Raw genomic sequence first — 144,179 nt, 5'->3', positions numbered from 1 at the left:
ATTTCAAATCCGGCGCTACCGGCGGATGCTGGGAGTTCACGGATCCAGCTGTTGTTTTGTTTCTGAGCGTCACCCGACGCGCATGCGCCGAATTTCCCCATCTCGCATCAGAGAGCATCAGAGCAGCACCTTGCGGAGCGATATTTTGACGCAGACGCGTGTTTTGTTGAACTTTTGCGAGTGTTAACGTATTCGTGCTCCAACAGAACGTTTGCAGAGATGTCACAAAGGCGTCAGGACCGTGAAAGCGCGATACTGCCTGTCAGAACTGAGCGTGTGAGGCGAGTTTTAGACTGGGATGCTGGAGAAGGACCCAGCATCCAAAGTGAATTTTAACATTCGGTCAACTTTGACTCGACCGAAATGATCGAAAAAACGCATCCGTAAGCCATAATTATTACATTCGAGTAACAATCAATCATTTACCTTCATTTTGCAACAAACGGAAAGTCTCTAGCACAATATTTAGAATTTTGGTGAATTTTTGAAAAAAATTTTCCTCTGCTCCGCACACGCGAACTCCGCTGAAAATCCTGTCATTTCTTACGTCAGCTTGCCATAATTTTTTCGTCGTTTCATATTATTCGTTACATAAAGTGTTATACATCAAAATGTGTGCAATTTCATGTAGAATACAACAAAAAATATATAATTCCTTTAGCTCTTCACAGTTTTTTAATATTTACATCGAAATCACAATAACTGACAAAATTTTAACATTCGGTCAACTTTGATTCGAACGAAATGATCAAAAACGATCTGTAAGCCATAATTATTACATTCGAGTAACAATCAATCATTTACCTTCATTTTGCAACAAACAGAAAGTCTCTAGCACATTATTTAGATTTTTGGTGAATTTTTGAAAAAAAAAAAATTTTCCTTCGCTCCATGTGCAGCACTCGCTGAAAATCCTAGCATTTCTTGCGTCAGCTTGCTGTAATTTTTTCGCCGTTTCATATTATTCGTTACATAAAGTGTTCTACATCAAAATGTGCGCAATTTCATGTAGAATACAACAAAAATATGTCATTCCTTTAGCTCTTCACAGTTTTTAATATTTTTGCCGAAATCACGATAACTGACAAAATTTTAACATTCGGTCAACTTTGATTCGACCGAAATGATCGAAAAACATCCGTAAGCCATAATTATTACATTCGAGTAACAATCAATCATTTACCTTCATTTTGCAACAAACAGAAAGTCTCTAGCACATTATTTAGATTTTTGGTGAATTTTTGAAAAAAATTTCCTTCGCTCTCTTGCTGCCACACTCGCTGAAAATCCTAGCATTTCTTGCGTCAGCTTGCCGTAATTTTTTCACTGTTTCATATTATTCGTTACATAAAGTGTTATACATCAAAATATGCGAAATTTCATATAGAATACAACAAAAAATATATCATTCCTTTAGCTCTTCACAGTTTTTTAATATTTTCGCCGAAATCACGATAACTGACAAAATTTTAACATTTGGTCAACTTTGACTCGACCGAAATGATAAAAAAACGCATCCAAAAGCCATAATTATTACATTCGAGTAACAATCAATCATTTACCTTCATTTTGCAACAAACGGAAAGTCTCTAGCACAATATGTAGATTTTTGGTGAATTTTTGAAAAAAAAATTTCCTTCGCTCCGCGCGCGCAGACTCCGCTGAAAATCCTGTCATTTCTTGCGTCAGCTTGCCGTAATTTTTTCGCCGTTTCATATTATTCGTTACATAAAGTGTTATACATCAAAATGTGCGCAATTTCATGTAGAATACAACAAAAATATATCATTCCTTTAGCTCTTCACAGTTTTTTTATATTTACATCGAAATAACGATAAATAGAAAAAATCAACCTTCGGTCAACTTTAACTCGATCGAAATGGTTCAAAAATGCAATTGTAAGCTAAAGAACTTACAGCTTAGTAATATTCAATCAATTGCCTTCATTTTGGCACAATTAGAAAGTCTCTAGCACAATATTTTGATTTTTGGTGAATTTTTGAAAAACTTTTTTTACGTCCGCATGCGTTATTTAATTCATGCATCATTTTGTGATAATATTTTTCTGTGTTGCTTTAATCGTTTTACAATCTGTTATATACCAAAATCATCACAATTTAGTGTACAATACAACTAAAAAAATTAACTCATTAGCTTCAACCGTTTTCCTTACAGCGATTTGTATACAATTATATACGAGTTTTTTTTCGCTGTCATATATTCCAATATTTATATATGATAATATTTTTTTATTTCTGATGGTTGCATACTAAACTTCAGGCAATGAGAAAAAAAGGAGCCAAAAATGAACTCTTAATCTTGAAAACTAAGCGCTGTGATTTTTTTAAAAACTTTTTTCCGCTTTCGGCGCTACCTCTCGGAGGGCCGCATACGGGAGACATTTTTTAAAATAGGGCTTCGGCGTTAAAGGGTTAATCGATACACAAGAGGACCCCAAACAGATCAGAGCACTATCTTCCAGGAACAGTGGCAGTCTTTGAAATCTTCAGACAGAGACCCCACTGCGGTCGAGAAATCTCAACACTGACACTGACAAGAGTTTTTAAGAAGGTGAGACCTCCGTCGAACCGGGACATGATCTTCACTGGAGCAAAGGCAGATCTACGAGAGGAATTGTCAGAAGTCCCCTGGGAGGCAGAAACTCCCAGAGAAGGATCTTCCCCTGTAGCATAAGAGAGCTGTCTCCTCTTACACAAACTATAAGGAGGGAAGCTGAAAATGGCTCTACCTTGTTCCCTCTTCTCCGCTAGCCATCCCTCAATAACATCAAAGGCTTTTCTGGCAGAAGAAGAAAGCACTAACCTGGGTAGTCTCAAAGACTCGGAAGACTGTGACTCCCCAAGAAAAGTCAATGCAGACAAAGGAGCTGCAGGCGAAAAGCAATTTGGGAAGGTAGCAAGAAGATACTTAGCAGCAATGCGTAAGCTGAAGGACAAGTGTCTCGAGCAATAACTTCTTCTTCCTCATCCGAGGATACAAGAGACAAAGCCAAGTCCGTAGGCTGGGGGACTGACGGAGCCTTCTTCAACAGGCTCAAAATACTGTTGAGCTTGCTCTGAATCTGGTCTACCATGGAGGGTGCTTGCTTGCCAAAGAGGGTAAAGCCTGAGGTGCGAAAGTTTGAGACACAGAAGAATGCCCAACTGCTCGAGGAACAATAACAGACGAAGGAGCCAAAGTGTCGGCGGCAGAAACACCATGAGCGGAAGAGAGCGGGCACTATGGTGCCAACGGAAGATCGGGTGCCAAAGGAAGCTCAGGCATCACTGGGTGCTTCATCTTAGTTGGCAAACCATGAATCATACAGTGGACGGGCGAAGACGTGCTTGGGCGCTCTGTGACGCTCTAGAGAAGACAGGTGCTCTGACACAGCAGCACAAGAAGGAGCCAACGAGCGCTGAGATGATTTCAGGTGCTCGGAAGAAACCGGGTGCTCGGCAGTCACGGGAGCTTCCAACACTGCAGGGTGCTCGGGAGCCAGAGGAGTCTTGGGTGGAAGAGGATGCTCAGAAGAAGACGCCTTAGACGAAGAGCGCTTACAAGAAGCAGGATACTTGGAAACCATTCTTTGACTCTCTACTAAGGGAGGAACACAAGGAAAATGTTCCAGACTGTCCCAGTGACTGCAAGATGGGAGAGGACTGCAAACATCTTCCTTGAATTTCTTACACGGTACTGGAGGAGAATGAGACACATCACCCACATGCCTTTTTAAAGGGCATGATTCATCCACAAAACGCCACTGGCATCTGGGAGAAGAATCATCTGAGCTAGATGAAAGATGATGCGCGTCCAGGGATACGCCTTTCCAGCGGCGTTTGGCTGCAACCTGGGATTCAACAACTAGTTCAACCAAGGGGGCGGCAACCTGTTGGCAGACCCGACCGACCTCCCTTAGGCTACCAGTGTGACTCCTCCCAGATTTAGGGGAGTATGACATTGATATGACATTGACCTTTGCCTAGGAGAATCGGCGATACGGGTAGCCACCTCCTCCCACCAACACATCATTAACAATAGGCGCAATCGGGCGCTCCACCAACACTGCACTGGCACTAGGATCACCAGGGCGCTCCGAATCACTCTTATTGCCTATAAGGACCTTAACTGAGGAGGCTAATTGCGCAACGGATTCAAAAATCAATTTGAGCCTTTTATCAATTTTACACTCAAGGCTGGCAATGATGTTGGGTTCGGAAGCAAGAGAGCCAGGTAAAGGAGCGGGTTGCATAGCAGGAGAACTGGGTATGGGATCAACAGAAATAACAGGAATGTCAATCTTGACGTTAGCATTACCAATATCATGATCAACAGGACATCCATGACTAGCTAAAGGCTTACTAATCCATCTGTCTGTCACTTTTCTCTTTTTATCTCAAGCAAGTTTATTTAAATGAGATCTTAAAGTCTTCCACTTTTTACTGTCCCAGTCTACACATTCATTACATCGTAAGTCTTCTGAACAAATTTGTCCCCTACAATCCACGCAGATAGAATGTGAATCGAAAGATTCCTTAGTCAAACGTGGCTGCAATACCTAAAGCTAGTTGAACTTGAATCTGACATTTGGAAAAACAAGTCAACTAAAGTCGCAATCAGTAAATAAGGAAAGTTGTTATAATGAGAATCGCAATTACGGTAAAAAATCAGAGTCTAACTCTATCTAATAATGCCAAAAGGCTATCAAAGCAAGAATACTTCACCAAATACGATGAGAAATCAATACGAAAGACGAATTCCAAATTCAAAATTTTTAGCTGCCGATTAGTAGAAACTATAGCAATGTAATTACTTGTTAAGTTACTTATATAAAAATACAAATTACTATATATACTCACATATCATGTGACCTTTGAAAACCTAATTTTGAAGTTAATTTTAAGAGGGTCACATCATACACGAGATATAAAACTAGCATACGTAATATTCACATATTAGTATCGCATTACAAAATGCAAACATAACAAATAAAGTATGCATCTCTTCCATGCATCTTTTAAAAAGTTATGTTTTACTTCACTGTATCCAATAATACTGTGTGTACAGTACAGTATTCTCATGTTACTACTGTATTATAAAAAACAAACATAGCGATCATGTGCCATTTGCATTGTTTAGGTTTATAAGAAACAATGATACCATTCAGGAATTTTTATTTAGGCATCAATTTCCGTTTAAAGATGACCACAGGGGAAAGTTTCATTCCATCTGCCATACACGTTCAAACAACAGTAAAATGTGTTCTTTCATGACCAGCCGTTTTGATTAAAATACTTTTCTCTCCAATTTTATTTACAGCCGAGTTTGATGGCACATATCGAAGTTTAGGTGAAGCCTCTATTTACAAAAGTGTCTGTCGTATGCCGGAGGCGTTCGGGAGTTAGGGCCGAAGCGGAAAAAAAGTTTTTTTTCAAAAAAGCACAGCACGCTTAGTTTTTAAGATTAAGAGTTCATTTTTTACTCCTTTTTTGTCATTGCCTAAGTTTGGTATGTAAACCATCAGAAATGAAAAAATATCATTTATCATATATAAATATTGGAATATATGACAAGCGCAAAAAAAATTTCATATATAATTGTTTACAAACGTGACTATGAGCAAAGCGGTTAAAGCTAAATGATTTATGATTTTCGTTGTATTGTACACTAATTGTGATGATTTTGGTATATAACAAATTGTAAACAATCACAGCAACACAGAAAATATTATCACACAATGATGCGTGGTTGTAATCGCGGATGTAAAAAAAGTTTTTTCTAAATTCACCATGAATCGAAATATTGTGCTAGAGACTCCTGTTTGTTGCAAATGAAGGTAATTGATTGAATATTACTAGACTGTAAGTGTTTTAGCTTACACTGCAGTTTCGACCATTTCCGGTCGCAGCTAAAGTTGACCGAAAGTCGAATTTTTTCTATTTATCATGATTTATGAAAATATTTCAAAACTGATAAAGCTACAACCATGAGTTATTTTTTGTTGTATTCTACATGATATTTCACATTTTTCACTGCATAACACTTTAAGTAAGGCCTATTATAAAACGGTGCGAAAATTACGACAAGGTGACTAAATTCTGAGATTTTCAGCGGTTGCAGCTCACGGACATAAGTGAAAATGTTTTTCAAAAATTCACCATAAATCAAAATATTGTGCTAGAGACTTCCCGTTTGTTGCAAAATGCTGTAAATGATTGAATGTTACTAGAATGTAAGAGTTTTGGCAGCTTACAATTGCGTTTTCGACCATGTAACGTTGACTAATACATTAATGAAAATATTTACGACAAAAGTTATTTTTTGACATGAAATTGCACACATTTTCATTCTGAGCTAATATAAAATGGTACAAACATTCGACAAAGTGACGAAAGAATTTCTGAGATTTTTGGCTGAGTTACATGGACGTAAGAGAAAAGTTTTTATAAATTCACCATAAATTGGAATATTAAACTAGAGATTTCCAATTTGTTGCAAAATTAAGGTAAATGATTGAATATTACTAGAATGTAAGAGTTTTTAGCTTACAATTGCATTTTTCGACCATTTCGGTCAAGTCAAAGTTGACCGAAGGTTGAAATTTTAGCACTTTATCGTGATTTATATGAAAATATTTCAAAACTGATAAAAGCTACAACCATGGGTTATTTTTTGTTGTATTTTACATGAAATTGCACACATTTTCATATATAAAACTTTATGTAACGGCTAACATAAAATGGTGCAAACATTACGACAAAGTGATAAAAGAATTTCTGAGATTTTCAGCAGAGTTACCGCTCGCGGACGTAAGGAAAAAGTTTTTTTAAAATTCACCATAAATCAAAATATTGTGCTAGAGACTTCAATTAGTTGCAAAATGATGGTAAATGATTGAATATTACTAGAATAAGAGTTTTAGCTTACAATTGGCGTTTTTGACCAATTCGGTTGAGTCAAAGTTGACCAGAAGGTTGAAATTTTGGCACTTATCGTGATTTATACTGAAAATATTTCAAAGCTTATAAAAGCTACAACCATGGGTTGTTTTATGTTGTATTCTACATGAAATTAAAAGTACATTTTCATATATAAAACTTTATGCAACAGCTAATATAAAATCGTAAAAATTACGACAAAGTGACGAGAATTTCTGAGATTTTTACTTGAGTTACCTTGTAGGACATATGGATAAAGTTTTTTCAAATTCACCATAAATCGAAATATTGTGCTAAAGACTTCCAATTTGTTGCAAAATGAAGGTAAATGATTGAATACTACTAGAATGTAAGAGTTTTAGCTTACAACTACGATAAGAGTTTTAGCTTACAACTACGTTTTTCAATCATTTCGGTCGAGTCAAAGTTGACCGAAGGTTGAAATTTTGGCACTTATCGTGATTTATATGAAAATATTTCAAAACTTATACAAACTACAACCATGGGTTGTTTTTTGTTGTATTCTACATGAAATACATTTTTCATATATAAAACTTTATGTAGCTAAGCTAATATAAAACGGTGCAAAGGTACGACAAAGTGACAAAAGAATTTCTGAGATCGTCGCTGATGCTCTGAAAAGCGGCGAGAAAGAAAGTCGGCGCGATGCGGCTGGGTAACGCTAAAACAAAACAACAGTGTGATCGTGAACTCCAGCATCCTCGAGGACGATTTAAATCTTTCGCAAACTAGGCCTATAACTAATTTTTCCGCGAATATTTAAAAAACTTTTTGTAGTCGATTTAATTACACGCCCACTTGGCACCCTTCTACAGACAATTTTAGTCGACGCATAACACGCTCCAGTCGCATTTGGCGGGTTAACCGCTTAAACATTGTTTTTCAGCTTCAGCTACAACTTGCAGCTTAAATTTAGCAGTATATTTCCTTGCTGATCTTTACACCAAAGTGAATAAAGGTATACAGTACAGTGGGCCCCCCATGTTCGCTGGGGTTAGGTAACACAACCACCCGCGAATACCGAAAATCGGCAACATATTGGAACCCCTCTAAAAACACTTGTAACTGTGTATTTTAATAGCTGGAACACCAAAGACCCCTCTACAAATGCTTATATAACTGCCTATTTTTAAGTTATTTTTGTGACTAAATATATTTTTTATAATCAAAAATGTATTTAGTCGCAAAAATAACATGAAAATACAATATATATAATCAATATAATCAGTGAATATTTTTCGACAAAAAAATCCACAAATTACTGAATTTTCCGCAATTTATTGAAAAATGTGCCACAGAAAAGTCTATGAATACCTGAATCCGCGATTGCTGAACCGAGAATAAGTGGGGGTCAACTGTACTGTAATGTAAAACTATATCATCCTATTCTACTTAACATCATTTGTAACAAATACGATAATTATTTACTATCGTACGATGGTTGAAATGCAAGCAAAACAGCTGTTGTTATCCAATTCAGTTGTTCATGGCAAAATAGTTGTAAAAACAACTTCAATTACAAATAATGCTCAGCTTGGAAACTAACCCATATTTTCATTAATTAATCACTGAGAGTTTTCTGGCATCACAATACAGTTATCACGGGAACTTTATGAAATAAACTTTAAAAATTCTGATATACAGTATAGAGTAGATTAACTGACATAAAAATAATAATCATACTTACATAGTTAAGAAATATCGAAGTGCCAGTTTCTGTTTACATCGTGACTTCCATAAGTGCTCCAAACATAGAGGCAGGAAGAGAATAGCAGCTGTTGGTCTAACTACACATGCAGCACCCACCAGCCAAAGATACCCAGTGCTATAACTTTCTAGAATAAAATACATTATCATTAATTATATATTCCTTTCATGATCCTGTACAGTATTTAATCATACAAAACAGCACTGACCAAAATTTCTACCCACACTTTTTCACATACATGAACTTTCTGTGCAGCACCTTACCTTGTTTCTTCTTCCATGGATAGTAACATAAAGCAACAGAAGTAAGCACAGTCTCAGCAGAGGATGTTAAGGTTCGAGGAGCGCAATACTCCAAAAACCAAGACGAAATTAAACAAATAATTGTCCAGGATGCTGAGTCTCTGCTATACAGCTCCTTCGACAGTTTCCATATGTGATAATCCCCTATACTAAATGCAACTGCATGGAACACCCTAGGAAGTTCTATCTGAAAATGAAATACAGTACTTTATCCTTGAGTAGATCTTGCAACATTTTGCATATTAAGGCACCTGCAATAAAATGATCTCATGAACACATGTTAAAAATCAAGACATATTTTCTAATCATTATTGTAAAATGGTTTACTTAGACCACCACTGAGGTAGTATTTTCAAAACCTGAACTGGGTGACCTTGCGGATTCTTTCTTAAGTGTGGAAGAAAAAGTGAAACAAGTTGGAAAAACAATGATGTTAGACCAAGTAAAAGAAACCTATTCCTTTGCATTTGTGACAGTTGGCGCTTCCTTTTTAAATATACTGTAAAAGGATAAAGCTTGACAAGTACCCAACTGTTGTGAAAAATATAACTCTTACAACAATATTGCAGCATATCTAAAGCATACAGTAGTGTGGTTAAAAATACTGGGAAAAATCCAGTAAAAGCAAAGGATATTGTAAAATACATACAGGCTATATGAATTATTTTCATGGTTAAATGCATTTTTTTTTTTTTTTGTTTCCACACTCCATCATTTATGCAATTTTTTTTTAAATTCAGGAAGAGATTTTTAAAATACTTATTTCATTAGTTGAATATCCCTATGTTAATGAATTCAAGAATTACAGGACTTATCTTAATATGGTTCGTTCCCTAAATAGATATAAAGAAGTACAATGAGATGAAGAAATCGCAAGAGACATTACTTGCATGCAAAAAACTATCTGAATTAGCTGTATACAATGCTTGATTTCTGCACTGCTGTGAAAAATTTTATTAAAAGTTTCATGTACTGGTATGTGATCCACAGCACAGTATTTAAGATACAGTATTTATCATTTGAAATTTATACACTATTGCTCTACTGTATCAGGAAACAGATGGGTCTTCCCTACATACAGGAAAAAACAGAGCTGAAGTTGACATAAAGCATTTCCAATTCGATCTAAATCTAAAGTTGGCTAGTCTATTTAGTCACAATGACTTACCAACAACAATGGATAGTCAAGCTTCACAAAGTGTAATACTCTGTACACAAACCCAAAAATAGCTGGATACACTGCGCTGCGAATTCCATGTTGCCATTCCCATGTCTGGTACCCATACCTAAGGGGAGAAATAAAATCTAACTGCAGTATAACAAACCTTATTACAAGATATATTCTAAAAGAGAAGCTACTATAAACAATGAAAACCAAATAACCAGCTTCATGAAAATATCTTCTACCTGTCATTATTCATGAAACAAGCCATCATGAAACATAGATGCTAATAAAGCTGACGAAATGTTAGAATATCAGATAGCAATAATTTTTGTATCAGATATTTATTCTAAAAATTAACACCTAAAGATCCTTTTATTTTGTTTAATATTGGAAATCTGTGAATATCAATCATATCAATTTAACATCATCCAACACTAGTGCTCGTTTTAACTTCCTGCCAATTACTTTTCACTATTTAACAGCTTTCTCAGTAAGTTCACCGGGAAATACCCCACCACCAAGCTAACTCCAGTGTTACATGGATGCATCATAAGTTAACCTAACCTGACTCAGTGTACAGCATCTTACTTGGCTGAGGACTATTACCTTAAATTTTCAAATTGGCATATATCCTAACCTAGCTTAGAGTGGCCGTTTTAACATTCTTCCCCAAAACTTTTAGTAATTAATCATCTTCCCATTAAGGCAGTCTACACAGGAGGATATTAAATTGTATCTATCTATCCTTCTCAATCTATTTTCCAACCTAAACCAAAGAAAATCTAAATAGTAAAGAAAATAACATTTTGAAATTTGCGGTAGCGCTACTTTTGTTTTGGCTAGGCAAGTGACCCCCCCCACTTTTGGGGTAAGAGAGGAACCAGCTCAGCAAACAAGCTCAATATGTTTAAGCCTTCCTAACAATGCAAGGGGAGGAGGGAGGGCTTTGATTATGTAATTACTTGGTAAGTATATATAATTCTTAGCTACTTACCAAGTAATCACATAGTTGAACCCCACATTGCAGGAGGTGGGATGCATGGATTATCTACTCCAATTCATTAAAAATTGTAATGTAAAAGAAACAGAAGTACTGCTAGCACTGGAAAAATGCTTGCTGGTTCCTTACCTGTTGAGAGAGCTGCTACAGGAAAGTACTGCCTCTAGATGGCGCTCATCTCAACATGTAGCGGCATGGCAGTACATCCAGGAATCGCCTACTACATTACATCAGTAGGATTCTTTGCTGTGAAGGAGTATCTGATTGCACACAAAGAATTAACAAAGTTGCCCCTTCCCTGGGCACAGTATCATAGAACAAAACCAGAGAATGAAAAACCCAGTTGCCTATTGCCCAAAAGTCAAAAAGCACCATTACCCAATCATTAAAAGATAAAACTGGTGAGCACTCCAAATACATAGTAACCCCAGGGTCCCCCAAAACTCGACACCATTAATCAAGGCAAACAAATAGGAAGGACTGAAGCAACACTTCTTACACTCCTTCTCCCAACACCATACCAGCAACCGAAACAGGACCCAAGGTACTACAATTTTCATAGTTTCAACTTCATGCACATAATGAGCTGCAAGCATCAATTTGCATTTCCAAAACGTTGTCTGGATAATAGAGGTAATAGACAAGTTATTCTGAAAGGCAGGGATGTGGCTACCGCCCTCATTTCATGCGCTTGTACCTTTCTCTAAAGGTAACGCATTTTCCTCAATCTGTGAGTGCGCCTCTGGAATAAGATCTCTCATAAAAAATGCCAAGGCATTTTTTGTGAAAGGGCAAGAGGGATTCTTTACCGAGAAAAGCTGGAAGCCCACGGATCTTCTCTGTTCTATGTAAATAGTATTTCAATGCCCTTAAAGGGCAAAGAGTCCTTTCTACGTCCTCAGGACCTAGAACTTCTACCAAACTTTTAATAATGAATGAGCGAGGCCAGGAGCTGGAAGGGGTCTCATTTTTAGCCATGAATCCTAGGGTAAATGAGCAAATCACATTACCCTGAGAGAATCCAATCTTCTTGTCAATAGTGTGTAGCTCACTTACCCGTTTAGCAGTAGTAACGCTACTAGGAACAGACTCTTCTAAGTGAGGTTCCTCAAAGAGATAGATTGCAGAGGTTAAAAACGTGGTTGCGACAGCCACTTAAGAACCACGTCTAGATTCCAGGCTACTAGTCTCTCCTCTTTCAGTTTGGTCGTGTCAAACAACTTGATGAGATCAGATAGAACTTTACTGGAAGAGAGATCTATGCTTCTATGTCTAAAAACAGAGCTCAACTTTGCTCTGTAGCCTCTAATGGTTGAGATAGCCAGATTCCTGAAAGACTTTAAGTAGAGCAGGAAATCATCTATCTCTGCTACAGATGTCTTAGAAGACGAGATGTTGTGTCTCCTGCACCAGTCACGGAAGACTGTCCACTTGGCCTGATATACTTTGCTCGAGGATTGTCGTCTGCAATGAGCAACAGCATCTGCAACTGCCTTTGAAAATCCTTTCCCTTGTACCAGTCTACAGACAGTTTGAACGTGGTCAGAGCCAGAATGGACAGTCTTTGATGGAACGGCCTGAAATGTGGTTGTCTGACTAGTTTGGGTTTTGAGGCAACAGCCTTGGAAAATCCGTGAGAAGTTTCAACAAGTCTGGGAACCATTCCTGTGCTGGCCAGAAAGGGGCTACTAGGGTCATCGTTACATTCCAATGATTGCAGAACTTGTTTAGTACTTCTCTCACCGTCTTGAATGGGGGAAAGGTGTAAAGGTCTTTGTTTGACCAATCTAAAAGCACTGCGTCCGTTGTCCATACTTGCGGATCTGGCGCTGGCGAACAATACAGAGGGAGACAATGGTTCTTTGCAGTTGCAAACATATCTAGAACCAGCCTTCCCCACAGTTTCCATAACTCTAGGCACACAAGGGGGTCCAGAGTCCATTCTGTGGGAGGAACTTGCTTTCGGCGGCTGAGTTCGTCCACTATTACGTTAAATTTCCCCTGAATAAACCTGGTTAAGATCTGGGTTTGATTCTGATCCACCCAAATAAACAGAGCTCTTGCAGTTTGGCAAAGGGTAAATAAATGAGTTACCCAGTTTTTTGACAAAGGACAGTGCCGTGGTGTTGTCCGAGTGGACAGTCACTGTCTTTCCAGACACCTCTGATGCAAACACTCGCAATCCCCAGTGAATTCCCGTCAATTCCTTTACATTGATATGATGTTTCTTTTGCTCTGAAGTCCAAAAGCATGAGACTTCCCTGTCTCCCAGGAGGGCTCCCCAACCTAGGTCTGATGCTTCTGAATAAAACACTGGGTCAGGGCTCAGAGGAAGGAGTGACTTCCTTCGAGAGAGCTTGTCTCTTGCTTTCCACCAGACAAAGTCCTCTTTTATTTCCTTAGTTATTGGAAAAACGAAAGAGCCCGGGTATTTCTTTCTGTTCCAACTGATTTTCAGAAAGAACTGCAAGTTTCTCATGTGTAGCCTTCCCTGGGATACAAACTGTTCCATGGAAGAGGGTCCCCAACAGGATCATCCAGCTATTCGCAGAACAGGACTGAAGAGAGAGAAATTTGTCTACCTTCTGAAGGCACGAGTCTATCATGTGGGGGTGGAACCAGAAAAATCCATGAATTTATCCTCATCCCCGAATAAACTATCTCCTGAGAAGGAATCAGCTGAGATTTCAGAAAGTTTATCAAGAGGCCCAAATCCTGAGCGAGAAGAAGGGTCTTGTGAAGGTTCTCCATACATTTGTCCTTCAATAGGGAGCGAATGAGCCAATCGTTGAGATACAGCGAAATGTTGACCCCCATCAAATGTAACCATTTTGCTACTGGGGCTCGGACTCGTGTGAACACCTGCGGAGCAGTGGACAGGCCGAAGCAAAGGGCTCTGAATTGGTACACCTTGTTCTGGAACAAACTTAAAAACCTCCTTGAGTCCTGATGAACTGGGACATGGAAGTAGGTGTCTTTCATGTCTATCGATATCATCCAATCTCCTAGGAGAATAGATGCAAGGAAGGACTGGGTCATTTCCATTCTGAATCTTGTTTCCTGTAAGTACAAATTCAGGGCACTCACATCCAGAACTGGCCTCCAGCTCCCCAAGGCCTTGGGGACTACAAACAGCTGATTGTAGAACCCTGGAGAGGAGGTGTCCTCGACTAACTCAATTGCTTCTTTTTCGAGGAGTGATGACACTTCTTGGGAGAGGGCTGAAAACCTCTTGGAGCCTACAAAGTAGGCTGTCAATAAGACAGGCTTGTTGGTTAAAGTAGGTTTCCGCAGAAACAGGATCGAATAACCTTCTCTCAAGACTTGCATAATTCAGCCCACCGCTCCTCTCGTTTCCCAGTGCTCCCAAAAGTGGAGGAGTCTTGCTCCCACAGTTGTGCGGAGGACTATATCCTCACTTCCGCGCAGGAAGTTTATTGGAGGACTTTTTGATTGCTCAAGGGGTGAAATGGGAGCTTGTACGAGGTCTAGGGAAGCCTCTTTGTCTGACTCTACCACGAAAGGGCTAAGGTTGAACAGGAGAAACTGTCCTTGAGCTGAAGGCTGGAGTCTCTCTAGGGTGCCTCGCTGACTGCACGAGAAGGTCCTGAGTGGACTTCTTTTGCAGATCAGGAGCAATCTGCTGAACAGTAGCCTGAAGGAACAGGTGTTTCTGGTCAAGAGGAGAGAAGAGTAGCGCAGACTTCTAAGAAAGGGTCACTCCCTTCATGGTGTAAGAACACCAAAGCTCCCTTTTCTTGAGAATACCCATCGCAAACAGTGAGAATAACTCAAGCGAACTGTCTCTAATACCTTTATCCAGACATGACATGACCCCTAAAAAGTCCGAAGAGAAGTCTTCTGGAATATGTGGGCAATCCTTTATTTTATGGGCAAGTGCTCCTACTGCCCAGTCTAAAAAGCTGAGCACTTCAAAGACCTTGAAAAGATGCTTGATAAGGTGGTCCAATTCCGAGGTCAAGAACAAAATCTTAGCTGAATTAAAAGCCAACCTTCTGGAGGAGTCTATCAAACCGGAGATGTCTCTCTGGGAGGAGGCAGAAGCTCTCAGTGTTGGGGCCTCTCCGGTTGCATAAGATAAGTATCTTCTCTGCGACAATCTAGACGGTGGACAACTAAAAGAGCCTCTTCCCTGCTCTCTTTTGCTCAAGAGCCAGCTTTCCACTTTAAGTACAGCTTTCTTAGCTGAAGAGGACAACACCATTTTAGGTAGCCTCAAAGATGGAGTCATCTGGCTGTCCATTAAGTAAGTCGAAGCCGGTGACAATGGAGCCACAGGCCAGAAGAAATCTGGAAATGTTGCCAGCAGGAACCTGAGCAAGGAAGCATAAGCTGAAGGACGGGTAACAGGATCCACATCTTTCTCCTCAGAAGAACTGGGCAACAGCTCCGCAATAGGCTGAGGAGTCGAGGGTGTCTTCTTAATTAAGCCCAGGATATTATCCAACTGGCGTTGGGTCAACTGGAATGAAGAATCCACTACTGAAGAAGCCTGTTGTGCTGCAAAGAACAAAGAATGAGACGTGGCTGGGAGCGAAACTGCAACTGCAGGAGCAGGAGTTGGTAGAGCTGAAGAAGAGATAAGCGCTACAGAGGGCTCGGAAGAAATTGGGCACTCAGAAGCAGAAACGGACTTGGGCGCCGACAGACTGCCTTGCAGCAAATGGCAGACGGGCGCCAATGGGTGCTCAGGAGCAGACAAGTGCTTGGGGACCAATGGGACTTCGTGAGGTAACAGGAACTCAGGAGATAATAGGCACTCGGTAAGAGCCACACAACCAGGAGCAGAATGTTCAACACACAATGGAAGCTCTGGCACCACTGGGCGCACTGGCACCAAAGACTTCTTCCCAGGAGCCAAAGAAGATCCAGCTAATGCTAATTGCTCAGGAGCTACAGGTAAAGGAGTTTGGCGCATGGGGGCTAGAGAGCGCTCCGAAGCCACTACATGGCCAGGTGAACTCTCTGATACTAAGGATGGGCACTTAGCAGAAGATGAGGTCCTAGAAGTGGAAGAGGATTTACTAACAGTAGTGTGCTTAGTAGAGGGAAACTGTCCTACTAACTCCGGGTGATCCTGGAAGAAACATTCCGAACTGTCCCAAAAGCTACAGGACGGATGTTGCTCTGGAGAAGTTTCTTTAACCTTAACAGGGACTGAAGGAGGCTGAGACAATTCCAGGCACGCCTTTTCAGAGGACGGGACTCTCCTTGAAAATGCCATTGGTGCCTAAGACTAGAATAACTGCTGGAAACACTAGATGAAAGACAATCCACTTTCATGGAGACGCCTTTCCAGCGGCGCTCCGTCATAACCTGGGACACAGCAACATGTCCGACTGAGGGGGCAACTGCCTGTGGGCAGACCCCAAAGACCTCCTTTGGGCTACCAGTTTGGCTCCTCCCAGGTTTAGGGGCGTTTGCCAGGGACTTTTGCCTCGGAGAATCGGCAGGACAGACAGCCACCTCCTCCACTAACACTTCACCAGGGAGCCAGGGTGTAGAGTGGTTGGTACAGACTGAGAAGAGGAATTGGGTGAAACAACAGACAGAGAATCAGAATTATCATCATTAAAAGACTTAGCAGGCACCTGACTAGCTAAGTCCTCTTACTACTAGCTCTTGCCACTGCCTTCCTCTCTTTGTCCCTGTCTAATCTGGTCAAATAACTATTCAAAGTCTTCCACATTTTACTATCCCATGTAACACATTCTTCACAAGTCAATTCTGGAGAACATAACTGACCCCTAAAAGTCGTGCAAAATGTATGTGGGTCATAGCAGGCTTTAGTAAGTCGAGTATTGCAGCCTTTACTGCAATACTGTACCTAAAACTCTGAGAACCTGAATCGGACATTGCCGACAAGTCATGAGTCAAAAAGCCTAAAGTTAGTCAATATTCAGAGAGAAAAGTCAATATCGGTAACACTGTCTGATGAAAAACACCTGACACTATCTAATTGTGCTGAAAAGGCTACCATAAAGAGAGTACTTCACCAATGATTCCAACAAGATCAAAAGAGAAGAGAAAATTCCAAAAAACCACTGCTGCCAATCACTGTATCCACAGCCATCAGAAACATATTTGGTCTCGTTTGCTGAGCTGGTTCCTCTCTTAGCCTGAAAGTGGGTGGGGTCATTCGCCTAGCCAAAACAAAAGCAGCACTACTGCGAACTTAAAAATTCTAGCTGCCAGTTAACATAAACTAATAGCTATGAAATTATTTGGTTAGTAGCTTATTAAAAACACATTACATATCTCCTCTTGTACAGGGAAAGGGATGTGTTACTGATTATGCTAGCATCACATCTCTCTGCAAGTTCCTCATTTGTAATTTGATTTCTACACTCCCATCAAAATCAAAAACCCCAAGGTAAAAAAAAAAGCCACTTACAAGTCCTCAATAACATTACCATCAAGCTAACTTTGACCAATTCTTCTTTGCTTATCCTGTAGTATCTAACAGTACATCAGTGATTCTGAAGATATTAAAAACTACCATAAAAAACTCATTAAGAGTTAAAACCAAGTTACACCAATGGCTTAACTATCAGCACCAAAACATTGTTAGAGCATATATCACTATACAGGCAGTCCCCAGTTTACAACGGGGGTTCTGTTCCTACGCTGCATTGTAAGCCAAAAATCGTTGTAAGCCAAAAAGCCGTCGAAATCGTCAAAAATCCTAAGAAAATCTTACTTTTAATGTTTTGGGCGCATTGAAAACAATGTAAACTGCATTTTTATTGAGTTTTTTGTAAAAAAAAACTCCAAATTTTAATTATTCTGCCATTTTGGAGTCATATTTCTCCTGTCGGATCAGCGTCATAAGCATTTCTGATGAATATATTTTAAAAGCATCGTAACCTCAGAACATCATAAGCCAGACCCATCGTAACCCAGGGACTGCCTGTACAATGTAACTGAATTTATTTTGAATGTAGCCTGCTGAAGCCCTCTTGCAGCATTGAGTTGGAATCAAAGTAATATAAGTAAATCAATATTTTGTCTTTGTATGGAAACATACCTAAATATCATATACAAGCAGTCCCCGGTTTACGACGGGTCCGGCTTTCGATGTTCCGAGGTTACGACGCTTTTAATATATATTCATCAGAAATTATTTCCCGGTTTACGATGCATGTTCCGGGTTACAACGCTTACAACGCCAATCCAATGGAAGAAATATGGCTCCAAAACGGCAGAATAATAAAAATTTTGAGGTTTTTTTGATGAAAAACTCAATAAAAATGCGGTTTACATTGTTTTCAATGCACCAAAAGCATTAAAAGTAAGGTTTTCTTCGGATTTTTTATGATTTTTTGGTTTATGACGATTTTCGGTTTACGACGCGGCATAGGAATGGAACCCCCATTGTAAACCGGGGACTGCCTGTACCTGAAATCAAATGTAAACATTAAAAATATATTGTACTGTGATAATAATTTAATCCCATTACAGCCTATTTTAAAACAATACCATACATTCTTGAACTTACCCAAATGCCATGTGATGTGCAATTTCTGTGGCTTGCCAATACTCATCTGCAACAAACCATGTCTGGATGAAAAGTACGCTCAATAACCGCACCAAAAGAAAAACCATCCATGGATTGTTTATAAAATCTGATGAAAGTACCTGGAAAACAATTTAACACCATCAAATAGTAATGCATTAAAAGAAACATACGATATTTATAAATATTAACAGAATATATTAACAGAATATGTAAGCAACATATAAAAGCAAACTGTAAAACTAATTTAGAACTATGGTTTACAAACTGGATTTGCCAATGGCAAAATCTCCCTCTAAAACCCTAACATTTAATCTTCCTGAATCACATTCTTAATTCAGCCCAACATTTTATTTCATAATTCCCTACACTATATTTTTTACACTTATCTAAACCTCACTAACCTACAGCCAAAATTCACCTTTAAATTTTTCTACAAGGCTTGGACACATCTCATCAGCTAAATGATTCCTGTTTCCAGTTATGACCCATTTTATCTGTCCTGTTTTCAAACAAACACAATATATGAGCTTCCACTCTCAACGGGCAGCTCACCTCTATGCTACCACACTCATACCAGCCTTCCAGTAAGCAGCAACCTTTATTTCCCCACAAACAGCTGGAGAGATAGTGAACCTACATAAGCTGTGTTAGTAAGTTCTCAATTCCCTTTACTAGTCATATCTAGTAGTTCTTGTATTATGTCTGTTTATTTCTTGCATGCCATTTCTCCCACAATTTCTTACTAATCTTACTAACTTAAAAACTGCACTTAACCCTTTGAGGTGATGTTAATTATGCAATCCAACCTCAGAGACTATGATGAAGCATTTATGGTACATGTTAAAACATTTAAAAAAAAAATAGGCTTTATATCATAGACACTTGAGCATGACAACACAAGATTCTTCTTGTAAGCACACAGGATACACAGCTGAGGATATAAATCACAACTGTGCCGCCCTCAGCAGTCAAACAAAGGCAGTTGCAAGTCACCTACTTATTTTGTAGTCTTCAAAAATAAGACACATCTTACCGAGTTTCATGCTATTCTATTTCTAATATCAATCTGTAATGCTTTAAATTTATCCTCTAAGCTTGCCTTTGAGACAGTTTAGTAATGACTGAAGTGGAAATGCAACTGTTGTTTCTCTGCAATCTATGGCTTCTTCAGTCATGTTAGGTAAGCACTCCGTAGCTCAGAAGCAATACCCTACACTAGGCTGGGTTATGATATATCAAAGCACATCATTTATGGTTTCTTACACCCTAAGCTGGGTTAGGCTGGGGGTCCAGGGGAGTAAATTGCGAAGCATCCCGAGTCGGGTAGGATGTAGGGTAATACTAGAAAATAATTACACGCATCATTCTATCATGCACAGTGTCATGTGGTGGGGGAGGCTGGCCCCATGCCAAGTTAGGGCAAGGTGCCTTAAGATAGGTAAGGTTAGGATGCATCCCTATTAAAATATGTCCTTGATCTGCTTTTGGTAAAATTGCTGACTATTTCTGTGGCCCTCTGGCTAAGCAATTACTAATTTGCATGCAAAATGGGTGCCATGTTCATACCAGCCCTTTGGGGATGAGCACAAAAAGCAAACAAAGGATGACAAATATCATAAACATAAAGAAAAGACAAAAAGACTAATCATTAGACAGTAAGTAAATCTGTCTGTGATTGGTGAGAATCAAGCAGTGGTAGTAGTCTGTAATATTACCCTGCTTTCAAGCAAACCACAACCAGGGGAAGCAGGTCTTATATGCAGAACTTTCCTACACTGTAACCATTGCAGTGCCTTCAGGTACTTAAATTAGTATGAATCCTCAGTTTCATAATTTTCATTCTCCTCCTCCCCAACTCTTCACGTTCAAAATCCCTTTTTCACCCAAGTGGTCCTCCATTCCTGTTAGCCAATCAGGTATTTCTAAGCAAGAACTCCACATGGACTATTACCTTGGGAATTAATTTTTCCTATACTTTTAGTGTTGCTGATGAAGGAGTTGGTGTTGTTTATTGTCGGTCAATTATTATTAACCTTGTACCTACCCAACATGATTGGGGACCCTTAGGGAAGGTAGGGTTTTGGAAACAATGGGAGGAAGACAGGACTGCCATGTTGTTGTTATGGAACAGTTCCTTACATTTCATTCGCCAGTCATTAGGGAGCCATATGTTTAAAAAGGGATTGGCTAAGGAAACCTATTATAAAAAGAACTATACTAACCATACCTAACCTAACCTAACCTAGCAGGCCAGGTTGCTTAGTCGGGAGGCGGAGCCCCAGTAAAGGAAACTTCACGTTTTACCAAAAGCTCCCCTCTAACACTGCGCATGTGCGATAGCATTCCAGGATGGCCAGTGTACAACTTCTGAGGTTAATTACAGTCAAACGACAAAAAATAACGGTAAATTCTTAATAGCCTAAGCAACCAAAATACTATAGGAAAAATCAACATCCAAAGTGATACATGATGCAGAGCTCTTGCTTAATTCCACCGCCAATCAAATAAGCAAGTGTTATTACCATAGGCCACCCGTGATTAAGATTAGTAATACATATAGGCTATGAGTTGAGGCCACTGAGGCCTAAAAGTTTTGGGTAAACCTTTACTTTAATTGTGCAGCCTGATTCCCACCAGTCGCTGACCGGGACAAGTTACCACCTTCTTTTTGAGGGTCCAGGGAGCGAAGCCCCCAGCCAGGTCAGGGCACGTCGCCCTAAGTTAGGTTAGGTAGGTAAGATCTGGTTAGGTCAGGACCTGGCATTATAGGAAAGGTTATGTCTATCTATGTATGACGAATCAGCCCCAGTCGACGACTGGCAGGAATCAGGCCGCGCAACTCAAGTAAAGTTTTACCCTTTCCTAGGATACCGTGTCCTGACCTAACCAGACCTTACTTCCCTAACCTAAATTCGGGCACCGTGCCCTGACCTGGCAGGAGGTGCTTTGGCCCCGTTGGACCCCTCCCCCCCAAGTAATACTGAATATACCTCTCTATTCTGCAAACTAAACCGGGAAACCGGGGTGGGGGCATTATAAGGATGTTTGGGTACAAACTGCCAAAACATGTTACCCTACCCTTCCCCTGGCTCCTGTTTCCCACTAACCTTGACGAAACAAACTCCTCTAGCCTACTAAGCTATTCTGCACTTACGACAAAATTGATGATAAATTAATGAATGATCAGTCGGCAGCAAACCGTAAAAGTAAATTTAAAATAAGTATATGCTCTCACTCACGCACCACATTCATGACGAGTTCGTAAAATCGTCAACTCAACGTATTTCAATGTTCTGTCACGAACAGCAATTTGCAACATCACAAAATGACATAATGACGTCACACAATGCCAATTCTTCTTCTACAACATTCCAAGTGACATGCGAGACCGTGACAGTAGCGTGACTTCAAACTCAAAGGGTCTTGGCACGCATGCATGTAAGTCACACACACACACACGCACATACACACATCAACAAATCCTTTCCTCAACAAGTGGAAGAAAACAAAGCCAATAGTTTGCTGCAGCATTCAACCTTTAACTACCGAAATGAGGGTGAACTCATTTCAGAAAACTTAAACTGCTTGGTTTATATAATCCTAAGGTTCATCATCTACATGTCAAATCCCCAACACCCGCACTATTTGTCTCTACCCTGCTTGCATTGTCTTTCTTCCTGGATATTTAGGCCTTTCCGTTCCAATAGCTATTTCACTCCACCTATCTAACTTTTTTTTAGGCGTTTCTCCCTCCCTCTTCCTTACACCTTCAAACCCGTCTGAAATCTACATTCTTTTCCTAAGCGTATCATTTTCTTTCGCTCCACATACCGCACTATCTCAAAATAAAATTCCGATTCACCGTTGTGCCTAAGTTAAACTTTTCACTTTGTATGTTGTATGTATATATATATATATATATATATATATATATATATATATATATATATATATATATATATATATATATATATGTGTGTGTGTGTGTGTGTGTGTGTGTGTGTGTGTGTGTGTAACGAGTATTTCTCACTTTTCAGTTAATTTGATTTTCCTTATTTTATGCAAACACTTTATTTAACATTTTGAATCTTTTACCCTTCATTTGTGCTTAATATCCACTCTTCACTTACATAAAGGAGAGTTGGCTAACAACCCCTTCAACCACTCCAACTTTGACTTTTAAGGGCGCTCATCTATACAGCACATACATCCTGTTACCTTTTTACCTAGTTTTCTACCCTCCATTCATGACATTTTCTCAAAAATACCTAAGCCACGAGATCATTTCAATTTTTTCGTACCGTATTCACATTCATTGCTCCAACTTCCTGATTTACATTAATCACTTAACTCTTCTTCAAAGAGAAAGGAGAAAGGGCACAGAAGATAGAGATGACAGAGCAAGGAAATAGAATGAGGTGACAAACATATCGCCCCAAGTAGCAGTTGGGGTTGTGAGATGACAGGCGGAGTGATACCTCAGAAAATGAAACACGGTGGTGAAAAAGAGAAGTAAAAGTAGCAACAGAAGGAAAGAAATTAGCATGATAAACTTCAGAAGAAAAACCGGGTGATGCAAGAGCATAGAGAGAGAGAGAGAGAGACAGAAACGCCAATAAAAAAAGTAAATATGTTCATATATCCTAATGAAGAAAGGTAGCTAGCAGACCAGTCTATGGGAAACTAAGGACCCCTGAAGGAGAACAAATAATTGATAGGCTATCCAAGGCCAGGGAGAGGGCAAAGAGTGATATGTAGGGATGCGATTACATAAAGGTAAAAAATGGCAACTTACTAATTGAGGATGAGATTGTATGAAAAGAATATTTTAGAGGACTACTGAATGTAGAGAAAGAATATGGAGTGTTGGAGGAGGCTCTCCCCATCTTAGGGGCATTAGGGGAACTTTTAGCAGGATAGAAATGAAGGGTGCCAGTCAGAATATGAAGAATATGAACAATGCAGAAGAACCAACAGGAATAGTAATATAGATGATAAGAGCTTTGGATAAGGAAAATACAGAATGGTTGTGGGAACTTGGTGTGCTGGGATGAAGAAGGAATGCCTTTTGACTCGGAGAATGAAATGGTGTACAGTATATCTATAAACAAAAGGGTGATGTTATGGAAGGTGGAAATCATAGAGGAATAAAGCTTATGGAATACATGCTTAAAATATTGGAAAGTGTCATTGAAAACAAACTTTGCAAAATTATTGACATCCACGAAATGCAGTTTGAATTTATGCCAGGGAAAAGCATCATAGATGACACTTTTATTGCAAGATAGATACAGGGAAAGTTTCTGGAAGGTAACTGGAAGCTATACTGGTGTTTTGTAGACCTAGAAAAGGCATTTGACAGATCACCTGGAGAAATGGTTTACTGGAGTCTGAAAAAGAAAGGAGTTCAGGAGAGGCTCATAAGCAGGATAAAGGTAGTACAAAGGGAACAAGAACAGTAGCAAGCACAAAATACAGAAGAGAAATGCCTGCTAAGTTACGGTTGGATTACATCTAGGATCCCTTTAAGCCCATTCCTTTTATGTAATCATAATGGATGTACTGATTAAGCACAAGAGGATATATGCTATGGGATCTGCTGTTAGCAGATTACATGGTTCTAATAGAAGAAACAGGTAAATTGCAAAAGAGGTACAGGGTTTGGCAAGAGGGAATGGAAAGAGAAGAACCCAAAGTCAGTGCTGCAAAAATAAAAGTAATGCTGAGTAGCAGAGATGGGAAAGTGGAACTACAGTATATATAAGGTCAAAAGCTGGCAAGAAATTAAAGCAAACAAACAGTCTCGAGTACATGAGTTCTGTCATAAGTGAAGAGGGTGTATTTAAGATGGAGGTGCAGCTGAGAATTAAAGCAGGTTGAGCTAAGCAGAGACAAGTTTTAGGGGTGATTCTTGACAAGATTCCTTTCAGACTTAGGATTAAGTTCTACAAAAAAGTGATCAGGCCAGTGCTGCTGTATGGTGCAAAAACTTAAGCAATGCAAAGAAAGATGGAACCCTGGAAAAAACAGATAAGAATATTAAGACAGATCCTGGGAGTGTAACTGCTGGTAAGAGTATAGAGTGAACAAATAAGAAAAAAGGGTAGGTGTTTGTAAAATAACAAATAAAGCCAGGGAAAGTAGGATGAGCGAGTATGGTCAAGTGGTTGCAGCGATAAGGATGCATGGTTAAAAAATCACGATATGGCAGTGTAGAGTACAGGTAGAAGTGGACAGAGAATTAGATAGAGTGACTTCATAAAGAGACATAAAATTGCTGGACTTAGAACACACATATGCCTAAGGTACAATTCTGCAAAGAAGGAAGACTCGAGTAGCCAACCCTATAGGAAGATGGTATTAAGGTCATACAAAGGAGAAGACTTAACTCTTGTTCACATTTACTTTCAACTTTCTTCTCATGCAAATGCTTTCATTAGCCTCTGCAGTTTTTCACTATCTGAAACCAACACTATCATATGGGAGCATTAGCTACTCCACACTCCCTTATCTATCCTAAAATTTTGTACCTACATCTGTTCTTTTCTGATGTTTCGTATTACTCCACCCACACCTAGTTTGGCTCCACACTAAAATAATCCTTTTTCCATCTACATATTCTAAAATCTACTTGCTTTCATTAAATTAAGGCTTTAATCACTCCCAAAAACTTATTTCCTTCCACTGTATACATCATCCGAAATTGCATCTGTCAAAAGTTTTCCAAGGTCAATATGCAACATATTCAGCTTTCCCCATTTTAATCTTAACCCTTTCCCACACAGTCATTATGATCAACAATTGAACCATTCCACTTCTTTGTCTAAACCCTCATTCTTTTATGTCTATAATTTTTTTTTTTTATTTGTTTTACCTGCCCAATCCAATGCCCTTTTAATTCTTATACAGTGCAGTACCTGTGATCACCTTCAGCACAGATAACTCTCGTTCCTTCTTGTAGCACCTATCCCTTCTCAAGACGCACTGTATCCTAATACACAATAATCATCTACTCAGTCTCACTTTCACCACTGGATCTAACTTCTAATTTCATCAGTACCTATAGCCTTTCTATTCTTCAAACTTGCAAGTGCCTCTGTTACATCCCCAACACTCTCTTCCATATGCATTCTAAAATTACACTAACCCCTTCCACTCTTGCATCATTCAGTTTGCTTCTCTTCCATCCTACACATTCAACAACTCTTCAGATATTCCGTTAAGGATGTCGGCAACTTTCTGGATTGATAATATTAAGTAAAAATTACTCTGAAGTTCTTTATTTTCTCAGTAACACTAGCTTTGACTGGTCTAAAACTAGTTCAAGCACTGTATAAGCATCCCCATTCTGTGTAGGTGCCATGTTGTCATGCTACCAGCACTAAACAAATTTAATTTCTTTTCCTGTTAAAACTGTGGAGTGATTTTTTTGGCAATACTAACAATGACAATGTTCAAGAGTTAAAACAAGGCTGCTATACTACTTAAGAGTGTTATACACTATTGCTTGTGTTTTTACCATCTTTTATTTGTTAGGAATAACTGAGCCTTCATAATATCCTAGTGTAGCATGAGGTTTGTTTTCATTTTTGTAATTTCCTAAGATACATAAGCATTTGGACTTGTAAAACACTGTCACCTGTCAAGTTCAGCAAGCTTTTACACACACATTCTTGGGCCTTACAGGTAATGAGAAGATTCAACACATTTGACAAAGGATGCCTCTATCTTATGTGGAGGAACTACCACAGTTCATCTAAGAAGTACCAAGATACTTTCTTTTGTCCATGACCTCTCTTTGGATCATTGATGGCTTTTCATCTTCTTTTCTCAGGGTAGATAATGCACCAACCTATTCTATTTTCACAAATCTTACGGTAGTTGCTGGTCTATCCCCATGATCTAAAAGAATGTCACATTTTTTTGACAGAGTGCTTTAGTCATTGCCATCTATACTGCCAAAGACAGAGATCCTGTGTTGGATTTTTAACTCCATTGAGTAGTTGTATTCTTGGTGGATGGGAAGCTCTCGAGTTTTTGAATCTCAATGATTTGGAGCAAATTATCAAACATTCTACACAAGTTCCATACTAACATGACTGAGCAGTTAATACTCTTTTACCTAAACTTTACAATCTTCTGACCATATCCTTGGTGTGGTTTCCTTTGCTTTCATTCCCTACCTCACATTCCATGGCACTTCAACAAAGCTAAACATAGCTCCCATACTTTTGTTCACTTTTTCCATGGGGATTATTGTTTTTTCTCTTAAGGCATCAGCCCTCTGACAAGACAGTTCACTGAGGTTTTGGTTGAGAGGATGGTATAGATTCCTCTATCAAAACTCCGAGTCTTGATTTGACTATGCTTGCTCTCTGGCTATCCAGGCTTGAGAGTAGACATACCAAATCTAATCTGAATTTCATTCAGCTCTAGCTTTAGAATTACATACAGCCAGATCAATTATAGCCTTACCAATTTACAGTTAAAGACTTTTACAAAATCAGACCTTTTTTTATTTTAGGAGTGACAGGGAGTGCTAAATAAAGCCTTTCATGAATATAAAAAGAATTGTATTTCCACGGTGATAGGATGCTTAATAATCCTTATTCTAAATACATACCATATTTAATCGAGAAAAATAAGAATGAGAGAGGAAGCTCTTCCCACTTTAAATTTGCACATTAAAATGTAACAGTTTGGTTAGTGTAACACAATAACACTATCAAAATAAGAAATTACTGAAATTATTCACAGAGTAAATTAATTAAATAGGTTTATAGTCCAATTTAGTCTCAAGCTTCTTGTTATCCGAAACCTTCCTTACAGCTTTCATGAAATCTTCTTCAATAACATAGTCTCTCTCATTGCGAATTGCAAAGAGACCTGCTTCAGTGCACACATTTCGTAAGTCAGCCCCATTGAAGCCATCAGAAAGCTTGACCACTGCTTCATAATCTGATGAAGAAAATAAAAAAATTTCTGAATAATTTGCTAATTATGAGCATTCTTGAGTGTCAGTCATAAAAGAAATATAAAAAATTAAACTGCCAATGTTTCCTATGATCATGAAATCAAGAAACTCTCAACTCATAAATACTGTTCTTGAAACTAAATGAAATTTGGAATTCAAGAAAGGGTGTGTAATCTACACCATATCCTCCCAAAGCATGACAAACAAACAAATGACAAAAAAAAATTATTTTTTTAAGGTAAATATATTTGTTAAATATGAGATCCTAACATAAAAACTAGCTGGAAGCAAGGGAAGCTTTAGTGCTGAAAATAGTGGGCCACATTAGGCACACTGGAAGTGGCATCCACTCTATGGGGATTGACACTGAGATTATATCAATCTTTAAATAACTGTAAAGAACAGAGGGAGCTTACCAATTTCCCCTCGCTTGGTAATGGGTCCCGAGTGAATCTTCAAGATTTCTAACCTTGCTTGTTCATTGGGAAGGGCAATCTCAATCTTCCTATCCAAGCGTCCTGGTCTCAACAAAGCTGGATCCAGAGTGTCAGGACGATTTGTAGCCATAATCATTTTGACCTAAAAAAGAGTAATACCTCTTTAAAGAACAAAGCCTGAATTCTAACAACTGACTTCAAACAAACAACTTACTTCCCAGTGAAACTGTGACAAATAGAATAGGGAATTTGATTTTATAAAAATGTATTTTACCAACTTCCAAAAAATTATTTTTCTGGCAATGTCAAAGATGATTTTGGAAGTCTTGCCAACAAAATCTCAATCTTCTTCTTCATAAAATTTCATTACACATACACATCAGTGTATAACTTAATCTAAAAGTTATCCAAGTTCCCTAAAGCAGAAGTCCCATGCAATGACATTTATAAGAATGTAGGAAATGATTTCTTAAAGAAATTTACAACTCTATCTTGACTGAGTCTTATTCATCTTACTTTCAGAAAATTGTATCAGATTCAGTACAAGATAACAAAATGCATCAAACACAAAAAAAATTTATATACAATAACTTGATCAATACCATGATTAATGCACCAAGCTTATGTATAAAAATACTGCAGAGACAATCAAATTACCTGACCCAGTGAATCAAAACCATCCATCTGGTTCAACAGCTCCATCAAAGTTCTTTGAATCTCCCGATCTGCAGAAGTACCTTCAGAAAAGCGCCGACCACCAATAGCATCAATTTCATCCATAAAAATAATGCATGGTTGATGATCACGAGCATAGTTGAACATTTCTCTAATCAGACGGGCTGACTCACCAATATATTTATCCACAATGGCACTAGACACAACCTGTGTAAAGAGAAAACATCAGTGCTTATGCAATAATACTTTACAGTGGCTGAAATAACCTGGATGTAAAAGACATAAACTGTAACTAATATCAAATAGCAAAAAACTCAGTTTTACAGCATACAGTATTTTTATAGGGAACTGGTAAATTGTGTAAAAAAAAAAAAAAAAAAGGATTCGAGGGGTAATTTTGGCCATTTATTAACTTAGCATGAATATGGAGCGGGGAAATTTTGACTGTTCAGTTACCATTAGTATTAATATGAGAGATGCAGAGGATATGACAGCTATGAACTAGAAGGCACAGCTTCACTTGCATACACAGTTATTTTGAACAGTATTGTTTTACCATTTGCAATGAGCATATAATACTCCATGACCAAAACAATATACCGAAATAGGAAGCCTCTTCAGAACTGAAACTCTTCAAGTGCAAAAAATTAATAAAAAAGTATACAAAAAGATTAGCATATTTGAGTGTCATTCCCCTTATACAGTACAGCAGATCTTGACCTTGTCAGATACTCCAGGAGTCTGGCTTTGTAACAAGTAACAAAACAACAGAGTATTCAACATATCCCACAATTAACAGTATTTCCATTTCATTTTTACATACTATATTCAGTTTCAGAGATTTATCTACAAACTGCATTATGTTTACAAGGTATCTTGGCAAAATCACCATGATGCAGTTGATAAGAAAATTTGGAAAAATTCATCATCATTATGTAGCTGGTAAGTCTGATCTTATTACTGTATTAATACACAGTATAACCAAAACAGTGAGTTGAAGAAGGAAGTCTGATGAGTTGAGGATTTACTGTATAGGGTCACTCCTTTATTTTAAACAGCAAATTACTGACTGGTCACACTCACATAAATGAAGGCATGGAACAATTCAAATTAACTACTGAACAGTGAGGCCTTCTAGACAAAGTAGGACCAAAAAAGATTGTAGAAGCGAGTAGGTCTCTCCTAAAGTAGACTTTGCACCAGTTTTCCAGAGATTATCACCATGTGGCTGGGACTAGTTATTCAAAACAAAAAGCAGTGGACAAAGAAATCTGAATAAAAGAATTAAAATTACAAATTTTTAATCAATTTGTATTTTTCATAACTAACAAACCTGTGGTCTTAACATACGGGAATTTCTCTAGTGCCTTCTGGAGTCCGGTTAAAATAGCACTTTTGAGGCATCTAAAAATTAAGTCAGTCAACAGTATAATTAGAATTCCCACTTCTTGTATAATTAGAATTCCCACTTATTAGTTATCTTGCACTCAATTCTTCATTGGGGCTTGCAAAACAATTCACTGCCTTTTAAACACAAAAAGTCTAAGTAACATAATAAACCAACCTTGAGGAAGTTGCAGTCTAACTGAGAGGCCACAGCTCGGGCAAGAAGCGTCTTTCCAGTACCAGGGGGACCATACAGCAAACATCCCTTGGGAGGTGAAATGCCAACACGATGAAAGAGCTCTGGATTCAACAAAGGCAATTCAATGACCTGAAAACCAAAAATCAAAAGTGCAAAAATTATATGGATGAATATCTTGTATATCTAATGTACAAAAAGCTGACCATCAAATTCATATTTAAGCAAATTCTAATTCATAAATACAGCCAAAGGCTATGTACTTTTAACCATATACAGTAATGCCTTTCCAAGTTTTATAACTTCATTCTACATAATAAAAAATGTGAATATCACAAATTTTTAAAGTAAATTGTATTTTTCCTAACTATACAAACCTGAGGTCCTTTACATTAGGAATTACTGTACTTACAGTGAAGCTGAAAACGGCCGTTAAACTCTTGAACAAGGTGGTTAGGCAGTAACTACCGTCTGGCAGGCGGGAATACCCACCTGCCCGGATGTAACAATTCCAGTTTGCCTTTTGGTCCAGGTTTCAGATTGAGGGGTAGAATGAGGTTGGCATAAAAATGTAATGTAAAGGACCTCAGGTTTGTATAGTTAGGAAAAATACAATTTTCTTTAAAAGACTGTGGTTTGTTCCTACACGATATACAAACCATCGGCCCTCTACATTAGGAAAGGAAGACTCACTGGTTGGAGGGAGGAATCTGAGCGAGTCTCTTTGAACTGACTGGAGTTCTGCACACCTGGGTTACTCCTGGTCGAAAGAGTGAAGCGGAGTGCTGTGCCTCTGACATACTGATCGGAATATAGGAATTGCTAGGTCAAATGTCAGACATCTGGACCTTTTCGAATGAGTGAGGAATTGTAACTCATATGAAAACAGGTTGGGAAGAATCTAAAGAGTCGGAAGAAATAAGGTAAAGACTCGAAAAAGGGTTTCCCTTATTGACAGGGTCTCCTTCCTCTCATTGCTAGAGGAAGGAGTGGGATCGCTTCTATGCTTCTAGAGAGAAAAATAAAACAGGTGCTCGATGTGTAGACTTACCGCATCACACACCAGTTCCAGCAAGTGTTGGTTCAAGACACATTCTTAGCCTGAAGGAAGAGAAGTAGGACAAGGAAGGAGGAGGAGGAGGAGGAGAGGCCAGTCACTCTTGGAATCCTTCTCACTTCCGGAGCCATACACCTTAGGCGAGATACTACCTGTGCTCTAAAAGGAGCCGGGTAAGAAAACACAACCTGTTCAGCAGCCACCACATAAACAAGGAAAAAAGGTTCCAAGGGCTGTGGGCAAAGACCCAAAGGTAGAAGACATAAATGAGGTCTAATGAGACCATATCTTGCTTCCAGACCGACAGAATCTCCCAGAATGCGAGGGATGGACCAGGCCACTGACTTCGTGAGCTCTTGGGCGGATTGTACAGGTGTCGTCATCTCCAGCTGTAGAGCACATCCTTATGATCGCCTCACGAAGCTAGAAGAAAGACGAGTCCTTAGACACTTCTTCCTTGGGAGAGTCAGTAATAGTGGAAAAGTCAACAACATCCAGGTTAGGGATGTCGAGCCTTTTTGGAAAGTACCGCAGCACCCTAACAGGACAAAGTAGCCATTGATCTGCGTCACTGATTACAAAGTCCAAGGAGGAGGAGATCAAGAAGGACTCGAACCTGGCAACAAATGACGATGGATTCGGAGTCCTCTACGACATCCGTGACTGAGTCAAGGCATTGATCTCCATCCCCTGTAGGTCCAAGAAGATCGTCCATCCTCTACGCCAAGGCTGGAGCAAGATAAGAGATGGTCTTGAGAGGCAGATATTTGTCTGACGACATTTGCAAGGGCGCGTGCGAAGCATGAGACAGGAACCCTAAACAAGAGCCACAAGTCACCCAGGGACCTGAGGCCCCTGGGATGGCAAGACTGACAGAAGCTTCTCATCAGTATCTAAATCTCGTCTGAGGAGAAAAAGGCTACTTTCAGATGGAAGACTAGGCCGGATAGGGCCAACATCCTTCACAATTGAATTGGAGAGAAGCAACCCTCGGCGGAGGAGACAAGGAAGTTCGCGACCTGCTGAAGAGTATCTCTGACCAGAGGAAAAGTCCCGTCAATGACACCAACAGCGAAGACGGCCCCAATCCCTGGGCACTGCTGTAGAGGATGATAGAGAAATCCAGCTATCTCTGTTGCTGCTTGGCGAGAAGCCTATGCTTGCAAGGGAACTCAGATAGTCTCTAGTTGTGAAGGCAAAGGGATTGTGCTGCCTGAGGAACAGCTTCACGTGTCGCTGATGCAGGAGGTCAGGTCAGGGAAGAACTCTTCTCGGTGCCTAGGAAGCAGAGCTAGCAGGTCAGGCAAAAGGCGAAGTCTTCCAGCATTCATTTAAATTTGAGTTAAACGACACTTGGTGAACACCTTACGAATTAGAGAAATACGAAGGGAAGATGAAGACATCAAGGTTGTCCCATAGTGTCAGCATGCATCACTGTAGCAGTCCATGAGTCCGGTACAATTAAGCAGAAGACCTGCAGACTTCTGCTGAGCTGGAAGGTGAACAGGAAAGACAATAGGGAGCCCTCAAGTTGACCAACCTCTCTGTGAAGAATTGAGTGAAGAGAGCTCTCTGTCCCTGTCACTCGATGCCAAAGGCTGAGCTTGTCTGCCAATACATCCTATTGCCTGGAAAGTACCTGGCTGACGGCTCTACAAAGTGCACTAAAGTTCACTCAAGCACCTGCAGTAAACTGAAGTAACAGGAGGGAAACGAGACCCTCTTGTTTGCTCATATGCCACTACTGTGGTGTTGTTGCCTAACAACACCCCAGAGCATCTCAGAAAAACAGATCCTGAAACTCTCGGAGGGCCAGGAAACTGCCTTGAGTTCCAGGATGTTGATGAGAAGGTACTTACTGTCTTGGTTGCACACCTTGAAGACAATGGTCTTACAGGTGTGCACGTATTCCCTGGTCGGTGCATCTGAGAATAGAAGCATGTCTCGAGGAGAATATGCAGACATATTGAGAGGTTCTTCTTGATCAAGAACCAGCCTAGATCCTCCCTCACCCTTCCAGAGAGGAAAGGATTAAGAATTGAAAGCAGAGCTTCATTCTCCATGAACAGAATCTCCATAAACAGAATCGAAGGTGAAGCTGCCCAAGGGGACAGCTTCTGCAGTGATGACAGGTCACCGAAGGCGACTAGCTCTAAGTTAAGTATACCTTAGTTTTACCAGACCACTGAGCTGATTAACAGCTCTCCTAGGGCTGGCCCAAAGGATTAGACTTATTTAACGTGGCGAAGAACCAATTGGTTGCTTAGCAACGGGACCTACAGCTTATTGTGGAACCCGAACTGCATTATAGCGAGAAATGAATTTCTATCACCAGAAATAAATTCCTCTAACTCTTCATTAGCCGGCCGGGAAGTCGAACTCGGGCCTAACGAGTGGAAGGCCGCAACTCTACCGACTCACCTAAGGAAGAGCTCAACGCGACTAGCTCTAGCCGGGCTGGCTGCTCCCGAAGTCGAGAACACAGGAGAGGAGACGGAACAGAGGTTTGATGAAAGGTGGCTGAGACCCAGAGGAAATAGATACTTCTGAAGGATATCCACTCCCAGGTCTCAGCTATGTTGCTGTCATATAGTCCAATGACTTGACAGTCATTCCTTCATCAAGGTACCAGCAGGAGGAGAATGTCATTCCGAGAGTTTTCTCTTCCTCTCATACCGACAGAAAGAGGGTTGAAAGAGACACACGTATGCATACTTTCTAAGAAGAGAATGAGGAAGGCTAGGTGTTCTGCGAGCGCCCTTGGAACCTGAGACTTCTTAGGGGCTCAGGAAGGGCTAGGTTGCCATTGTCCGGAGGACAAGGCAGTTGCCCTGGCACATTCCTTGACTACTGCGGTATCTATCTACTCTCTGAGAAAGAGGGGGGCAGAACTGAATAAAGGTCCGTTCCTGAGGGAATGTGATGACTCGGGACTTACTAGACTGAGATTGGAATCAGGACACTGTCCCTCTTCTTAGCACCAGAATTGCCCACAGGTTGCTGTCTGGTGCTGGGTAGGCAAACCAACCCCCAGACTGGAACAGTCTCTACAAGGCAGAGACCTCTTCAGGAATGACCGCATCCAAGAAGGCAAAGCCTTGAAAAAAATGAAGGATCACAGATTCATTAGGAGACTGGAGGGACATCATAGCGGCGTCTTCCATGTTCGCTGACTCTTGTTGTGAGAGGGAACACCCTTCACGTCAAAGAGAAACAGCGAGAGATCCGAGTCCAGACGAACCAGAGCCAGTCGGCTTAAGACCCCTCCGAGGCGAGGAGAATCGCTTTTGTCGAGGAAGAGGAAGGGGAAGGTGCTTGACTGGGCAGCTCGACCAAAATGAACTCCTTGTCAAGGGAGATGGTATTTATCTGATCGAGAAAGCCCTCATAGCAAGCAAGGACCATGGCAGCCCCAACAAAACCCCTGCAAGGAGCAGTGAGGCAATCCAAAGCAGAAGACCTTCAAGTCCTCCTGAGGTGCGACACTCCCGACCTCTACCTCTTGGAGGGATAACCTAGCCAGAACCCAGAAAACCACCCTCGACTACTTGGATGTACGGCAAGCTGATCAGAGAACTGAGCCCGAGACACAGATCCTTGTGGCGGAACTCCGATAATAAACATAATTCGTCGGAGTCCTCTCTATCCGACTTGCATCCCCTAGCAGCAACCGAAAGGTTTTGAGGGAAGAGGAGAGGAGAAAAAGCACTCTTACCTGTCCTGCTAGAGGAACCAGCAGGAGAGGCTGACAGCAGGCGATCATCAACCAGAGGTGATGATGGCAGCACAGAGGAAGGAGAGCACTAATGCTATGGTGAAGCACTAACCTGAAGAGAGCGAAACTTCACTTGAGCTGAGTCTCCTGAAAGAGGGAGAACCTCGTCAGCATTCGGTCTGCCGAACCTAACGAGCTGATCATATAAATGCGATCTCACTCTGGGTGAGACGAGCCAGTCTTGAAACGTGATCAAGGGCTGGGCAAGCGGGCCGAGCCAGTCTCAAAACGTGTTCAGGGGCTCGGCAAGCAGGCCGAGCCGATCCGAACCAATCACGTAAACATGATCGGTAGCTGGCCGAGCAAGCAGGGCTGAGCCGAACCGAACCAGGAAAACTCGGCCGTGAGCTAGTGCTGTCCTCAAGATATGCTTTAATCTCCTCTGACACCAAAGCCCCTCGAGAAGGTTTAAAAGGGATTCTTGTCTGTTAACCCGAGTGCTCGAACCGAAGGATCCAAGACACGAGTTTCAGAACTGATCAAGTACTCAAAATGAAGCAGGCAGGCAGTGTTGAAACATCTGAATGTTTCAACACCACCTCTTGTCCTGTGCCTAAACCAGACCGGAAAGCGAACTCCCTAGTTCTGGTTTGGGGAGTGCCCGAGATTCCGCAAAATCCCAGACACTCGACGACTCCCTAGTTGAAAGAGGTAGTCCCACAGGACCTCTGAAGGGAACCTCCTCCTTGCCTCTCCAGGTGTTCGAACCCTCGGGACTGAGACAGCAGGCTGGGAACCTGACTGAGCACCGTTTCAAGCACTGTTTAGGAACTGACTGAGCACTCAAAACTCAGTACTGGCAGGAAGAACCGAAACACTTGCATATCTTGCTTCTTTCTCTCGCCTGTGCCTGAACTGAAACAGTGAGAGGTCTCTCCAACATCAGTTCAGGATGCACGAGACTCTGAAGATTCACGAGCACTCGGTGTGACTCGACAAAGTTGAGCACCCGACACAGCACCAGTCTAGAAGCAGAACTCCTAGAATGGTGATGGGAGCGTAACTGAAGTCTGCATGCCAGTGACTGCCAAAACACAAGACCCTGGGGTAAACGATTCGGTTCCCGAGCCCGAAGGCTGGAAAGAGTCGATGAGAGATCCCACTGCGCAGCCCCTTAGAAGCCCCATGGTGGGACCTCTTAGAGGAGGGAGAGGCAGCCTTCCTCTTCTTCGGCCGCTGTTTCAAACAGTTTCGGAACAAGCCTCAGAAGAAGGGAAGAAGGCAGCAGAAGACAAGAAGATCAAGTTGAAGACAACTACATCTCACAGGACTTCTTCCTCGATCTCTTCTCCGACATCATCTACAGGATGATGGTCAGGAAACACAGGAACTGCTGGGATAGCTAAATCAGGAAGCACAACAGGGGCGTCCCAGGCAACAGGAACACCAGGAGAAGCAACCAGGGCAGCTGAGGCAGGAGGCATGACAGAAGCTGCCCGGCTGGCAGGAGCTTCAGGAACTGCAGCAGCAGCGACAGGGGCAACCAGGCAGCTGGGGCAGGGTGCACAGCAGGAGCTGCCCAATGACTGGTCGCCAGGGGAACAGGAACAATCAAGACAGGAGACACAGCAGGAGTAGACGGGACCACAGATATACAGAAATCGTAGACACCGACGTGGACCTACGCCATCGCCACAAAGGCACTGTGGTCGTTCCTGAAGTAACCACTGTATGAGTGTCACAGGGAAACTCCTCAAGGCTAAGATATCCAACTGTGACATATCCAGCCATCTACTGCTGCGCCTACGATGTTCACTGTCAACCTGAAAAAAAAAAGCAAAGATGATTAGTAGAAGGAGACACCTCTCACTCCGAGGGGAACTACCCTACGAAACGAGAGGAGGCCCCTGAGAAGAGGGGCCGCCCCAACCCCCGCGATCTTCGCCAGACAAGCAAGCGAAGAGGGAGATGGAGAGAAAGCAAGAAGGGAAAACTTACCAGGAGAGAGAAATGAGGATGAAGGGGCGGCTACAAAGGGCGCCGTCGGAATTGAAAACTTCCGACGAAGTCTGGCAAACTCATCTACAGTGAGGCAGCAAAGAGCAACACTAAGCAAAAGTCAGAATAGGGATACAGTCATGCCCTTGTAAAAGCAGAGTGCGTGAGGTCCAATAAAAGGGGAGCGAACTTGTTACGCCCCTGGTTGCCAACCCCAAGACACACACGCTGGGGGATGATGGCCTACACAAGGCTATCAAAAACTGTGGGTTTTTACAATAACAAATGTCAAACACACACAATATATACACAAGAGGATAAAAAAAGATCCACCTGGAAAAAAGAGTTTAACGACAGTCAGGCAGAGAGCTCCAAAAACAAGTCTGCAACGTATGACAGCCAAAAGCAAACTGGAATATTTATATCCAGGCAGGTGGGTATTCCCACCTACTGGACGGTGGTTACTGCCTAACCACCTTGTTCAAGAGTTTAACGGCCATTTCCAGCTTTGCCCTAAGTAATTCCTATGGTAAAGGACCGATGGTTTGTATATTGTGTACAAACAAACAGTAGTGTTATCCAGAAAGTTCAACAATACTTTTGTATCATTAAGATTATGTGAGATCTTATATCTACAAACTACAAAAAATAAGTTTCTTAAAATTTGTAAACTGGCCTTATACAAAAGCTTAAAAAACATAAAGGTAATTATGCTAAAAAACAAACACACCCACTTTCCTTCCCTCACCTCTCTTAATTCACGAATCTGCTCTGCTAAACCACCAATCTGATTATAGGTAACATCACCAGGATCTTCATGGCTCATGTTGTAAACTAATGGATCAACTTCACGGGGTAAATACCTCATGATTGTAAGAGTTGTCATGTCCAGTGCCACACGAGTTCCTGGCTAAAATAAAAAAGGAAACAAGCACTGAAGACAGATACTAGCAAGTCTCTAATTAATGAAGATATTTTATACAGTATGGTGTACCTTGCCAAACTAAATTAAAAAACTATTTTACAAACAGTTTTTAAGATTTAAATATTAAATATAACTCCACATTAAGCATTCCCTTAAAATATTACAGAGCACTTTACTATTGAATGACTGATGTATATCATCAAGATTAAATGAAACAAGAAGAAACAAACTTGTGCAATATTTAACTTCAAGGCAAAACTTATCCCAGCCACAAAATAATGTAGTACTGACACCATGACTCCAATTAGCTAAGATTTGATCACCTCAATAATTAAACAGTGCAATATTAGCACAATCTCACCTTAAGCTTGGCCTTGTCGAGCTGCCGCCTGCAACCAACAACATATCTAGGGCCATTTGTTGCCTTCACAATGAATTTTTCTTCAGTCAGCTGCTTGAGAACTTCTCCTACAATTTGTCCTACACTTTGGAGGGCTTTTAAATCATTTTCACTTTTATCATACTGCTTGTCTAATTCCTTCTTCTCTTCACGAACTGGAAAAAAAAAAGATCAATAGAAATCAACAGGCTCTTGAATACTCTTTTTATAATGTAACTTGCTATAGTCACTCAAATTTCTAGTAATTTCAGCTCCATTTTCTACTCATAGAGTAGGAACTGAAACAGCAAATTTGCAACCTCAGCATAAACAACAAAATAAAATTCATGGTGCATAATGCGTGCATTTTAGTCATAATTTTTTAAGAGAATTTGAAACATCAAGCTTTATTTTCTATGCTGAATATCTTTTAGCACTTGATACCAAGAGATTAATGATAATCATAACACACTTAATGATGCATACAAATACATTAACATTTAGCAATCTTTGATTTGGTCCTCTACCTACCTAATTTCAAATACAGTAACAGACACCATGTCTCATAACTGAAAAGACAAATCTGTATATCATAGCACACATATTACAGGGAAAATATTTCTCTTGCCTTTAGCCTCACTTTTCTGGAGTCTTTATGATACTGTGGTGACTACTGAGATGTAGATAATTCATGAGTCGTTTTAAAAATCTATTCATGAGATTCAACAGCTGGATTGCAACTCAGTATTTAGCATAACTCTGTTTAGAATGAAAATACTCAATAGCAAAACTCTGTTTAGAATGAAAATACTCAAACACAGTATGTTTAAAAGAATAACAATAATATTAATAATAATAATACTGGCACTTTGCATGCCACTGAGCTTATTGCCATCTCAACTTGTCATATGAGTTTCTTAGTTTCAACACGTTATAAAGCAGCTGTCCATTGAAGGAGGTGAATGGCATTAGGGGTAAATGCAGGGAGTATTTATACCCACAAATGGTTTTCCAAGAGAAGGTGGGCAATTTTTCATTGGTTGGTCATATCCCGGGAGCTCTTCTGTTGGCTGTGAGTCTAACTGACTGACGCAGGTACTGGGGGCTCAACTAGTGGGCTCAAGGAGGAGGGCAGCTGTATTGTTGTCTCAGGGGCGCACCTTGTTGTTCTCCTAACGGTGGTTGCCATGGCAAGAGTTTCCTGAGTAATATTTAGGATAAGTTTCCACCACAGAATGGCGAAGGCCTCCATATAGCGGAGGAGGCAGCGGTCCATGTCACTGTCGAGGATTCTGGTATTCCCACTGATACCACCTGATACCATCTGTTGACACTGTTCTTCAACAATCTTACTATTTGACGGTAAGAATATCTGTTGTTAACTAGTGCCTGGGCAACATGTTCAATTTTGAGCCTTATAACTACTCTTAGACAATGAATGATCCTTAGCATTACTATCACTCACTCCACCAACATTACAAGAAATAATCAAATCAGCACTCCTATCAAGCTGTCCTAATGCAGTAAAGCTTAAACGAGGGGAAGACAATGGGCGACTACTCTACTTTACTCACCTGGAGCATTCCTTCAGAAAACGAAGTCTGGTGCCAGAGTTGATGCTACTGATGCCAGACTGAACAGGGGGAATACCCAAATCTGAACCCAAACAAAACTCCAGGGAGGGCATCGCAGACAAACAATCAGCATAACTTCAGCCAACTGATTAATCAAACCCTTCAAGCCTCTAAATCCTGACTCATTCCTATCAAATCTGACATCAAGAATCAACTGGGAAGCTCTAGTGGGAGTAACAGGTTGAAGAAAAGAAGCAGAGCTCCTATCTATACTGCTAGAAGGGAAAGGAGATACAAGCCTTACCAGACCTATCCTCTTGTTTCTTTTGCTATTTCTTCAAACAATCAGACTCTATTCACTTGTGATGTTTCTCCAATTTCCCCATGAATCACTTACACAATTCACATACCTTATATCAGTTATTTAAATTGCAATCTTTCCCTCAGCATTGCATAAATATCTCATGTGGGTCACTGTAGCTGCAATAAAGATTCTTATGGCAACCTCTTACCTTACAAGTCCATAACCTATCGTTACTATTCATTTCTGGATCAATGTCCAAAAGAAAATCAAAGCAAACCCAAAAAATAAACCAATTTTTATCAACGAAAAATCAAGCACAGTTAATAATGTGACAAGAACTATCAAAACTGGCGACCAAAACCAACAACAAAATTTGACTGGTTATGAGTGGTGTTTGTACCAATCAGTCCCCTGGTAGGGAGTGGGGGAAAAGGATGGAGAGAATATGTATAATCACAGAAAATATTGTTCTCATTTTCTTTAGCAAACTGTCAAACTCCTGTATGTATACAAGTAAAAGCTATGTACAGCTATGTAATGCAAAGGTAAGTTTCATTTAAAAAATATACTCAGTCTAATTCATTATTACTAATCACCTTACTCAATACCCATGCGCCAACACTCACTCTCATTATACGGCACTAAGCTTGCCTAGGTTGCAGTTTGAATTTAGCTACTACTATCTTAACAATAAAAACTAGCCAATGTAACATCAAATTTGAAGATAAGATTTAGCCTAATTTATCCTAAACTACATGACCTAGCCTAAGCTAACCTACACTGGATAGTTAGGCTACTGAAAAAAACTGCCCCTCAGTGAGATGTACTAAATGGACCAGTCTGAATGTGGCACCTGCCTAATCTAAACCCAACAGACCCTGGACTGAATACACCTCTTTTGGAAGAAAAATACCAGCCACCCGTTTTTGCTTGGGTAATGACTATTATAAATAAACTAACAGAAGTCAGTTACCTTTATTGGGACAATGGGAAATGTGTGCCTTCTAGCTGTACACATCTTAACTTTAAAGCAAGGAATATGTTGTGTGCTATGGTAAGTGAGGCGAAAAGGAGTGTTCCCTTATCAGTTAGGACCCAGTGTGCAAGGTCAATTCGAGATGAATTTCTGTATTTCACTTTCATGAATTGTTGCCTCTAGGTTAGGTTAGGATTGGGGATCCATTTACTCTACATCAGGTTAGATGGTGGGAGTCCAGCCCCCTCCCCTGACTCAGGCAAGGACCCAGTGCCCTAGTTAGGTTAGGGATGGTAAGGTTACAATACAACCCTATACAGTCGACCCTCGCCTATTCGTGGTTTGGGGTTCGTGGCTTCACCTATTTGCATTTTTTTCTGTGGAATTTACCCTCAAATTATTTGCAAAAAATTTGGTAAATCGTGGATTTTTTCGTCAAGAAATATTCACCAATTACTGTATTTTCATGACTAAATACATTTTTATGATAAAAAAATGATTTACTAATTTTCAAATATTAATATGAATGTAAACACAGCAAAATATTCATAAAATATATATATTTTTTAATGCATATTAAATATTTAGTTACTGTACAGTATTTAACGAAACCTGTGAATTCGCAGTGTTTCCTCTATGTACTGTAAAAAGAAAATAGGACTGCTTCAATACTGTATGAGAGAAAATGGATGTTCCTGGATATAGGGGTAACTTGAACGTTTTAACATTTAGCTGTAAGCCATATATTTCTAAAGGTAATGTTGTAAGATGACTTTGAAATGACAAAGTGTTTTAGATAATAGTTTAAGGAATATCTGGTGTAGGACGATAGTTTAAGGTATACATTTGGTGTTTGGAGTATCAAAACTGGAAGTTATAAGCACTTTTAAAGAGGGTTTCAGTATTCGCAGGTGGGTATGGTACACATTCCCTGCAAATACTGGGGGAAGACTGTATTCTCCTTGGTAGTTTGTAGAATGATGGGATCTGGCCTTTCCGAAGTTTAGTGTTACTTGGGAATGTCCAGGAGGGGGGGGGCAAGGTCACCCCCAACCCCAACCCCCACAGCCAGGTTAGACGGTGCCCTTTGTGAAATTAGGAAGGCAAGGTCTGTTTAGGTCAGGACATGGCATTATAGAAAAGGTTGGGTTTATTTTCGTCTGCGGAAAGTGTTCCCATTGTTCTACACTAACGCCATCTTCCCCTATGACTTAAAAAGCACCACAGGTCAAGTTAGGAGGGGGAGGGGGGTCGAGTTGTGGTAAGAACCTGTCACCCTAAATTAGGTTAGGCTGGATTCCTGTAACTGACCTTATGACATCTTTGTTCTGTATGGCTTAATAGGCTAAAGTTTGCCAGTATTATTACAGTTTCGGTCAAATTCGGATATATATTATTTTTTTGTTATCATTCATTTTTTAGATGATTCCTATGAAAAACTTACTTTCGAATCTTGCGCAAATTAATGGTTCTGGAGATATTTGCAGATGAATATTGTTCCTTACTGTTTATACCATCAAAGTCTGGTTACAAAGGTAAGACAATACCCTCCCCCCTCCATAGCTAACATGGCAAAATTGTAACCAGTCAACACCCTAGGTTCACGTGGTGTTACTTTTTGTAAAATTACAGTTTTGGTATTTGTCTGGTTACAATTTTGCCGTGTTAGCTATGGAGGGGTATTTTTTACCTTGTAATTCGTACTTTGATGGGATAACAATAAGAACAATATTCATCAGCAAATATCTCTGTAACTATTAATTTGCGCAAGATTCAAATAAGTTTTCCGTATGAATCATCTCAAAAATTAATGATAAGTAAAAAAATAATACATATCCGAATTTGACTGAAACTGTAATAATAACAGTTTGCCTTGCAGAACTGACAATCCTACTTCCACTGTGGGGTAAAATCATACCTGGTGAAAGTGGGAAGTTTAGGAATGGGGAGATATGACCAACAGAGGTTCGGGAGTAAGGAGTACTAATGAAATTCAGGCCAGACTTGATATAGGGAAGCCTATCCTCTGATGGGGTAGGGTAAACTGACGATGAGGATGCACAAAGGTTGAACAAGGCTTGAGAACAGAAAAGTAGTAAAGCCTAACTAAAATAACTGAATCACTCTTAATATTAAACCATAATCATAATTTAACGGCAGGACTGGAGTTATCTAACTGCCAATCCAACCTAGGGTATACCAATAGCAGGTGTACAACAAGGTACAATGTCCTGGACCTAGGCCTAGCCTATTTGACCCCAATTAGAATATAATTTTTTGATGCTCTGAATAAGCAAAATTGACCACAAATATATTTACTTACATTTCCTAAGTTTAGAATCCACTTCTCGATGCTCAATTAATCTTCTCCGATAATCAGACAGGCATTGATCACGTTCCGCAGTCATTTTGACAAGTTGTGCTAATGTAAACAACGAACAGGGTGACTGGCGAATTGTAACTCAACATAAACATTACTTGAAGTCATATATTGAATATTAGCTGTGGTCATAATTCATCCAGTAAATACGCTTGAAAGAAATAGGGGTAACATTATACCTTATTTGCTGAAGTAAATAGGCACACTATTTAGAGGGTCACTACATAGCAGTAGGACACATTTTTTTAAGCGAACGAGACATAGATTTAATTATGTCAACTATGCCGGTCTACGAAAAATTACCACAGCCCAAAGGATTCTAGTGGTTTTAGATTTCTAACAGCATCTATAATCTTTTGATGTCATGTAATTATTAAGGCCACGTTTATTGAGCCTCATGTTTTAAGTCGAGAGTAAATCCAGATGGGTTTCCGCAACAGAAAAATAAACGACTTGGAGGAATTATAACTTGAGGTTAGCTTATCTTTGTTTATTACCCTCACTCACAATCTTCTTCTTGAATTCAACATACAGAAACTGACCAAAAGATCCTTCCTCTGAATAACAAAAAATATCAACTACATTCGTTGAATCAGAGGTAAAGATCGAGCGCATCGCCTAAGGTACCATTTTATAGCATTTAATTCTTCCCAAATTTGGGATTATTTTTTATGGCAAGGCTTTTCTGTCCGAGAACTTTATGCTCACCACAACTGGCAAAAATCTAAATTATTTCAGGACATGCGAGTTTGGTTATAATTTTCAACAGAATAAGTGATGTTACATTTTTTCAGCTTGAATCGTCGGCTCTTGAGACATTTTGAAACAATATTAAAGTTCTTTATAACAATGAAGAATGTTATAAAGAACTTTAACTTTTGTATATAATTAGCAGTCATTCCTTACAAGGTCAAAGTTTTTTTCAGCTCCATTACTGTAAATCTGTGGTATTAATGCTCAACTGTATTGATGATTGCCATAACTCTAATGGGAGTCTAATCTATTTCACTGCAATTATTTGATTATACAACAGTTTTTCTGAATCTTTATCTCCCGAAACCTGCAAAAAACTTTATTACAATATATGAACATGTAAACAGGGAAGGAAAGTACAGAGGGGAAAGGCAAACCAAGGGTGAGGAAACATCTTCATGGTTTGCTCATCTGCCACTAAAGTAGCTAAAAAGACTTGCATTCTTTTATTTTAGTATGTCAACAGCTTGCAAACTTTCAGATCTTCCTTACGGTTTTATCATATGCCATGCCTTTAACTATAATCATCTGCAGCGCTTCATAAGTACATAATAACCTAGTACCAGACAACAGCATACATCTATACATATTGCAATCTAGTACCAGCCAATGGCATGCAACTACGTACGGTACCAGAATATGGCAAAAACTTTATCACCAATTATAGGCTAAATGAAACAACAAGAATTAAAGTAACAATATCTTTAAATGATCCAACTGTAATTCTCTGCAAAATAACATTTCAAAGTACAGTAAAATCTTTAACTTAATTACAATATTCCCGTAAGTATAAGTGTGATTTGGCACATTACAAAATTATATCCCACTTTGAAAATATCAAAATTCACTTTATTTTACATGAATTCAACACTAATAAAGATCCATTAAAAATCAAGAATACTTCTATTTGAAAGATCACTACATATGCACTGACGACATAAAGATACATCTTGATCTCATGAAAGAGATTTTGGAATATGCTGGTCACTTTAGACCATGAAAGATAGGGCTCATAATAGGTCTCTCAGAAAATACGATAGAACTGAGCAGGAAGGTATGAACAGATCAAATTTTCCCTGTTATATAAAAAAAAGGTTATTATTTGTTAAGGGACCTCATAATGACAATTAAAACCCTGGAAGAATCTAATGACAGAAAGAGACAAGGCGAATATCACATATATTCTATACCACTATTAGCTGGGTTGTAAAACAAATGACACAACTATATTTTGTTCATTAACCTACACAACAAACCACTGCCTAAAGTCCAGTATTTATCTGAAAGTACAGAATTAATATAAACATGGTATGTTTTCCCTGACTAACAAAACTTCTGCATAAAACTACATAACCACAGAGTGCAATAAGGGGCTTTATATTCCACATACATACTGTATACCATACTCTCCACTTTATATCCTGAATGTGTTTAGCACATGTCTGTCACTATATTTGGTTTGTAATCAGGTTCAACAGCTGCTTTTAAGGAGTCGGCATATAAGTCCAGTCGCTGAGTCATCTGTTAATGAAAAAATATTACTAAACATGCGTCATGATACCAATAAAATAGGTATTACTCTACATATCAATAAAAGTGTTAATCAATATTAACAATACATAAAATCTTTATTAAAAATATTCTGTATAGCATTTTGGTAAGCAATCCCAAGGTTATTGGTCACTTAAATATGCATCCTAAATATAGTACTGCAATAGGCAGCATCAAAAAGAAGATAAAATACAACTGCTAGCTAGGTAAATAATGACAGAAAACACATAAAGAAAGGGCATCACAGTAGGAGGGATATTCAATGTACCCATTTGAACACATTGTACTTGTAGCCATCCCTGTCCCGTTTTCAACATTTCTTTTACCTTTAGTCCCTCTAAATGTAAAAATATATGAGACAGGTGATGTGAATGTACAGCTGAAGAAAGGTACTGAATCACTACCATAATTCTCATATACAGTAGTCAACATTTTTGTTGACTTTGCCCATTTCTACTTACCTTTGTATTGCTTTAGAGTAAAATCTATTATATGTAAGAATAAATTGTATATTGTATTATTCTATTCTTCTCCCTTTTAGCTAGTTTTCTCCAGTCCTTATGCTCTAACTTTGCTCATTCATATTCTTAAAACTAACTTATGAATAAGCCCCATTTGTTTCACAACAAACCCATCAATCATACTGCATCTTTGAGAATGATGGGTTCATATGCAAACATTAATTTTATGCTATAAAACCTTATTTGCTTCATCACAAACCCATCAATCTTGAATGAGTGTGACTGATGGTTTTAAATGTACAAATGTTTTATACTATAAACAAAACATTTTCTTTTGCATTAGGGTTTTTTTTTCATTTGAGAAGTTTTACTTTTCCATCTCAGAAAAAAATTATTTACCCCTTGTGGTTTCCTTGATATGCCTGCCTTTAATCACTTTATAATCTATATTCTAAAAGCTTAATTGAAGGGACATAGCTGGCAAATCAGCAGACAGAAATTGTTTTAAAGGAACTGAACTTGACTATGTTATGGGATCCCAACTTTCCATGTCTGAGTTTAGAAATTAAGAACAAAAGGGCATGAAAACTTAACAACTTACCCGGAAGCCCCATTTATCCTTAGCCTGTCGGCAAAGGTTTAAATCTACTTCTGCAACCAAGAGGCCATCACGTGTCCGTGACAATCCCTGACAGGAAAAACTTTCAGCATTAAAATTTTAATTAAATATATTGTAGATACCTTTTATGGTAGATATCTTACACTACACCACATGCACTTCAATTCTGGCATTAATATGAAACTAACAAGGAATACAAAAATTTGCAGACAAAGAAGAGATTTCATAGATAACCTGTCAACCAAAAATTCTTTAATTTAACAAAATAATATAGTGTTAAACTGTATACTACAGTTCCTTTAAATAATTCAATGATATATCTAATTGTTGATATACTGTAATTAAAACTTATAACTCCTCCATCATCATTATAACTGATGCATTGTGAGCTATTACAAAAATTTTCCTTAAAAGTTAATGGGAACTATGAAAAGCACAGAAATTTTATAATAGTTCTGGAAACAATGAAATTGCAGTTAAATAAAAAAAAAATTATTTATAATGGCAATAGCAGCCCCAACATATACTAAGAATAACATTAAAAATTAGTCCACTTGAAAAGGTCTTTGCAATAACACTACAACAGCATGACAGTAAATACATCTACCCTACATTTAATCATCTTAATTCATAGTTTTTACAAATTACTACAATCATATTGTACTTATCTCAGATTAACTTTGGTTTGCTGTAGCATACATACATAATTTTGTATTTTGCTTTTACATAAACTCAAAACTGATTTAATTTGGAACCTCTTATTTAAAATGAAAAAATGAACTATGGTACATAGATGTAATTCATCAGACTTAATGGCTAATGGAAAGAGTATTTGAGAAATAAAGACAATACACATAAACTTAAGAGCTATTTCTAGGAAAATTTGTACTCAAAACCACTGCCTAAACCATGGTAAACCATCATTCTTGATTTTAAACCATAACTTCAACTAATTACATACGAACAAAGGGAGTTCCTGCAGAAGATATAAAACACATACTTATAAAGACATGGAACCATTAAGTTGAAATAGTCTGGCACTTTTAAAGAACTTATGCAAGCTTGTTTTCACGAACCAATGCTATTTATTTATGGGATGAAGTTAGATATTAAAGCAACATTATCATCCAGTATTCCACATTGCTAGTTCAGTTCATGAGCACCAATAATGTTACTTCCAATTGATGAAAGGTTTGCCAGCATTTCAAATGATAAAAATGCTAGTTTGCATAAATTCACCATTTTAGTATGAAACTATTTCTGTGACACTGGAAAGGAGGCAGTCACTCAAAATAGTACAAAAAATGTATCCTTTAGCATAAAAGTTCAGTACTGTACTTGGACAGCTAAGGGGGATGAACATAGAAAAACCAAAAGTTAGCAGGCAAAGTAGCTGAATCAAATGGTTTCTACAAAAAACCTTTATTACTGACTAAAGCGTGTCATGTAAGTCACACTGTACAGTATGTAGTTAGCCCTCTACCGGGACAGATAAGATGTTGATAATTTACTAATAAATAGCTTAACTAGACCAATGAGTTAACATTCCAATCAGAAGTAGGGTAAAAAATAAGTGGGAAGACCCACAAAATCCTAGAGGAAAACTACAGATGCAGAATTAGATCACATGGGAACTTATGTGATTTGTATACACGCAGTGGCGTAACTAGTGTTAGTGGTGCCCGAGGCAGACCCTGAAAGTGCCGCCCCATTCCTGTGTCAAAAAGTACTAAAGTGATGAAAATTAAATTCACATTTTAAGCTTTAACATCTTAATCATTCATTTTACTTCATAAAACTAAAACAAAAACAAAACAACATATTTACAACAGAAACCTACGAGCTTTGTTACAAGCAAATTTGCTAATAACAAGATCAACAAAGTCCAACTAATTAGTAATTTCATGCTCTACTGACAATATCGCAAACCGCACCTGCTCAAAAGATGCCAGTGTACCACCGCCCCAAGACAGTGCCGCCCAGGGCGGACTGCGCCCAGCCCCCCATTTAGTTATGCCACTGTATACAAGATCATGGAGAGAACATAGCAGATACCAGACCTCCTAAGCAAATGACTGACATAAAAATGTTAATGACAAAGATGATAATGGTGGTAACTACTAACATTAAATAAGATTGTTCACCACATGCAACGCAGTGCTAATAAACAACAATGACTTGACAATTAAGTTAGATCTTTAATAACTTACTGGTGTTCGTGAGCCATCTGGAGCTGCAACATATGAGGATCCATAAAAATGCCCAAAATCTTTACGGGCAGGTTTACCATCAGCTGAAGTAAATTCATTGGGGAAGATCTCAGTTCCTACGCGGTTGATGGCACACGTGAAATAGCTATTAGCTATAGCTGCATTTCTTGCTTCGATACCCCATAATGGTTCACTGGGAGTTTGATTGATTTTATAAAAGAAAAAATACATTTTATTTTACATGATACATAAGACAAAGCTGGTTGGAAGAATTGCATAAGCCCATGGTAGGAAAGTAATAATTGATAACACTCACCATAAAAATCTCATTCCTACCAGATTATAAACAGAATTTAAGAGGGTGTATCAAGATGAAGATGAGAAAAATTAAGAAAGACAAAACCCAAATAAGTCAAGTCGCATGTCCCTTTTGATAAATTTGCTGCACTAACAACTAATAACGACTAAACCACAGCAAACTTCTCCATCTTGAATGTTTGTGCAATCTATGAATTTACTTACTATAGCTTTTATAAACATAATTAAAACTGTTTGACTATCCTTTCATACTGCATTGCAGTTGAAAGTTTCCAAGTCTTTTTGAATTACGTCTTTGAAAGAGCACTGCCCCATGAAAAAACCCACTTAATGAATGACAAGTTTGTACACTGAAATATTCACCTCAGAGCCCCAACAGTAGCTGAAGGATTGAATACAATTTCTGCACCATTAACTCCATACATCATCCAATTTTGTGGGTGATGGCGACCGTAGCAGATATTTATGGCAATTCGACCAAACTTAGTCTGTAAAAAGTAGAGAAGCCAATATTCTATACAGAGTATAATGTAACTTACAAGGACTATCAAAATATGATGGTTTCTACCATAAAACATTTTACTACAAAACCGTTAATTATAATTAGCCACTCCAACTTGATGTTATCTTGAAAAATTAATGACCCCACTGAAAATGGCCAGATCACAATCCTATGTCCCATAAGTCATCCAGATCATTTCTATATGAGGACTTACTTTGAAAAAACATTTCTGTTTTTGCTTTTCCAGGACTGTTATATTTTTCCAGTTATTGGGATTAGTCCTTCAGTTCCATTCATCTAATCACTTCATTATTAGTTTTAATATGTTCTTAAGTGGTACTAGCTCTTTTTCTATCTGTCAGATTAAAGACTGTAAGTGTTGGAATACTTGAAGTTGATAAATGTGCATTTTATTTGATTGAGGAGTTTGTGGTGAAGCCATTCGAAAATAACAGTGCTATAAAAAAAACTGTAACCTTAGCAGACCAATGGATACACAGTACCAGACAGACAAATGAACGGACACGTCAAATACTAGATGGGACCAGATGGTAAACTGACAGCATGGTATTTCTGACAAGTTTACAGACGACTAAAATAAGCAAATATTATAAAATGGCATCTTAGTTTAGATAATGTATTTTATTATGAGAAACGCAAATCTAACTACAAGGAAGTTCCATATATTTGTAAATTCTGAAAAATGTATGATGATAAAGAAATCTGCTGCAACTGTAATCTGGCCCCTTAAGAAGACAAAATCCAAAAAATAGTGAGGTCCATGGCCAATACCGTCTTCTGAAACTCGACCAATCATTAATGGATTACTGGAATCATAAAAATAATATAAGCTGTTGCACTGATATTTAAAAGACGTTCTGAATACAACCTGCATTTTAGGTCTTCAAATTCCAATTTACCTTGAATATTATAACTGACTACTGTATAAACATTATGAACCAGTCTGACCATACTATACTACAATAGCAGAACCATGATTGCTGTATACCTGTAAATATACTGTACTGCTTGGTTAAATGGAAAATTTGATAAGCTGCATAAATCATCTTAATGTACATTACTACTGTATTTACCTGAAATACAACATGACCAGTATTTCCTTCCATGTAATAAGTAGATTCATTGAAGGCACCAACACGAGGGATGTGATTCTTACGTGACTTCCCTAAAAAGTAGCCAGTGTTGCTAATCACCACCGCTGTATTCCATAGCGTATCTCCATGAACTGAATCTCTTTCCAGAATTGGAGACACAATAACCATGTCATATTTTCGAGCAAGCTGCAAAGTAGCAAAAAATATTAAAATGAGATCTTGCCACTTTTAAAAATACAAAGATACAATCTCCTCTATCTGATATTAATTTCCACAATACATTCTCTTTATTGTCCTAAAGGCAAAAATTTAGCATGATAGAAATATTTAAATGCAAGTAAAAAATCTGGTGCAATGTGTCTACAAGGTCCACTGGAGTTCTAGCACAGTATGGATCAAACCTCGTCATCCATGAGGAAAAAGAAAGTTTCAACATCCTTAAGATATGTACTGTGGGAAATCAAGGTATACTTACTGTCTAACTACACAAACCTCAAAACCTTTTAAAAATCTCTTGTTACTCATTAACATTTGCTTCAAACTGCACAGCCTGCTTCAAAATAATTTCACCATTAAACCAGGGTGCACTAAATCTCCTTCACTGGAATCAGTAACTCTTACTCTATTGCAACTCCAGACTGTTAAGAAACAAAACCAAATCATAACAATTTTTAATTTACCTCCTGACACAGAAGTGTAGTCGGTCCAGTCTCTGCATCCTCTGCAAATTCACACCATGGAAGCTTTTCTCTTGTACAAAATGCGAAAGGCATGTCTGGTGAAGACATTCATATGTACAGTAAGTACCTAAAATATTACAACTTAGCAAATGAAAGTAACTATAAGCATAATTTACCATATTCTGTCTCAATGTTTCCCTCTACTTCCAAGGAAAATCATTTAATGGAAGTGAGTACTTTTACAAATTTTTTTTTCTCTCTCCAGTATTAGCATTTCTTAAATCAAAATTTACATACAGCAAAATACTGTACAGTATATCAACCTCCACATAAGCAAGTAGTTTAAGCACTCAAAATTTGTCATATGACTTCATCAAAATCAAGACACACAGGAATACCATGCTTCATTGGATGGATGAGACTCGGACCCACTTTGCAACCGGTCTTTGGTCTTTCACACCCAACCTTGTTAATAAAATATATCAAGTTAGCTTTGAATAATTCAGCCAAAACCAAGTGTAATAGTTATTAGCAAAGAGGCTTAATCACATCACATAAGGCTTAAATCACTAACTTGGCAAAATACCAGGCTTGTTACTGATTAGCTTGATCACATTACATCAGACTTAAATCAATGATTAACTTGACAAAATATCAGGCTTGTGTTACTAATTAGCTTAATCACACTACAACAGGCTTAAATCATTGGTTAACTTGACAAAATAACTGGCTTGTTACTGATTAGGTTAACCATAGTAATCTGCCTTATGGTACATAGTTTAAGGAAGATTAGTGTATGGAATGTTTGGCAAGCCTTGAAGCTACTGCTGAAAGGGGAAAAATTCCCACATTTTAAATAACAAGAAATGAATAAACTAGAAAGACATTCCCTTAATATGGTACTCCAATATCCAATCAGCATCATTATTACACTGTACTGAAAACATGCCACTCTCAGTAACTGGGTTGTACAAGAGGAACAAAGTTTCCTACACACCATAATCATCTCAAGAAAAAGATAAATTTTTTTTACTATAAACAACATTCCATTTATAAATCCTAACTAAGTTTCCTATATATCACAATCTCAAAAATACTATTTTGCTAAACTATAAACAACATCCTATTCATAAATTCTATCAACACCAAAACCACATGAGTCATGCCAAACAAAAATTATGCTACAAAACTAAGGTAGGGGATACGCAATACAGTATTACAGTATCATCAACATTATTATTAGGTAATTAAATCAGACCACAGAGTTAAAATCTCTCTTGTAGGGCTAGTAAGAAGGGTTTGTTTTCATAAAGAAAATTTATTTAATCTAATAAATTGCATACTTTAAACAGTTAACCATTTGTTAAACCCAATATTTTGATATCTCATTAACATACTTTTCCAAATTTGACAACCAGTGGGGATTTAAATTTGAACATTCACATAAAATACCTAATATTAACCTGAATACTGGATTGGATTGGATCTTTCAACGGTCCAACAAGCAACACCAGTTCAACAAGTTAAATTTACTCCAATGTGACAATCTTGTTGGTATGAAATATGCCACCACACATGTTCTTATTTATTATCAGATACTTTATATGTCTATAAGGTCTGCCATTTATTATAAAGGGCAGGTTTTGGAGTGTTTAACCAAGTAATGACAGCAGTCTGGTTAAACAAGTAATGACAGCAGTCAGATTTGACCTAGTCATAGTAGTTTTGGCCGCTTCTTCATTTGCCTTAACCCTTAATGGACGGGAATCCTCATATGAGTATCTATAACAGGGTTTTGGGTGATGGACGGGAATCCTCATATGAGTATCTATAACAGGGTTTTGGGTGATGGACGGGAATCCTCATATGAGTATTAATATTATGCACCATTCAGTTTGGATGAATTTAGCAGGAAAGTTGTTCATAGCACTCCAATGGGCCATAAATGACTTATGGCAACTATTTAGCTCTGCTGGGGAGAGGCATCGATCAGTATGCCTTGAGATATCAGAGGGGAATGTACTGCCTCTCTGTCGCTCCAAGATATCTTTTTATTTATTTGCTCAAAAATATCCCCAGGGATTGCAGTTGGTTTTAGTTCTTATCTTTTATGATAGTATGTCAGCTATAATTGTAATTTGCAAAGTAATGTGCAAAAAAATATTGGAAAAAACATTTACATATACCTCTCAAAAAAATTACAGTATTTCTGGATCTCAGTAAATCTCATAAATATTTTACAACAAATATACTCAGAATTTGTTACTGATTTTAGTTCTTATTTGTTATGACACACTGTGAGCTGTAATTATAATTTTACAAAATAAAATAAAATAAAAAAAACATGCATAACTTGGTGAAATTAACATATTTTTAAGTGTCTTGTAAAATAGGCCCCACAAAGGATTGTAAATAGTCACTCGACTTCCACGGAAGATAGGGAAAAATTTTTAGAATTTATTTTTTTACAACATGTGCATTTGCACATCTTCCTCTTTCCATTGATGTGTTTTTTCTTAAATTGGCCAACCTTAAAGTTTGCTCGGTCTGGGGGCATGCTTGATATGTATTTACCCCAACCCTTAAGGATTAAAGCATGCACAAAAAGGAATCCAACTTATAATGCTTCAAAATTGATATGCTTTATGTAATATGTGATTAAAATTCTGTTTATGAAAATTTTCCAAACTACACTTTTTGTGGTGGCATATTTTCAACAATCTTGATCCCTAACTTTCTTGTATATAGTTTTACTGTGGAGACAAAAGCATTGTTGGGTAGAATTGATCTGCTTTACTTTATATGGCAATAAATACACTTGATAGAAATTTGGAGCTATCTGTATAAGTTACATAGCATGTGTTTTGTAAGAGGGTACAATTTCAGATCTCATAGACAGCCCAGAGGAGGAAGTTCTAACACTGGAGGAATTTTGCTCCTCACCTGGTTCATTAAGCCAATTAGCTCTATGTGAGAAGGATGGTGGATGCTTATTTGTGAGGATATCTTTTTGGTCAAAGACTCTTTCAGGTGTAGAATGACTTTCTTGTAATATGACTACATTTCATTCACACACACATTTCAGTTCATGCTGTAGAGACAGTGGGGTGCACCAGATCCAACTTTTAATATACAGTATACGAGATGAGTTAAAAGCACCAGTGTAGATTCAATTCTCAGTCCTTCATTACAAGCAGGCTAGGTTTTCTATAATGTCAAGTCAGATGCTGACCAATAAATTTTGCTTCTCTTATCTACTGCTGATAACACAATTGTCTTAGGTTGCAACAATAGTGATATGATGACAACCCAGGTTACATACGTAAAATAGTTTAATGACTCTGCATTTACCATATCTGTATACATGTCCTATGAGTTTTCCAGCTCAGGTGTGTTTACGTATTATATAAGAATTCTGTTTGGGGGATGAGTCAGTCTCTCTCTCTCTTTCTCTCTCTCTACTAATTTTTTAGTTTTATACCAACATTTTTATACAACATTTCTTTTCCTTTTTTTTTTCACAGAACTGGAATCTTACTAAGGCAGCCCATGCTTCAACTTTATGGCTAACCTGAGACTTCTTTGGGGGTACTGCAGGTGTGATGTTGTTCAAGTACAGTATATCAGAACCACTCATACACACATTATTTTCAACTTTAAAAGTCCTTAATTACATGCACAACATTGTGCTACTACCACACTACACTAAGGGGGCACCATTTCCCCATTTGTATGAATTACAATAAACATCAATAGGACAGGACATAAAAGCTTGTCTAAATTCATACTAGTACAAATACTCCATAATTTTAGCTAATCAATACAGGCTACCAGGTATTTCCATGCAAATAACTGATGTACAATAATCATATGAGCGGACTACATTCAGTACTAACTTTCCATGATTCTACTTTAGTTAATGGCAATGTATGGTATCTGACGATAACTTATGAGGTAAAAAGATGACAAAGTTACCTTCCCTAAGGAATTCCCCTTAGTTTTCCAGAGATTACCTTGCAGCTTAACTAATGGATCAAGTATCATTTTCTGAAACAATACAGTCAACTCTCTGAAGGGTTAAACTCTCAAACTCTCCCAGAAAGAATTTGCTGTCCACTGTCTAACAATCCAGCAGTCAAAATCTTGTACAGTATTATCTCTTAAATCAATTAATGAAGTACCTCCATTTTCATAAGATTGTTAAATTTAATTCTCATTCTACAAACTACAGTAGAACCCCGGTCCTCGACCCTATCAGAACTCAATATAATTGGATTTCGATGTGAAATTTCTTGTATATTTTGCATCGGAGCTCAAGCAACAAACCGGAATCCGACCTGATGAATCATATGATGCTTGTAAACAAAAGTGTTTCGTCAGCTGCCACTAGTTGGCATTGTTGGCGTTGTTCCCACGCGTCACTTAAAGCCCGCTCACTCTGCTGCCGTTGTTGAGCAAGTAGTATATGCTTGTACAGGTATTTTGTGGCTTTCTGCACCGTATTTTTTTTATTCAATCAAGGGTCCCAAGACAGCCGCAGAAGAGGAAAACGGTAAGAACCACAACTGAACTTAAGGAGATTACTGAAAAGTGTGAGAGGCATTCGTGTGACTGATTTAGCATCTCAGTTTAAGCTACCTAGATTTATCATAGGTACATTTTTGAAGAATAAAAAGGCTATAAAAAGGGCTAGTGACGCTCAAGGGGTTATGAATTGACTAAACAGAGGCCTCCCATAATAGATGAAATAGAAAAATTATTGTTAGTACTGTATGGATCAATGAAAAACAGACAGCTGGTGATAGTGTTTCAGAGGTTGTGATTTGTGCAAAGGCTAAAAGTTTGCATGCTGACCTTATGAAAAACAGAGCTGCATCAAGTAGTAGTACCGAGCTCGAGTTCATGGCCAGTAGGGGATGGTTTGAAGATTTAAGAACAGAAGTGGCATTCACAGTGTTGTGAGGCACCAAGTGGTGATAAAAAAGCTGCAGAAAAGTATGTGAAAGATTTTCAACAATTTGTGGACAAAAATGGCTATTTATCAAATCAAATCTTCAGTTGTGACAAGACAGGCCTCTTTTGGAAGAAAATGCCAGAGAGGACCTATACTGTATTACTAAAGAGGAAAAGAAATTGCCTGGCCACAAACTAATGAAAGATAGACTAACAAAGTGATTAAGAGCAAATTAAATGTAATGTGGAAATCCAATGGCAAAGCTTGGGTAACAAGGCAAATTTTTAGAGAGTGGATTTATGAAGTGTGTGGCCCCACTATAAAAAAAAACCTTCAGGAAAAAGATTTGCCACTCAAGGCACTTCTCATTTTGGATAATGCCCCTGCCCACCACCAAGACATGGAATATGAGTTGGCAGACGAATTTTGCCAGCTAAAAATAAAGTTTTCGTCATCCAGAACAACCTCACTAATTCAAACCCATGGACCAGCAGATCATTGCTAATTTCAAACAGCTGTACACTAAGGTACTGTTCCGAAGGTGTTTTGCAGTGACCAGGGAAACTAGCCTAACTTTGGCCAAATTCTGGAAGGAACATTTCCACATTCTGATAAACAAAGCATGGGCAGATGTTTCTAAGAGGACTCTAAGAGCAGCTTGGAGAAACCTCTGGCCTGATGGGTTTCCTCTTGGGGACTTTGAAGATTTTGATGCCCCTAGTCAGCTTGCAAGTGACCCCGAAGCCGAGCCCTTTCCTCTGCCTGACCCAGATGTTGAGGAAATTGTTTCTGTGGCCAAGTCCATGGGGTTGCAGGTGAGTTCTGATGACACTGAGGAGCTGGTTGCAGAACACAACACTGAACTGGCAACAAAGGAACTCCAGGAACTTCACGAGGAGCAGCAGAAGATTTTGGCTGAGGAGGTGTCTGGAGAGGAGGAGAGCAAGGAATCAACTTCTAAAGAAATCAAAGAGACACTTCTGCACTGGGAGAAGTTCCAAGAGTTCTTTGAAAAGCAGCACCACAATAAGGAACTGGTTAACCATGCTATTGATTATGTTGATAATTTAGTTAACCTCTATAGAAAAGAGTTAAAGAAATGCCAACCGTAGACCACATTACACCAATTCTTTTGTAAAGAAGAAAGCCACCCAGGTCCCAGTGAAAAAAGGCACAGAAGGGAAAAAGCTCTTGAAAAGCAGCGACCAGTTTTTATGGAAAGAGATTCCTCTTCCAAACAATGATGCTCTCTCCATACCTCCTCTCCACATCCAGATCCTCATCAATGTCAGAGTATGGGCCATACTGTAGTTGTTAAAAACTTTTTAATGTTTATAAATGACCTAGTGATTTTATATACACTATTCCAGTAGATTCTGTATGAAATTTACCATAACTTAATACTGAACATGAACAACGTTTATGTATTACTAAGATACGCCCCCAGGGTGGCGCTTTGGTTTATTTACATATCCACTCACGCCACAAGCTGCTGACGTACCTTGGGCAATTTTTCTTAAGTTTGTGAAAACAGACATAATTCGGCTGATTTTTAATATTAATTTACTTTACTGTAATAATTAGGGTTGTTTTAAAATGTTTTATTATTAGCAACAGTTTTTGTGCCTACACGTTACAGTACATACTGGTACCTAGCCTAGCCTATGGCGCTCAGTCAGCCATCGGTAATATCGCATTGGACGTAGGGCAGTTTTTTTATACAGTATGCATTTAAAAATTTAAAAAGTGTGTCTAACAGGGTAAGTTATTTAACTATGAACTTATTTAATTGTAATTTATGTGTAATATTTTGTATAAAAAGGCAAGGTTAGGGTAATGACTGATGGTCAAGAACGGATTAATCCACTTTCAGTTTTTTTCTTTTAGGAAAAATTGATTCAGATCTGGACTGAATTGCATCTCAACACTTCTTTTGGAAAAGATTAGCGTCGAGGACTGGGGGATCTTACAAGTACATGCCTTGTGAATACACTGTCAGTCAGAAAAGAAGTAAAATGAAAGATACACTGCTATACAGCTCAAATTAATGGTAAAACTAAAGCCCCACAATCTATATCATGTTCTTCATGATAGTCAGAACAGAGACAAAACCATTAGATCAGATACAAAACAAACTTTTAAGGCAAAAATAACAAAAGCTTACGCGACATCACGACAGATAATTACAGAAATGAGACATCAACAACAGAGAACCACTCTGAAAAAAAAAAAAAAAATTGAATTTAGCTCTTTAATCTGAAGTTAAGCATTCATTTCTTCAACCAATTATAACCCACTGTTCCATGTTCACCTTGACTATTGTTTTACTATCATAACCTTACAGCCTTTGGTTATCTCTTTAATCTTCAATTGCATAACAGATATACAGAAAAAAAACATCAACACTACTTCATGCTCCTCGAGTAGCTAGAATTTGGTAAACATATGACCTGGTGCAAGCTAAGTCTTTGCATGTCATTCAATCAATGCATTCAAAATAGTATCCAGATGCTTCATAACCATATTGTACACTATATAAAATCCATACTGATGATGTACAGAAATGAATTTGTAAAGGACCTTTACTGCAAAACATTCTGACCATTAAACCAAGCTTAAAGACCAAAAGCAGGACCCTGAAAGCAGTGTGTTACTCTTATCCAGGCTTATAAAGCAACTGTAAGAGGCCCAAAATATTTATCAGTAATGAAAGCAGGCAATGCCTTCAAACAATAGCAAAATGCAAGGAAGAAGAGGACTTACTCCATGCTTCTTGGTAACATAGTACATTCACTCCACATAAAGATGCGGCTTCAGTCATGCACTTGATCTTCTTAAAGATGGCATCCCTTTGTGCTGCAATGGGTGCTGTAGTTGGTTCTACTATTGAATTTTGGATCACTCCAATTCGTACAATCCTTAAAGCAAAATGAGTATGACACAAAAACAAAAGACTGAGTAAAAAAATAGTGCAATTTTACAGTGATATAGTGCAACACCATAGTAGTGTTAAACAATGCAACAATGCTGGAACATTTATGCTCTACAAGAGAGACAGGTGGTAAGTTCTGACAAGATTCAGAAGGCATTACATTCATAATTCCAAGAAAATACTACAATGAAATTATCACATTTTAACATCTCACTAGCCACCATGCAGAATGCATTCTATTCTTGGCCGCACTATGAACATGACAGATTTGTTCTAATTTTTTACTTTTATTGCAACAAGGGCCTTTTCCATTTTTCTTAAACTAATTAAATTCTTTCCCTACACAAGACTTTCAACTCTATTGTCATTTTGTCCAAGTGGCACTAGGTTTCTTTCGTCAGGGTTGATTCTACACTGGTGAGCATGGATCTTCAAAATAACCTGTTGACTTTATGGATTTTCAATTATTCAGCTTATTTCACAGCAATGCAACAGAATGGTTCTATGGTCATTTGTCATTGGTTTTTATGACTTGTGGAATTTATGTCAGTGCCTACTCAACCTATGAATACAGGTTACGTAAACATTTCATGATGCTGCCAATATTCCACATGAATCTTACAACTTCAATTTTCTTACACTATTCATGTGTCTTTGAATGCCTTCATTACTTTTGACTATTTTATACCACAAATGAGATCTACTTTGCAATTTTACAAGTTTTCAACTATAATCCTTTCAAGATATATATATCTCTGGAGCCCACTGAAGAATAATTTTTAGCTGTCTCAGAGATTTTGAACTTAAATTTTGTAATGCATTCATGTTGAAACCATCATACATATTTTCCAAGCTGTTTCCAGGAATAAATTTCTGAAAATTAGAAATTTTAAATGTACAGTGCCTCAAAGGAAGCATGCACATAACCATCATTAACCATTCACTATGCCTTCCCGTGAGGAACCTTGCAATTTGGAAAAGATAGCAGTTAAAACTTGTGGAAAACCACGGATTTGTTGCTAGCACTACACCACCCAGCACCTGAAACAATAATGTTTTCTTCTCTTGGCTCCCAAGCCATCCTTGATATACAGAAACTTCTGTCAGTTCCTTTTACTACTGTTAAATAAACATTACCACTTATGCGTATGTGTTGCTGCATCCTATTCTAGTACATCATAATATTCATTAGAAGGAAGGCCATTTATACCTATGATATTTCCAGTCACTGTCATAAGCATTTTACACGATAACTAGTACTCCAAAGCACGGCATTTGCTATTTCCAAAATTACATATACATCACAGGTCAAATGCTACACTCACATCAAAGGATATTTACAGAAAATATTCAAACAGACAATTCTAGTTATGCATAACAAATTCTCATGACTTGAACCTCACAGTATGTTGGAAATTACCCTTATCATCTCATGTACAGTATAAACAGTTATTCAACTATGCAAAATTTACAGATAAGTTTGTACAGTATGCTAATTTGCTTACTTCCAATACCAAAACTGATATTAGCAAGTAAAAAATCTCTTCATATAAATCCTTTTCATTAAACTGAAGTTTAACTTATACAGTAATCAGTACTCTTAAGTACATTTTGTATATCAAACTTTTTCAATACCCAAAGCTAAAAGCTTCTATTTGCAGAAGTCTTCCATCCATCAATTAACTTTACCCAATAATAAAACCCACTCTAATCAATGGTGTTTTCTACTATAATTAACATCCACTTCATGAGAACAGCCAATTACATATTCTTTGGGTTATTAACATTAATCAGAATGTTTGCACACTCACAAATTAAGTAAAAGAAGGTATGAACCTGCAATGCAAGCTTTGCCAAACGGATCGTCTTAAAATTAATCAAGATGACACAGACCAAAGACACACACAGTACAATACAGTACTATACAGCAAATCGCACATGTGAATTAAACAAATCAATAAAGTACCATCTTTTCCAATACAATAGCAGTTGTACTACAAGTCTCGCATCTGACAAATCAGAGAAAATTCTAACATGTATAAAGCTTCTATTTTCTATTGTCAAACATTATTGCAATTACAATGGATCGGCAGTATCCATACACTTGCCCTTTTCAAATAGTATAACAGCAATCATAAAAAATATTATTCAAGCAAACTTTTAACAAATATGCTTAACTATGGGAGAAGTAGTATGATAAAAATACTGAGTATGTCTACGCAAAAATCACTAACATTACATACTATTGGCGGCTACATGTATCAGCAAAATATTTTCCTAACTGGCACTTTTTATCAAGAAAAATATTCAATAAAAATGTGATACATAAATACAAATTCCTGTCATTCTACACAGTATTCCAAATTAGACCTTTCACATGTTTACATCAAATACAGTACAGACTTAGCTCATACATACAGCATTTACTCTATACAGTCAATGCCAACGGTCCTGGTCATTTTGGCCGTAACATCCAAAACAATATAAGACGTTATGTTCGTTGCATTTACCGTTATGTTTATGGTATTTACCATTGTTATTTCATGTTTTACGTACATCCCCATAGGGCTGGTACTAAACACGACGCCCATTTTGCACGTAAATGTGCTTACAGCCGAAACGACCCGAATGCAATGTCAGCAAGCATTATAATCATGTCAGTCCTAACAAATAAGCTTTTTTATAGTCAATTACCAGTAACTGGAGTTCAAAGCAATAACCAACATTTCATTACTGACCTTTTAGGAGTCAACTGTTCTTCTGCTGCTTCAATGCAATATCCTTTCAATTCAAAGTCATGTTCCTGTGCAAGCTTTTCTGCTGCCGCAGGAATATCAAATGGACTGAAAAAGATTTGTTCAATATGAATCTATATTCCCATGTTAATTCTGCAAAATTTACACAGAGAAGTGAAAATAATATCAAATCAGCACAACAACAATACGTATGTTAAAAGTGAGATCTAAATGATAATGTAGTCCTTCTACAGAGAAGTATTGCAGTGCAACAACATAAAATTTGAATGAAATATAGCAATCCTTAAAAAAATACAAAAATTTCCCCGCAAAAGCTAAAGGTTGAAAATAAATGCATAGAAAGTAACACCCAACACTGTATACCAATGTTTCAAGAAAGTTAAGAGCTAATATGCTAATTTTAAATTCATACTCATCTATAGACAGCAAAAAATGGAAAAAAACTGCTGTATATGTCAATAAATACATAAAATACCTGAGAACACAGTTAGACAACAGAGCAGAACATGTGAAAATTGTCTGACTCACTAAACACATATGGAGATAGCAAACTATGACATATATTTAAAAACATTAACAAAAGAAAAATGCCTCAACATCTCCCAAGCCTCTCCCAAATGACTGGTTCACAATGCATGGCAAAACAGAATTAAACCAATTCGCCCTGGGGGTCGAGTAATGCAATGTTACCAGGAAAACAAAAAACTCTAACCTTGAGGACTTACTTCAGTTGACGGCCATACAGAATCCTTTTGACCTCCTTTAGTTCATTCTCGGGAATGTGCTTCTCCAAACAATGATCCAGGCTAACGAATTCTCCAGCCATACTGAATATCCTGTAGAAAAGAAATGAAAATGCATGATGAACATGTTAACTAAAATAGTGTACCTAAAAATAACTACAGGTATACTGCCTATGCAAAATATTCAGAAAAACGGCATGACAATAAAACAATCCTACATCAGCAAGTAACCATTAGAAAAATGCAAAGAAACATACTTTTCAAAATTCAAACCTATTTGACTCCTCTCAAGCTAAATGAGAGCAGCCAGGTGTGAAGTTTTACTTATAACATAAGGCTTGAAACACTTTCCTATGCCTACCTATAATCTGGGGCGTCATTTCAGATTTTTGTTGGGGAGGGCAAAGACGATTTGGTGAGCAAAGCGAGCTAATCTGGCTGGCTTTTTTATTTTGAGTTATTTAATGTGGCTTTTGGAAGCACATAAAATAGATAAATAGATATAGCAATGTGATGACATTTGAATTTCTCTGGGGAATAATGGAAAACCAGCTGCTGTTACTTCATTGGGCTTTAGGGTGAGGGGGGCAAGTTGAGGCAGGGGGCACTTGAGGTCTAGAGGGGGCAGTTGCTGCTCCCAGCCCCCCCTAAATGATGCCCCTGCCTCTAATACCAGCAATAAATTGAAAAATGAGAATCTTAGAATTTCAATTTGGCTAATACAGGGTATACCAAAATATAAAGTAATCTCTATCTACATCACAATAAGTGCTGTAGTAGCACGAAAAGGGTTGGTTAAATAACTAGGGCATAGCTGTATGTAATTAGGATGAGACTGTGATATCTCGAGGGGGTGGGGGATGAAAGCTCCCTAGGCCCCTTCAATAGGATAATCAAAATTTTCAGTTAGCTTGTATAGGCCTGGGCCATGCTAAGTACTCGGTTAACTGAATATTAAATATGATTTTCACTTACCAGCTTTGATAATTAAGGCCTACCCTCTTCAATGTGTCCTAATCTCAATAGACCTAACGAGAATTCTTCAAACTTGTATGTGCTAAAACTTGTCCTTTAAGTTAAGTATACCTTAGTTTTACCAGACCACTGAGCTGATTAACAGGTCTCCTAGGGCTGGCCCGAAGGATTAGACTTATTTACGGCTAAGAACCAATTGGTTACTTAGCAACGTGACCTACTGGGCTTATTGTGGAATCCGAATTTTTTATAGCGAGAAATTAATTTCTATCACCAGAAATAAATTCCTCTAACTCTTCATCAGCTGATTTAATACAAACTAGCCTGAAACCCCACAGGCTCAGCTCACTAATAGTCATTAACATCATCAACACTAGAAATATAATAACCACCGATCTTATTGACAAGGAAATTGGGGGACCAATTAATCAAAATAACCAATAAGCCTTTACATAGCCAAGGCAACAGGGTTTAGCCTATTCCTAAACACTGATACGCTTAAAATTAAGGTATAATTTTATGGGATGCCAATAAGCCTCTAGCCAGCCACTTTGCATGAAAAATCGTTTTGAGCTTTTCATGCAAAAATGACTAGGAAATGATGACTGGGCACTAAAACACCATAAAATACCAACCTAGCGTAATCTAGGGGTGTTTACTGGTTACAATTTTGCCGTATTAGGTGTGGAGGGTAGGCTGCCGAACACCGGTATGGTCTTACCTAATAAGTCGTAATTTGATTACATTTTTTATCTATTATTTGCGCATGGTGTTTACAGGGTTCAAAATAAAGAGAAAGAAGAGCTCTTTTCGAAAATGTAGGTTACAATTTCATATTGCTTATTGGCAACTTGTAATACAAAAATGAAGACTTTTTTTATTATTAATTATCCCAGAAAAAAAAGGATGACTTATGAAGTATGTGCTGTATATTTTCGAAAATATGTTTTGACTTTTATAGGTCAATTTAAAAAAATTACCTACACCATAAGGATTACATGGTACACCACTGCTGAAATGTAAATTAACTAACCAATATTATTCCGCTACATTAATTACTTAAAAAAGAGACAGACTGATATGCTACTCAATTGTTACTCTAAGTCTTACTTAGCAACAGGGTCGGCCAAAGCTTGATTTGTGCCTCAGTTAAGTCTATAGACATAAAACTCGTTTGGCGTTGGCCTATGATGCAATTACTAACTAAATATGCAAAAGTATCCCTAATACATTACCAATAAAGCAACTACACAGCAATTATACAAGGCACAGACGCGGAGGTGAATGTACGGTGTAGACCCGACACTGGACGGGCAAGTTCTGGGCTTCTGGCCACTTCTTGGCTGGCCTGGCAGGCCCCACCCACTGTCCCAGTGGCGTAGCTGGGCCTGGCATTCCTTGTGGGGGTTGCCTAGGTGGGGCCAAGATATTTTTTTTTGGGGGGGGCAAAGAAAATTACACAAAACTAATGTACCAATTCTGTCATTAGCAAAATAAACTAATCTCGAAGGTATATATCCATGTGAATGAAGGAAAATAATAGTATTAGTAATTTGTAAACCTGTATTTGAAATGATTGAGTTCAGTTTTCAAGTAATTTTTAACTCTCACTATATGCAAATATATCAAATACTAAGGGTTAAAGTTTAGCTACAAAGAGAATTTCAACTGGGAGGGCCGGTGGGGGGGCCAGGTATATGACTTGGGGGGGGGGTCCGGGCATCCCCGGCCCCCCCAAATAGAGACGCCACTGGTTCTGGCTCACATCTGATATGTTAATCTGATCCATAGCCACCCATGAACAATACTGGATTGCCATATGTGAGTTGTCTATTTTGTCCGTCTGCTTTTGTTGAGAGGGAAATGACAATTTGTATTGACGGCCTCGGTCAATTACGTTTGAGACAAAATCAAGAAGTCAAAGATAAAGAAAGTGCTGAAGTAACTTACTTTTAATGCCAGTAAATAATCTAATTCCATACACCTTGTGGAACTCGCCCAAGGACAACTTGTCAGGCTGTTTACTACATCTACTAAAAGAAAAAAAAATTATTTCTGGTCACGTATTCTTGTCCACAACCAAGACTGTTACTGACGTAACAACCTAGAATTACGACAACAAAAGAACCAATTGTGGTTTGAAAATCGTATATTGGGTATTTCTGTTTCTGCATGATTTTACATTCAGATATAGCCTATGTAGTCATACGGTGTGCGCTTAGTATTGGTGGGGATAATAATTGTACTGGAATTGTCCTGTCCCGTACATCATACTTTTTATAATAGTTCTGACAAGAATGATCATAAAACACGCGATTATAAAAAAAATTCACCCTTTTCCTTAGAAAAAACCACTGAGATTTTGGGAAGTCGACAAGAGAGGGTTGCCAGCATCTTTTCCTTTCAATTGCGCCTAGCATTAAGATTGGGAAATTGACTGAAAAAATATTGGCATTTTAACCTTCGCCACTTGCTCATAGCTTGAAATCTGTGACATGCGCGGAGATATGTCAGCAGGATTGAGTAATTTTTGTTTATATAATTCAGCGATATCACTATACCAAGACTCGGAGCTCTGGGATTGGGTAGCCAACATGTTATAAATAGACCATGAAAATACGCAAAATCACCATCGAATCGTGTTATCAAATAGGTAGGGTATAAAGAAATGATGAAAGTGAAAGATAAGTCCCTTATCATTTCAAGCTTAATCTGGTTTGATGTTGGCTTTCAATATAATAAAAAAAATAACTTGACTTTTGTTCGGAGATGTGATTCTGGCGTGTCTGTTGTCAGTTGAAAATCATCTTTTTAAGATCTCTGGTCTTATGTCAACTGCCATCTGCGCATTAATTTGTTTATTTTTTTGCGCTTTAAAGAGTTTTGTTTCCTTCTAAGACAAATGTAGTATGCTTTGCTTCTTTTAATTTACGTCATCAAATATGTGTCTGGAGTTTCATCCAGTGTAGCGGACCTTTGGCACCGGAATTTTAGTCTCATTAAATCATCCAGCCAAACCAGCGGAATGCTAAGCAATCACTAAGATCTTTACTTCGGTCTGCAATCATTATGCCAGTCACTTAGTTAAAAATTCCCAGCAGCTTATCTCGTTTATATTGTTGCCACTGAATTCCATAAAAAAAATTCAAACTTCACACTCAAAGTTCCAGAGTGCTTTGCAGATTAATTTTCCCGTACTGTGAAGAAATCGTGATTCTCTCGATTGAAGCGGCCAGTGCAGTATTCGGGTATTGTAAGTTCCAAGTTTTATCATGGTAATGAATCAGATAAAGACAAAATTTCTAGTTTATTATTCAAGCTAAACATAAATACTTAGCTGTAACATGCTGCCTGGTTCTTGCAAAAGGTATTTCCTTTATGTTACTGTTACTGTTTAATGATTTTTTTTCCTAGGGTCTCACCCCACCGAAGGTGCTCTGAAAATCGGCAGATTCAACATTCTGAGATTTTTTTTTTTTTTAGTTATGACAAGGCGTACTCTGTATTATTAGTCAAAGCCACACCGCCATAGCACTCAGAAAAAAAGTAGTCTTTAATTTATCGACCCGATATTTTCAGTTCTCTTGTCATCGAGCGGGAGTTTATTGGGTAATCTTGGAGAGGCAAATTTGAAGACTCTGAAGCCTGCATTCAAAATACATGTTCTCAAGCTGAGTCCATCTGTAGCTATTCTTGGGTTGAATCCATGCGTTGGCTGTATTTTACGCAGCAAGTCATTCAAATAATTTTGACATAGTTTTGATAGCTTAGTGAGTTATTGCACATTCTAATCATTATTCTAGCCTTAATTAATAGGGAGGCAATGCAACTCAAGCAAAGCAGGAGCAACTGCCACATGGTGCAACTTCCTAAGTTGCATTTTAGGCAGATTATCGTAGACAGAGTTGCAATGCAAACTGCAGTCTAGAAGTAGACCCAAGTCACGTACTTTGTCGGCAATCAGAACTACATTACTATTTATATTTAGCCGAAAATCGCCGTTTCTTAAATCACGTTTCCGTCCTACTAACATAAAATTCCGTTCTGTTATCAGTTATTTTCAACTGCTTAAATAGCATACATTCCAGAAAACTAGTAAGAACATCATTAATTTTTTTCATCTGTATCTTCAGTATTGTTTATGTAAAAATAAAATTGGGCGTCATGCAAATAGCTTGACCTTTACCCCATTTCTCTGTGGTATGTTTGACAATCCAATGGTGTAAATACAAAATAAAATTGGGCCTAGTACACTTCCCTGGGGTACTCTTCTTAATGTTTCATAAGGTGAATGTGAGTTCCCAATCTGTACATAATATTTTCTGTCACACAGGTAGACTTTCAATAACTCAAAAGCTTCTTCACTGATGCCAATTGACTGTAAATCTTTTAGAAGTAGTTCATGAATAACTGTATCAAAAGCAGCGCTGAGATCGAGCAACACCAAAGTCCCACATTTGCCTTTATTCATCATCTCTAATAAATCATTTACAAAAGTGCATAACATGGTTTCTGTAGAATATAATTGTCTGTAAGCCGACTGTCTATCCGGTAAAGCATTTACCCTTTCCATGGGGCTAATCAGTTGCTCAAGAATTTCAGTCTCACATTTTTTACATAAAACAAATTCGAAACAGGCTTGTATGAATTCAGACTTTGATGATGAAGTGCACCTTCCAAGATCGGTTTAACAATACCGACTTTCTCAGATACAGGGAACTTGCATTCAGAAATACTGACATTCATAACTCTCACTACTATTATATCAATAAAGCTCGACAAATTTTGCACCCCAACCAGTTCAGATATTGGCATCCCACGTTCAAAACTAGTTACCTGGGTTCTCTTTATTATTCAAATATGGGAACAATTCCTAATAAGAGAGTCCACCTCCTCTCGACCTACCTTCTCTCAGAAGTGAAAGAAAGGACTACATGAGCACGAGGCGTCGTTTCGTTTATCTTAGCGGTATCTGTATCATTTAACCACCACGTTTTAGCAACCGCTGATATATAAGAAGGCTCTTGATTTAACACTGCATATTCACAAATATGCATTTTAAGACATTAACATTTATACCCGTGATCAGTGTTTGCTACTACTCTCATTATATCCACATCAAAGACTTTACAGTTTCTAGAGTTCGCCCTACGTGCGGTGTCGCCTTGTCTGTCCCGAACAATTTATACACTTTACTTCACTAGAGTTGCCACAAACTCTATTCTCTCTCTTTTGCAGTCCTCCAAATGTCCATACCTCTGACAACAGAAGTACGTCAGCGCATGATACTCTTATGTTTGCTAATGTTCCCCATCGTAAGGCAAACTGATCTCCATTCTCATTTATAGCCTGGCGAATCTCAGGTTCACATTTTAGAATGAAGTGGGCAGTCCCACCTGCAGCGAGTTTTCTAAATAGAAACTTTATCTTTGCCCTTACATCAGGGATAGACCTCAGAAAGTGGTTTCTGTTAATTAAGAACTCAGCCACATCCTCTTCTTCATAGACGTCACAGATCATTATTTTTGGTTTCAATTTCCCAATCATCTTTGCATCTGCACCCTCTACACTGTTACGTACCCTGGTCGCTGCCTCATCTCTAATACTTGCATTATCAAAATTGATAACAACGCTGCCCTTTGAGATAGACTTCGTATTAATAACTGGAATATCCTTAAAGACATTTGCAACCTCAGCTTTCCCTCTCAATAATTTTCCTTGAAACTTCTGTACTTTATTAATAACAAATGCTTGCCCTTGCCTTTATCTGCGTTTGGTAGGAGCGGTCATCTTCTTCATTTCAGCTCTTACCATTTCCATCTTCTTCGTGATAGCCTCAATCTTTAAGTCAATGACCCGAGGAAAGTACATTATGTCATCATGTGCATGGTCTAAGTCGGAGAAGGTCTGTTCACAGGCAGGTAGGCGAAGCTACACCTACGTCACGCGGCGAGGTTGGTAGAGAAAGACTCAGAAGGGAATGTTTATAAACCAAAAGATTTTAATTTTAACCCTAGACAGGAATTCTGGGGCCCATGTGGTGCAGCAGTGCCGCTTACTTTTGTAAGATAATGCGTAATTTTCCAACATTTTGCCGCCAGGTCAGTAGACTCCGCCCACTACCACTTGGCGTTCTGACTTCATAGAGAAGGTAGGAGTTGCTGGCAAACATTGTTTTTTTTATTATTTTTATGGACGTATTTTATTGCTGGGGCGCCATATGGACCCTAGATTTCCTTTAATTTTATGAATTTTTTTACAAAGTTTTTTTTTTAAACTCAGGATTAGCTTTTTTGAGTTGAAAAAACTATGTAATACGAAATAAATTTCAGTTGTATATATTTTTTTATTATTTCCAATTTCCTACCGCTGCTCCAAGTGTACCCCATTTCAATGCCCGTAACTATGGCACCCAACCACAAGTCCCTGTACCGTCTGGTGCACCCTCCCTTGATCTTCATTCCAGCCTGGCGGCTGACAGCACACAGAGAGAGAGAGAGAGAGAGAGAGAGAGAGAGAGAGAGAGAGAGAGAGATTCATTATATATATATATATATATATATGTATATATATATATATATATATATATATATATATATATATATATATATATATATATATATATATATATATATATATGACAAAAATGAGAGATAGCCATTCAGTTTATAGTAAGCAGCAATAAAAAAGAATTTAATGGATATATAAATGTATATATATATATACACACACACACACACATATATATATATATATATATATATATATATATATATATATATATATATATATATATATATATATATATATATATATATATATATATATATATATATATATATATATATTAAAAAGATGTCAGACGTCTCTTCATTTTCGCATCAATCACGTCATGCATTGCATTTCTTAATATGTCAAGACTCTCATGTAAATAGTCACGTGTAGAATTTTCTGGCCTTTCCGTCGATATGTCTGTCATCGTTGTACATTTATTATTTCTCTCAAAACTGCCATTTGTTTGTCTGTCAACAAACACAAATTGCTCAGAGTGCGGGTCACGGCGATCGGAGGTCGGGCACCACGTTTCCGTCCGCACTATGCCATTTACACCTGCGCTCATCATCAACATATAGTTACGGGCTGCTCTAGAAGCAAGAGCCCGTGCTGGCACAAGGCCAGCTAAATCTAAAACAACAACAACATAATAAACAATTACGGGCTGCTCTAGGAGCAAGACCCCGTGCTGGCACAAGGCCAGCTAAATCTGAAACAACAACATAATAAACAAGCTACGGGCTGCTCTAGGAGCAAGAGCCCGTGCTGGCACAAGGCCAGCTAAATCTGAAACAACAACATAACAAATAATTTAATACCCAGTTGACCTTTCTTGTCCTCACAATACCACGTATTACAAATCACAACCTATCCAACGCTTCTCTTTTCCTCTATAAGATAGGCAACAGGGACAAGCCACTGATATGATTATGATGTACATGGAAAACCAAATTATTTTTCAGTGTACATCATAATCAATTTTAGCGAGAAAAATGACAGTATTCATTTGCTTCGTATGTGGGAGCATTAGCCAAGCATGTCCACAAAGTCCGTTAAAAAAATAATTGTCTGTTTTGTTGGTTTCATACTGCTGCAAGTTCAGTGTCGGCAGTTTTCTTTGTGCTGTATATCACACCTTCCACATCTTAATAGCCTGCAGTATGATATTAAATGTAGTGAATTCTTATTTTCTTAAAAACTGTCTTTTTAGTAAAAATCACAGATGACATTATTAATTTAGATTTAAGTGGTTTATATCTGAGTTATAGGAAAAGGATTGCTCAACATTTGCATGAACAGGAATTAGTAGTTCTTACATCATTAAATTAATAAACAAAAATTCTATTGATATTCGAATGACAGAACTTATGTGCAGGTAACTAGATTACGTTAAGTGAGTCGATAAACATCTGGCGTGTATAAAATGAATCGATACAAATTTTGACTCAAAATTTTAATTCAAAAATTTTATGTCATTCAGGAATTTAACTGACAAGGATTTTATTCTTTTGGCTTTAAAAATCCCGGTCAAGAAAAGTTTGTTATTGACATCTGTGGCGCCATCTATTGCGGAGGACGCGAAACTGAACAGTTTTCCGAGAAATAAAGTCTCGTAGTGTATATTGTCGATTTCGGCAAATATTTTTTTCAGGTAAAACTTGATTTTTTTCTTGAATTGTTTTAGGTTACGGCTGTTTATAAGCTGAGATAGGTGATATGAGCGTCTGTCTCAGTGTGTTTCTTGTGAAAAATGTATAAATGCAATCTATTAGGTTCATGCTGATTTAGGCATGTTGCTTTTCGACTTGCGTACTTACTGTATAAACTTCTAAGCATGTTAGATCCGGAGCATTTTTGTTTGTTCCTGTGGCATTCATTGCTCTGAAGATCTAGAAGTGCAACAGCAAGTTATTTATAGCCAAACGATCTTTGCTCAACGAGGCTGCCCCAGTCTGCGTGCCCTAAGCTAGCTAGGTCATTTAAACGTTTCCTGGGCTTAATAAACGTTGGTTTAAGATTATTTGGTAAAAGTTCGTTTCCGGTCCGAACTCCAATTCCACATGACAGACATATTTTTCGACGGCTATCTTGCCGTTTTCAAATCCCCCATTCAAGATTTCAACCTGAAATCATTCGTTGCAAAGTTTCCAAACCTGGGCAGACACGTTTATTTGCCAAATAGGTGTGGTGTTTTAGTACCAGCCCCTTGGGGATGTTAAAACATAAAATAATGATGGTAAATACCAAAACTTAGTGTAAAATAATAGTGTTTAGTACCAGGACCCTACTTCCTGGTTCGGTTCCTACGTCACTCCGTAAACACAGTTGCGGGCACAATAATGGTGGTTTTAAATACCACACTTAACTTACTTAGTCAATACAATTTTTCTCAGTTTTAACATTATATATATATTATAACAGTTTTCATTAATTTAACGAACCAGACCGGAGTTTAGGCTCCTCCCTTTTACGATGGTACTTTTAACTGGTGGGTTTTCTGGGTTGGTGAGAGTATTCTTGATGGTTTTCTGTTATTTCTATTAAGTTTTCTATTTTTGTAAGGTTTAGTTCTTAGCTGTCCCTCTCTATTCTGCAGTTATCACAGACTTTATGGAATGGTTTTTCCGGGAATATTCAGAAAGTCAGAGTGCTTGGTGAAACATCAGCTCCGCCGCGGGCTTTATGGAAGGGTAATTTTGGAGAAAACTCCAGCCAGCCATTTTTAAGGTTCCAGTTAAATCCATTTTATTATAAAAGGAACCACCAACCTAAAATACCAGCGTGGCTAACCTAAAGGTGTTTACCTAGTAGGGGGCTGTGTTACCTTAGCCTCTGTTATTAAGGGGCATGTATTGGAGAAAGTTTTCGTTTTGACCAAGAAAAATATAAGTTGTAATGGGAGTGGCTCTTCCCATGGATAATCTGAAAGTCATTAGGGAGACATCCGTTCATGAAGGGATTGGCTCGAAATATAAAAGCCACCTTCCTAACAGGATGGCCAGCCTGCAAAAAAGTTCCCCTATAATATAAGCTTGCTGGAGTAGCATTCTGAGGTTCAGTTCTGAGGTTAAGTATAGGTTAATTACAGTCGACCGACAAAAAATAACAATAAATTCTTGATAAGCAACAAAATTGCTGTAGGAATAGTCAGTTTAAAAGGAAATACCTGACACGGAGCTCATGCCTAGTTCTACCCTTGATGAAATGTTCGAACCGGAAACGAACATTATCTGATTATTCTACATTAAATCGTCATTACATTTTAGACTTGAAAGTATCATTTTCCTGTCTTTTATGTGTGCTTTGAACGTTTTCAAAAATTTATTTCATTAGGAAAAAAAATACTTTCAGAGAGTGGTTAGTGGACCTCACCCTTATGCTATAGGCTACCCTATAATTCGTAGGACCACAGTCGAAAGCGTGGTTTTTTTTAAGGGGGCAACTCAAAACAAGTGAAATACAGTGACCGTAATCCGACAGATAGTTCTCATTCAGATTAAGTTTATGGAACAGTTTCAAACTATTATTTTGCACTAGGGTAAGGATCTGGTACCCTAAGTTAGGTTAGGTCATTGTGGCTGGTTTATTTTCTAACAAAAGAAATATTAGAAATGTTCAAAGCATATATTAAAAAAGGAAAATTTTATTTTTCGAATCCAGAATTTCATAAAGGTTTACAGTAAAATTTTGCCTAAAATATTACTATAGGGCATCTGACTATTGCATTTCAGACTTGAAAGTATACTTTTCAAATCTTTGAATGTGTGCGATGATTGTTTCTGATGTTAATTTTGTTAGCAAATTAAGTAGTTACAAAGATAGTGTGCCCCACCCTGACATTCTACAATTTGGGGGACCACAGTGGGAAAGCATGGTATTAGCTTGAAAACATTCCATAAACTTGCCTTACTCTGAATGGGTCCTGGTCGTTTTGGCCGTGAGTCATTTAGTCTGTAACATCCAAACTGGCAAACGGCCAAAGTTGGTATATATAATACCCTACTTTGATCCCTCAGGGGCTAGTACAAAACATGGCATCCCAAGGAGCTTCTGCCATGTCTTAAGGCTTAAACTTCATATGGCCTAAAGTTGTGACGGCCTATCAGGTTCACGGCAGAAAATAATATGGCCTAATTGTCCTGAACTCCTCTGAATCAGAACTATCCCAAGATGTTGAAGGCCACTGGGTGTCAGACTGTGGAGGGTTAATCAGTGGTTCACAAACAAAATAAACTTTCATAGTGGAAGGTATGAACCTTCCAAGGGGGTGCCTTTGAAATACCTAACCAAGGAATTACATTAGTTCTTTCTTCATCCACTTTAGTTCGACTGTAGTACTACAATACCATAAGTGCTGTTCTTCCCAATAATTTAAGGAAGAATTGCACTTGGGACACAGCAAAGTATTGTATAAAAATTCCCAAAAGTAAACAAGAGCATCTGTGTGAGGAGGATGAAATTTGACTGGAATTTAGAGCTGCAGCCAAGATATTCCAAAGAGCATGAAGAATACAACTGAACCAAAGGTTCCATGACTCCAAACTGAAGCTGGCTTTTTCAAGCAATGCCTGATTTCCAAAATCCCACATAATTGTGAAATGTAACAAAACAGTCAATCATGTTTCTGCATTTTCTTATGCACTCACATTTCCGGGTGAAAATGACAGATGACGAATTCAGATATAAAATCCATCCTTATCCAAATGCACCCTGATGAACAAAATCCAAATTGGAGTTCATTTCTGTGACAGTAGTAATATAAACAAACAACTTGGAAAAATTATTAGTCAACAATAACATTTATCAGAAAACATATGAGCATGTCTCCTATACTATGCATGTTAAGGAAACTTAAAATTACACCATAAAAACTGCATATGTACACTTGAGCAAATTTTGGATGTGTACATTGCTAACCTTGGGCATTGGGTCCTAACCTAGAAACATGAGAAATGTACCTTTATGATGAATTTCTCCTTTAGTATTGATCCCAGTAATACTGTGCTGGCATTAGGCAAACATTTGTATGTATATACTTGTGCTTAAACTAACTTTACTTTGCTTTGTATTTCAGTCTAGACGAAACACCACATCCTTCATCATGGATCACATGTTACCATCTCCGGTATTTAGCATCCCTAGTATTGGAACCCCAACAATGACACATTCTGGGGAAGAGGAAATGATATTACCCTCAGCACAGCAACAGCAGCAGCAACAGTCAGCCCAGCAGCACAGCCAACAACAACAGGCCCAACAGCAAGCAGCACAACAAGGAGAGCAGATGAATCAACAGCAGTCATTTGGCAGTGGCTTTACACCTCACAGTTTGATGCAGCCTCATACACCGGTTAGTTAATGATGGTGATTTATATCTTTGTCAGTATTCTCCCGTTTTTACAGGTTTTGCCAGTTTCTTGCATTGTCTGACAAATTTGGGTTTTTTAAAAGATTTTCTCATTAGTATGACAACTTTATGGGGTAAGGATTTCTAGAAGACTTTGCTTTAGCATAAATGTTATTGGTAAAAGTGTGTAACCCATGCTGTGTCATTTGGTCAGCTTTTAATATTACAGTATGAAATATATGTAAATATAAATTGTTTATCAAAATTAATTTTAAAATAAATATTTTTCATTATGGATGACATGTTGCCAGGAATATGTCCCCTTTTACTATGACTGTGCATACTTGTCACTCCTCTATTAGATTAAAAATATGGATGGTGTGGAATAATAAATTTCGTGAATAATTTTAAAGTACAGTTTTTGGTAAACATCGGTATTTTATATAAGTAACTTACCCAGTAATTACTTAACTATTAGTTTCTTTTAACTGACAGCTTAAAATTTTGAAATTGCAGGTCTCGCTAGTTTGTTTTGGTTATGGCGACATGCCCCGCCCACTTTTGGGGGGAAGAAGAGGCACAACATATCAAAGAGCTTCAATTTGTTTCTGCCGGCTGTGGCTGAAGGACTATGGATGGCAGCAACTTGAATTTTGAAATTTATACTTTGCTGGTTGTTTGCTCTATCTTCGATTGGTGACGGCATAATTAAGATAGTGTTAGGCGAGTTTTGATCATTAGTTTACGACTTATTACCGTTTTTTGGATTTGTCTTAGAATTTTCCAGGATGTCTGACACTAATAGTTCTAGTATTAGGTATTGTAGCAAAGGCTGCAATTCTAGACTGACTAAAGAATCTTACGACTCTCACACTGTTTTTGTTCAGTGTAGGGGACAAACATGTTCAGTGGATTTACGTTGTGAGGAGTGTAGCGACTGGGATTTAAAGAAATGGAAGACTTTAGATTCATATCTTAAGAAACTAGCTAGAGATAGCAAGAGGAAACTATTGCTAGGGAATCTAGTAAAGCTTTAGCTAGTCAGGATTCATCCGCTAAGTTGGATGCATTTGCACCTGTAATTTCTTCGATCCCGTTCCATCTCCTCCACCTGTGCAACCCTCCCCTTTACCTGGCTCTCAAGTTTCCGATCCCAACACCATTGTCAGTCTGGAGTCGAAAATCGATACCCTCTTTGGGTTAATTGTGCAGTCGATCTCTAAAGTAGCGTCATCGGTGAAAGTGTTAATGGATAAGAGTGAGTCAGAGTGCCCATTGGCACCCAGTGCAAGTGCAGTGGTATTGGAGAAGGTGGCTGTTCAGCCTGCTGATTCTCCTAGGCCAAGGTCCCAGACATCCTCCCCAGCACCTGAGAGGAGTCAAACTGATATCCTAAGGGAGGTTGGTGGGGTCTGCCCCCGAGCAGGTGCCCCCTCGGTTCAGTCTGTTGATGAATCCCAGACTGCAACCAAAGGCCGTTGGAGAGGCCTTCAAGTGAGTGCTCACTGTATGTCCTTCAGCTCCGAAGAATTTAGTCCCAGGCGCGCATGGTGCTATGCGGACAAGTCACGCTCGCTAAAAAGGCGTGCAGTGGATTTTGAGATTTCTCCTGTTCCTTTTAAGAAGGGCAAGGATTCAGCATTCCCCTCGTGCAGTCACTGGGATAGCCCGGAACAATTCTCTTCTGCTTCTTCTGACGATGGTGATAAATTGGTGCCGCAGCGCCTTGTGGTGCATAGACGGATAAAGGACTACTTCATCAGGAGTTGCGCACCCAGCACCTTCATCTCTACAATCAGCGCCTGAGCGGCCAGCAACTAGCATCAAAGCGCCCAAGCTCCTGTTTGCAGATGAGCTCCCACTGGCGCCAGTTGGCCATCAGGTTTCATCACTGGCTCCCATCTCTACAGCGCCCACTGGTACCCGCTCCCCCACCGCTTCATGGTAGTTGTCTCAGATATTGTTCCTCATTCAGTTGGCCAGATTCAGAGCAAACTGGATAATGTTCTCAGTTTACTTCAGAAGGCTCCTCCTACAGCTCAGATGACACCGGACTTATTGCTTTCTCCTGTTTCTTCTGAGGAAGAGGTTGTCCCAGATCAAGATGCTCCTTCATCGGCATACTCTGCGTTATTGAGGTTCCTGCTAGCAACTTTTCCAAGCTTCTTTTTGCCAGCTACTCCCTCCTCTCCTGCTTCAACTTTCTTTATGGAATCCCCTCAGTTGGTTCTTCGAGGTTACTGAATTTGGTTCTCTCCTCTTCAGCAAAGAAGGCACCTAAGGAAGTAGAAGGGTGGTTTTCTGAGAAGAGGGAACAAGGCAGAGCAGGTTTTTGTTTCCTGCCTTCCAAGTTGTCCAGATTGAGCTACAGTACAGGTTTTATGCGACTGGAGAAGCTCCTTCCCTGGGAGTCTCTGCCTCCTCTCAGGGAGACTTCTCTGGCCGTATCGACTCTGCTAGGAGATCCGCTTTCTCCTCAGCCAAAATTATGTTTTCAGCTTCGGAACTAGCACTCCTTCTCAAGAATATTTTTAAGGTTTTTGAAGTGCTGAGCTTCTTAGACTGGGCGGTGGGCGCACTAGCGCGCAAGCGTAGAGATTGCTCCTTGTTACCTCAAGAAATCTCTTCGGATCTCTTAGGAGTTCTTTCCTCAATGGACGGGCGTTCGCGATACTACACAGGAGTTAGCTAGACTATACGCCATGGGTGTGCTTAAGAAAAGAGAGCTTTGGTGTTCTTTTACTGCTAAAGGCATCACTCCCTCTCAGAGATCAGCCCTCCTCTTCTCCCCCTTGGACAAGATGCACCATTTTCCCCATGCTATGGTACTGGACATCACCTCTGACCTGCAGAAAGAGAACACTCAGGACCTGCTCTCTCAATCTGCGAGACGTCCCAAAGATTCTTGGACTCTTCCTCCCAGATATTGGTCTCCACTGCAACCTACTCCCTTTCGGAGCTCCCGTTCCAGAACACATACTAGAACAAGAACATATACCCGTTTCCCACGCCGTTCCATCAAGAAGTCCTCCTCCAAGTCTTCCAAGAAATGAAGTCATACTCCTCCGTACTCAGGTAGGAGCGCAGCTCCTCCACTTTCTGGAACGGTGGGAACAAAAGGGAACGGAATCCTGGATAGTGTCTGTCCTGAAGGAGGGCTACACTATCCCCTTTTTGAACAAACCTCCTCTAATCTGCAAGCCTGTCGAATTGACAGCTTACTCTCCAGGCTCAGAGAGATTTGCTGCTCTCTTACTAGAGGTCGAGTCTCTTGTTTAGAAAGAGGCTATAGAGGTAGCAGAGGACATTCATTCTCCAGGATTTTACAACACCATCTCTTTGTAGTGTCCAGTTCATTGGGGGGCTGGAGACCCATTTTGGACGTAAGTGCTCTAAATGTCTGTCAAAAAGACAACATTCAAGATGGAAACAAACCAATCGGTCCTTGCATCCATTAGCCAGGGAGAATGGATAGCGTCCATCGACATGCAGGACACGTACTTTCACATTCCAGTGCATCCGACTTTGAGAAAGTAGCTCGGGTTTGTGTTTCAGGGCAAGGTGTTCAATTCCGGGTTCTGTTAACCCCGGTCTCTCGGCGAGCGCCACAAGTGTTCACCAGGGTATTGGCTCCTTAGCAGAAGGAAACTGACCCTCATTTGATAGGATAAAGATCTCCCTATGCTAGACGACTGGTTACTATATTTCCCCCTTTCGAAAGTTCAATGTACGGAGGACATTGCACAGCTCTTCTGTGGCCCAGGGTGGGTCTTCTCATCAATCAGGACAGTCTCTCTTGGCACATTCTCAGATTGCTATTTAGGAATGACGATCAACTCTCAGGAATTTTTGGGTTTTCCCAGTCCCGAAGAGAAGAATAGAAAAAGTACACTCCAGACAGTGGAAGAATTTCTGGAACTAAACTTCTTGCTCAGCCAACCAGCAGATGAGTCTTCTAGGCACCCTCTTGTCCATGGAACCATTCATCACCCTTTGGAGAACTTCACCTGAGACCACTCCTCAGATTCTTCCTCAGAGCCAGCTGGAACAGGAAAAAAGTTTCGACTGCGTTTGTGTTCCTGATAATGGCAGAAATCAAGCAGGAACCTTTTGGTGGAATTCCAGGAAGAGACTATCAGAAGGGAAATCTCTTCTACCTCTGGAAACCAGTCTAGAGTTCTTTTCAGACACATCGAACCAATAGGTTGGAGAGCTTTTTGGGGTTAAAGAAGTGTCCAGGTACCTGGTCTCAGGAACAGCAAAACTGGCACATCAACGTAAAGGAGTTACAAAATATTTCTGGGCCTACAGTGTTTCGTGACAGAATTCAGGAAAACAGTAGCAGTGCATTCAGACAGCACGACGGCACTGGTGTACATCAAGAAAGGGGGAACTCACTCTTTCTCCCTTTACGAAGCGGCAGTCTTCTTCTTTCTTTACACCAGAATGACACACAAGTGACAACGTCGCTTTATCCAGGGAGACTCAACGTTCTGGTGGACGCAGGTGAGCCGTCAGAAACAGATCCTTTCACAGAATGGACATTAGACCGTTGGTTTGTCTGGTCTGTGGAAGCTCTGTGGGAAACCCATGATAGATTTGTTTGTGTCCTCCAGGAATCACCGACTTGCTCTCTTCTGCTCACCAGTACTGGATCCCTTGGCATGGGTGACTGATGCAATGTTGCAGGACTGGTCGGACGAAGATCTGTATGCCTTTCCCCCATTCAGTTTAGTGAGACAAGTCATCAACAAAATCCAGTCTCATCAAACTTGTCCATGATCTTGATAGTCCCTCTGGCCAGGAAAAGAGTGGTTCCCTGGATCTACTAGAGAACTTCATGCAGACTTTCTAAGACTGTTGCCACAGTTAGCAACAACTTCTCAGGCAACCTCACTTCCAATTGGTTCCACCAAACCTGTCTTCTCTGGCCCCAACAGGATTCCAAACTGTTAGATTGACTGTACGCTGAGAGGGCTTTTCAAGAGCCGGCTGCAGACGCGATTGGGAAGTGTAGAAGACAGTCATCAGATAATGTCTACCAGGCTAAATGGTCCATCTTCAGGTCTTGGTGCAGACAAAATAAGTGTCCTCTTCTGTTACCTCTGTAACGGAAATAGCGGATTTTCTTCTGTTCCTACGCTCCACTAAAGGACTTTCCACCTCAACCATTAAAAGCTACAGAGCAATGCTTAGCTTGGTTTTCCACCATAAAGGAATGGACTTATTATTTAACCAGGATTTGTCTGACCTTATTAAGTCCTTTGATACCGACTGCAAAGCTTAAAGAAAAACCTTTGCTGTCCTGGAACTTAGACGTGGTACTTAAGTGGCTGTCAGTTCACGTTTGAGCCCATGCAATCTATCTCTTTAAGGGATCTAACCAGGAAAAACTTTTGGTCACCTTGGCCACTTGCCAAGAGTTCCAGTGAAATCCATGCTTTGGACAGAAGTATTGGATTTTCTCAGGAATGCAGTTTAAAGGTGCTCCTTTTCCCCTAAACTTTCTGGCTAAGAACCGGCCCCAAGAATCCATGGCCTCATTCTTACTTTATCAAGATCGAACCGGTAAGATAGGGGTGTCTGCTGAAGAAAGAACTCTCTGTCAAGTAGCGCGGGCCTTAATTTTATCTTACAGAATGAAGGACATTCGTGGTACTTCAAGGAACCTTTGGTGTTCTGTGAAATATCCTCTGAGACCCTTGTCTAAGAATGCCCTGGCATTTTTTCTCAGGAACCTGGTTTTGAAGCAATTCCATGGTGCAAGACTCAGGCTTGTTACTTAGGTAAACCCCATGAGATAAGAGCGGTTGCTATGCAGGGGCGTTTAAAAATTTATCCCTGATTTGAATTATGCTACACATTTTGGAACTGCTAAGTCTTTGTCTGACTCAAACATTTAAGGGATATCGAGAATACTTACTGAAAGAGATGCAGGATTAGGGTCCGTTTTGCACGGCTGGAGGTGTTGGGGAGGAAACGTCAAGAGTGTTCTTTCTTTAATCTCTTATGCCTTGCTTAGTTCCTGAGTTTTTGGGGAGCCTGGGAGTACTGTGCACTTGCTGGGGTATCCTCCAGTCTTTAGTTTTAATGGTTATGTCTTCCATGCAGAAATTTGGGGGTGGTTATGGTGACTATTTTACTCTGGTTATTTTGTGGTACTGTTGTGCGTCTTGTTGTATTTTTGCTAGCCCTTGGAAATTAGTTCATCATTCAAAGCACCCAGGTAGTAGGCCCTCAAGGCTTTACCGCCTTTCCTCTACTGGATAAGATGAGCGCCAACCAGATGTCAGTATCTACCTGGTAGCAGCTCCTTATCAGGTAGGTTCAACAACATTGATTCAATGTTAGCAAATTTCTGTTCTCAAACTCATTACTAGGTAACGGGAGAGTGTCAACATTCCATCCACAAAAGTTCCTGTATGCCTAGAGGTAATTGGGTAAGTTACTTATAAAAATTTTTATCAAAAATAAAGTTTAGTCCATTTAAGATTAAGTAATTCATTTTGGAGGATTTTTCCTCCTGTAGCTGGATTTAGGGCAGAAACAAAATGAAAAAATTTCTGGGTTGGACCTCTTCTTCCCCGGAAAGTTGAATATATCACAGCCATAACAAAAACTCTGGAGACCTGAATACAAGATTTTTAAGCTGTTCCAGTTAAAAAGCTAATGAGTTAATGAACTAGGTAAGTACACTAAAGCCGATTATTTTATTATAACAGTGTCATTTAAAAAAAAGCATTACAGCCAATACAAACAAGTTATGACAAAATTTGCGCTGGGCGCTTAACTACTGTTTGCCAAAAAAGCCAATAAAATCGAAATATTATGCTAAATAATTGTTATCAAATGGATGAAATTTTGAATATTACAGTAGACTGTAAGTTTTAGCTTCATTGCATTTTACCAGTGCAGTAGGTAACGAGGACAAGGTTGATTTTGGCGCCAGACTTCGTGCTGTAGATTGAAAAAGAGCTAAAAGATGATTTATTTTGGATCCTCAACATGAAATTGCCCATTTTGATTTATAACACTTAGTAAGAATAATATCACTGAAGCCTCTTTGGGAGGCCAGTTGACTCAAGACCTGACAGGATTTTCAGTCAGGAGACTTGATGAAACCTGGACCTGATGGAAAATATTTTTCAAAAAATTCGGCTAAATCAAAGTAAGGAGGAGAAGTGTTGCAACTCTCTTATAAGATGATGGAAGTTACTAGAATGTGAGAACTTCCCTGACGCTCCTCGCCGCATGGCCCATTCTCAGGTTGAGTCAAAGGGACAATGTTAAAATTTTTGTCAGTTATTCGTTTTACCAATATTATGTCAAAACTGTTAAGAAAGGCCTTAAGAATGATTTATGTTTTGCTGACAAGAAGAGGGAAATTGAAAGTACTTTTTTTTTTTATGTCTTCCCTTTTATTGCATTATGCTCTTGTGAACCAAGAGTTTGGTATATTTTCATTTTCAAGGGAAATGTTTTTAGTTAATGGCTGCCATACAGTACTCTGCTTGAGACTATTGCATTGATACAAAGGACTTAAAGGATTCATATCACGAATATTATCACTTTGTCTTCCATTTAAAGACCTAACTATGGTTTATGGATTGAGCCGAAACTAATTTGAGCTTCCTATATGCAACTGTAATAGCCAGAAGCTAAATAATTTCCTTCATTCCTTCACACATATATGGATGATTGTAGTGGGTAGTGGGTTGCATGGTACATAACTGGTATGTTTGTGAAAACTGGTTTTATAAAACAAAATAGTTCTCAAAAGACCAACTTGAATTCCTCTGAGCAAAAAATTATCCTTCAAGCCAGTAAACTAGCATTGTTTTTTTAAACAATACTCACTGTTTCTCTCAGATTTGATGTTGCTCTGTTGTTTTCTGCTTATCTGGTGAGCAATTTTTATATTACCCATTTTTTTTTGTTGTCGGGCACTGCAGGAAGAGGTAGACGAAGCCGACCTTTGTTCTCTATCATGATTATGGTGTTTTTTTATAACTCTACATTGAAATAGTAGTTATAATTACTGTCAGTTCTTTTAATATGGTTAGGAAATTTAAAGCCACTAAAGTGCGAAATGTTAAATGAAGAAATCTGGGTGTTCTCCATTTGCCATTTTTATCATCAAACCTCTGGCAAGAGTGCTATCTTTACTTTGTTTGCCATGTTCCTCATTTATAGTTGAAGTTCTGAATTGCTTTTTTTTTTCAGGGTTTCTTGTTAGTGGACGGACTTGTATTTTTATTTACTTTGGCAGTTACACATTGGGGCAGCGGCATTATTCCAGTGTTTGTATATTCAAGGCGGCGGCCAAAATGGTTTTTAGTAGGACGTCAGAACAGTTTACACAGTAAAACCCAGATTCCATACTAGCCGACAATCACTAATGTATAGACAGATGGTTGGAGTGTTCCATTTTTTTAAATGGAGGCCACCCTCCATTTGCAGCTTGAATGTCTGTGCCAGTGGTAGTTTGACAGGCCAAACAAGAAATGATGTGGGTTTTCTGTGGATATTGCCTCTATCATCTTTCCCCCACCCCCACCAGGGGACCATTCTGCCCGGGTACACCCAGCGTATTTGGGGTCAGTTCTGTGTTACTGGTTTGCTCCTGTTTGACAGGTTTATCAGTTTCTAATAGTTTTGAATATTCATCTCCTCCCAGTGCCTGTTGTAGTTTCCGTAATAGGCATTATTCCAGTTTATTGACCCTCATGATGTTCTTACTGAGGAAGGTTCCTCCGATTGGATACCTATTGAATGAAATGTGGTGCCTGATTGATCATAGGAAAGGGAGAGCTTGTTAGGTTGACAGCTGAAAAACTATCTCCAAGGATAAGCCTAGTAAGGCCTAAGTTAAAGAGATGCATGTCTTGTCTACTTCCCATTTAGTAACTAGTTGGGGTCCCTGCTGCTTCTCTTAGATCTTACTCCAGACATGAGCTTCCCATTGATTCCAGGGCATTAGATTTGATAGGATGGAGTCATTTTTATGTTCACTTGGTGTAAGACTTTTTGCAGGATGATATTGTTCATAATATCATGAGTGTTTTCTTTTTGTGCTAACTCCAAGAAGTCTCAGTAAGTTGGGGTTCTTTCCACGTTGGAGAATAACTCAGCACTCCTTTTTCTGCTTGAGAAGTTGCCAGGAACATCATCTTACTCCCTTTGTATGGCAGATAACAGGGAACAAGGACAGGTCAGAAAGCGGTGCAGATCTGTGCCTGTTGTCCCCTTCCTCTGTTAGGTCTAACTTGGGCTGCACTAAGGTCTGGCGTCGGGGCTGATGCCAGTTCTGGACTCAGGAATTTGTTCTCAAAAGGATCACTCCAGTGGCAAAGAATAGAGAGAAATCTCCCATATGTCTCAATCGAACATTAATTTTCCATATCTGGATTGGCCTGTAGCAAAAGAAGTGATGAAGGCTCTTTCTGGTGGTAGCCCCAAAATGCGCCCTGTCCATGAGGTTGATCCGTTACCTTTTGCTCTGATCAGTTCTACGAGTTCCTCAGGGAGCTTACCGATTTCCTGGATCTGCAACTCTTTTGAGGAACCAGACCAGTAAGAGCTGAATGTTCAGTTTAAGGGGGTATAAGTATCAGTTAGGTTCTCAGGAAAGAATCCTAGACTGTCTTTGGACTTTCCCGTGTAACAGTTTGCAATTATTTTGGCCAGGGCGATAATGCGCCTTGCAGTTTTGATGCACCAGCAGCACGGGCATCTTCGCAATTTACACTCCCACCCAATGCTGCATTCTTCATGCAATGTTCATGTCTGCCCCCACTTTCCATATGCCTCCCTCCAAGATCCTGCGTACCTCCCTCATAGCTTAAAACCATCGAATTGTATCACTTTTACCTATGGCTTGTGCACCTATCATGTGCATGCCCGCCCAGGGAGTGCCTATCAGGCATGTGCATAAATGGCTGGTATGCCTCTCAGCGTCGTGCCTTGGCTTGTGTGCCTATCGGATTTACTGCAAGATCACATCACCTATGACTTTTGCCCCTGTCTCACCAAATCTTGGCTTTTTGCTCATCTTGTCGCCACCCCGATGGCTTAATGCACCTATCAGAAAGCATGCCTATCACATATCGTCCTATGGTCGGATTCGCCACACGTGCAAGAAGACGGGCTCATATCACCTGTTTACCAGGGTCCTCAGCACCCTCTTAGCCCTGTGCCTGTCGCCTATCAGGCAGTTGTGCTTTTTTGTTTGGGCATCTAGCGATTGCGCTGTTAATGTGATCCTGTTGGTGGTGCATGTCTCACTGAGAAAAACTTCTGCAAAACACTAAAGGGAATCTCAGCATGCATTATCATTCGGGCTTCCATTTAGGGTCTGGTGGTTGCTGTTAGTAGTCTCAGCATTCTGTTTTGGGTGATTTTTCAACAAACTTACCAGAAGCGGAGTTTCTTTTGGTAAACAGTTGGTTACTGTTTTGTTTTTTCCGATTCCCTTGTGGGTTAGGGATGTTCTCATTCCTTGAATTATCTTCAAAAAGAACTTTTGGTTGAGCTTTGGTTGCCATGAGATTAGTCTTCCTTTTGAGTCAAGAGTAGGCAAGTGGTTTTGGGAAGGCAGTATGTTATAGAGGTTTTTAACCCTAGGTGGAAGCTTATCAGGAGTTAGATATTCCAGTTCAAATTGCTGCTCCCTCCATTCAATTGGTCTCTTCCATGGTAATTCTGAAAGTTATTTTACTTAGACTAATCCTGACTTTTCTGTGGTGGATAAGGCATAAAGTTTTATATATGTTCTGCAATTGATGAATCAGGTGTCTGATATCTCAGGCCCAGTGTATAAGTGGTCACAATTTCTTTTTAAGAAGTTAATTGCTTTCTGCAAAGTGAGCGGTTGACATATGATTTTGTGGACAAAACAAACTAGATTAGAGCTGTATTTCAAAAGGTGGCCTGTGTATGTTCAAGGCTTTAATGCAGTTCATGTAATTCCAGCCTTTCCTAAGATTTTTTTCTTTCTGCATGCATTATTTTGGAAAAGAACTGCTTCGTAATCTAAGAGTCTCTTTTTTCCCAGATATTGTAGCATTGAGTTGGGGGAGTCCCTGAGCAGGTTTTGATTTTGAACCAACATTCTCACTGTTTGGTTTTCTTGGAGAAAGTTTTGCCTTTTTTGAACCTTTATGCCCAGAGATGATGCTTTAGAGGTTTCAGTTCCTTACAGGAGTTTGTTTTTTTAGCAAGCGAGATGTTCTCATCAAGGTCGCATGTGATTTTGAAATTTTTTGTACCTGGCAAAAATCAGGGCATCAGTTCTTTCCTGTTACCTGAACATGGGTCAACAGGTGTTCTCTTAACAGATTCGATGTTAGTTTAAGCTCTCATGGTAAGAAGGATCTAGTCCTTTAGATGCCTCAGCGTAGTTCTGGGCCTTGATCATGGGATACCGGTTTGTTACGCCCATAATCCCAAATTTTTAGCAATCATAGGAACTTCAAGCAGTGTGTATGTAGAGTAGAGCACAAGTGCAATGTTATCAGACAAACCATCTTCCCTTCTTTAGGTATATCAGCTATATGGTTATACACATGTGGTATATACACATAATGTGTAGATTTTTTATTCTTATGACATCATTAAATATATTTTATCCAGTTAGATGTTGATGCCATTATTGTTTATTCCTTTTACTCAGGATCAGACCCTTCTTTCACTGGGAAGTTTGTGGCATTCTTTGAGGTTGTTCAGGAGATGACGAACAATGTGCTAAAGGACCAGACTAAACAAGAGGAATAGTTTTTGTAACAGAATGGCTCTGAAAGAATATGTCAGTTTTCTATAGAACTAAATAAATCTGAATGTAGGCAATTTGTGACTTGGAACAGAAGTTATCAATATTTAAAAAACAGGTCTTCTGACTGAAAAAGTTTTCAGCAAAAAAGTTGGTTATCAAAAACATCATTTTATGATTGGATGCAGAGATATTTAATCATCTTCCCTGGATCCAAGAACAGGATGTTCATAATCCATGTACCTAGTTTTAGGATTGATTTTGGGTGTCTATTGCCTATTAGTATCTTCCAAGAAAACTCGTTTCAAAGACTTCTGTCCAGTAAAGTTTTCTAAGCTTCCACATGATTCCAGTGTTCACTTGACTCAACCATCATGTGCTAGATTAAGGTTTTGTCTGGTGTGTACTGAGGTCTATCCTCAAGTTTCTAAGAAGTTCCCTACTAATACTTTTTCAGAGGCGAGTTCAGTTTCTTTCCATGGGTTGAGTGAGGTATTTCCTGAGCATGCACCTCTATACACAACATTCATTAAGTTTCAAGTTTCCTAGTTACTATTAATGCTGTCAGTGCCATCTATTTTGAGCATTTTGACAGTTCTTTGTCTTCCCTATGTTGCAGGTAACACTATCTTAGACAGTGCACAACCTGGACCAGTTTAGTCTTTAGGTCAGGTGTAATTAAGAGAACTGGTACACTGTGCAGTATTTTTGGGCAGCAAGTGGACTTAGTTTTCGCCTCCAAAGCTGTTTGAGTCTTTAGTAGAAGACGTAGAAAGCAAAAACCCTATCGTAGACTAGGACCTTGATTATTAGTAAGAAAATTGGGAATTGTTGCAAAGTGCTGGCTTTTGTTCTACCTGGTTGAGGCAAAAATTTATTTTGAGACTTTTCCCTTCTCAGGGTTGTTAAATGCAGGCTGGACCTTATTTAAAAGTAATGAGTTTGTCAATATTATCACATATAGGGAAATTAGATTGTACTCAAATAGTGTAAGCCTGTTAGAGATGATATTAATTTTATGTTTAAGGAGAGCAAACACTACTAGGTATCAAGGCACTGCCCCTTTTTTCCCGTTATTTGGTCAAGTGCCAACCATAACCTCATCCTGAGTTAGCACCTTACTCAGGTAATTATTCATGATGAAATGTTAGCAAATGGATGTTCTCAGCCACTGAGATAAATAATAACCAAGATGGACTCAACATCCCAGAGGTTGGTGTGAGACACTGGGCTGTGGGCATCCCCTGTTCTGGACCTGTTTGGGACTAAGGAGAGTTGTCTTTTGCCAATTTTGGTCACCAGTGCCCGGTCCCCTCACTTGGACAGGAGGGCAGTTGTTCCAAGTTGGAAGTCTCTTGACTGTAATTCCTTTCCACTCTTGAAAGTTTCGGGAAGTTATCAGTGTCAAACAAACTTAGTAAGTTGCCTTTGGCAAAATGATTACCAGATGGCCAAAAGAAATCTGGGTTTCTAGTTCTTTAGTGGTGGGCCAAGCAACCGAGGAGATGATAGGTTTCATCCCACAATCCACAAGCTAAGATGACTGCATGGTATGGTCCATGACTCTGGTAGCTAAAAACCCGGGATCTCCTCTTAAGAGATTTAAGTGCTGGGAGGGATTCTGCTAACCGATCTGACCCTCACCAGTAGTCAGGGTGGAGTCATGGTCCACATTAAGGTTGTTTTCAGCACCCAGTACCTGCCAGTAAACAACATGGTTGGGTTTCTGTTTCTCAAGCAGGTAAACTTCTTGGTACCACCGTTAAAGCTAAAGGGCCAAATTGATTTTGGCTAAAATCTTGTCTGAGGACCTTGACATCAGATGTTTTTCAAAGTGTTAAAGAGGAGTTTCCATGGAAACTGCACGTATACCTTGGAATCTGTATGCGGTTCTTAAGTTCATTGGGAGAGAACCATTTAGAACACAGTCCTTGTAAAGAAGTTTCAGGGCAACTTCCGATTTGCCATATTAGGTTAGAGTACAGTTTTTGGGCTAGGCTCTTACCAACAACAGTATCTTTACCTAGCCTGGAGTCACTAGGCTTGAGAAACTTGACCCCTTGGTGGTCCAGTACTGTCTGTAAGGATTGTTGGAATTGCAATAAAAGGATTAAACCTGATGTAAAGGTTCTGTTTAGTGATTTGGAAACCAGAGCTTCCAAAGAGTAGGAATGTAATATCCTTTTCATTAGACGTTTCATGCTAATTTCTATCCTTAATGGAAGGTAAGCCACTGGACATGTGAGAAGTGGCTACAACTTTTAAATTTGGGAAAACTTATTCTTGGATAAGATATTGAAGTCACTCAGTGGCATGGTAATCTTGTATTTGCTTTGGTTTATCTTCATGGTGTAGCGATTAAATACATTTATTATAGAGCATTAACTCCTCTGGTTTGTGCAGGAGGTATTATGTCCTGAATCGGTAGGTAGCCTTTTTTGATGTACTGCTTTTTAAACATGGTTGTGGTTTTTGGGAAGCTTGGAGGTACTTGTTAGTTATCATCATTGACTCTGCACGGTTTTGGCACAGTAACCCTACCCCTCCTTCTGCAGAGGGGGGCCACCCTCCTGAGACTTCAGCAGTCTTCATGATGAGGATCTCATACCCGAGTGACAATCCTCCTAAGGCAGCATTAGTAACCCATGGATTGAATTCATTGGTTAAAACAAACACCTGTTTTGCACAAAATATTTTGTTATTAGCCGTTCAAGGGTTGGCTGATTTCCACTTTGTCCACCTCCTTTTTCAAATGTGGGAATCATTTATATAATGGAGAGGTAAGGTTCATTTCAAAAATATAAATACAGGCAGTCTCCAGTTATCGGTGGGCTCTGTTATCAGCGATCCAGTTTTTTGGTGCTTGTCTTGAATGAAATCCATTTTCGCCCACTTCCAGGTTTCCGCTTATTGGCACCGATAATCGCATATTGGTGCTGATACATACCTAACAGAGGCACCAATAACTGAAAATCGCAGTTTTCGGTTATCTGCGATTTTCGCTTGTCATCATACCATCGGAATGGAACCCCCGCTGATAACTGGGGACTGCCTGTGCTTAATTTAAGATTTATTTTTTAAATACCTCTCCATTTATAAATTGCCCTCCTACCTCCCCACATTCAAAGTGTACAGAAGTAGACTGACTGGCTATGAGTGTTTGTACCCATTGGTCATTGGTCCCCTGGTAGGGGTGGGGGAAGTGGATGGATAGAAGATGGATATTCATAGAAAAATGAGTGTTCTCAATTTTTTGTTTCAATCTGTCGGACTACCGCTGGCACAGAAGTAAAAGCTATATAATGGAGAGGTAAGTATTTAAAAAATAAATGTTGAATTAAGTATTTATATATTTTTTTTTCAAATATTGTATCAACAGTAAATCTTAGTTGTAGATTAGACCTCAAGAAAATTGCTCTTCATGCTCGTAATGCAGAATACAACCCTAAACGATTTGCTGCTGTTATCATGAGAATTAGAGATCCACGAACAACTGCACTTATTTTCTCATCTGGAAAGATGGTTTGCACAGGTGCTAAAAGTGAAGAGGATTCCAGATTAGCAGCGAGAAAGTATGCAAGAATTGTACAAAAACTGGGTTTTCCGGTAAGTTTTCTATTTTTGTTGCTATAAAGTGTATGCTAATTTTATCTACACATAAGCTGTGTTTTCCATTAAGCCTGTGATCTTTTGGCATCCGAGGCATGTCTTACATTAGCCATACAGTCGAATCTGTAAATATTTTTCGTGAAGGCAGTCATTCTTCAACCTTCCTTCTTTGTGATTGGCATTTCAGTATTAATACTGTAACAATTCACTTAAGTGACCACCAATACAAGATTTTCTCATAATACCAGAGCTGCTATCAGAGGGACCCTGCAAATATGGCATGGATGCCTTTTACTCCACTGGTTGAATACGTGTGCTATTATGTAATTTGCTGGAAAACAAGTAGAGCAATGGCTTTCAATTAGATAGTTTAGTTGAAGTACTGTACTGTAACATTTTTTCTTGCAGTATGAATCATGAAAAGTTACGGCTAGTTATGTGTTCATGGTTTTCATAAAACATGAATCTGTCTAATTTGCTAGTTTTTTTGTTTTAAATAAAGGGTCACCTTTTTTCCATCCTTTTCATATATACAATCTATGAATAATAAATTAAATTTTGTTTTCTTAGTATTTCTAATATAAAAATCTCTCTCCCAAACAGGCAAAATTCTTGGAGTTCAAAATTCAGAACATGGTTGGCAGCTGTGATGTGAGATTTCCTATTAGACTAGAGGGTCTTGTCCTGACACACAGTCAGTTCAGCAGGTAAATTGCTTAATTTAAGTATGGTTACAGTTATATTTTAAATTTCTTAGTTAGTTTTGGAAATTGATGAATAGTGGTCATAGTTTAAATTTCAGTTTGAAATTTGAAAAACCTCTCTTCTATGGTTGGCAATGCTGCATGGCTTAAGGAAAATTTTGGTAACACAGCCTACACTTATAAACAGACTGAGAAAGGGTTTGTGGTTGGGGAAGGCCTTGAGAAGTTTCCAAGTTGTGGTTGGTGCCAGATGGGAGAGAAGAGGTAGTCATGCTGTATGGAAGAACTCACTGAAGGAAGGGTTGTTTTGGAAGGTGGGTGGAGTAGGGAAGCAGTTTTCCTGGCTGAGATGGGGTCGGAATGCAGTGTTGGATGCGTAGAAAGGGTTAGGCAGGTGTCTGACTTCACTAGAGCTTTTTTGTTTTAATGTTTGTTTTTCCACATTTGATTAAAGGATATATACAGTACTGTACTGTAACAAAGCAAAAAAAAGGAAGAAGAGAGAGAGAGAGAGAGAACCGAGGTATCGCTTAAATTGAAGCGTATAACATCCTATAACATACATACTCTGTAAATTTTTTTATTTTCATTTTATGCTATTCTCATTTATATTTTTACTGTATTTTCTCATTTTTTATTTTTACAATCCAAAAGATAAACACAATTGTGTGTATGATATGAATGTAGAGAGCAGTCATAGTTGCTCAGTGAGGTTGTTCGCTCGGCGAGCGTGTGACAACGAATGTCGGCAATAATGAACTGACTAGATCCTGATAACGGTTAGTGGCGCTGATAACGGTGATCAGTGCTGCCGAAATAAACAATCAGCGCTGAAAATCTGATTATCGTCATCGCTACACAAGCGCCGTGACCGGATCGCCAGTAACCGAGGCTGCCGATAACCAGGGACTGCTTGTACGTGCACACACCTTTGCTTTGGTTGATAGCATGAGACTTAAGTTGTAAATAGCCTGAAATCTACAAGTTTGCATTTTAAATATTTTTTCATAATTAGAGGTGAAATGTCAACAGTGATAAAATATTCTCTTGTAATGATATGTGTGATAATCATACTTAGAGTCAGCTAAGCTTGCATTGAAAGGGTACTGTACAATAAGTAAATCAAGCAAGGGAAAATAAAAGGCAACACATGATACTGTGCTAAGAAACATACACACTGGAGAGGTAGAGTGAAAAGAGTTAGCTTTTGTTGTTGGCTTACAAGATCTTGATGATGTAGTTGAGTTTGTGGAGGGGGAGGAATTTTAAAATGCCCAGCCATCATAAGCACCAAGGGCAGTGCACACAGGTGAGTGATAGAGTACAAAAGTATTTTTGTTTCTTAGAATATTTTTTCTGTTTACAGTGTATTTTGTGGAAATTGATAAAAATTGTTTATGTAAATTATTTTATTGCATGTTGCATATGAGAGAAAAGAAGAGCTTTACTCTTTTCGTGTGTACAGTACAAAACAGTGTTTGAGGCAATGAAAAATATTGTGTAGCGTAATATATTGTATTTTGGACTAGAGAAGAAGGAGGGGTTTGCATTTGTAAGTGTATTTTGTTACAGATATGGGAAAATTAAGTAGATCATTGCTTTTTGCATTGAGTTTTTAGTTTAAAGTATGATGGTTGTTGTTTTTAATCATATTTAGTGTTTACAGTTATGTAGTACAGTATAGACAAGGTAAGGTGAGGAAGGGTATGGCGCTGCCCTTGAATACCCATAAATTTTTCTTACTTGTCCTTATCTGGATTTTGCCTGTATGTGACAGGTCCTTGGCTCTATTAATCCAGACAATTGAGAAATTACTGCCGTTTCATTTCATCTTCTGAATAATAATAATAATAATACATTAAACACATACTGTACATGTAGTAGGGCCTTTTGATAGCCATAAAGTGACAGATGGGACACAAGCATATTCCTCGAGATGAGGAAAGAGAGAGATGTAGTGAATGTTTATGCTTTCTTTCATATCAGTTTTTCTATATGTCCCTAAATTCCATAAAATAAATTTCATCCTAAACAATACACACCTCAGTGCAATTCAGGTAAAAATAAAAGAGAGAGAGAGAGAGAGAGAGAGAGATGACTTAAAAAAGAAAATTGGAAAGATTTTGAAAAAGTATGACCATGAAATGCTATCCTTCATACCTAGGGCTATGTGGGAATAATGCACAGTATCACTTTTCGGGAAATAGCACCAGAGTTAGCTGTTGTGTTCAGAAGCTTTTGGGAAATAAAATGAAATGATGTGGGTGCAGAATGAGGAAGGAAGTTGGAGATGTGGCAGGTTTGGGTGCTGCCCAGTGGAAAAACCCTGATCATGAAGAACTGTGGATATGTCTTGGAAAAGATGGAATTTAGTTCTGTACAGTGATTCCCCGTATGGTATTGTTTCTATCTTGTTATCTGACTTAATACTTTCCTTTGTGTCAGTGACTCAGGCAGTCATGATGCAAAAAAAAAAAAAAAAAAAAACCCTTTTGTTACTTGTAAGGCTGTATTCTCAGTCTGATAAAATCTTTTGAGAACTAGTTTGTCATACTATGATTCGTGTCTGTATATCAATAAAGATCACACTGGACATGTTTAATCTTGCTATCATATGAAATTTGAGTGTATTTGATTTCCAAATCTTTTTCTGCCTGCCATTGTTTGGTTTGCATTTCTTAATCCTGCATTAAAATCCAACTAAATGTATTCCAACTAAATGATATCCAACTGGATATCAATGTTCGTAAATGTGGTATATTTTCAAGAATCAACCTCTTTAATTCTTCTCCATCTAATATTATCTCATCCCTGTGTACATATTCTGTCCTCACAACTGCTGGTTTTCTTAGATTGTTTTCAGTTTCATCTTGGTAGGTATGTGATACATTCTACTTAGTGAGCTAAGTCAATCTTGTGGCATTTTGTTGATTTAAAACAGTATTGTCAGCATATTCTAGAAAAAAATTAGGAACATAATCACAACAGCAAGAGTTTTTTCAATAATTATACATTATTTACAGTATAGTCACTTACATTAATTACAGGCGGTCGGTTCTGACGGGTCCGGCCTACAACGTTCGAGGTTAGCGCTTTTCAAATATATTCATCAGAAGTATTTCCAGTTCTGACGCGTATTTCGGGGTTCTGACGGCGTCGTCCACGCCGATCGGCGGAAGAAATATGGCTCGAAAGCGGCAGAATAATCATAATTTAAGGTTTTGATGAAAACTCCAAGAAAAAATGCAAAAAAAAAAAAAAAAAAAAAAAAAGTTTATCGTTTTCAATGCACCCAAGCATTAAAAGTAAGATTTTCTTATGATTGTTGGCGAAGGCGATTTCCGGCGATTTTCCCGTTCTGACCAGCGGCGTAAAACTGAACCCCGTCGTAAACCGGGGACTGCCTGTATATAGTTTGGAATTACAGACAAAAACATCCCCGAGCTTTGTGCATTTTCTATGAATTACTTAGGTAGATTTTCAGCTTAGTGGTATGGTTAAGTTATATAAAAATAGTAAAGCAGTTTGAGTAACTTTAAATATTTTTCCAGCTACGAACCTGAACTTTTTCCTGGTCTGATCTACCGTATGGTGAAACCACGTATTGTCTTACTGATATTCGTCTCGGGGAAGGTTGTATTAACTGGTATGTAAAGAAACCCTGTTTAAGAGTAAAGGGTAATCATTGGAAGATACTTTTAGTATACTGTAGTACTTGTCCAGTTGTTTGTTTCTTCATCATGAGAAAAGTAAGATTTAGAGTTTCATAGTGAAAGTGGATAGCTGTTGGTTGTGTTTACTATGCAACCCTGAATGTATTGATATTTGTAGTGGAAAATTTATTTTCACAAATGATTTATTAATATTTATGAAATATTTCTGCAGTAAAGGTTTTTTAATGGTGATACTTTTCCCTTTTTCCAGGTGCAAAAGTGAGAGATCAGATTTACGAGGCCTTTGATAATATTTATCCAATATTGAAAAGCTTTAAGAAGCAGTAACAATTTTATTTGACTCAAACTAAGTTTTTATTGTGTCCTGAAAGGGGAAATTTCTTTGTGCTGTGCTGTCAGTGTTCTAACAAAAGAATAAAACTGAATCCTGAAAATGACAATGGCAACTAAGTCATAATAGAAAATATTTCCCTTGCATATTTGGAAAAAGGAAATGCTCTGTTCCTAGGATTTTTAGTTTGTAGGTCTTTTTTACTTTCTTTTTATTTAATTTTCTTTGTTTCCTTAGGAAAATAGTGTTAGCTTTTTCTCTTCGTACATACACTTAATACCAGAAAATTATAGTTTACTGTGTAAATGTTCTAAAAATATTTTTATATAAACATCTTGAAATCTTACCATTTGTTTTTCTATGTGTTTAAGAGAAGTGTTGTTAATTCAGCTTTTGTTTACCAAAAGTGAAATAATTAGTTTTACTTAATTTGCACTTGGGAATTAAGATGGTAGAGATTTAATGTAGACTGCATCAGAATTGATTTAGTGAATTTTTTCACAAAGAAAGTACTGGTAATTGAGTTGGCAGGCTTTCACTTAGTTATATTTTATCATTCCAAACATTTTTTAAGTCCTTGCTCTGTAACATTGTCATCTTAGAGATTGGTTGCAGATGTAATCTGGTGTTTACATTTGTACATTGTGAGTTAAGGTTCATTTCATTTTGAAATGTCTTCTAATGCAGTGGAAAAAGTCATTATTTGCATGCAATAGACTGATGATTTCTGTCATTCATGTAAAGCAGACACCAGTGATTTCATTACTGAGTGTATATCCCTAGTTTACCTCAGACAAAATGGTTATTTGAAAAAAGGAAAAAAATATTTTGTCGTTAATTACTGTACAGTATATTAAGGCCTCTTGTAATTTATTGCCTATATTCTTCCACAATAATGTGAAATTGTTTTCCAAAGATGAACATGTGTACAAACTGACAAATCTTTGTAGCTGTTAGCTGAATCATGTTTTGACATAAGACAAGATTTTTGAATAATTGGAGGCATTTCATTCTCTTTCCATTTGAAAGTGTTATGCTTAGCAAAGCCTCGGTGCTTATTGGCCCACCTGGTACTTATTGGCCCATATCTAGGTGGGAGCATCAGATAACTGTCTAAATATTTCCCAGGATGGTGAAGATGGACAGCATGTGCCCTCACCTGTAATTAAATAGTTCACTTGTGTCAAGTGCAGGGTCTGATCCGGATGGACTAATAATCTTCAAGGTACTATGAACATGCGTATATCTAGGGCAACCAGAAAGGGAGGGCGATATCTTCTCTCAGTAACAGACAAATGGTATGCACAAGAAAATATTTGGACAAAACATTAACCTACATCATAAATATGGATAATTCTGTAAAATTACTCCACAGAAACACACAAGAAATGAAAAAGACAGATAAACCAAATCGGTGTTGAAATTCCAACTCCCTTTTTGGCAGGGAAAATCAGTCAGTGTTTCTAGTACTGAGAACACAAACAAAGAGCCATTGAACAGGCAAGTGTACAAGAAACTGACTGTGTCATGGCATTAGAATTTCTTGCAAAACTATGTACTAGAGCTCTGGAAAATTACTACAATACTCATAAGAATAATTTTATTAACTCTTCACTTAACATTTATACAACTTTAAATTTCTTCTTATCAGGCTCTTCTGTTTTACTGGTGTCTTCATCCTGGCTCTGGTCTTGCTGCTGTTGAATTTGGAAAATGGGATTGGGCTGATTTTTGGCATAGGCTGGTGTGACCCAGTATGGGTTTTCCTCAGCTTCCTTGGCATACTTGAGAAGGGCTTCTCTGGGATCTCCTTCTTCATGCTTAAACCCTTGTTCTTAAACCCATTGATGGTGTGTGTATTGTGTATGTGCAGTGTAAGATGACAGAGTGGAACCTCCTGCAGAAACACGCCCTCCTGAGCCTGCCTTGCCGACTGGCAAATCTGGCTGACGTGATTTAACAGGGTCTTTGCGGTCTCTCTCTTCCAGTTTCCTTGTGGATTTGTGACGCTCTTCTCGGAACATTGGCAAGGCGTGCGGTGTTATAACTTGCTGAGATACAACAACTTCAGCTTTTTTCAGTCGCTTCTTATGTTTTCCTGCAACAAGTACAGCACCATTACGTGACATTTTGGGGTCGTACAAAATGCGAATCTTGCCGTCACCACAACCTACCATCAGCTGGTTCAATCTAGGATGCCATATAAGTCTTACAATGTGACTTGGTCCAAGTTCAAGTTCTTTATAGACATCCCAAGTACTACGATTATACATAATGACTTTCCCTGACTTTTCTCCTCTATTTTGTGAGGTTCCTGTGATAACAAGTTGATCATTTGGGCTGAAGATACAGTTTGTCATTCCAAATCTGTTGAACAATCCTCCTGCAACTTGAACAGCTTCTTTGACATTCCGTATATCCCATAGTTTTAATGTATCATCACCTCCTCTGGTGGCAAAACCTCTATTATCATAGGCAAAGTGAAGGCTTGATGTGTCACTCCCTTTTTCATGAGCTTTCTTAACATTAATAGAAACGTTTACAAAAGTCTTTCGATGATCCCACATCTGTACTGAGCCATCGTCGCAAGCACAAGCAACTAACAAACCATCACGACTAAATGCACACGTGGTTGGTATAGTTTTGAGACCATTCATTGCTCGCGCTTTGATAACATATTTCTGACAGTGAGGTGATTCTGTATGCCATATACGGCATGTACCATCGCGACCTGCTGTAAGAAATTCTTCCTTATCCTTTGGATGCCAAGTACCTGATGTTAGCCCTGCAACATGACCTTTTGTCTTTGCCATATCATGCAAATACATGTCACCTCGAACACACTCGAAAAGTTCTATGCCATCACGATCATATACCTTTGCTTGCTGAGAACCAGATACAATTAAAACTTTGTCACCAGTACAGCTGTATTCTACACAATTAAGAGGATAACCTTCAGCAGGACAAAATGATCTGAAAGGCTCTTTGGCTTGGTCCATACCCTGAAAATCCCAATATCGCACATCATAATCAAAGCCACCACTGACTAACCGTGATCCTGAAGGGTCTACAGCTAAAGCTGAGACTAATTTTGTGCCATGATCAAGAGTCATCTCGTGTGACATAGGCAGCTGGTAAGCTTCTTCCTCACTGTCACTGGTAGAGTCATCCTCTTTGTTAAGATTTTGATCTTTCATGCCTGGTGGGAGAGGTGGGCCTATAAAGTCATCATCATCATCATCATCTAGGGATTCATTTGATGCTATACCTTTTACAAAGGAGGTAGAAATCTTGTTCTCTGCTTCCAAACTAGAATCTGCTTTCATCTTTTCTGAAATGTAAGAAGGTTAATTAATCCCTGCAAAAAATATTTACCTTTTAGTAGTCAGCAAACAATTAATGAAGTCATATGATTATTTATATACAGTCACCACCCTGCCCACGAACATTCCAAGTTACGAACATTCATAGAACACAAACAGGCGGTCAAAGTTCAAGAATTTTGCTCTGTCTGCTATTCAGTTAAATGGAATTTTGCAGAACGAGACAAGAAAGAAGAAGAAGGAGAACCTGTTCCTTTAACTCCTTCCCTGATTATCTGGAGTATTCTCGTGATTAACTACCATGTTAGTATACTAGACCTACACAAAGAAATTAAAGGAAAGAAGACATGAATTTAAATTAAATCCTACTCTCATACATCTTTAAATCTCAAGAGAAAGAAAAAAATGGGGGGGGGCTAACATTAGTTCTAAGAAAGCAGTGTTCCATATTATGAAGCCCAAATGAGGGCTGATAGAAACTATCGAACACAATTCACCTATTGCCCTTAATAAAATTAAAGAAACTAATGCTACTGCCACTAAAAAAATGTGATACTTGAGTAAAAGCTGAGGACTTGTAATTCTTTCTCAAAATTCAGCAAGATGAGCTATCAAACCAGGATTCAAAATTTGTGACCTTCATATTTTTGGAATTCCTGGCAAAAATATCAAAGAAAGCTTGCTGCTTGCTGTCTACAATAAATATACATGATAAAACGTATCACCATTAAAAATGAAAATTCGTGAACAAAATAGGGAGGTGTAGCCATATACTATACTGTATATCTGAGGCCTACAATACTAAGAGTGCATAAAATGTGCTAAATATAACATTATGATGATGATATGAAAATGAATATGTACATAACAAACAGTGAACAGACTCACCTCACAAGATACAAGTGCATCAGATAAAAACTAGTAGTAATCAGCAAAACCTCACCTTGGTTGTAGGATAAACAATACTTTCCCAACAACTTACAGACAGTTGCACTTACCTAAATTTACCTTGTTTCTCTCCAAAGCTGCTTTTCTTGTCTCCTCAACAAGCTTTTCTACATCAAACTCTCTTGATTTCTTTCCAAAAGTAGCAAATCCCATAGATGTCGACACTTCGCCTAGGAAGGAAAAGCTAAAACTGAAAGCTCCATTTCTATGAAAATTAAAGTGTGATTTAAAATGTGACAAACATTATGAATTATCAGTAATCAAGGATTTGAAAAACAGGCTGACTTATTTATACTTGAGCAACCAAAGTTCAAGAAACTCATACAGATTACCTAATCATGTGTAACTTATTGCTTACAATTAAAAAAACAACAAACAATTATGACCACTCTTGGTGTGTTTATGACCTACATCCTTCTGCCGCCTCTGACAATTTGACATGAGTTGCTAAATGAGGAGTTGTGACTCATGGTTAAATTCAACTTACATACTAAATTCAGGTATGCAGCATATTTTAATCTGTGTGATGTATAAATCCCAAATAGTCAAATCAGTATTTTTTCAACTATACTGCTACAGTTTTCATTAATACTGATTAGGAATAAATTTATATACTGTACCCTATGTTACAGCCTTTTCTTCTGGCTGAGAAGGTAATGTACAATAAATAGTATGTAGTAGGTTCTGATAGCTTAATAAGCCAGTATTACTGACTTGTCCAAAGCACTGCTGCACATCTGGGTGTTGCAGGTTACCTTTACAGCATGGTCAAATTGGTGGCTCATGTATGGTATAACAAAACAATTATAATGATACTGTTGGCCACAAAATAGCACTGCCAAGAATAGCAATAGAAAAATTATGGGAACGTTGGAATTAATGAGGGAAAAGTTTGACTTCGGTAATAAGGATTACCTGACTACTAGAATTTAACTTACCTTTATTTTCAGAGCTATCATTCTTCTTTGGTTCAGCCTGAATTTTTCCAAATGATCCAAATCCAGCAGAATCCCCTTCTTCAGCCTTCTGTTCCTTTTCATTTGAATTCAAGTCCTCACTGTGACTGGTGGAAGTAGATGACTTTCCAAAACTGAAGCCAATTTTCCCGAAGGTTATTTTCCCTCGATGCATTCTCCTAATGGTATAAAAAATAACTGTATGGTACCACTGCAGAAAAGAATTTATGCAACAGAAATAAATGTGCCAACAATGCATCCTATCAAAGATACAGCCTAAGTTAAATCAAAATATGATCATCACAATGTTTTCTAAACAAAGCACATCTAAACCATTACCTCTTCAATAGAAACTGTTATGTCTATTAACAATGGGAATAAATCTGAAATCTAGGCTGGATATTCTTGCTAAAATTCCAAGTTATTGAGACCAGACAGCATGTAAAATCTACAAAAAGAAAAAAAAATTGACCTACGGTACTTCATTGTTTGTATAACAGCATTTTTGGCTTTAAAATATTACATCAGACAGGGTATCAGTCCAGAGAAGCAAGAAATTTTAGTAGTACACTTTTATTAAGCAAAACAGTATGACAGAAATTATACAATACTGACATAATATGCTTATACTAAATGACATAAGGTGAAGCTTGACATAACAAAAGTGTGGTCAGATTTCAGCTGTCAATAGGATGATTAATAACAGGTGCCTATAGTTCAGTGGCTATACCATGTGTATCTGACAGTTCATAATAACCCAATGATTTACAGCTACCTGACAATACATGACCCACATCAGCTTCCTTTATGTATCCTTGAAAACCTATGCTGCTGATTTCTTGCCTAATATCCCAAGCAGCTAATTATGTTACAGTGAACCATTCTAAAAACTACTGAGCTCACTCTTGATAGTGTATACCTTAGGTATAATTATTACTTAATTTTTTTATCAGCATGGCACCCACCTCAGGATGGTAATATTTCCTCTGATGACTTAGAGGCAGAGGAAGTGACTTACTGAGCAAGAAAATTCACTTCAGTCCAGCCAGCCTGGTTAATTACTTATAAATGGTTAAACAAATCATTTATAACTAACTAACCAGGCTGGCTGGACTGAAGTGAATTTTCTTGCCCAGAGACAAAGGAATGTACCAGGTCCAAAAACCCTGCTGGCAAGCTTTGACCATGGCAGGCTAATTGAGGGCCTGGGATTTTTTTGCAGACCCTATTTGGCTTGAGTCTGAAAACTGTCTGTAGGAGAAGCCACTGTCCCTGCCTTGAGGTCATTATGTTGATGAATTAGTCTGATGACCTGAAAGTGCCTCAGTAACTTGGGAATATCTGAGTCCTGGGGTAACAGACCCTTGGGTCCCTCCAGATCCTGTATCTCTTGAGCCACTCCCTCTACATGGGAGGGAAACTCCTCAGAGCCCCCTGGAGACCATTCCACCACTTAGGTGTACAACCTGTCTGTCCTAGGATTGACCTAGGCTTGTAAGCCTTCGTGGTAGGACTGGAACAGGAGTGCAAATGAACCCTGTCCCAGACCATGAACCTGTCTGACCCCCTCCTCTCGAAAAGCCCAAAGAGGTGGAAGGGCCAGGTGAATGATCTTTTGCACCCCTGGTAAACGTGGAGAAGACCCAAACATTCTCAGGAGAGCTGGACCCTGGGCCATCCCCAACCTGCTGTGATGATGGCCTCATGGGTTGAGGAGTGGTCCCACTATTGTGAACATGGGTAGGGCTGTCCCTCAAGCTTACCACAGCCTTCCAAGAGGTCAAAACCTCTACAGGAGAGGAAGGCAAAGAGACGGACCTCCTACAGGCAGTCCCCCGTTATTGGCGGGGGTTCCATTCTGACGTGACGATAATTGAAAATCACCGATAACTGAAAATTGGCGATTTTTGGTTTATCAGCGCCAATAACCAAGTATTAGCACTAATAACTGGGTATCGGCGCCAAAAATCTCTTGATTTTCGTTGCTAGACAAGCACCATAAAACCAGACTGCTGATAACCAGGGACTGCCGGACTGAGTCATATCACTTTCACAGGATCCCTGGATGCTCTTATTGCAGAATGGGAGGGAGGTGAGAGAACACCTACTTGCTCCTGCCTCACCTTCTCTCGCTGGGCTTTGTTGGCAGAGGGTCGTGGATCAACAGTCCATGAACCCTAGCCAGACCAGTCAGCCTTGCTAACTGGACTAGTACCCCTAGGACCAGAGGGCCCAAGGGTAGTAAGTAGTTGCATCCTTGCACAAGGTAAATACAGCAGTACTCACGGTACCGCTAGTGAGAGCCCTGTTGATCCTCTCTCCAGGAGCTGACCGACTGCTGGGAGACTTAAAAGACTTACAACTGGGAGATACAGCATCCTTCTTCCTCTAAAACTTACTAATGGTAGAAGTTGAAGTGAAGGATGCAGATGATGATGATGATGATGATGATGATAATGATGATAATGAAAACTTCCTCTTGTGCTTCACTGACTTATTCTTCTTAGGGGCAGCCAAGGTCAAGGCAGACGACAGAGGACACAGGAATACTGCCCTCAGCCTCTCAGGACACATCATTGAAGGCACATATGGGGTGATGGTGTATGTGGGGGCACTGCAAGAGCCAGTTGAGAAAATGGCTGTTGAAGTTGTCACAGGTACCACTGAAGCAGTTACAGGATGCCCATAACTTCTCAAGTATCTCAGCTTCCTCTGTACCTACAGCACAAGTTGGGTTAGTGAGGGAACCTTTCTCCTAACCCATGAGTGTAAGCCAGCGGTATATTTTCCCTCAGAGTGGAAGGAGGCCTCCAAAGAGATTCCAGAGTGGTCATCCTTTCCCCCTTACAGGCCTTCCACTGAACAGTCAGTGGGAGTCGGCAAGTAGGAAATGCCCCCCTTAGGAGTCGAAACAATGGCTGGCAGCTTAATGGGCAGAAGTTAGGTGCCAAAAACTTCCTTAAGTGTCACTGACAGCCACTCCTATTACTCAGAACACAGGCTGTCACAGTTGCAGTACTGCTTTCAGCAAAATGTGCAGTGTATGTGGGTCTACTGTATTTCAAAGGATAAAAGGAATCTCCTTACCATGACAGCATCATACAGCCAAAGGCTTCCTTGGTGCTGAGGAGGAAAGTTTATACAAATCATGGGTTTGTTCCATCTCAAAGCCAGACAAACCACAACAAACAACAACAAAGAGAAAAAAGAATAATCAAATAAAGTGACAGTTTTAATAGTAAGCAAAACTGTGAGTCCAAACAGAGTTGAAAGAAAACATCTGCATACAACAGCAACTGAAAGCACGGTGGAGTGTAGATCAACACGTGGATGGGACTTCCCACTACCTGTCGATTGTTAATTGCCTTATCAGTAAGTTTAAACAGCTGTTCCAGCTTGTGTTTGCAAGCTAAATACTTATGAAAAGAATCTAAGGTCTGTATTTGTGTAGGAACAAATGAGAAGTTATGGAATATTAACTGGCTAAAATCTTACCCAACTATTATGATGCTAGCAAGAAATTATCATTTCACATACAGTATGATATTCAGGCTGAATGTTGTTATCCTGATTTTTCTTATGACAATGACACATGAAATTTTCCCTTAAAATTTACATAATTTTCTTCTATCCAAAATATTTGGAACAGGAAGGATAGTATGTAGAACAACATGTAGCTGCTATATCTAATGATGCAATCCTGCAATCAACAAATGGTCTAGAAAAAAGTTGTTCAGCATGTCTTAAAACCTCCAAAAACAAAAAGATTACCAGGTCAGTTATCCATGGATGGAGATATATTTTTTTATTTTTATTTTTGCTTGACCTGCAATTTTCCTGTTTTTCATTGCTTTCAATGGTAGCCATGGATTATACTGTACTCTGTTCCTAGTTCTTTTCATGTACATTTGATGGGTTACCAGTTGCCAAAGGTGGACGTCACAGGTTTTTCAAAATGGACCATTTGCCTGCAAAAGTCAAACTGGGTCATGCCCCAGGCCATACTGTGTCACCCCACCACCCTATTTACTAGTTGCTGGAAATTTAATACCAGCAATTCATGTGCCAAGTTCACCTAGGTCACACCCTAGGCCTTCTGGTTTTTTAAAATTCAATCAATCAGAACTGTAAAATTCATATGCCCCCACATACCTGCACTCTGATCCAGATGTAGCCATTCTTTCCAATTACAGCCTTCATAGTGGATAGATGTGACATGAATGTATTATTTACTATTACAACACATGATAAATTCGATGTTGTAGAAACTTATAGGTAGCAACACCTAATTACCTGTGAAATCTGTCTTTTCCAGAAACGTTACATGAAAAGTGTTCTGTGTAAATTTCTGTCGTTTCTGGAAATAATGAAACATATTCACCTGCTTCTGAGCCATCAAACACTACCTCCCAAGTGCATGTTATTTTCCCTGCCACATAAAAGATGACTCGGTTCTAGCACTTCCACAATTAACCTCAAACATGGAGAAGGCTATACAAAAAGAGGATGAAACCTGACAATTTTAACCTCAACGATATTGAATGGGTAAGCAGTTCATTTTTTGTTTTAGATAAATTAATATGACAAAATGTATGGATTTGGACCTACTACCACAAATGGGTAGCATAGGCCTGTCCATGAGTTCAATGCTCAGTGTTACTTCGGGATGTCCAGGGTGGCAATGCCCCTGACCAGGTCAAAGCATGGTGCCCAAAGTCAGGTTAGGAAGGTAAGGCCTAGTTAGGTCAGGCCACAACAACCTAGGAAAAGTTAGGTTAAAGTTGTTTTGAGAAGGTCATAGCCAATGCTGAACTATGTGTCTGAATGAAAGCTTAGTCCTGGCAATCTGTATTCTTCTGCTATTGTCAAGATTGCAGAATGATGTCCAATACTCCAAAATTTACATTTCTGTATGCCCATCCATATGATTTCATAAACATGCATTATTTTATGGTTTCTGGCTCTTGACCAGCCTTTTTACATTTAGGGCAATTTAACTGTAAACCATTATGTCATCTTGGACTTGATAATTTTATTTCCCAATGTTCTGATGTTTGATTTCCAGGTTTCTGATGTTCGTTTCATTAGTAAATGACCTAACCAACCACACTTAACCTAACATCGCACTGTAGGCATTACTTAAGGTTCGCTGCAGCGTTCCTTCGGTCCCTAGCGGCAACCCCTTTCATTCCTTTTACTGTACCTCCATTCATATTCTCTCTTCCATCTTGCTATCCAACCTCTCTTAACATTTGTTTCACAGTGCAACTGCAAGGTTTTCCTCCCGTTACATATTTCAAACCTTTCTACTCCCAATTTCCATTTCAGTGCTGAATGACCTCATAGGTCCCAGCACTTGGCCTTTGGCTTAAATTCTATATTCCATTCCATTCCTAAAGTAACTGTTCCTTAACCTAGTGCATAACGAGAGCTATCAATTGAATTAGGGTTCTTGTATTTCACTCATTTTGTTTTCCCCCAATCAAAAACCATGCTTTCCCACTGTAGTCCCCAAAATTGTAAGACATAAGGGTGGGGTCTATTATCTCCAAAAGTTCTCATCTGGTAATGAAAATTATGTCAGAAACATTCAAAACAAATATTAGAGTACAGGAAAATGATATACTCTACATTTTTCCACAGAGGCAGTGAATGCAAAACAGCTGGCCAAGCCCATAAATCAGTAATAGCAGCATTACTACTATTGTTTCAACCAAGCTTTAATAAAACACTCACGTTTTGTGGGTTTTTCTGCAGTTTTTTTTCATCTGCCTAACTTGCTCCCACCAGTCTGTAAAGGCACCTATCCTATATCTGATTATGGATCTTCTTCATGTCAGGCTATTTGGGTATGACTAGAAACCAAACAGAAGAGGCCCAGATGCATATACAGTGGAACTCTGGACCTTGACTCTAATCTGTTCCAGAAGATGCATCGAGATGTGATTCAGTCAAGATCTGAATCAATTTTTTCCATAAGAGATTACTGAAAACGGATTAATCTGTTCTTGACCACCAGTTATTACCCTAACATTGCCTTTTTATATAAAATATTACACAGAAATTACAATTAAATAAGTTCAGAGTTAAATAACATACAGTTTTGGACGAACTTTTTCTATTTTTAAATGTATACTGTATAAAAAAAACTGCCTTAGGTCCATGTGGCCATATTGCCAATGGGAGACCAAACCCCGTAGGCTAGGCTAGGTGCTGTACTGTACTGGGTAGGCACAAAAATTATTGCTAATAATAAAACATTGAAAACCATGCCTAATTATTACAGTAAATTAATAAAATATTAAAAACAAGCTGAATTATGTTTATCACAAACTTATCAAAAATAGTTTATGGTACGTCGGCAGTTTGCCTTTCAGCCATTTGCCATGAGTGGATGTAAACAAACCTTAGTGCCAAGCTGGTGGATTGTTGGGGTAACACATAAACGTTTATGTAAAGTAGTATTTATGGTAAATTTCATACAGAATCTACTGGAATACTGTATGTATATTACTCTCACAATAAGGTACACATCCTTTATCCGAAATCCTCGAGGCCAGGCGTGTTTCAGTTTTTGGAATTTTTTGGATTTCAGAACTGTGGGGTCAGGAGCATAATAAAAGATGTTGTTTCATTATCGCTACTTATTCTTTATAGTTTATTATTATTTATATTGATATATGTTAACCCTTAAGGCATGGGCTAATTATATATCATGCACACCCCCAGACTGGGCAACTTTAAGGTTGGCCAGTTTAAGAAAAAACATATCAATGGAAAGCGTTAAGATATGCAAATGCACATGGTGTAAGAAAAAAAAATTCTAAAAAATTTTCCATACCACCCACGGGACGTTGAAAGTGACTACATGCAGTCCCTGGTTATCCGCAGGGGTTCCATTCCGACAGCATGACGATAAGCGAGAATCGCCAATAACTGAAAATTGGTGAGTTTTGGCGCCGATAATCAGAGATTGGCACCTCTGTTAGGTATGTATCGGCGCCAATACCTAATTATCGGCACCGCTAAGCGGAAATCGTCGATTTTCGTCACTACACAAGCCCCGTAAAACTGGATCGCCAATAACTGGGGACTGCCTTTAATTACAACCCGGTGTGGGTCCTCTTTTACAAAACACTCGTAAATTTGACCAAGTTATACATGTTTTTTATAATAATTTATTTTATTTTCTGAAATCATAATTACAGCTCACATAATATCGTAACAGGTAAGAACTAAAATCAGCAACAAATTCTGAGTATATTTGTTGTAAAATATTTACATAAATTTACTGAGATCGGGAGAGGCAGTAACTTTTTTGGAGGTATACATGTTTTTTCTATTATTTCTTTGCACTTTTCTTTGCAAAATTACAATTATAACTGACATCATATCATAAAACATAAGAACTAAAACCAACAGCAATCCCTGGGTATATTTATGAGCAAATAAATAAAAAGACATCACTGGGAGAGAAAGGAGCAAGACATCCCCCTCCCATCAAGTCAAGAACAATACTGATCTCCCTGAGATGCCCACTGACTGAGCTGAGCGAGTCTAAAGTTTCCACCAGTCATTTATGGGCCTTTGAATTAATGGAAACTCTTTCCCACTCGATACAGCCAAATCGTATGGCGCATAATATTAATACTAGTGAGGATTCCCATCCATCACCCAAAACCTGTTATAGATACTCATTTGAGGATTCCTGTCCATTAAGGGTTAAATGCATGTGAGATAATTAAGATCATCAATAATAAAATACTGGGGCGATTAAGACCATATGTTCACTAACACATTTTTTCAACAAAAACATTCCATAAAATGCAAAAATATACATGATCAAAATAACTGTAATTAAACTTGCAAATTTTAACTACAAGTAAGACTATAAAATACATTTCATCATATCGACCTTAGAGAGAGTTGTTCTTCATTGTTACTAATGTTGTCATCAGATTGTAGTCATACATTTGAAGACTGTCCAGGAGCAGGATTCAGGTGATGACACATCACTACGGCAGACCGTGTGGGATTTTTCATACCACTATATTTAGTTAAAATTATTGTTAAATTCTTGTTTTCATGAAGAAATAATTGTATAAATCAAATTAATGAGTAATTTTTGCAAGCAACAGTCAAATAAAGGTGATCAAGGCAACGTTCAAACTTAAGTGCCGTACAAACAATTTGTGATCGAAATGTCTACAAATAAAACAGAAGTAGAGGGCTGTCATTGTCTAACAGCTCTCCATGGCAACCAGCTAGCCAATCAAGTTTTAGCTGTAGTTTTCCGCCTGAGAAAGAACGTCTTGCTCATGTGAAGCTGACAATGACGTAAGTGCATGTGTTTTAAATACAGTACATACTTTTTAACAGTGTATGTATTTTACTGATTACATGAAGAACAGAACAAATTCCTTCTCATTACTTTGAGTGCAAAATTGTTAGTTCAGAGATTCTTCAGCAAAGAAAGTACTTTTATTTTGTTTCAGAAGATATTTACTAATGCTGCATTGACATATCTTCAAAACAAAATTCATCTCTTTAATCTCTTGAGGAATGTTAATCCATTTCTGTTTACCTGCTGGTCACACCCTTTATAGTCATGCAACTGACAACAACAAAATTTTTTGCCTTCCAAAGATGTATTACCTGTACTACACATTTTTAAAAACATGAATACACACACACACAGTGTGTGCATATATGCTAATACCTATTGGTTAAAGAGGCTCAAATTAGCAGTATCTTTTCTTGAGAGAGAGAGAGAGAGAAAATTTATCTCTTTCCTCTCCCAAGGAATGTTAATCCATTTCTGTTTCCTGTTTCCATGCGACTGACGACAACAAAATTTATGTTTTTCATCTTCCAAAGATGTATTACCTGTCCTAGACATTTTTAAAACATTATGCACACACACACACACACTGTGTGCGTATGTGTTAATACCCATTGGTTAAAGAGACTCAAATTAACAGTATCTTTTCCTGAGAGAGAGAGGGTGCATCTTCTATGAAGGCAAATATGGTACTGCCCCTGAAACCCTATCACCAGCGATCTGTTTTTCATTTATCCATATTAACAAGAATTTTTCTATGTCATCTTCTATTATGGGAGGTCTCTGTTTTGTCAAGCTCATAATCCCCTTAGCAACACTAGTACTTTTTATTGCCTCTTTGTGCTTTAAAAATTTACTTATGGTGGGTCTCTGTAGCTTAAATTGAGAAAATCGGTCACATGAATGCCTCTTTCATACTTTTCAATAATCTCTTTTTTAAGTTCAATTTTGGTTCTTATCATCTTCCTTTTCTGCTTGTCTACAATGGCTTTCTTGGGACCCATGTTTTTATCAAAATACAGTGCAAAAAGCCACAAAATCCAAGGAAACAGATCAAAACATTCGAAGCACAGCTGAGTGGGGTTTAAAAGACACATGGGAACACCACCAATTAGCACCGACTGACTGAAACACAAACACTTTGTGTTTACAAAAATCACATGGTTTATCAGGTCAGATTCCGGCTTTTTGTTTGAGCTCCAATGCAAAATTTACTTGAAATTTCACGTCAAAATCTGATTACGTCAAGTTCTGATACAGTCGAGGACCGGGATTCTACTGTATTAACTAATAATAAAACATTTTTGCTGAATAATATAGAGCTCCAATGCAAAATTTACTTGAAATTTCACGTCAAAATCTGATTACGTCAAGTTCTGATACAGTCGAGGACCGGGATTCTACTGTATTAACTAATAATAAAACATTTTTGCTGAATAATATAGAAAAGGATATAATCAATGAAGTATGGGTTAATTTCAGGAATTTATTAGGTTAATTTAGAAATTTAAATTTGAGAAATGTCATCTTTTGTGTATGTTTCTGCATTCATCCCCAAGGGACTGGTGCTAAGCACGGCATACAGGTGCGCTTTACAGGAGAATTACTAGTTATGTGTATCCACTTGAGGTTGTTCTTACTGTCACCAAAAATCTCAACTTCCCACCCGAGGCCCAATTATGGGCTAGGCTAGTATTACTTTAAATTCTCTTCAATTCACAGATTGAAGCCTACACAACTATGGCTACCTTATGGAGTTTATGCTTGGTTATACTGGGGTTAACTTGGGGAGTACGCAAGTAGAACGCAGAATAGGGGTTCACAAATTACTTGCGGGGGGCAGGGGTCCAAGGGAGGCAAAGCCCTCTGGCCAGGTTAAGACATAGCGTCCAAGGTTAGGTTAGGTAGAGGCAAGTCTGGTTAGGTTAGCCTATATTCCCTTTGAAATGCCTACCAGGCCTCCGTGTAATTTGCAGAATGACGGGACTACCTATGAACTTAAGCAGTCCATTGTGTCTGATATGTAGTGTTACGGGGGGGGGGGGGTGAAGTCGCCCACGGCAGGTCAGGGAGTGGCGCCGTAAGTGAGGTTACGAAGGTAAGGTCTGGTTAGGTCAGGACCTGGCCTTCTAGGAAAGGTTAGCTTTGTTTTCGTCTGTGGAACCTGTTCCGTCGTTCTGCACTCGCCCCGTCTACAGTAGCCCTGACCCCCTATTCTGCATTCGCTTCGAGTAGGCTTTATGGCGACCAGTAACAAAAACGAAAGGTGTCTCCTTTAATTAGCAGAGTTCTTCAGATCGACCTAGGCTTGGCTAGTTGTCTAGCCAACAACGCTAGGCTAGCCTAATCTAAAAGGGAGCTTCTTGCCTTCTTAAGAGTAATCCTCACATTTCATTAAGTAAACTTATGTATACTTACTTATTTTTCCAAACTTCTTAACTCGGAAAAATCAGTGACGTTGTTAGAATTGTCGATGTTTGTAAACATTGAGTGCGGTTTATTATTACACGATGATGCGGTTTATTATTACACGACGCCACAGTTTCTCTTGTTATAACATGTTGACACAGTTCCGGGAGCTGTGTCGGCTCGAGTACCTGCGACGACGTCTGTGACGGCCCTCATGTCTGTACTAATTTGATTTGTGTTTTTAACGATATGGCGTATTTTGCTTTCCTTTTAAAACATAATTTTAAGGTATATTGTCTTAATTTCAACTGTGACATGATTTTGAATTTTTTTTGCGTTTGTTTTGCTACTATTGGTTCCTGGTTTCTTAAGCGCTCACTCTACAAATACAGTTCGAGTTAGGTGTAGTTTTACTCACTTTTATTATTATTACATAATATATCAAAATTGTTTAACCAGACCACTGAGCTGACTATCAGCTCTCATGTGGCTGGCTACTAGCTTTTTCTTTTGCGTTGTTAATCCCTATTCCCAACTGACACTGACTTCCCTTGTTATTTACTATATATTTCTGTTCTAAGCTTTTTAATCGCCTTTGGCTTTACTTTCTTTAGGACTTCACCAATATGAGTGTTCGCTTTATACCTGGGACATTTCCATAACATTACCGTTTTCTGCTACTTAACGTAATTATTTCCAAGTAAACACTTTAATGTAGTACCTTTTCATTATCACTTTTACAGTCACTTCCTTTTCTAATTACTCTCGAAAAGCTAAGGTGATTCTATGTTTCATTTTCACTGATGATTTACACGGAACTCCCTTCCTCACAATTTTATTGAGATTTAGCTGGTTTCGACTTTATCTTTTAACCACCCCCGTTTGCTTTTCCTGTTACTGACGTAGGATTTAACAACCAGCGCTTCCCAGGTTAACAATTGCTAACTCGTGTGGCTTGGATGGATGGATTTAGATTCAGCCAGCCTTGTGCTGGCACGGGCTCTTGCTATTCAGCAGCCCGTAACTGAAGATTGAGATTCTGCAGGGTAAGGTAACTTAAAACTTCATGTAAGTTCAATTCCTGGTGCGGTGTGGCTTGTCTTATGTTTCCCCCATAGTTTGTTAGCAGTGTTGTCGCTATAGGGGGACCAGGGGGTGCCCGGGCCCCCTCTGTCAGACGCTTGGCCCCCCACTGCCCCCCCTAGTTGAAATTCTCTCTGTAGCTAAACTTTAACCCTTACAGTATTTGATGCATTTGCATATAGTAAGAGTTGAAATTTGATTGAAAATTGAGTCCTACAATTTCAAATACAGGTTTACTAATTACTAATACTATTATTTTCCTTCATTCACATGGATCTATACCTTCGAGAATAGTATATTTTACTAATTACAGAATTGGTACATTAGTTTTGTGTAATTTTCTTTGGCCCCACCTAGGCACCCCCACTAATGGAATGCCAGCTACGCCACTGTTTGTTAGGGGATTTCAGAGTCTAAAGTTACGCCCTGATCTTTTATTTTCTATAATGTCTTACAGGACAAAAGATGTTTGGTATTGTCATCTTCCACTCGGCAGAGATCATACCCTTCATCCTTGTATTTTTCCCCGGAAATTAGCCCTCAAGTCCAACATATTCAGCCTGACCTTAATTATCGTACAACATCCTTTGCTTCAGGTTTCCCTATGTACCAATTTTTACTGAAACTTTCTATGAACCTCAGCTTTTTCATTTCTTTCTTCCCTTTTAAGGTATTTTCAGTATGTTTATTAACTGTACTCTTTATTCCCCCTTTCAATGCTTTTCTTGTGGTATTTTTTTTCACTTCTTCAGTCTCTATTGTTGTTTTAAGTAAATTTGGTAACTATACTCTTTGTCCAGCACTGTCCATAGGTGACTCTTACTTTGATCCTCTACTATCTCTTTTGTTAATCATTTCTCGTACGAGTTTATTATGTTATGGAGCAGCATTACGTTTTTATACTATTCTGTAGGCTACGAACCACATGCCAGATTCAGCTATAAATTCCCAGTGCGGCGTGCCCTTTGGTTGTTCACACAATCCTTGGAGGATCATATATTGCATTATACTCAAGTCGTTTTCAGTGATGTTCTCCATGTTTCTGTTAGCAAATAATGTTGGTACCACGACTGTTTCATATATCTATTGTCTCACTTTTAATGCCATATCTCCTACTTTCTTTACATCCCCCGTATTTTCTCATTCTTTTAGCATGTACTCCACCTTTTTGTTTCGCTTTTTGGTACGTGCTTCCTTGGAGCCATTTTATGTATACCATTCTTCTAGATATTTGTAGTCTTCTACACTAATTATTGGGTCATTTTTCACCTCTGTTCATATGTGTTCATGTTTTGTTTTATAAATATTGCGAGCTGCTGACTTACTTTGCTCGGTACTAAATGTAAATTTCTTGAGCTGCTGTAGGCTGCGGCAGTTGTTGAGTGCCTTTTCTATTCCTTCTTTCCTGCTGGTGGGCAACATTATATCGTTGACAAATATTATGGACTCTATTTTTATCCCCTATGAGAGATACGTTCTTTCTGCATATTTCGGTCACTTTATCTGTCACTATGCTGCATACCTTTGGGTCATATATTGTTCTTTGTCTTACATTTTCAGTTATTTCAATTGTTTCCGTTACACCCGCTTGACGTGGTATTACTGCCTTGCCATTTTAATTCGTCTTTTGTATAAGCAATGCATCTCTCCATCTTGTCTTCTTCCCTGTTTCTTCGATGGAGTCCTTCAAGTCTAAATGTAGTCAATCACCGCTTTTAGGCTTAGTGGGTGATCCACTGTGGAATTTCCTTCTACCACCCCATTGGAATCTGCTTATTTTCTGATGTATCTCTTCCTTCGTTGTTGCCAACCTCACATTTACAAATACCTTGCTTACATTGCTAGTTATGAATATTCCTCTCCTGTTTCTTAGTTCTACTGGTAGTTTGCTGCCTTTTTTAAGCACTGACAATATTTCAGTTATCTCCAATTTTTCAGGAGTGAAAACTCTTCTTCAGTGTAACTTAATAGGAGTGCCAAGCTCTCAGTCATCTCTTTGCCCAAGTTTTTTTTTTTTTTCAATAATTTGTTACTTAGCCTATTCTTCGTCTGTCTCGGGTTTGTTTGTTCTTCAAGTTTTTTACTGCTTTTTCAACATCATGAATAACCGATCTTTGGATTTCTTCTTTATTTCCTCTCCCACTTATAGTCATCCAGTTTTGTTACAGGAGGTTAATTCCATTTACCCTTCCCAGTTTATCTACAGGACCATCTAAAATCAGTAAATGTATACGATATTGTTCATATTCTCTTTTAATTTCTTCGACATGTCTCGAGTTTCTTGTTAAATATAAGGTTTTTACTTTTAGGTGCTGAGAGCTCTTCACTGTGGCGTAGGTCAACACATATTGTATAGTTGATTCTTGCTTTGTTATGTATCTTATCGTGCATCAGTATAAAATATCTATTATTAATTTATTAATCTTAGCTGAGCTTTGTAACATCTTCAGGAAGATTTGAAAGACCACTGCAAATTACAATAGCCTAGTCATGTGCTTACATTTACAAGTATTTATAAGTGCAAATATTTAGATTTTTATAATGAAAGCAAGACTTCTTAAGTGGAAATAGCCCATTTAATCAACATTTAGTATCTGCTCTGCCGTATTTGGAAGTTCACCATTCATTCCACTTGGGCTTCCTGGCTACATATTCCTCTGTATTACCAATTTTCCTCTGCATTGACTTCAGACTCTTCACTTTAACCTTCCAATGTACTACATGTTCTGTTCTTGTTTAGTTTCAGTATATTTCTCTTATTCAAGTCTGGAACTCTTTTGTTTTGGTGTTTATTTTGGCCATGATATCATAAGCATTGCCTACACTAGGTAGAACTGAATATCGTCTCAAAAAACTTTCCACTTTACTCCATATTTTATCCATAATCCTTTTTCGACTTCGTAAATACTAAATAAAGTGCTTTCCATGTCAAGCGTTTTGACATGCATATTGCCATTTCCAAGTGGCACTTTCAAAGGTCCTTGAGTGTACGACCCATATGCATTCTGAGTCTTTTGTCCAGTCTTGCAACTGGGGCTCATGTACTACTGTGTGAAATACTACATTAAAATCTAGTAAAAATATGGTCTTTTACAGCTATCGCTGCATTTAGAGAGTCAGAAGAGATAATTCATCACAGAACACAATGCTATTTCGATTGATGGAATTTTTTCCAGAAGGTTGTTTGATTATGTGATAGATTTTTGAAAAATTTTCTAGATTTGATTTTTATGAAATTTACGCACTTTCAGCCAATGCACATTAAGGTATGGAAAAGAGGGAATGAGTGGTTGGACATTTCGATAAAGAGATCCATAAAATAGAGGATCTAGAGGTGGAACTGGGAGAAGACCCCACAGCTGCTGTGAGATGTAATAGTTGGACAGCAAGACTAAAGAAAGGAAGCGGGGATAGGGGTAAGGGAAAATGCTGAATGCAGCTAGGGGCCGAAGGGACGCTGCAAACTCCCTTTCCTTACGTACACTGACAGCTCTACCCCTTACGGGGTTTTTATTAAGATGTCCGATAAGTTGCTGGTGTACTGTTGTTTCAGTGATTCTCGATAAGAATGACACCTCTCATATCGACCTGTGTGATCCCAGACACTTCGTCTCCTTTTCCATTAAAAGTTGGGTTCGCACCTGCCATTTTCTCACTACTTGGGTACGCAGTTTTTCTAGACTCTTGTCTACCATTCTTTTTTTTTTTTTGTATGACATAACAAGTTCATCAAAATTTTCAGCACTTTCAGTGTCTGCCATTAAAAATGTATAAATTTGACAACATGTTCTTCATAGTCAGTTTACAATAACATCCTTATGCTCAGATGTCTCAAATTTCTACAGTAGCTGAAGAAAATTCAAGAAGTTTATTCTATGTATTCGTGTTAAAAAGCGTTTGATATTTTCTATTTTTGCTGCAAAGAAGTTAGCAAACTTAACTAGTTCGTTTTTTCATTGAAGCTAAAATCATTAACAATAATAAAGAGGCATTTTGGCTCTATACCTGCTTCTTGATATCTTCTTGCTTATTTTTTTTTTTCCGGGAAACAGAGCTAACCGTTTCCTGGTTCCTGGAATTAATCTCGGGCCTCATTCTGGCCAAGTAAGGTTGCTATACACTGGACCACGAACCATAATACATTTATTACCATAATAAATTGATGACTTTTACTTAAAAACTGTAATCGCAGTTTACAGATAAAAATCAGGGTAACAGGTATCCTTCTAAAATTTTTATTCACAGATTTAACGTAACATTCGTCGAATTTGTGTGGGATATTTCACACGGCCTCCTTGTCCTTGAATTTTTTGTCTTTTTATAGCGTGCTCACCGATCGAACCAGCAGCTGTTGTGAACAAGTTTTGTATATCATTTACATTCTTTTATTTTTCTTGACTTTCACTTTCTTTATCGGGTTGTTAGTTCCATCCTCTTAAATAATCCAGTACTGATGGAATATGATGAAATTTAGTGAAGGGATGTAAAGAGAAATTGTAACTAGAATAAGGCTGTAAGAAAAGGCAGAGGGTTAAAGAACAGAATTGGCGAACTGAAACAGTTGATACCTATGGATAAGTGTTACAGATGAAAGAGTAGATCACTAGGTAAGGTAATGCAAGAAAGGCAGCGAGAATTTTGCAGAAGTGTCGAAATTCATTAGATAGGAAGATTCGTACCAAAGACGCACTTGAAATACTGTATATCAATGAGGGGTAATAAAGAGAGAGAGAGAGATAATAGGTGCATGGTAGGTAGAGCTATCGTATAGGAGCAAATTGCGAGATGTAAGGGTTATTGACATAACGTGATGATGCTTCTGAAAAATTGTAAAAATAGCTATGTTGGGAACGCCAGTTTTCATGACCGAAAGTCAGATCTCCTGCGTTTGTGATAAACTTGGTGCTTCGAGGTCGAATGAAATCTCATTCAGTAATCGTGTCACTTTATCTCTTATCATTCCACAAAGATGGTTGCAACTGTTTGAGGGTACATTTCTTTATCTGCGAGGAAGAGATGTGGACCAAGACAGTGCTGAAAAGATGAGTGTAAGAAGCACTGTAAAGAATGGGCATTGATATGCAGGAAGGGCAAAGCAAGTACCAGATAGAGGTATAAAAAAAGTATATCTTAGTTTAACCAGACCACTGAGCTGGTTAACAGCTCTCCTAGGGCTGGCCCGAGGGATTAGATTTATTTTACGTGGCTAAGAACCAACTGGTTACCTAGCAACGGGACCTACAGCTTATTGTGGAATCCGAACCATATTATGACGAGAAATGAACTTCTATCACCAGAAATAAATTCCTCTAATTCTTCATTGGCTGGGCGGAGAGTCGAACATTGGGCCAACAGCGTGCTGGCCGAACGCTCTACCTACCCCTCCAATGAAGAACTTCGATAGAGGTAAAAGGCGCAACGTGACATAGTGAGGTTCTATATGCTACTGATGAGCATTCTGAGTGTATGAAATTATTATCATTATTATTTCAGTAGATGAAACCTATTCACATGGAACAAGCACGCAGGGGCCACAGACTTAAAAATTCAAGCTTCCAAAGGTTGTTGGTTTCAACCTCCCACCATAGAACCCACACTGCAGCAGTAACTGATCATGATACAGAGCCAGCGATTTTTCATCGCCCTTGGGGAGACGCGAACCCACGACATCTGAGTGGCATGCCACAACACTAACTGCTATACCAGGTGACCCTCGGAAGTTTTCTGTACAAGGGTTCATCCAGGATGCAGCAGTTAGGAACTATATGTGGCAATGGTTGTTAAAGGTTTTTCTACTCTGGAGCTGCCCTGGAGTCGGAATCAATTGCATCTGTCTTCATAGTCATCCTGAGCTCCTTACCCTGTGAGGCGTATGAGCTCGAATCCTGGTCACGGTTGGAGCATGAATCATATACAGTATAATTCTTTTGGGTGTAAGTAATTCTCAAGGTAAGGTGAATTCGCTACTAATGGGTATTTCTAGTTATATACATACACACACACACACACATATATATATATATATATATATATATATATATATATATATATATATATATATATATATATATATATATATATATATATATATATATATATATATATGTGTGTGTGTGTAATTGTGTATTAATGTGCATTGTGTGTGTAATTCTAACCACAATGCCCTCTCAACTTCTCGAATTCTTCGCACTTTTGGATATGCTTGTAACTACGAAGCCGTAAGATCCAAACGTAAGAATTCGAGAAGTTAAGTTTAGGGCATTGTGGCTATTAGAATTACATATGTGTTTGTAAAAGTGACCAGTAGACTCTACACACACACATAACCATATATATATATATATATATATATATATATATATATATATATATATATATATATATATATATACACATATACACACATACATATATATATATATATATATATATATATATAACATGTGTACATGTGTGTGAGTGTATGCGATGCATGCAGGTGTACTTAATCATGGAGGTGTATTGTTTTATCTTTAGTAGGCAATTGGACAAAAGATATTCTCTTTGGATTAACTAAATGCCCTATTTAGAAGTAATTGTATTTGACTGTAATTCTGCTTGGCTGTCACAATAAGATTCTAACACTGGCATCAGCAAGATTCTTTAAACTCAGCCATATAGCAAGAGATGCAATTTTAAAATTCTTTGAAGGTTTGCAGGTTGTTAATGAGCAACAGAGGCACAGGGCAAGTTAATGCACTCGAGTGCAATGTCTCAGACTCTGAACATACATGTTTATGATCAGCACTCGAGCTCCCTCTCCATCTACGTAAACCTAGGGGAGCCAGGGAATGGTTACTCATAACTCAGAACACTTCCCCTAACTCGGTCTCCTTGGAAATAGAGATAATTAGGTCATGTGCCAGTGAGACTACGAAAGACATGAGCGGGAATCGAACTAGAGGCCATGGTAGGGAAAAATCCACCGACCTGTAATTCTTTACAGAAATGTAAAATATAGTCATAAAGAAAGAAACAAACATATCGCCATTTTTCTCATCTAAATAGTAGCGAGGTTCAGGGCTGCTTAGTTTGAGGAAAAATTGTCTAAACAAATTCAAGTCACGCTTTATTTAGTGAACAGGAACCACCTCCCCTCTTCCCGCCGCCCCACCCCCCTCCCCGCCAGAAAAAACTTCTCTTTGTAGAAAACCTAAGAAACATATCAGTAATCATGTTTTGCGAACCAAAGGTTCGATGTGGTTAGTGTTGAATTTTTTGGCTGTAGTTGATGCCAGCCATTCCTGAAGATTCGTAAATATTTATTTTATAAATGAAAGAACGAAAAGGAAGTGGAGATACGACTACCCAAAGAAATATGTCAGCTCTCTTTATAAAACAGGATAGGAGAATGAAATTCGCTGAAACCCAGTTCAGTTTATTTAGATGTCATAAAAATTCAGTGAAGAAGATCATCGATCAAACTATCGCATTCTGGACAAGAAGGAGAAAACATTCTTCTTCCCTTAGGGGTGGCAAAGTTTGCTGTTGAGGAAAGCGACGATTTCCTCGGAATACTGCATGATGTCAGCTTGCAAGATCTCCACCAGTTCTGCTGCCCTCGACTCCAGCTCGTGGTTCAGTTCATCGGCGTTCTCAAATCGGGCCTAAAAAAGCAGATGCAGATGAAGGCACGATAGAAAATCGGTTTTTTGGAAACGGTTTCCAAGATGGTCAGTGCAGGTTCATGAAGATGTTAATTTAGTCGTTTTTTCTTCATTCCATTCAGTTTGTACAAATGCGCAAGGTTTAACTAGAGTGAAAAGGAGGCAATAAAGTGACGGACTGAAAGTAAGAAAAGAAAAGACATTACCTCGAGGCTTCCAACAGTAAGGTCGAGATCGCATGTTCCAGGAGCAATGCAGATTGAGACGGGGGACAGGGAGTAACTGTCGAGGTGGACAGTCAAACTGGCGCCGAAGCCATTCACAACCAACCTGGCAAAAGAACAAGGTCCCTTTTAATGGTCTTGTTTCGTTATGTTCAGGAAATTCGAAGTAGAGAGGAGCTGTTTTTCACCAAAGTAATTTGGGTTAACCCATCGTTTTCAGTAATTTACTGAAAATTCACGTTCATTTCATGACAAAAAATACAGGAAAGTAACAGATAATTGTGTAATGCTTTCCAATTCAAAAAGCGCTTTTTGGGCTGAAGCAAAAAGATTGTTCTTAACACAATTGTTGCTAATAAGATTCTTCGAAGGTTTGTATCGAAACCAGCGTATGTGTCATTGTTTTAACATCTTCTATTGACCCCCTCCCCTCCCCAAAGGAAAGTAACTACGTAGCTGCATTGATGTTTCATGGGAAATTTGTTCCTAAAGATGACGTGCAAAGCAAGAACGTGTTAAAAACTCACTCAGCTGCCCCTGATGCCGACAATGGCTGTCCGTTTAGAAGCCCTTCTACTGTGTAGCTGACTGCTTTGAAGTCTGCCGTTTGATCCTGGAGGCTCAGCACTACCTGCAAGGATCAGGAAATATCCGCAGAGATCAAGAACGACGATTTTATTAATCATGTTGAAACCCCAGGAGGGAAATGCTATTTCAAGAGAGAACTTACCGAGGAATTGTAAACAACTACTATATACAACTCGCTTTAGGAAGCATTAAAATAAGGGAGGGGTTTTTTCTCAGTAGCCTATGCGAAGAAAAATACATTGAGATATATTTTACTTATATGGTGTAAAGTCCTTGCTTCGTTGGACAGTGTTGGAATGTTATGCTATACTTTTTGTCGACACAGTTAAGAGATGTTGGAAGTCGTCTTACCTTCTTGGTGAGAATGGGGGGAGAGAATTGCGTACATTCAATGTCGGAAAAGCCAGAGAAGGTCGCTTCTTCGAAGTTGAAGAGAAGGCTGAAAGGCACAAGAAAACATAGAATTAGTAGGAGAGAAAGTTAAGTATACATTAGTTTATCCAGACCACTGAGCTGATTAACAGCTCTCCTAGGGCTGGCCCGAAGGATTAGATTTATTTTACGTGGCTAAGAACCAACTGGTTACCTAGCAACGGGACCTACAGCTTATTGTGGAATCCGAACCACATTATGACAAGAAATTAATTTCTATCACCAGAAATAAATTCCTCTAATCCTTCATTGGCCGGTCGGAGAGTCGAACTCTGGGCCAACAGCGTGCTAGCCGAGAGCTCTACCTACCCCGCCAATGAAGAGCTTAGAGAGAGAGAGAGAGTTCAAACCTTACCTGGTGTCGTCGTGAGTAACGTTCAAATTGTGGATCGCAGGAACCGTGTGGGGGTCATATGGCTGCAACGCCTTCTGGATCTCTGCCGTGATCAGATCCTCGAACATGTTGGCTGAAGTCAAAGGAAATTGAGAAAAAGAGATAGGATTAATTCGCCACACAACAGAAGTGAATACTTTTGTATATGTGATCTTATGTATAAAGAGAACGATGAAAATAATTAGAATAAACTTACGTTCAGGCATCGCAGAGGCCAAGGCAGCAAATGCCGCTAAAAGTAAGGTTGTCTTGAACATGGCGGTGGAGTTTATGTGCTTAGACCTACAGAGAGAGAGAGAGAGAGAGAAGAGAGACGTTCAGTTTTTATTAAATCTTTATTTTCTTTAGCAGAGCACAAGGGTATTAGACAAAGTAATATCACAGAGAATATAACAGACAGACAAGACATTGACCAACTGCTTGTGGCACAAGAAGTCAGCAATCATGTGTCAGTGAACTGCTATGGTAAATTAAAAAGAGCTGCTTATTGGAATTGGAATATAGAATTTAGGCCAAAGGCCAAGCACTAGGACCTATGGGGTCATTCAGCGCTGAAACGGAAATTGACAGTAAGAAGGTTTGAATGGTGTAACAGGAGGAAACCCTCGCAGTTACACAATGAAACAATTGTTAGAGAGGTTGGAAAGTCAGATGGAAGAAAGAGAATATGAACGGACATATAGTAAAAGCAATGAAAGGGGTTGCAGCTAGGGGCCGGAGGGACGCTGCAAAGAACCTTAGGTAATGCCTACAGTGCACCACGTGAGGTGCAGAGGTGAGACGACAGTGCGGAATACCTCAGTCTGCAGAGAAGGACAGTGTATAGGCACTTGTGTCTGGCCGCTGTATGCAAAGCTGCAGTTGCAAGAACTAAGCTTTATATGACAGGCTATGGGAGACAGGTGTTTTGCTTCTCAGGTGTGCTATTTCCTTGTTGCTCACTCTGCGCACATTTTCCACTCCGGGAAGGGAGAGAGAGAGAGAGAGAGAGAGAGAGAGAGAGAGAGAGAGAGAGAGAGAGAGAGAGATAAGAGGAACATTGCTCGTGGAATTTTGACTGTCGTTCGAAATCAATTTCCAAATGCTTTTGGTGTGGGAAAGTTGGGCGATTATGTCTCATGCGGCTATGAAGATTTGGAATATTTGTCTCTTTTTTTTTTACATTTTCAGTTTGAGTGAATCAGCACTCTCTCTCTCTCTCTCTCTCTCTCTCTCTTTCTTTCTCTTTTACCAATGTACTCTTACCTAATAGGTATGTCTTTCGCGACACGAAGAATCATTTATTTCTGGTGGTGGGGTCATTTGCGCTTGATATTCCTTTGCGTTAAAGTTAGTGAAAATAAAGAAAGATTTCATTTCACATTCAGTTATTCATCAGGTGCTGGAGTCATTCGGAGGACGAGGTTATATGATTTGTGTTATTATTATTATTATTATTATTATTATTATTATTATTATTATTATTATTATTATTATTATTATTATTATTATTATTATTATTAAAAATACTCATAGTAGCATGAGTCTTGAAATGGAGAGACAAATCCACAGTCAGGTATGTGTACATGTATTTAAAGATGAATCTGTACAGAGAGCTTCCGGGAATCTGTACAGATTTATCTTTTGTGAGGTTCAAGAGAAATGTCAAAACAGAGACTGATTCTTTATTACGTTGTTGTTGTTGTTTTCAGATTTAGCTGGCCTTGTGCCAGCACTGGCTCTTGCTCATAGAGCAGCCCGTATCTTCACGTTGATGAGTCTGTGAGATGGTTAGGTTACATGAGAACTTTATTATGATGCATGAAAGTGATTTTGGTGGGGGTGATTTTGAAATGAATAGATTTAACAGGCAAGGTTGCAACCTCTTTGAACCTTAGGTGCCCATCGGACGAGGACAAAAGTATGATAGCAGTAAGTGTTGGCTGGTGGGAAAGGCCAACATATGGGGAAAAAGAAGAATTTGAGTAGTAGGCACAGGTAGCTGGTATTCTAGCTCATGATGATCTAGAGCCATATTCCTTGTCCAGTCCTATTTCTTGTGTGTGTGTGTGTGTGTTTTTGAATGTGTTCGGTATTGATTGTGGTGGATAAAAGGCGATTTTGATAGGGGGAGAGTGATTTCTAAAGAGTCAGCCTTTGTTGTAGCGGTTAGAGACGCGATGGAATGGTTTTTGATTTGTTGTCTGGTTCAAAATAGGGATCGGGTGTGTTGTGTCTGTTTTAAGGTGATTGGTTGGGAAGGAGAGCGGGTAGGTAGAGGTAAGGATTCTTTAGAGTTAGCGTGGTGGTGGGTAGGATCATAGGAAGCCTGCAAATTCGTGAATGTTTGCCAGCATGTGCTTTGTTATTTGGGTAGCTGTTCTTTCATTTCCTTCATATCTTGTTCTTAACTGTTCTGTCTATGTACAGTCAAGAAGGTAAAAGTTAAATATACCTTAGTTTAACCAGACCACTGAGCTGATTAACAGCTCTCCTAGGGCTGGCCCGAAGGATTAGACTTATTTTACGTGGCTAAGCACCAATTGGTTACCTAGCAACGGTACCTACAGCTTATTGTGGAATCCGAACCACATTATAGCGAGAAATTAATTTCTATCACCAGAAATAAATTCCTCTAATTCTTCAATAACCGGTAGGAGAGTCGAACGCCGGGCCAACAGCGTGCTATGCGACAGCCCTACCTACCCCTCCAACAAAGAACTGTCAAGAAGGTAGTGTTCTAGGGGTTCTTCAGGGATTGTTTCACAGTGCTTGCATGGTTGGAGGTTGTCTCCTATTCTTTGCCATGTGCATTGGTATCCTATCCTTAGCCGATGGATTATGACTGCGTATAGGGCCCGTGACATGTCTTTGGTTATATTGTGTGGTTTTAGGTTTGCGGTGTCTATGTACCATTTGGCGGTTTTGAGCCACCGAAAACAGCTCTGCTAATTTTGCTTTCTTCCTGCAGTTGGCAGTGTGCTACTGCTTTGTTTTCCAGTTGTGTGAGCGAGGGGGTGATTTTGATGCTAATGTTGGTGTGTAGTGACCCACTTTTTGCTAAAGAACCTGCTTCTTCGTTTCCTTGGATTCTCACATGGCTTGGAATCCAGTTTAGTGTTATTGCCTGTTTCTGTTTTGATGGAGGCTTGCTTGCTGCTAGAAGTCTAATGTTCTTTATTATGTTGTTGTCTCAGATTTAGCTGGCCTTGTGCCAGCATGGGCTCTTGCTCCTAGAGCAGCCCGTAAAACTTTATTATTCTCGACAGGTGTTTATAAGACAAAAAGTGGACGGAAAGCTAGCGGCCGACCCAAGGGCCCCCGCTGCATCCATACAAGATTTGTGTTTTCTGGCCAGCATAAAAATACGTACAACATTCGTTACATGGCGTATAAAAGGTAGATGTACATATCGGCAGAAAGGCCGTACAATGATACATAAGATGAGGCACACAAAGAATCTGAAATAAAGACCGGTAAAATACATGACGTGATTAATGTACATCTGAAAGGAGAAACACAAGGAAGGAGAGGCGCAATTTGTCGCCCTTATACTTTAAATAAATGTACATATACACAACTGTGGATTCGTTTCTCCATTATCATTCTTATTAATTTTTTTGTTGGGGTGGGCGGGGGGTGTCTATCAGTCATTCAATTGGTGGTTTTTACAGTGTGGGGTTCCCGGTTGCATCCTGCCTCCTTAGGAGTCCATCACTTTTCTCACCATGTGCGCTGTTTCTAGCAGCACACTCTTCTGCGTGAGTCCTGGAGCTATGTCGGCATCTAGTTTTTCCAGGTTCCTTTTCAGGGATCTTGGGATCGTGCCTAGTGTTCCTATGATTATGGGTACAATTTCCACTTGCATATTCCATATCCTTATTTCGATTTTCAGGTCTTGATACTTATCAATTTTTTCTCTTTCTTTCTCATCTACCCTATTGTCCCATGGTATTGCGACATCAACGAGTGATACTTTCTTCTTGATTTTGTCAATCAGCGTCAAGTCTGGTCTATTGGCACGTATCGCCCTATCTGTTCTGATACCAAAGTCCCAGAGGATCTTTGTCTGACCGTTTTCTATCACTCCTCAGGTTTGATGTTCGTACCACATAATAATAATAATAATAATAATAATAATAATAATAATAATAATAATAATAATAATAATAATAATAATATATAATTATTATTATTATTATTATTATTATTATTATTATATTAATTATTATTATTATTATTATTATTATTAGCTCAAATTCCCATAGAACAAGCTTAGCGGCCATTAAGTTGTTAAACAAGCTTCAAAAAATTCAGAATGACCATATATGTGCGAAGAACAACAAAAGAAGTTAGAGATCGCAATATAAATAGCAAGCAAATGACGACGTTGAACTATTGACATTTTTTGTGATATTCAGCCATACTTATTCTATTACTTGTTTCCTAATAATTAATTTATCATTTTATCCTCTAAGCATTAGTCATCACGGTACTGGATAACCAATCGGTTCCAGTGTCAGGTCATCGATTCAAACTTTATTAAATCATTTAACCAACAAATGAACAGAGATAAACAAACGAATATTCACAATTATATACATATAATATGAACAGTACATGAATCGTGATACCGCAAACAGTCTCACACCAAACGGTGAAGCTCGAGTTTAAAGTAAAGTATACTGGGTGTACATATTTTTATTGTTTGTTATTACATTGTAATTTTATTGTTATTTTCCTTCATTTCCACGTTGGACAGATAGTCGGCCATGCCACCAAAAGTAACGAAGACCTCCTACGTGTCAAAGGAGACACTCGGTCAGTTTCACAAGAATAAGGTACCGTCTCCTCCAACAACAACTCTCTCTCTCTCTCTCTCTCTCTCTCTCTCTCTCTCTCGTGGCTTGGCTTGGCTACTGTACAGTTTCGCCCACGTTCAGCTCGGCTAAGGGCGAATTCATAAGTCGCGAAGCCACTAACCATATTTGTACCCGCCCTAGGTGGTACCGATAAGTGTGCTACGAAAGACAGTACCCGGGACCGGGAAACTTCAGGAGACAGAGGTTCAGAGTTGTTAGAGGTGTATTATAGACTTGTAACCCAAGCTCATGAGATATTAATAAATCCATAATGACAATACTGTACATGACTTCATTATTGACATTACACAAGTGTGATGAATGGGTAGATTTATTCACCTTCTTAAGCAAAAAAAAAAAACAAGTAAATAAATAAAATAGAATAAAAAATACAGAACACAGAAAACACTAAAAATGGGATAAAATTAACAACAGCTGCAAGTTCGAAAAACTAAGAAGTTTTGTTGATAACGATCCAAAGCAGAATTATATCGTTTTAACGTTTTATTCATCATATTGTAAAATAACGTTGATTTTTTTATTATTTTTATTTTGAAAAAATGTTCGATTAACTTCAGAGTACAACCTAAGGGAACCTGTACGTTGAAAGGTTCGAGAAAAAAGAATGAAAACTGTACTTCCAAATACACCGTGTTGTACCAACAAGTGATCCTCAGGAATCTTAGTCAAAATACGAAGTTTGGCTTTGGCCCTGTTCTATTTCACTCCGTAGTGGGGTAATGCCATCAGTGTACCTCACGCTGTGCACTGTAGGCATTACTTAAGCTTCTTTGCAGCGTCCCTTCGGCCCCTAGCTGCAACCTCTTTCATTCCTTTTACTTTACCTCCGTTCATATTCTCTTTCTCCCATCTTACTCTCCACCCTCTCCTAACAATTTTTTCGTATTGCAGCTGCGAGGTTTTCCTCCTGTTACACCTTTCAAGCCTACTTTACTCTCAATTGTCCTATCTGCGATGAACGACCTCACAGGTCCCAGCGCTTGCCCCTTGGCCTAAATCTCATTCTTGCTTTTCAGCCAAGGGGGTTTCGTCCTACTTTACTTCTCAACTGAGGGACTTTTGTCCCTGGAGGAGGACGGGGCCGGGCCTGTTTCCCAGGTAGCTTTTATCTGGAGCCCCTGGGTACCTTACCGTAGGCCATCTGATTTCGTAAAGCATCATTTTAGGGTTTATCCAACCGCTCAACGTCTCGTGGAATGTTTTCATGTTTCGTTCATGATTTTTATTATTATATCAATAAATAACTGAAATATTCTTCATGCATATATATTTAACTGTTAGCTCTTTTATTATTAACTTTATTTGTTTGTTAATATAGCTGTATTTACCGGCCATTTTCCTTTCACAACTTTTTCTTTAATCCAGTCTGAGCATTTCAACCTCTGAAACATTGTTTTGCGAATCAGTAACCCGTTAGACGTGTCATATAATAATAATAATAATAATAATAATAATAATAATAATAATAATAATAATAATAATAATATTAATAATAATAATAATAATAATAATAATAATAATAATAATAATAATAATAATAATAATAATAATATATTTCTCTTTGTTCTTGCTTTCCTTTTTCCAAATATTAACGCTTCATTGTATGACAGCTTATGAATGATATATTTTTATTCTTTTTTTTACATTTTAAGTCAGAGTATTCGCTTACTAAGGTTATTTTCATCTCATATCACGGGTTTTCCCAAGAGGTCATTTTAACCAGGTGTTTATCTAGAAGGAATTGAAGGAGGTTCAGTCACACTTTCTGTTTTATTTCGCAGACGGTTCTCGATACTTCAAAGATAATGCAAATCTAGAATTAGCTTTCCCTTTTGCCAGATGAGTAGTTAGGTGTGGTTCGAATAGGCCGGCCTTATACCTGCACGAGCTCTTGCTGTTATGAGCTGCCCGTAACAATCAGCTTAAGGCTTACAAAGGTGACTGTTGAGGAAAGTCACGATGTCTTCGGCGTAAAGCATAACATAATCTTGCAAGATCTCGATCAGCTCTGGGCCCCGTGTGTCGATTTCCTGGTTCAGTTCCTCGGCGTTCTCGAAGTTCGACTGAAAGAAGAAGAGGCTGAGTGCTTAGCAAGAGCGACTGCCAGAATACGAGAGACGAATGCATGAGTATGTATTTTCAACAAGAGAGAGAGAGAGAGAGAGAGAGGGAATAACTTACGTCTAGGCTCTCAACTCTGAAATCAATATGGAGTGACCCAGTGGCAACACAGAGCGAGAGAGGAGAGAGCTTGTAGCTGTCAGCCTGGAACTTGAGGGAGACACCAAGATTGTGGGCGACTAGGCTGTGAATAAGAGAGAGAGGAAAAAATGGTTAATACCGATAAATCATAATTTATAATTCATCTTGATATCGTACAGGAGATTGGTGTTCTTGATGTAAGTAAAAGGTTACACATTCATCTTGTGGGCGACTTTGTCTAGAGATAACAAATGTGAACGCTAATAGGCGCCTGTCGTCTTACTTATCGTTCATGAGAAAATTGACGTGGTTGGAAATATGTGTAGTTACCGATAAACTATATCGGGACAGAGGCTGAGGTACATTGAAAAACAAGATTGCTATTGCAACACGGAGGCTCAACGCTGTGCACAAGAATTTTGTTTTTATTCTGGAAAAACTGACTCTTTCAAAATCAACTTTTGATGCAACATTGTGTATTTTATTTTGAAAAAGTTATTTGGGAAATCAATTTTCTTATTACTGTCGTCACTTATATTAAGAACCCTCTATGTTATACTAGCTTCCCCTTTAGTGACGCAGCGCAATTCGTGCCAGACATGCAACGGTCCCCGCAATGAAAGCCTGATGACTGACGTACTCTGCGACGCCAGTAGCTGATAAAGGCTGCCCATTGAGCAGGCCCTCCACCTGGTAATTGCTGGCATGCATGTCGAGTCTCTCTTCGTTGAGGGTTAAAACCACCTGGAAAATAAAAGGCTGATTTTACTCACTCCACAGAATTTCTCCTGTCGTGCTTCCAGTGACTCCATGTTGGGTCTTTTTTTTTTTTTATAGAATCCAATTGCCGGTGGTATATCATTTGAGTACAAGATAAATAAGAAAGGTTCAGGGAAAGTTGCTGCAATTCTTACTTCCTTAGTTAAAATGGGAGGCGTAAACTGTGTACACTCGACGCTAGAAAAGCCAGTGAAAGTGTCCTCCACGAAGTTGAAGAGAAGGCTGAAAAGAACCAGAAACATCAGTGGATGCCGGGTGACGTTTTCACAGCAGATTAATCCGAAATCTGTCAAGCTGTTATGATTCAGTTTCTTGGGGACGGCGAAAAGAGATACTGTGTTTGCTTTCACTGACAGACCAAGATCCAAAGTCTTTAGATCTTGTGACAGACTAGGCCTCACCTCGTGTCATCGTGGGTGATATTCAGGTTGGGTATGGTGGGAAAGGTGTGGGGGTCGTAAGGAGTAAGCAACTTGCGAAGTTCGTCGGTGATCACTTGCTCAAATAAATTGGCTGGTGGGGAAGAAGAAATTTCGTGAGAAAGGAAGAACTTCACGTCTATGCATGTCAAAAGCAGATGCACACACAAAGACACGCACTAAATCCTGAACATATCGATTCCTTCATTTTTTTTATGGGTTATCAGTGAAAACCTTGAATTTGAATTTTGAGAACGAAATGAAGATTCTGCCTACATACATCAGGATTAGTACCTTGGTCGGGAGCGACATAAGTCCATTGCTAACCTAATTCAAGAATTCAGTGGACAATGGGTCCAAAAATATTAGTGAGTCGTGAAAAATGACCACTTATGATAGGTAGATTTCTTGTAGCATGCTCGTGTATATATCTTAATAATGGAATAATGAGCAATGGATCCATTTTATTCGTATCCAGATTCATTTGGATAAAGCTAAATAAAAAGGATTATTCTTACGTTCAGGTTTTGCTGAGGCAAATGCGATAATCGCAGCAAAGACTGTAGTTGTCCAAAACATGTTGGTGAAGAAGACCTCTTCCAGATTTCGTTCCTGAAAGAGAGCAGAAGAAAATTAGGAAGATATAATGAAAATGAAAGATAAACTATTTGTGTTATTACTGTTGTGTTAGTAGTAATCGTGAAAGTAATGATAACAGGCAGTACAGGGAGTATTTCACAAACCTTCTTGACTTCACTGATTATGGTCAGTTCAAAACACTTTTCACGTATTCCATTCACTGAGACACCTAGACGGTGGGAGGTCGAACACAAGAAGGAGGAAAAAACAGTTGCAAATGCTAAGAGTTTAATTAAAAGCAAATTATGCTGCAACATAAAGAGCATAGCTAATCGCTGCGAATTCTTCTGCAACAACCGGGCAATTTTAAGCGAATTTGAGATTAAAACTTCCTTCAAGACATGTTCAAGTTCGTTTGAAATTGCTTTCCGGTGAATTACATTTCGTGTTATTAATGACAATTCGGGTAGAAACTAATTGTGTAAAAGCGTTCTAGAACACTTTGCCAATACGTCAGTCGAATGGAACAGGACCTTGTAAAGTTTTTTAACAGCAAAAGAAACAATAATTAATGTCTGATTTACCAAACGTCTTCTGCGGAGATGAGGATCCCAGGTTCTGACACGGCAACAGCCGTGAAATCTGGCACTTTATATTTCCTTTTTCTTTTTTTTCCTCTTATTTGTTTTAAGCTTTTAAGATACCCGCAGCTGTAATGGCTCTCACAGACAACACTGCCAGTGGCATTTTTTTCGAGGTAGGCTGAAGAAATCTGTCTTTTTCACACAGATGCAATTATATATCAGTAAGTCATCTGATATTTTTATATACAATCGTCATCATTATACATATGTACACATAATATAGGCTATATATATATATATATATATATATATATATATATTTTTGTCTTTTTACAATTTATATATCAGTAAGTCATCTGATATTTTTCTATACAATCGTCATCATTATACACACAATATATATATATAATATATATATATATATATATATATATATATATATATATATATATATATATATATATATATATATATATAACTAGTAAGGAATGTAATACTTGAAAAATCGTTTGTAGAGTATGGTTTCTTAAAAAAAGCATGAATAATTTCAACAAATGACACACTACTGGCATTGATAACCATAAGCAACGATGAAGAGACCGTCAGTCAGTTAATCTGTCCATCTGAAACTCACCACCTCTTCTGTAACGACAAACGCGTGTATTCAGATCAAGTCGGATCTTCGATAGACTTCGTTCTTTCTTTCGCCTTGTGTCCGAATTTCTCTTTGTATAGAGTCAATAAAGAGATAACGGGTGTTATTGCGGAATTCCCCTGACGTTGCGACTGGGAAAATTCCTTCACGTTTGTTATCTTCTGAGATGATGGGATGCAGCCTACAGTGTGCGTGCCTGAATTAGGGTTCACACACACACACACACGTGTATATATATATATATATATATATATATATATATATATATATATATATATATATATATATATATATATATATATATATATATATATATATATATATATATATAAGTGTAAGTATTGACTTCAAGAAGCCGAATACATTTCAAGGCATGGCTTCATCATCAACAGTAAAATTAAATTAGATTAAATAAATAACCTAAGAACAGGAACACTTTTGCCTAAAACGCACCTAACGTCTCAAAGCAAGAATACTGGGCAAAAACTCAAAGAGCCAGGAGACTGACTTTCCCTGAGACTGCTTTTCAGTGATGGAACCAGTTTTTTTTTTTTTTTTCACAGGGACCCGAAATAAGGCTTGCTCAAAGAGTTCAAAGTAAACAAGAAATGTGTGTATCCTAAGGCTGGAAATGCTTCCTTATGTGTTGCGTTTACTAAATCTTATGGTAGTAGTAGTGATAACAACAAGTGCGTTACAAAAACAAGAACCATTTACGAAATGAACCATTGTAGGCTATGCAAGTTCTTCCTTAAACCATGAAATGTATAAAAGATGAAAGTCGATTGATTTAGGCCTTAACCTCGTACGCCTTTGGGTACAAGAATAGTTGCATTTTATGTTGTTAATATGATGTTTACCAATATTATCCTTTTTACCATTGTTCATAACTCGAACACGAATCCGAAAATGATTATTACCTTGTCGAAGCAGTTTCTGAATAGATTAATCATAGAAAGAGAAATGTAACGTACATTTTGAAAAAGACTCTTTATAAACAATTGAACCGCACAAATCACCGACACACTACTTCAAAACTTAATTAAACGTTCCTCGGCAATGCTTGTTTACCGAAGGCAAAAATCATCACTCGTCACCAAGCCATGAAGGGAAGAACTATAAATGGTTCTAAAGGCTGTGTCACGCGGGAATAAATGTGTCTAAAGCGGGTGTCACTTGGAAACTTTGATCTTTTCTAAAGACATTGACATAAAAGAATCTAAAAGTTATCACATGCTAAACTAAGAGTCGATACAGTGTCAAGCGTTGCTCAAAAGTGGTTCTGAAGACGGTGTTGCACGACAGCATAAACTGCTATCTATAGGCGATGTCATATGGCCTCCTGAACGTGTCTAATGGCAGTGTCATATGAGAGCATACAGGCAACAGTGTTGTAGTTGTCCAGGCAATTGCTTGTGTATAGCCCGCACTGGCCTAAGGTCAACAAATCCAGAACAACACTGCTGCGTAGCCTACTTTTCACAGTACAAAAGTTCGGCCAGCCATCCAGTATTCTCCAGGATGTGAGCCTACACTTCAGGTTTCAAGTCCTGCGATATGTTTCAGTTCAGAAAGGTAAAGAGAATTGCTATTAATTTCATATAACCCTTTTTGTGTATTTGATTAGTTTACAACAGGTTTGAGGTTGTCATGTTGCTGAAGACACTGGGCCTCGTTCATTCTCATTGTCATGGGTTTTGAAATTAGGTCTGTAAATGATTCTGTAAATTATAGCTTTTAACCTTGTCAGTTTTCGACTTCCTAAAACAGCGATAAAAAAGTCATATTCTGGTATTGATAACTCACTTATTTTCCATCCAAGATCCATGCGAACGAGTCGTTTTCAATTCATGAAGTAATTATCGTCATCATCATTACTCTGGTTCATTTTTGGATGAGCACCGAATGACCCTTAGTGTTGGTCATGATTGTAATTAAGAATATCTGACTAACAAATGACCACGAAACCATGCAAGTGTCTTGTCATTAATGAAAAATTTTGAACGCCAAGGTCAAAGCCTTAAAGCTAAATAGCCTCTGATTAGCGTTCGTCTTCCTGATGTGTGATTAGACTAATTTTCTTTAATTATCGATTGTTTTCTCCTATTTTCTTTTCCGTATTTGGAATCTGTGAACGCTTGCTTTGAAAATTGGAGGGCGTTTGTGATTGTTCTGTTTTTATGCATTATTTAATAATAATAATAATAATAATAATAATAATAATAATAATAATAATAATAATAATAATAATAATAATAATAATGTCTACTCTTTCATTTAACGATAAACTTAATCTGTAAAAATATTGAACAATTTACCAATATCACACGATTGCACTTCGTATAACAAAATGATGGTCTGTATAACTGCTACTGTACTGGGCTATAAAAAACAAAGCATTTATATTAGTTTCTAGGTTCGTGAAGGTTTTATCTCTCAACCTTAGAAAATGAGTTCCAGACAGTTCCACAGGGCACTTTCTCACAGTGTGGTATAATTGTGTGTGAGAAAGCATGTGGTTGTGTTTTTTTATAGTCGTAGTTATAGTAATCAATATATATATATATATATATATATATATATATATATATATATATATATATATATAAATAAACTGCAGTCTCAAAAATGCTGTTGGATTAACGTCAGAATTTTTTCTGGTAAGCCGTGATAGAGAAAATTCACGTTATTTTCCCCCAGATTAAAAAGTTGTTTCATATTTCCTTGAACTGGCAAATTTGCAACAAGTTACCCCAGTTTCCGGATTTCAGTCACTGTCGGGTTTCGGAATGGATCATTACCAAAGTTTCCTTATATCAGCTGCACGACTTCATCGGGTCATGTCAAGATTAGCGAACCCAACATCTCCATGTCAAGAACAGCGAACCCAATAATCCCCATGTTAAGAATGGCCAACTCCAATTCCTCATGAGGGCTAGTACTAAACACAGCGAAACAGTGATTCACCTACACTGTTTTGCCTTGTTTATTACTAGCCCCTGGGGGGTCAAATGTATTTCGCCTTGTTTAGTACTAGCCTCTGGTGATCAAATGTCTGGTACCGAAGTGTTCATATAATCTTCTTGTAAAGAATAGCGAACCCTGCTGCGAGTGGGTTCGCTAATCTTGACATGATCCGGAATTTCCATTTTCGTCCAGTCGTTTTCTCCTGTCATCATTTCATTGTCGTCCTCTCTTTTTCGTTTGCTGAGAAACCTATATAAGTGCAGGCAGTCTGTAATTTCCTTTTTTTTCAATTACCACATAAGTATAATAAAAGTTGTTTACGGCATCACTGAAAACCCATGTCTTGTTTGCTATAAAAACAGTATAAATTAAATTTCAATTGGCCAAAGTCTTTAATCTTAAAAAAATCTTTTCTTGGTCATTTGCATATGTATTGAAGGTATTAACTTTGTGATAACGTGCAATTCGCAACCACAACCTACTTTAATATTTTCAGTAAAATTCACTGTCACTCTTGACTAAATTTGATTAATGAACAACGCTTGATGTTTGTGTATGAGAGAGAGAGAGAGAGAGAGAGAGAGAGAGAGAGAGAGAGAGAGAGAGAGAGAGAGAGAGAGAGAGAGAGAGGTTCAAGAAATGTCAGAAGTGAAAGATTGATTCTTTATTGTTGTTGTTTCAGATTTAGCTGGCCTTGTGCCAGCACGGGCGCTTGCTCCTAGAGCAGCCCGTACTCTCTATTGTTCTCGACAGGTGTTTATAATGCGGAAAGCAGATGGAAAGGTAGTGGAAAGGTAGCGGGCGACCTGAAGGCCCCCGCTGCGTCCGTACAGAAGTTGTTTGTTAACAGGCATAAAAAGACATATATAATGCGTTACAGAACATGTAAAAGGCAGATACATATATCGGCGGAAAGGTCGTACAACTATGCATACAATGAGATACATAAAGAATCTGAAATAATAAGTGACATATATGACGTGATTAATGTACATATGCGGAGCGAAACACATAAATGAAGAGGCGATTTGACGCCCTTACAAGAGAGAGAATTATTATTATTATTATTATTATTATTATTATTATTATTATTATTATTATTATTATTATTATTATTATTATTATTATTATTTAGTAGTTTAACTTAGACCACTGAGCTGACTTTCAGCTCTCACAGGGCTGGCGAAGGATTTAGAATAAAATACCAAGTCTAGCCTGAGAAGCCCAAGCACTGGGACCAAGTGAGTCTTTTAGTATGATGATAAATGAATGAAATGAATTATAAACTGCACATAGGTACAAGCTCTCATACTGGAACACACACACAAGCAATAAATACATTTAACTCATGTTTCCATACATCCACAATAAAACAAAGGTATATTAAAAGGTAGAACTATATAGTAGCTCCGCGTCGGCGACTGCCTTCTAACTTAACTTTTTCTACAGTTTTTTGGTTGCTAATTATGAGTTTACCTTTAATTTTTGGCGCTCGAGTGTAATTAACCCGTGAATTCCATCCAACAAGGGGTTTCCATACGCTATCTTCACAAGACAGAGCACGGGGACGTCTGTTTCGGATGGTTCATATCCCGTCCGGCAACTGCGATAACTCGTTAACGTATGGGTACCCAACAGCCCCCGGGCCAGTACTAAACACGGCGAAGGGACATTCCATTTGGCCGACAACAAACAGATGCACCGCCAGTATCAGAACCCCTAAAAGTGTAGAAAAAAACAGTTGAAAAGGTAAAAACAGGCGCGGAGCTAATATATAGAATTATCTATTAAAATTTAAAACAAGTAACATTTTAAAATTTTGTTTTTAAAATTCAACAAATGCTCTAAGGGTTTTCGTGCTTTTGTTATTGACTTATTTTTATATTTTATTGATTAAATCACAGTTCCTCATAAACATCAACATCGGAAAGTCTGAAATTGCGTAGACTCTGACAAAATTTCCTTTATTGATTTATTTCTAAAAGACAGTCGCTGCTGGTCATATTTTGGGCACACACACAACACACGTCTGGCCGTTATTATCGCCTCGCACTGCGAGCACTCGGGAGCAGGGTCTGCTCATTAAGTGTCCATGCGTCAGGCGAGTATGGTCTATACGGAGACGAATCAGAATTACTTGTGCATGTCTCTGTCTCTGATATGAACAACTCCATTTCCAACATCAGGCTTTATTTTTTTTTTTTACTTATTATTCTCAGGTTCTTCATTTCATATATATTGCCATTTACTTATAATGCCCACCTTTATGAGTGGTTACATAATCAATAAGAGGGATATTTACACTTGATCTTGTCATGTGGGTTGCTTCTTTGGCTGCTCTATCAGCCTCTTCATTTCCTTTGATCCCTACATGGGCAGGGATCCAATATATTTCTGCACATTTCCCATTATTATATAATTTATGAGGTAATAACTTATAAGTAAAAGCTATTTGTGAAAGTATTTATATACTTTGTATATATATATTTTATATACTATATATACTGTAATATATATGTGCATATATATATATATATATATATATATATATATATATATATATATATATATATATATATATATATATATATATATATATATATTAAGTCTTTTGAACTAACTATGTGCTGGCCTGCAGGGGCACATCCGCTGCAGGTGCAGTTGTGTCGACGTTGGAGGTTTACATGGTTAGATGCAGTGAGGTATCTGACGCATGCATTTGTGCTTTCCTGACCATGATCAGGATTTAAGTGCATGGAGACAGTGAGTGCGTATGTGTGTGGCACTCTCTAATGTTATATTATCAGAGGAACAGACCTTCCAGGGGAATTTCATTTTGTGAATGGGTCCAATTTGTTAGTGGTGCAGTGTTGAAGGACTGCCACTGGAAAATCTGTTATTTGTCGCCATAGAAGTGAGTACCATAACTCATGAACACTTATATCTTTTCCAGACGTTATGTGGAAATATCCAGTTGTGCTGCAGTAAAATTCCTCTGTGTCTCCATTATGCATTTTCCCATCCTGTTCTCCATTGTAGGTTTTTATGTTTTGAATATTAATGTCATTTAACACCATTTCAGATTCTTATATATATGTTTCTTTTAATAGGAATTCTGGGTTCGTCCTGTGAGGACGAATATTTTGGAAGTGGTGTTTATTCTTTTCCATACTATATGATGTTTATTGTGGTCTAGAATAATTATGACCTTTTTACTTTGTTGGGTGACCAGGGTGTTTAGTATTGGTTGGTTTAGAATCATTAATCTGAATGTTTGTGAATCAGAATTTCTCTAGTGATGATTTCCATTTATAGGGTGAATTCACTCCATTTCATGATCAGCTTTGCTGAATCACTTTGTTAAATTTGCAAATAAAGTTTAGTTTTGTATATCAGTGTAAATCTGCAGGCCTTTGTTTAAGAATAGGTTCAGGAAGAGGAGTCGACAATGGAGAAGGAATTTGCTGACCTAGGATGGGGGTCACCGCTACCAGAGAATCTTAGAAAAGTAAGGTGATTGATGCTGTTCTTAAAATGGGTACAACAATACAGAATATGACCCTATTTTGACCTGAGGATAGGGTCATTATCATATATATATATATATATATATATATAATATATATGTATATGTATATGTATATGTATATATACATATGTATATATATATATATATATATATATATATATATATATATATATATTATATATATATGTGTGTGTGTGTATATATATATACCCTTTCAGAATTAACCTTTTACTAACTGTATTTATTTGACCCATTTACTCTTGCTAAACTCAAATTATATTACTGAATGTTGACATTTATCTTCAGAATTTGCCTAATAAAGAATTTACTATATGTAATTCTAAAGACCAAATGACTATAATAAGACTTGCAATGTATTATTATTATTATTATTATTACATATTATTATTATTATTATTATTATTATTATTATTATTATTATTATTATTATACATATTATTATTATATGATACTTTCAACCTAGTGACCCGAACTGAGTGGGAGTCAAAATTCTATTTTCTCGAATGTACCATGTTAGTTGTGCATTTGCCATTTTCTGTAACAATTTGCATAAGCAACTTGTTAAAGAAATTGGTCTGCAATTATTTACATTACTAGGATCCTTTCCACGTTTGGGGATAGGGATATTTATAGCTTTGCGCCATTCATCATGAAATAAACTTCGAAGCCATAAGTGATTATAAAACTGTAGTAAGTATGACTTTGCCAAAGGTGCTAAGTGGTAGATCATCTCAAACAAATATTGCCACCTCCAGGAGCAGATTTATGTCTGTTCAACAGAGCATATTCCAACTCTTCCATATTAAATTTTCTGTTATATATCTTCTGTTGTTTCAAAATTTATTGCTATTAATTGTATACTATTTTTCTCCGTGTGGAAATATTCACCTAAATTTTTATCACTACTTACATTTGCCAAGTTTTCTCCTATTAAATTGCTTATTTCTTTAGGATCAAGTATTCTTTTTCCACCTTTTAATATGGCATCCAGGTGGTTTAACATAGATACCATTTATTTTCCTGAATTTTTCCCATATTTTTTGTATGGGAGTACTATTAGAGAGATCTGAAGCATATTTCCTCCATGAAATGATTCTTCCTTGAATTACTTCCTTTTTTAATTTTGCAGATAATTTGTTGTAGAGAGGTTTTAATGTATTGTCATTTTTTGTTAAGTTCCGTCTAATATCTAATGTTTTATTCATTTTATTGGATCTTTTATTCAAATTATCTAATTGTCTCCTTACTGAGTGTTTTATATTTATTAATTTTATTAGCTTATCAGACCACCATGGAACTTTGTGTTTTGTTGGGTGGGATTTTGATTTTGGTATTGCTTTATCAGCATCATTTTTTATGAAATCAACAAGAAATTTGTTTCATTATGGTCTTTTAAATTTTCAAATGGTGGAATATTTGTAGTGTGCAGTTCGTATCGCTTCCAATCTGCTTTATAAATGTTATAGTGAGGGACATGTTTTTCAGGGTAATTTTGTAATATGGAAATTAATATTGGGAAATGATCACTGGTGTGCAAGTCATCAACTGTATTCGAATCTAATCTGTCTACTATACTGGAGACACACACAGTTAAGTCTACTGAGGAAAATGTTCCATTTGTTTTTGAATATGTGCTGACTTCGTATCATTTATACAGCAAATGTCATTTAAATCCATAAATTCTTCTACTTTTCTTCCTGCTCTATTTGAGTTTGAACAATTATAGTCCCATATTGGGTTGTGAGCATTAAAATCACCTACTAGTAATGTAGGTCACTTGGCACTGTTAAGTAATTCTTTAAGCTTGTAAATCTGGTAATTTTTATTAGGTTGGTTGTATAAATTATAAATTACATAAATATCGTTTTTTATCCGGATTTTAATACCTGATATTTGCAAGTCAGCGATGTTTACAGGTACTTTGTCATAAACTACTTTATGTACATACGAGTATATGGCTGTACCTAAATTTTCTTCTTCCTCTCGTGATGTTGATGCTAAGGTTTGTTTACCTATTGCTGACAGTTTTGTTGACATGTTGCAAACATAATATCATTGGTTCATATTCTTTTAATAACCGTTGTACTACTTCTGGTTGTAATCTGGTCTGTAGACCATTTACTTTCCATTGTATAATATAGCTATTGAAAATATTATTTTGTTATATCGGTCGAGTTTTGCTTTTTTTTTTGTATTATCAACTTGGATTTTTTCTAATAATTTACTCACGACATTTGCTCGTTTTTCTTTGTAATATAATGAGTGTGCAATCCACAAGCAACCTTTTTCATGGGTGCTCAAATCAGTGGTTTCCCTTTTTCTATATTTATAATAATAAGAAATTTCTTACAAAATTTTATGTTTGTTAAAAAACCATCTTTGTTATGTTTTTTGTTATTATTGCACACTTTGCGAAACAATCACATTTGTTATCATGTATATTTCTTGATTCATTTGTTCTTGTACCACTTGTTGGAGATGGTGTGTGTAATCTCTTCTCCTTGACATAATCATTGTTATCTATGGTATGGATCTCTTCTGCTCCTTTGGTGTTTTGGATATCTGCTTCCACAGGTTTTACTATCATTCTAGGGGACAAAGGTATAATCGTAGCTTGTTTTTTTTTAATTCTTCTTCATGTCCTTTGTCTTTGGTTCAACCGATGTTTTTCTATAATAATAGTCGGTTTCTCTCCAAAGGTCTTTTTTAATTTTTTATTTCTAGTCCATCACAACTTCCCTCTGTTACTGCTGTAGTAGTATCCTCCTGCATTCCTATTCGCATTGATATTTCAAATGAACTGGATAAAATATTATCCGTCTCATTTGTACCTGTGTCTTTATTCTTTACCATTTTAGTTTTTATTTCTAAAGCATTAATTTCTTCTTGAGATTTACTTTTCTGTGTTCTGTTACTTCTGTCTGTTTGCATTTTTGTTTCATTATTTTCTCTTGTTATTGAAGAATATGTATGTTTCTTAGACGGATCTTGAATTCCTCTTACTTTTAATTCCAATTTAACCTCTTTTATAGACATCCCTGTTCTTTCTTGTAACATTTTCAGTTCTGTATTGTATATGTAGTACATACATTCTTTGGGCCTTGGGTGATGATCTTACCCACAGTTTACGCACTTTGGCTCACTACACTTCCTTTGTGTGGTGTGTTCGTTAGAACCACAATAAGCACATATAGGTTCTTTTCGACAGTTCTTCTCCGTGTGCCCATATTTACTACAATTTTGACTTTGTAGTGGTTTTGGAACGTAAGGTCTCGGTTCTCTATTTTGGCCCAAAATTTTTATTTATGAGGTAGATCTTGACCCTCAAATTTTATTTTTGCAATTCTTAATACTTTACTATTCTGTTTACTTTGTATAATATATACCTCACAATCTTGGACTGTGGGATATCTCATTTTAAGAGTCCAACAGCATTTCTTATCGACCGGTTCGCCATTATTTTCAGGAATTACAATGGTACCCTGAATGCTGTTCATAGCGGCATGCCTCTTTACTTTTACATTCACATTATCAATACTTTTTATGGGTAAATAGTCTCCAGATTGATTTTTTATTGTGGTTTCTATAAGCCACGTCTTTATTTTTATTTGTCCGAACGACATTTCTGTCGTTAGATTTCTTTTTAATGTTTTCCAACTTTAGGGCTGAAATTTATTGTTTTGTTTCCATGATTAGAAACCTTGACCAACTTCCACTCCCAAAGAGGGAGTCGAAGTGAGTCAAAGTTGGGTCAAGACGATATTTACTTCTTTTGGATTTGCTTTGTACTAGAGCATAAGGTTCCAGTGTAATTACTGTACATTAGGGTTTTTGTTTTATTTTTCTGAAAATAGGTTGTCAGAGGACGTTCCAGCGGTTGTCAACTGTGCCGAGTCGGTACCATCAAAGGACCCAGGGGTACTCAAATCTTTAAAGCGACTACTCATAAAGATTAAAGTTACGAAAAAAAATAAACCTGAAAACCTTAAAAAGATATCATCAACCTTTCATGGAGTTTATTCTTACACCAATGGCACAAGTGAGAACCGTGTCCCTACCCTATCCCACAGGGGATGGCACAACATGATTAGAGTGGCCCAAGTGTAAGCCAAACCCGCTTGCTAGGATTGGGAGTATTACAAGGATACAATTATCCCCACCTCAATCATGTTATGGGCAAACCGGATAGAATACCGAGTCCTATCCCTCGAACCAGACCCCAGTGGAATCCGTGGTCCAGCCCTGAAGAATAGTTCCGCCTTTGAGCTATCACTCTGTTAACTCTCAGGTCCGAACATTATCGGGCAGTTGATGGTCCTACCACAGTTCCCACTATTTAGCTTCGGATATAAACCCAATCCCAACTATGATATCTTGTCCTATGTAACAGGTCCAATTAGTTTTAGCAAAAGTGGAAAATTCCACCAAAAAAATAATCCAAACAAATATGTAATGATATATGGGACTCTTGGACTCAAACCCAGGAACAAATTCCCGGGGTTCAAGAGCCCCCTCACCACGTCAAGGTGGTCTCAAGTCGAGGAGAGAGATAGCAGAGATAGAGATAGAGAGAGAGAGAGTCCTAGATCGATACTGTGCTGCCTAAATGGACGGAGACGGGCACCCATTTTCTCGGGTCCAGTATCGGGGATACTGTAAGTTCTCGATGACCCGTATGGGTTGACTGTAGCTTAGGCCCTCTAACCAGGAGTCAGTGCCATGTGTTCTCATATTGACGCTTGTTTCTTGGGCTTTCATATCGAGTTAGATTAGAATATACAATTTAGACTGAAGGCCAAGCCCTGGGACCTATGAGATCTTTCATCGCTGAAAGGAAAACTAAGTTAAAGGTTTTCAAAGGTGTAACAGGAGGAAAGCCTGGCAGTTGCACTATGATACAATTGCCAGAAGAGGTTTCGTATTGGATTTGTTTGGTTTTGGATTTAATATCTGTCATCCATGTTTTAGGATCGCTTATCTCTCATCCATGTCTTGGTGTTCCACACTAGTTATTTGTGTTTCAGACCCCAA

At 38.3% G+C, this 144,179-nt stretch overlaps 7 protein-coding genes across 11 annotated transcripts in view; 1 reads left to right on the top strand and 6 right to left on the bottom strand.

Moving 5' to 3' along the window:
- PIG-B (phosphatidylinositol glycan anchor biosynthesis class B) overlaps window positions 1-22,129 on the bottom strand; it is an 80,800-nt gene extending 58,671 nt beyond the window's left edge. The window contains 5 exon segments of the mRNA XM_067125296.1: window positions 8,647-8,794; window positions 8,931-9,156; window positions 10,138-10,255; window positions 18,654-18,793; window positions 21,918-22,129. Of these exon segments, the coding sequence (XP_066981397.1) occupies window positions 8,647-8,794; window positions 8,931-9,156; window positions 10,138-10,255; window positions 18,654-18,793; window positions 21,918-21,926 (641 nt within the window). The 5' untranslated portion in view covers window positions 21,927-22,129.
- A 5,096-nt stretch (window positions 22,130-27,225) lies between these two features.
- Window positions 27,226-44,132, bottom strand: LOC136851297 (26S proteasome regulatory subunit 10B). Its single transcript, XM_067125295.1, has 7 exons — window positions 43,594-44,132; window positions 38,399-38,592; window positions 37,861-38,022; window positions 30,325-30,474; window positions 28,743-28,967; window positions 28,065-28,227; window positions 27,226-27,632 (listed from the first exon to the last, which is right to left on the bottom strand). Exons 1-7 carry the CDS (start codon window positions 43,676-43,678, stop codon window positions 27,442-27,444), a joined length of 1,170 nt encoding a protein of 389 aa, XP_066981396.1. The 5' UTR covers window positions 43,679-44,132; the 3' UTR covers window positions 27,226-27,441.
- A 958-nt stretch (window positions 44,133-45,090) lies between these two features.
- On the bottom strand, window positions 45,091-66,312 carry pyd3 (beta-ureidopropionase pyd3). Of its 4 annotated transcripts, none has more exons than XM_067125294.1 (10): window positions 66,170-66,312; window positions 63,227-63,337; window positions 62,484-62,588; window positions 59,577-59,731; window positions 51,860-51,954; window positions 51,159-51,365; window positions 49,926-50,050; window positions 49,245-49,437; window positions 47,017-47,103; window positions 45,091-45,924 (listed from the first exon to the last, which is right to left on the bottom strand). In XM_067125294.1, exons 2-10 carry the CDS (start codon window positions 63,325-63,327, stop codon window positions 45,835-45,837), a joined length of 1,158 nt encoding a protein of 385 aa, XP_066981395.1. In that variant the 5' UTR covers window positions 63,328-63,337; window positions 66,170-66,312; the 3' UTR covers window positions 45,091-45,834. The 4 variants fall into 4 exon arrangements, with proteins under 4 accessions (XP_066981395.1, XP_066981392.1, XP_066981394.1 ...); XM_067125291.1 differs by lacking the exon at window positions 66,170-66,312 and adding an exon at window positions 65,455-65,609; XM_067125293.1 differs by lacking the exon at window positions 66,170-66,312 and adding an exon at window positions 64,941-65,021.
- Window positions 66,313-72,294: 5,982 nt separating this feature from the next.
- On the top strand, window positions 72,295-97,203 carry LOC136851015 (TATA-box-binding protein-like). Its single transcript, XM_067124988.1, has 7 exons — window positions 72,295-72,425; window positions 75,849-76,130; window positions 77,334-77,615; window positions 91,231-91,494; window positions 92,101-92,204; window positions 95,753-95,847; window positions 96,126-97,203. The coding sequence occupies exons 2-7, from the start codon at window positions 75,876-75,878 to the stop codon at window positions 96,200-96,202; spliced, it is 1,077 nt and encodes a 358-aa protein (XP_066981089.1). The 5' UTR covers window positions 72,295-72,425; window positions 75,849-75,875; the 3' UTR covers window positions 96,203-97,203.
- A 589-nt stretch (window positions 97,204-97,792) lies between these two features.
- LOC136851295 (WD repeat-containing protein 70) lies at window positions 97,793-112,403 on the bottom strand. The gene is made up of 4 exons (XM_067125290.1): window positions 112,193-112,403; window positions 101,416-101,612; window positions 100,528-100,647; window positions 97,793-99,537 (listed from the first exon to the last, which is right to left on the bottom strand). Exons 2-4 carry the CDS (start codon window positions 101,606-101,608, stop codon window positions 98,042-98,044), a joined length of 1,809 nt encoding a protein of 602 aa, XP_066981391.1. The 5' UTR covers window positions 101,609-101,612; window positions 112,193-112,403; the 3' UTR covers window positions 97,793-98,041.
- Window positions 112,404-120,669: 8,266 nt separating this feature from the next.
- On the bottom strand, window positions 120,670-123,463 carry LOC136851154 (uncharacterized). Of its 2 annotated transcripts, none has more exons than XM_067125112.1 (7): window positions 123,348-123,463; window positions 122,747-122,832; window positions 122,512-122,623; window positions 122,076-122,163; window positions 121,664-121,767; window positions 121,119-121,242; window positions 120,670-120,912 (listed from the first exon to the last, which is right to left on the bottom strand). In XM_067125112.1, the coding sequence occupies exons 2-7, from the start codon at window positions 122,805-122,807 to the stop codon at window positions 120,772-120,774; spliced, it is 630 nt and encodes a 209-aa protein (XP_066981213.1). In that variant the 5' UTR covers window positions 122,808-122,832; window positions 123,348-123,463; the 3' UTR covers window positions 120,670-120,771. The 2 variants fall into 2 exon arrangements, with proteins under 2 accessions (XP_066981213.1, XP_066981214.1); XM_067125113.1 differs by having other exon boundaries at window positions 123,303-123,405.
- Window positions 123,464-129,168: 5,705 nt separating this feature from the next.
- LOC136851153 (uncharacterized) lies at window positions 129,169-131,733 on the bottom strand. Its single transcript, XM_067125111.1, has 7 exons — window positions 131,557-131,733; window positions 131,332-131,425; window positions 130,796-130,907; window positions 130,529-130,616; window positions 130,255-130,358; window positions 129,594-129,717; window positions 129,169-129,475 (listed from the first exon to the last, which is right to left on the bottom strand). The coding sequence occupies exons 1-7, from the start codon at window positions 131,716-131,718 to the stop codon at window positions 129,335-129,337; spliced, it is 825 nt and encodes a 274-aa protein (XP_066981212.1). The 5' UTR covers window positions 131,719-131,733; the 3' UTR covers window positions 129,169-129,334.
- Window positions 131,734-144,179: the final 12,446 nt, after the last annotated feature.

This window comes from Macrobrachium rosenbergii, chromosome 23, assembly GCF_040412425.1.
Source record: "Macrobrachium rosenbergii isolate ZJJX-2024 chromosome 23, ASM4041242v1, whole genome shotgun sequence".
In the NCBI taxonomy this organism is placed as follows: Eukaryota; Metazoa; Arthropoda; class Malacostraca; order Decapoda; family Palaemonidae; genus Macrobrachium; species Macrobrachium rosenbergii.
This window is presented reverse-complemented; position numbering and strand designations above follow the sequence as displayed.

What these genes read in the sequence shown, in the direction of transcription:
- LOC136851297 (XM_067125295.1), bottom strand. Translation starts at nt 43,678, where the DNA reads ATGACTGCGGAACGTGATCAATGCCTGTCTGATTATCGGAGAAGATTA. An exon ending in GTTTTGATTCACTGGGTCAG is followed by an intron (nt 28,228 to 28,742) that starts GTAATTTGATTG and finishes ACTCTTTTTTAG; the next exon opens with GTCAAAATGATTATGGCTAC. An exon ending in TACCAAGCGAGGGGAAATTG is followed by an intron (nt 27,633 to 28,064) that starts GTAAGCTCCCTC and finishes TTTCTTCATCAG; the next exon opens with ATTATGAAGCAGTGGTCAAG.
- pyd3 (XM_067125294.1), bottom strand. Translation starts at nt 63,327, where the DNA reads ATGGCTGGAGAATTCGTTAGCCTGGATCATTGTTTGGAGAAGCACATT. An exon ending in ATGTTACCAAGAAGCATGGA is followed by an intron (nt 51,955 to 59,576) that starts GTAAGTCCTCTT and finishes TGTCTTCACCAG; the next exon opens with ACATGCCTTTCGCATTTTGT. An exon ending in CTGGTCATGTTGTATTTCAG is followed by an intron (nt 50,051 to 51,158) that starts GTAAATACAGTA and finishes TACTTTTTACAG; the next exon opens with ACTAAGTTTGGTCGAATTGC.
- LOC136851015 (XM_067124988.1), top strand. Translation starts at nt 75,876, where the DNA reads ATGGATCACATGTTACCATCTCCGGTATTTAGCATCCCTAGTATTGGA. An exon ending in ACACACAGTCAGTTCAGCAG is followed by an intron (nt 92,205 to 95,752) that starts GTAAATTGCTTA and finishes ATATTTTTCCAG; the next exon opens with CTACGAACCTGAACTTTTTC. An exon ending in GGGGAAGGTTGTATTAACTG is followed by an intron (nt 95,848 to 96,125) that starts GTATGTAAAGAA and finishes CCCTTTTTCCAG; the next exon opens with GTGCAAAAGTGAGAGATCAG.
- LOC136851295 (XM_067125290.1), bottom strand. Translation starts at nt 101,608, where the DNA reads ATGCATCGAGGGAAAATAACCTTCGGGAAAATTGGCTTCAGTTTTGGA. An exon ending in TGATAGCTCTGAAAATAAAG is followed by an intron (nt 100,648 to 101,415) that starts GTAAGTTAAATT and finishes TTTCCTTCCTAG; the next exon opens with GCGAAGTGTCGACATCTATG. An exon ending in GAGAAACAAGGTAAATTTAG is followed by an intron (nt 99,538 to 100,527) that starts GTAAGTGCAACT and finishes CTTACATTTCAG; the next exon opens with AAAAGATGAAAGCAGATTCT.
- LOC136851154 (XM_067125112.1), bottom strand. Translation starts at nt 122,807, where the DNA reads ATGTTCAAGACAACCTTACTTTTAGCGGCATTTGCTGCCTTGGCCTCT. An exon ending in GGCCTCTGCGATGCCTGAAC is followed by an intron (nt 122,624 to 122,746) that starts GTAAGTTTATTC and finishes CTTTGACTTCAG; the next exon opens with CCAACATGTTCGAGGATCTG. An exon ending in TTACTGTTGGAAGCCTCGAG is followed by an intron (nt 120,913 to 121,118) that starts GTAATGTCTTTT and finishes CTGCTTTTTTAG; the next exon opens with GCCCGATTTGAGAACGCCGA.
- LOC136851153 (XM_067125111.1), bottom strand. Translation starts at nt 131,718, where the DNA reads ATGCTCTTTATGTTGCAGCATAATTTGCTTTTAATTAAACTCTTAGCA. An exon ending in TAATCAGTGAAGTCAAGAAG is followed by an intron (nt 131,426 to 131,556) that starts GTTTGTGAAATA and finishes GCTCTCTTTCAG; the next exon opens with GAACGAAATCTGGAAGAGGT. An exon ending in TCAGAGTTGAGAGCCTAGAC is followed by an intron (nt 129,476 to 129,593) that starts GTAAGTTATTCC and finishes TTCTTCTTTCAG; the next exon opens with TCGAACTTCGAGAACGCCGA.